The sequence below is a fragment of the Ornithorhynchus anatinus genome, chromosome 18 (assembly GCF_004115215.2).
Source record: "Ornithorhynchus anatinus isolate Pmale09 chromosome 18, mOrnAna1.pri.v4, whole genome shotgun sequence".
Taxonomy (NCBI): domain Eukaryota; kingdom Metazoa; phylum Chordata; class Mammalia; order Monotremata; family Ornithorhynchidae; genus Ornithorhynchus; species Ornithorhynchus anatinus.
This window is the reverse complement of record NC_041745.1, coordinates 38,386,754-38,530,932: the sequence shown is the minus strand read 5'-3', so window position 1 is coordinate 38,530,932 and position 144,179 is coordinate 38,386,754. Positions and strand designations below refer to the sequence as shown.

General features: G+C 41.2%; 1 long non-coding RNA gene across 4 annotated transcripts; it reads right to left on the bottom strand.

Annotated features, from left to right (window-relative positions):
- Nucleotides 1-25,904: 25,904 nt before the first annotated feature.
- On the bottom strand, nt 25,905-131,949 carry LOC103171474. Of its 4 annotated transcripts, XR_003753454.1 has the most exons (8): nt 131,688-131,949; nt 124,574-124,629; nt 77,095-77,343; nt 36,544-36,609; nt 34,147-34,355; nt 29,340-29,466; nt 26,796-27,244; nt 25,905-26,061 (listed from the first exon to the last, which is right to left on the bottom strand). It is a non-coding gene; the product is annotated as an uncharacterized LOC103171474 (long non-coding RNA). The 4 variants fall into 4 exon arrangements; XR_003753451.1 differs by lacking the exon at nt 29,340-29,466; XR_003753453.1 differs by lacking the exons at nt 29,340-29,466; nt 36,544-36,609.
- Nucleotides 131,950-144,179: the final 12,230 nt, after the last annotated feature.

Genomic DNA, 144,179 nt, shown 5'->3' with positions numbered 1-144,179 from the left:
TAATTTTCTCCTCTTCTTTTGTATTTCTTTAAAGATCATTTAGTCCAGTTTGGTCTGTTCCTTAGGCATTACCATTGACGAGGCTCGAGTGGGAGATTATTATTGTGATTGGTATTTGTTAAGCTCTTACAATGTCGACTGTTCTATGTGTTGCAGTAGATACAAGTTAATCCCACGTTGGGCTCACAGTTCAAGGAGGGAGAACAGATATTGACTTCTCTTTATTTACAGTTGAGGAAGCTGACTCACAGAGCAGTTAAGTGATTGACCCAAAGGCACATTAGCAAGTGGTTGGCAGACCAGTATTAGAACTCAGGTCTTCTGACTCCCAGTCCCGGGCTCCTTCCACTAGGCCTGCAGCTTCCTGGCAGATGGGGGAGAAGGGACTCAGAGAGGAATAGAAAAATCTGGCTTTGTGGCCACTGGAGATTTTAAGGGCTGAGAAGGCTATGTACCAGTTAGAGGGAGAGTATCAAAGAAAAGAGGCAATATCTCAACATGTAACCTTTCAGCACTCTCCAGTAAAAACATGGGAGATAATTTTAAGAAATAGATCAGGGATGGATGATTATTTGATCTCTCAGATGAGGATCCAGAATAAGATGGACTGATGAAGGGGATGAAGATGTGATGTGAGTGTAACATGCTGAAGCTGGTCTACAGTGCGCTAACCTTACCCTAAACTATTGACTATGTTGTTTTTTGGAATCAGTGGGAAAGAGTCCAGGATTTACATGTTTGTGACTTACATTTTCCTTCTACCCAAAGAGGGCTAGAGAAAAGTCACTGTATTGGGATTCTATCTCTCATAATATTCCCATATATAACTGTCAATTGTATGTATAAAAAGTAGTCTGGGACATTTGAAACACTAGAAATCAAAGAGTTCACAATCATGTTTTGATTGACAAGGCAGTAAATAAAGCCTTTGATTAAATGAATTGCTATTTGGGCGAGTAAACTACTTACCTTAGGAGCCCTTGGGCTGCTAGTCATTCAGGAGTGTATTTTATGGTCACATTGGCCATGAAAAAGCAGAGTTCAAAAAGAACTCCATTTTTCTGAGGCACCAGAGGTGAAACCAGTGTGTGTGGGTGACTTGGATTTAGATTTGTTTTCTATTGACATGTATTGAAAATTATTCTCTCTCTATTCAATAAGAGGGTGACATTAAAATCAAGTATGGGAAAGAGCTACAGGCTATATCTAGTTACTTGGTTCTGTGGTAAATAGATGGCTCATGGTAGCAGTGAAGGAGAGGTGGCTACCCAGACAATCACCTGCTATTCTACATTGCTTTGGCATGGCACCTATACTATGCTGTGGCCAGTTGGTGCACGCTGCACATTGTGATGCACCCCTGCCAGCCTACTGCCGTTGCGGACGGAGATTGTCTCTGTTCATTGCTAAATCTACTTCCCAAGCGCTTGAGTGCACGTAGTAAGCACTCAATAAATATGATCAATTGAATGAATAAATACTCGTTTGTGGCCCCGATTTCTTATCAGCCCATCGTCTCCCATTGCACTTTTGTTTTATATAACTATTCATTTACGTTCAACCTCAGCACTCGTTCATATTTGATATTTCTCTGTCTTCCCATTTAGAATGTAAACCACTTGGAGCTAAGGAGGACATGCTTTGTGCTTCTGTTGTCTCTCTGAAGTGTACTAAGTGGAGTGTAGATGGAGAAACTCGAATGAGGCTCACAGTCTAAGCAGAGGGAGAAAAAGTAATTAATTTCCATTTTTATACTTGAGAAAACTAAGGCCCAGTGAAGCAACCTGCTGTGGTCACACAATAGTGGTGGAGTTCGGATTTGAATCCAGGTCTCCTGACTCCCAGTCTTCGGCTCTGCCCACTAAATCTCTGACCACGCCATGAGGCCAATAGAACAAATCGGTGAAAATGAAACATCTCAAGTGCAAGTGTCAAAAAAAAAAAAGAAATTGCTCAATGTTCAGCCATCAAAGGTTCATTCATCACTGAAAACAATCATCAAAAAGAGAAGGAAATCTAATGGAGCTTGTCTGTGCTCAGCCTCCTGGCAACCCCCACCTCACAGCCCTGATTGATTGCAGCTTCAGCTTTGCCTTTTGTCTTCTCTTCCATTTTTCTTTTTATGACAATAAAATTCTGTGAGTTGAAACACAAGTGACTGAGTCTGGGAAACCATGGCTGTAGTTTATCCTCTCACTTGGGAGGTGTTACCTGTTGAAGCAGGAAGGCGGCTTGGAGGATCTGATTGACAGAACTGTGAAGTGGGAAGGAAAGAAAGAAACTCAAGTAATAACCAAGAGTGAAGCAGGGAAGGCTTGGGTAAGACGGGGAGAAGGAACGAAAGCAAGGTGTTAACAGGATGTGGAAAGGAAAGCTTTGGTGGGAGGTAGAAGAAGAAAACAGAGGGCCAAGAGGGAGAGGACCAAATTAGAAAGGAACATCACAACTCCTGCCAGTTGCCTCTTCAACTGTTCTCCTTTCTCATCAGCTGAATCAGTTTGCAGACTTTTGGAATCAAATCAGATTGGCATTAGAGTTGTAAATGTGTCAGGATTGCTCCTATTAAAGATCAAGGTGCTAATGCATGACCTTGTGCAAGTCATTTATCTTCTCTGTGCCTCAGTTTCTATATCTGTAAAATGACAAATACTTGTCAAATTAGCACCATGAGGGACATTCATTCATTCAGTTGTATTTATTGAGCATTTACCATATGCAGAGCACTGTACTAAGCGATTGGGAGAGTACAATACAACAATAAACAGACACATTCCCTGCCCAAAGCGAGTTTATGTCTAATCTGATTGTTGTTTCTACTCCATTGCTTAACACAGGGATTGGCACTTAAGCACTTATCAAATACTACTTATTTTTATAATGTATTTTTGCTTTCACTATTATTATTTTGAGTACAAAGCACTTTACTAAATGCTTGGAGAAGTACTTATCCATAAGGAGTTTTCATTTTAATAAAGAGGGAGGGATTACAAACTAATGAGAGGCGGGTTGCAAAGACTTTAAAATTTTCTGGGAGAAAAAAAGTTTTGGGTTTTTTTGGTTTTTTTTTTAAGTTCTGGGATAGTTTCAATGTAGAACACAGTCCATGTCCCAAATAGGGCTTTCAGTCTTAATTCCAATTTTACAGATGAGGTAACCGGAGCATAGAAAAGTGAAGTATCTTGCCCAAGGTCACACAACAGACAAGTGACAGAGTCAAGATGAAAACCTGATTTTTTCTGACTCCCAGGCCTGTGCTCTATCCACTAGGTCTTGCTGCTTCTCTGTTGAAATGTTGAAATAAATTAATGTTATTAAGTGCATACTGTGTGCAGAGTACTGCATTAGGCCCTTTGGAGAGTACAGTACAACAGAGTTGGTAGACATGTTCCCTGCTCACCAGCAACATACAGTCTAGAGGGGGAGATAGATATTAATTTAAATAACTTACAGGTACGAACATAAATGCTGTGGGGCTAAGGGTGGCTAAGTCCTTAAAGGGTGCAGTTTCAAGTGAATAGATGATGCAGAAGGGAGAGGACATTGGGTGAAAAGAGGATTTAATCAAGAAAGGCCTCTTAGAGGAGAGGTGATTTTAATTAGGCTTTGAATGTGAGGAAAAATGAAAAATTAGGTAGGAGTGAGCTCTAAAAAACTTTAGAAATGCCATATAACTTTATTTTCCACCAAATTTTTCAAAGATTCACTGACTGCTGGGTCGATATTGGTGTTATGGGTTTTTCATCAGTGGTTTGTCCTAGTCAACTGGTCTTTGGTCATTTCTTTCCCTGAAGTTCTACTCAAGCCTAACCTTCTGCTTCTAGAAACAAGATATGAGGCATAAGACACGTGGATATTGGTAGTCTTTCAGACCAAAGGCCAAATATCTGCAAAAGATAGGGATTAGTCTCATAGATTTAAATCCTTCATCTATAAAATGGAACAAAAACACCTCAGAGGGGTGATTAGTTGCTTTATATTCACAAATCATTTTAAAAATTAAATATGCTGCACAAAGTACTTCCAATATTTGGATGTAGAAAAACAACAGAGCCCCAGTGCTCTTTTTTCCGATGAATCAATTATACATTCTTTCTCCTCGGCCTCAAGTTTTTTCTTAACTTGACCTTTTCCTTTATAACTCTTTGGATGAATGGAGCCATATAATTCCAAGCTGTCTTCATTATTATTTAGTCTTTATCCTGCTTTACTGCCATCTCTTTCTTTTCCTCCATATGTCTCCAGGGTGGATAGTATATCATCTCAGCTGAGTTCTTGAATCTTCCCAAACCAATCTCCAATTGCACCGCTCTCTCCTGGTCTATCAATCTATGTTTCTATTACACAACTCTACCTAATTTTAACAATGGCACACATATAATGGACCTTCTCTCTGGCCTGAAATCTGTTGGTTCATTTTATTTGGATGGCCTTATCGCATGTTCAGATATTTAGTGGTCTGCATAGACTGCAGAACCCGGCGTACCACCGTGTGTTATAACTCCTGCAACTTTATCATATTTTAAATTAAATCATGCTCTGAAATATTTAGTGGGCTTCTAAAAAAATAGTTTTATTTATCTCAGCTATTTAGACTTTTTCTTACGGATTTTTTATTTATTTAGGGTATTTTGTTGAGTGCTTACTATGTGTCAGAGACTGTACTAAGGCTGGAATAGATACAAGTTAATCAGGTTGGACACAGTCCAGGTCTCACATGGGGCTCACAGTTTTGATCCCAATTCTACAGATGAGGGAACTGAGGCATAGAGAAGTGAAGTGACCTGTCCAACGTCATGCAGCTGATGAGTTGAATTGAACATTCCAAGTGCTTAGTACAGTGCTCTGCACGTAGGAAGTGCTCAATAAATACTATTGAATAAATGAATGAGTAGCGGATCTGGAATTACAATCCAGGTTTTCCTGACTCCCAGGTCGGTCTGTGCTTTATCCGTTAGGTCACGTTGCTTCTCTCTAGTCTGTTAGTTTGCTTTCAACAGTGGTAAGCAAAGTTTGAAGGCTTCAATCTTCATCTAAAATATCCGGTTTATTGTTAATCAAATGCCTCACTGATACTTTTTTGTTTGCTGGTGTGGATCAGCAACCTGTTTTTGTTTTGTTAACGGAGATATATTTAGACTTCATTTTCCAAATCTCATTGCTTCTAGTCATGTTCTTCCCCTGGGCTACACAAGTGATTTGCTCTTCTCGAAGCAGGCAGTGACTTTGTTGGATCTTATACCCTTCATCATCTCTCTATTGTCATCCTTATTTTCTATTCACTGCCAAATGAGTGCTAAGAGCTATTGAAAACATCATGAAATTCGGGAAGTGTCGCTTAATTGAAAAGGGTAGAAGTTGTGTTAGAACCTCCTGAGTCAAAGGAAATATTGCCAACTACTATCAACATGTCATTTAATGTGATGAAGATCTGAATGACAATCCTACATTCTGCAATTCCCTGTAGTTCAATAATTTAAAACAGAAAAGTTTAATAGAGGTAAGCCTTTTTAACATCATTTGTCAAATTTTTCCTTCTAATAGTGGTATTCAGTACCTACCGAGTGCTAGGCCTTGTGCTCACTGCTTAGGTGAGTACACCGGTAGCACGAAGCTGATTCCCTTCCCTTAAGAAGCTTACAATTTAATGGGGGAGTCAGACGCAAATTATTTTTATATTGTAAGAACAAGACCAAAAAATTGAGATACTCACCTCAGCCCCATAGTACTTATGTTAAAAATGATACTAATAATTGTGGTATTTGTTAAGCGTTTCCTATGTGCCAGGTACTGTAATAAGAGCTGGGGTGAAAACGAAGCAAATTGGGTAGGGGACAGTCCCTATATTTTCCAGATGAGGTAACTGAGGCCCAGAGAAGGGAAGTTACTTTCCCAAGGTCACACATCAGACACTTGGCAGAGCCAGGATTAGAACCCATGACCTTCTGACTCCGCGGCCTGTGCTGTATCCACTATGCCATACTGCAAATATTCTTATACTCCACTATTTCCCTTATCCCCAATCTTGAGAATATCCCTAATCTATTTTGAAGTCTGTCTCCTCCTGTAGACTAACTACTTGTAGGCAAGGATCATGTCTACCAATTTTGTTGTACTGTACTTTTCCAACACTTAGCAAAGTGCTCTGCACCCAGTAAATGCTCAGTAATTAATCACTGATTGATTGATTTGGGATAAACAAGGTTAAAGCAGAAAGCATTATAAATGCACCAGAATGAAACAGCAGAACAAATAATTGAATGTACAGATGAATATCTGAATAAATGCTTGCCCACACGTGCATTGTGTTCCAAGCACTGTACAACTATTACTAATAATTGAGGTAATTATTAAGGGCTTACTATGTGCCAGGCGCTGGGGAGGACACAAGCGAATCGCATGGGACACAGTCCCTGTCACACATGGGTCTCACAGTCTCCATCTCCATTTTCCAGATGAGGGAACCGAGGTCTAGAGAAGTGAAGTGATTTGCCCAAGGTCACACAGCAGACAAGTGGCAGAGCTGGGATTAGAACCCATTACCCTCTGACTCCCAGGCCCGTGCTTTAGCCACTTCACTGTTCTGCTTCTCAAGTACTAGGTACTTGGGATTCTACAATGCAGTAGAGTTAGTAGATGCAATTCTTGCCCACAAGAAGCTTGCAAAAGTTATGTCCTTAAAAATCTCTCGTGGACCAGCCTCTTCAGTCCCACCCTCATCCTGCCCCCTCTTTGACTCTCTGATCTTTCCCAACAGTACCTCAAGAGGAGATCTCCTGACTCCTCTTAAAATCCATCTCCTCCGCCTGCCCCTCCTATCCCATCCTTTCCCTTGGCTCAGTGGAAAGAGCCTGGGCTTGGGAGTCAGAGGTCATGGGTTCAAATGCCGGCTCTGCCACTTGTCAAATGTGTGACTGTGGGCAAGTAACTTAACTTCTCTGTGCCTCAGTTCCCTCATCTGTCAAATGGGGATTAACACTGTGGGCCTCATGTGGGACAACCAGATTCTCCTGTATCTACCCCAGCGCTTAGAACAGTGCTCGGCACATAGTAAGCGCTTACAAAATACCAACATTATTATCCCCTAAAAATTAACAAAAAAACTCCTCCCTTGATTGCATGGTATCCTCCAGTTATCATCCCATCTCTCTTCTACCATTCCTTTCCAAACTTTTTGAGTCAACTGCTTCCACTTCCTCTCCAATTCTATCCTTGATGCCCTGCAATCTGGCTTCTGCCCCCTCTAGTCCATGCAAACATCCCACTCTAAGATTCCCATATCTACCTCTCTCTTTTTCTGGAATCCCACATTTCCTCCTCCCTTCAGGACATCTCTACTTGAAAGTTTCACCATCACTTAGAAGTTAACATGTCCATGACAGAACTCCTCATCTTCCCACCCAAACCCCATCCAGTCCCAGACTTTCCCCTCACTGTAGGCAACACCACCGACCTCCCTGTCTCACTCCCATAACCACGGAGAAGCAGCATGGCCTAGGGCCTGGGAGTCAGAAGGACCTGGGTTCTAATCCAGAATTTGCCACTTGTCTGCTATGTGATCGTGGGCAAGTGCTTAACTTCTCTTTACCTCAGTTACCTCAGCTGTAAAATGGAGATTAAGTCTGTGAGTCCCTTGTGGAACCTGGACTGTATCCATTATGCTTAGCTTGTATCTACCTCAGCACTTAGTACAGTGCTTGGCACATATTAAGCCCTTAACAAATACCATAAAAAGGTGGCAAAACTAGATTCTACTTAGTTGCCATTGTTTTTACGAGATGTTCTTCCCCTTGACTCTATTTATTGCCATTGTTCTTGTCTGTCCGTCTCCCCCGATTAGACTGTAAGCCTGTCAAATGGCAGGGACTGTCTCTGTCTGTTGCCGACTTGTTCATTCCAAGCGCTCAGTACAGTGCTCTGCACATAGTAAGCGCTCAATAAATACTATTGAATGAATGACTTCAGATCCCCTGTCTTGCAGCCTATGTTCTTTCCACTAGGCCATGCTTCTTCTAAGATAATATCTCCTCTTAAAGGTCTTACCTAAGCCATTTTTTAATTATATTTAAGTACTTACTGGGTGTCAAGCACTGTTCTAAGTACAAAATGTATTAGGATGGACATAGTCCCTGTCCCATATGGGTCTCCAGTGTAAATTGGAAGGAAGAGGGTTTAATTCCCATTTTACAAGTGCAATAACCGAGGCACAGAGAAGTTAGGCTATTTGCCCAAGATTGCAGAGCTGAGATGAGAACCCAGTTCCTCAGAATCCCCACCTGTGCTCTTTCTACTAGGCCATGCTGCTTCTCCTATTTATTCGTCCTCCCTTCTGCATCATCTATGTACTGGAATCTGAACCTCTTAGCTACTTTGATATTTCTCCCCAGCCCCACAACATTCATGCTCCTAACCTTATGCCCTTCCATTGCCCTTATCTATAATTTATTTTATCATCTGTTTCACCCTGAAGCCTGCAAGTTCCTTGTGGGCGGTGATCATGTCTACCAATTCTATCCTCCCAAACACTGGGTATAGTGCTCTGCCCACACTAAGTGCTCAAAAATTAATCATTTGATTGAGCGTATGATTGAAATGCCATCAGCAACCTGAATTTCCTGAGCCCTCACTATCTGCAGAGGACTAAATTAGGGAGTCATATAAGAATTACAAGACAGGGTCCCTGCTGTCCAGAGACAAAAGACAAAATAAATAAACTTACTTGACAAAATTATCAGTCATTAGTATTTATTGAGCATTTACCCTGTACAAACCATTGGAAAACAAACAGAACACGAGCTCCTACTCATAGTCCCGATCATGTGAGAAAAGTCAAATGAAATGTAACCTCGCGAGGTGGAATAAATGAACAATCCGATTTTTTTCAGGTGAGTGTGTGCATAAGGCAGTAAAAGGAAATGTTTCCCAAGCAAGGCTGAGGAAAAGGACTTTAAGGTTTCACCCACAAAGGTGGAGGGATACTTGGAGTTACATGACCTAGAATTCCTCCCCTTGATCAGAGTTCCTGGGTCGTTCAGCGGGACTCAGCCTGAAGCCTAGGGCTTCCTCTGCTCTCGCATTAGACACTACGGGAACCAAGTTGAATATCTGCAGGGCAGTCTGGATAAGGTGGCTTGGAATCCAACGGAAAGGAGACAGAGGGTGGACTGTCTTTGTTTTGGTTGAATTTTTTGTCTGCCATTTTCCCCCTACGTGAATGCCTTCCCTCCTCTTAAGTTATTATGACATTGTGAGCCAAAGACCATGTCTGTAACAATATACAGTGTATCTGTTCTTCTCAAGCACTTAGTGGAGTATTTTGCACATTGTAAGTTCTTAATGGTCATATTGATTGATTGATTGTGAGGTCTTTTTCAGGCAATAAACCTTGGCAATAAATTGCCTTCCCTGAATGTTTGACTTAGCTCCAACACTTAGTAAAATATGTGAGGTTTTTCTTTGGCCCATCCCGGGGAGAAGCTTGCTACAGTTGAAGTTTGAGTTTTTTCATTGTTGTTGTTAATGATACTTGTTAAGCGATCACTATGTGCAATCCACTGTACTAAGCACTGGGGTAGAGTTTACAGTCATGTGATAGAGGCAAGGGGAATTATGCCGTTTGTGCCCAGTTCAGACTTATTAATAGAAGCAGCATAGTCTAGTGGCAAGAGCACGGGCTTGGGAGTCAGAGGATGTGGGTTCTAATCCTGGCTGTGCCACTTGTCTGCTGTGTGATCTTTGGCAATAATAATTATAATAATTACGGTATTTGTTAAGCACTTACTATGTGTCAAGCACTGGGGTAGATACAAGCTAATCAGGTTGACCCATGTGGAGCTCACAGTCCTAATCTCCATTTTACAGATGAGGTCACTAAGGCACAGAGAAGTGAAGTGACTTGCCCAAGGTCACAGAGTAGACACTTAGCAGAGGGGGATTAGAACCCATGTCCTCTGACTCCTAAACCCAGGCTCTATTGACTAAGCCACGCTGCTTCTCAAGTCCCTTAATAATAATAATGTTGGTATTTGTTAAGCGCTTACTTTGTGCCAAGCACTGTTCTAAGCACTGGGGTAGATACGAGGTAATCAGGTTGTCCCATATAGGGATCACAGTCTTCATTCTCATTTTACAGATGAGGTAACTGAGGCACAGAGACATTAAGTGACTTGCCCAAAGTCACACAGCTGACAGGCGGCAGAGCTGGGATTCGAACCCGTGACTTCTGACTCCCAAGCCCGGGCTCTTTCCACTGAGCCACGTTGCTTCCCATAGCCATGTTGCTTCCCATCAGTGGTGACACCAAAGACACCTCTCTCCCAGAACACCCCACCTCCATCTGCAATTGTTCTGGTAGTGTGTCAGTAGAGTTTTCTTGGTAAAAATATGGAAGTGACCAGGCTCCTTCTGTGCTGTGTGACCTTGGGCAAGTCACTTCACTTCTCTGGGCCTCAGTTCCCTCATCTGTAAAACAGGGATGGAGACTGTGAGGCCCATGTGAGACAGGGACTGTGTCCAGCCTGATTTACTTGGATCCACCCCAGCGCTTAGTACAGAGTCTGGCACATACTAAGTGTTTAACAAATACCACTATTATTAGAAATAAATATAACTGATCGTGACTGATTGCTGCAGCCCAGGGACCTTGTATACATGGCTACTGCTTGGGAAATTAGGAAGATGGCACCTGAAATAGATGTTGCCACATCCTAGGGGTTGGTGCTGCTGGCATTGGCCTTCACGTCCTGCTCCCTGATCCCTCCTTCCACTCTGACATGGCTCGTTTCAGGAGTTCGTCCTAGAACTTCTGCTTTGGACAGAACTGTGGGGCTGATTCATGCTCAGTGTCACAATGTCCAATTCATTTTTTTTAAATTTGGTATTTGTTAAATGCTTACTATGAACCAGGTGCTGTTCTAAGTGCTGGGGTCTTGTCTCTTCTTATGCTGTCGAGTTGTCTCCGACCCATAGCGAATCCATGGACCCATTTCTGCCAGAATGCTCCACCTCCAGCTGCAAAGGTTCTAGTTGTATATCCATAGAGTTTTCTTTGTAAAAATACAGGAGTGGTTTACCGTTTTCTTCTTCCACACGGTAAACTTGATTCTCTGCCCTCCACCCCTCTCCCATGCCTCTGCTGCCCAGCACAGGTGAGTTTTGACTTGAAGGAGATTGCCTTCCACTTGTTAGCCACTGCCCCAGCTAGGAATGGAATGGGTAGGCCTCTGCTTGACTCTCCCTCCTGTAGCCGAGACTGATAGAGTGCTGAAAACTCCCCAGGTGCCATCTTGAGAGGGAAAGCTCTGGGGTAGATACAAACAAATCAGGTTAGACACGGTCCTTGTCCCACATGGGACTCACAGTCTTAATCTCCATTTTACAGATGAGATAACTGAGGTTCAGAGAAATGAAGTGACTTGCCCAAGGTAATAGAGCAGTCAATTGGCAGAGCTGGGATTAGAACCCAGGTCCTTCTGACTCCCAGGTCCATGCTCTATCCCTTATGCCATGCTCCTTTTCCTTACTAAGGTAATTCAGAATAGATATCTCCAGAGAAGAATTCTGTAACGGGATTTGAAGATACTCTGGTTTGCACGGCAGATAGAAATATTATGGATTAATCTTGCAGGTTTGGGCTAAGCTTGCAGATGGACCATCTCTAAACAGAGTTGAGACAAGCTACTCTTTATTTCTGTCCACAGATTTCCAAATCTGTGTTTGGCCAAGTCGTGCAGAACCTAAAAACAAGAGGTAAAAAGAAAATTGAGCTTACTTTGAACTCCAAAAAAATTAGACATGTGTTCAATTCCAATTTGGCCTACGTTTTAATGAGGAACGTGATGTCTTCATTCCATTGAACCAGAATGACCTCACTGTTTTATGCTTTCATTTGTGATAACAAACTGTTTTATGTATAGATGTATATATTTTTGTTTATTCAGTGGAGCCATGGACTGTTCTGAAAGAATTTTACTCATTATAAAATGAATTATATGACAAAAAGGTAAGTAATGAAACAAAATGCCTTTGCACAGAAGCCAAACATGTGGCAACCACCTGAAGATGAGGTCAAAAAGAAATCACAAGGCCTGCTACTCCAACATGAGCTCTAAAAAGTTACTATTACCTTCTGGCCTGTAAAAATGCTGAAGGTTTGAGCGATGCTTATAGTAAAGGGTTTGTCCAGTTCTCTTATTAGTTACAAGTTCTTCCTGTTTATGACTTCAAAGACACTGTTTGTTCAATTTCACCAAGTTTTAATATTTTATCAGTTGTTATAATAAAACACTGCTCTCATATTGAATGTGGTTAATAGTCCCTTTCTGTTGGAAATAATTCAGGCTTTTGTGACTGGCGTATATTACTTATGTGATATATCGTATAATGTTAATGTGCTTCTTTACCAAATTGGAGTCACAAATACTTCCCTTAAGGAAAAGTGGTCTAAATGCGAAGTGCAAAAATAACCAGTATTTACAGGAATCCAAAGCCATATAATGTAGTCAGTGTGGAAGAACTTTGACTGTTTGTTAGAATGAAATGTTTTTGTCAAGGGCAATACATTCTGAGAAGTTATTTAATTCTGTGGCGCCTACTTCAACCCCCTCCTCTAGACTGCGAGCTCTTGGTGGGCAGGGAATCTGTCTGTATATTGTTGTATCATACTTTCCCAAGCACTTAATACCATGCTCTGCACACAGTAAGCACTCACAAAATATGATTGAATGAATGCAGTCAGTAAACAGAAACCCCCAAACATTCAATAATCACTTAAAAATCATGAGCCCAGTGAGAAAAAAATGAGATAAACCTGAGGGACTAATGGAAGGAGCAGGTTTTGGAGCCAATTTCCATCAATCGATAATATTTATTGAGTGCTCCTGTGTGCAGAGAACTGTGCTAAATGCTTGGGAGTATACAATACCATAAATAATGGTATTAAATGTTTACAGCATGGGAAGGACTATACTAAGCGCTGAGGTGTATACAAGACATTCAGGTCATACAAAGTCCCTGCCTAACTTGGGGCTCGTGGTCTAAGTACAGTAGAGTTAATAGGCACTCCCTGCCCATAAGAAATTTACAGTCGAGGGCTTCTCCTAGTTTTCTTCAGTAGGAGAAGCTGACACTGTAATCTAGAAAACTTTACACTGTAGCTTGCCACATTAACCCACCAAAAATGGTGGTTATTTATCCATGAACCCTTGATAGCACCCACCCTACTCTCTTCCTTCATCTCTTTCCATACCATGATTGATATGGTTCTTTCTCTTGCCCTCTGCCCATCCCCAACATTTGATTTGCTAATCTTTGACTTTTTAATGAATCAGGATTGAAGTTTGTTTTTTTTCTTTCATGGGCGTATCTATCGTTTAAGAAAATGTTGAAAAACTGGGGCTGGGAAAACAAAATTATGTTTGGTTCATCAAATAGCTCAGGCTATTTTTCAAACTTTTTAGGTCTGGCAAAATTCAGCACATCATTTGCCAAGCACTTTCCCCCTTAATTTTTAAACCCAGGCGTATTTTAAGGGAAATCTAATCCGTATGTTCCTGATTCCTTTTCACTTAACTCATCAAATTGTTGTTCTATATGAGATATTTGATATCCAATGAGGGTTTAAAGATTTTTTTTATGAATCTTTTAATCCCCTTTTCTTAGAAATAGGAAGTCCCATTTTTGCCAAGAGTAAACAACCTAAACACCAAAAGGTTCAACTTTGGGTTGAGATTCCCAAGCCCAGAAGAGTTACGTGGCTTTTATACTTGGCAAAACACATTCCTCCATCATCATTAAAAATCAACTCTACAAGAACCCAGGGAGTGTTAAAGAATAAAACAGTATGTAGAGAAATCGGGAAAAGATATTAGAGATGGAATATAGGTACTATTTTCAGTTTATCCATGTCCTTGAAATACAGACAAGAGTTTACATCTCCCACTAATCCACCTTTCTTAAAGGTGTAGTTTGGTGACCATAAATTATGTTAGGCTGTGGTATATCAATTGATAACCGCTGGAGCTAAAAGAGTGAAAGGCTTCTGCTAAGCATGTAACAAAATGGGTTTGAAGGCTTGATCTACGTTCCAGCAAAAACCCGGCTAAATTTCCATTAATTTGTACCGAGACCCTTTAGAATGCCAATACTGTACAAATATGATTTAATTTGCCAATTTCTTTTAGTTGGGTAAGTGGCTGAAGGTATTGAAATGATAGGAATTCATATTAATCAAACTCTTTATTCCAGCCTCAAAATATCAGCATCTTGGAGTTAAGGAAACTCAACACTATTGATCAGAGGTGACAGACAGTGAATACAAATACAAATCACTGCGCAAGAGCTGCATGAAGCTTATTGGGTAAACACTGCTTTACCAGGACTTTTCAATTAAAAGGTTTTTTTTAGAAAAGGTATTTCCCGTGAAATTCTGCTTGAAATGTAGTTAAGCAACAAGACCTAAGATTCATCTTTCTATTAAAACCACCTGAGGGCTTAGTCATTACATTATGTACCTGCAAAGAGAAACTGCAAAAAATCCTCGTTTTCAGCTACATTCTATGGCTTAATCTTGCCGGAAACTGAGAAAGAGTTTTGAAAGATCCATTTGTCCAGTGGATTGCAAGTGTTGGCTTGAGGTTTTCTTTCCAGAGAGGGCAAGTCAAGTGTATTTATTGTTCAAATTTATAAAGCTTCTTATCAGTCATTTCTATGTATTGAGTGCTTTCTGTGTGTAGAGCACTGTATTAAGCACTTAAGAGATTACAACAGGATTAGCAGACATGGTTCCCTGTCCATAACGAGCTTACAGTCTAGAGAATCTTTAGAGTTTGAATTTTTTCAGAGATTCCATTCCTTTGCAAACCTCAATAGTATTAAAATAAATTTGGGTTAGGGTATTTAAAAGAGCAAATTAAAAGACATTCCTTAGGAGATTAAATATCTAGTGGTCCAACTTGAGGTAGGGATTACTCAAGAGAAGCGGGGTCTCCTGGGGATAGAGCTCGGGCCTGGGAATCAGAAGGTCATGGGTTCTAATCTTGGCTCCAACACATCTGCTGGGTGAATTTAGGCAATCACTTCACTTCTCTGAGCCTCAATTCCCTCATCTGTAAAATGGGGATTTAGAGTGCAAGCCCTATGTGGGTCAGGGACTTTGTCCAACCTAATATCTACCCCAGCCCTTAAAACAGTGCTTGGCACATAGTAAATGCTTAACAAGTACCATAATTATTGTTATTATATTATTGCTGTACTGTGCTGATCAAAAAGGAGTCATTCATTTGTTCAATCATATTTATTAAGCACTTACTGTGTGCAGAGCACTATGCTAAATGCTTGGGAAAGAAAAATACAACAATAAATAGTGACAATCCCTAACCACAACAAGCTCACAGTCTGTGTGGGGCGATAGATAGCAATACAAATAAATAAAATTACAGATATATATAAGCATATATATATGCTGTGGGGCTGGGAATAGGGGGAAGAGCAAGGGAGCAAGTTAGGGGGATGCAGAAGGGATTGGGAGATGAGGAAAAGTGAGGCTTAGTCCGGGAAGGCCTCTTGGAGGAGATGTGCCTTCAATAAGGCTTCGAAGTGGAGGCGGGGAGAGTAACTGTCAGTTGGCCAAGCATGGCCACATAGAAGCTGAAAGTTCTATCTTCTTTCTGGCTCAAACTCAGAGTCAAAGGGTCACCTGAACTGGGAGTTCCCAGTCCACAGAGGTCATGGGAGTCAGCCTTCAAAAATAATTCCTCATCCACACCCACACCTCGCCATGGTAACCACCTCTCCAGCCTCGGAAAATGTCCGGAGGCTGCAGCGTGTGCGTCAGGGAGGAAGGCAAACAGAATAGGGGTGGAGGCTCTACAGGAAGGAGGGAAGAGGAAAATCAACATGATGAGGGGCCCCCAGGAGGGGCAGAACAGGACTGAGGAGAAATAGTCTGCAGCTGGAGGCAGCACTATGTCACCTCCTATACTCCATTGGTCTTTAGAGGCCTGTTTCCCAGTTCTTAATCACTTTCATCGCTCACTTCTGGACATCTTCCAAGCTCTCCAAGTTGCACCCCCCTCTCCCCCAAACTGGACCTAATTTTCTAATTAAAGCCTGACCGGGGGATGTTAGAGGAAACTTAGGCAACAAGTAAGGTTAGGAGTCGTGATAGAATGCAGGGCTGCTGGGTTCACCAAGGCACACGAGCCTTCTCCGGTATCAGAGACATTTTCAGCTTGCCACCATATTGGCAGCAAGACATTTTTAGGGGCATGTGTCCTTCCTTCCATCCCCCACTCCAGTGCTGGTGCTTGTCTTCCCCCCTCCCTTTTGCCCTTTCAGATCATGGTAATCCAACTCTTTTAGGAGGTACGTTACTGGAAATCACTGTGCAAGCTTTTGTGGTGAATCCAGGGGCAGGTCTCAGTGAAAATGGGCACTTCCATAAATCATGTAGGAATTCTATTGTATCCTATTAGTTCCCCCTAGGTGGCAAGTTTCCTGGGGCCTTCAGGAAACTGGAAGATGAAATATTTTATTTATTACCCAGACAGGAAGAATTTCAGAACAATTCTTATTAGAAACCTGACTGCCCCCTGGACAACCTTTGATCAGAGCTTATTGTTGTCCTCATCAATAGACCAGTATCACTTAAAAATGTTTTGAGATCTTCCAGTATGAGTTGCTATGTAAAATCACATTTGTTATTACTGAAACGGTGAAAAGAATGAGAAACAGAGGTGGATCTAGAGTGGGTAGGGAGACCAGGTGTATGAAAGAACAAGAGTGAACAGATATTTTGGAATGGGCTCAAATATAGAGGTTAATGTATTCACAAACAACTTTCCCCAGACATTTGTTGGAAAGCAAACATAGCTAACATAAATCAAAGCAGTTTCTTCTATCATTACAAATCCAGGATGTTATGATACAGTATGTAGGGATTTGGCCAAAAGAGAATCAATTCAGGATCTATTTGTTACCAATAAAGACAAAATAATTGAGTAATTGAATAGAAATAAAAAGGGGAAAAGTAATGCAAACATAGATTTTTTGATTTAAATGAACTGACTGAATTGACATCATACATGGGAAAAAGGGACACTAAGGAAGGAAATCTAAAAACAGAATTCACAATTTGAGGAATCCAAGGGATTTTTTTTTTCCTTTTCCCAAGCATAAGTGTAACATGTACCAGTGCTTCAGAAAAAAGTCTGGCTTTTGCTAACTTCATCGTTATCATTACTGGTAATGTTGAAGACAAGCTTGGCATCATTTGTGTTTTAATTTAACTTCAACTGTGCTCTTAAGCAGATTCATGATAATCAGATCAAACGCAGTCCCTGTCCCTCATGGGATTCAGAGTCTAAGAGGGTGGGAGAACAGTTATTTTATCTCCATTTTTAGATGAAGAATCTGAGCCACAGAGAGATTAAGTAATTTGCCCAAGGTCACACACCCAGCCAGCAGCAGATTTGGGGATTAGAATCTGGGTCTTCTGACATTCAATCTCATGGTCTTAAACCCAAATACTGAGTAGCTGTTTCGCTTCTCCAGTTTATACAGCATTTTTAAAAATTCCTCTGAGTCTTTTTTTGCTCAGCCATTTTATATAATCTTCTGAGAAATTAATCATCAAGATCCAGCTGCACCTTCAGCTAGGAAAAATTGACTGATAAACCCAAAGTTGAAATAATTACAGAGAAATCAAAGAGAAAGTGGAGAAGCATTGCTCAGGGACAGCAATTCCCTAATATTTAAGGATTTAAGCTGGCATATTGTTAAACTCTTTCCCTGGTTGACCAGAAGAGAGATGGAAGACAGTAATTTAACTACTGGTGCATTTGTGCAGTTCTTGAACATAATATGAAAAGATAAAAACATTCCAATTGTAATAGCAAGTACTGGGGCAGTTTGTGCTTTCTCAAGTTGAATCAACATATTATGTATCATTTTTAAAAAGATTGGAAGTTTGGTGTCATAGCTTTCTCCTATCCAATACAGTCTGCCATTCAGTCATCCTAAGCAAACAGCCGCCTGAACTAGTTGGCAAAAAATTAGTATGAAGATTTCTTGGTGTTTGGGCCATCAGGGGGTGTGGATTTTGGAAGAAATCCCAGGGACTCCAGAGAATGTCATCATTTTGCCAGTTTGACTTCACTGTCCTCACCCAAGAATGTGATTTCTGGATTTGGGAGCTTGGAGATTTTCTGGAAACATAAGACGTGATTTGGTGAGAGAGGTCTTCAATTTGTTTCCCATCTAAACTGTAGGTTTAGTGTGAGAATATTAATTTTGGACTTGATGGGAGAAAATGTGAAGCATTATGAGCAGAATAGAAGCAAATTGAAATTCATTTTCCATTCCTAACAAGCAAACAAATCCAGTAAAACAAAGAAAATGCAGTAAACTATAACAAGAACGTGTTAAATTGCTGAATGAAAAATAGTACCATTTTTTTCAGATTATTTGCCTTTAGCTCTATTTCTTCATTGTATATTCTATAGGGGAGCATTTTTATATAGGTATAACTTTCCCTAACACCCATCCAATCTTATGTACACATGTAGTTTCCACTTACATTTTCTATATTATTTCAGGCTTTAAGAAAACATAAAGGTGCTCCACCATATATGCCCACTTTAAAATAATTCCCTAGACACTAGAACTTCTGAATCCCTTCTTTGGGACGTGTCTTGAAGATGAAAATGAAAACAGAGTTGTTCAACTTTTCTGACAGCTGAAGTTTCAAGTGTGTCTCCCTCCAGGTTCTCAAGTCTTGATTAATAAAAATTGTCAATCCGTTAAAAAGGACTATAATGGATTCTTGAGAAATTGGTTGTTAACATAATTAACAGCTGGTTTTACTTTCAATCCATTAATCAAAGTCATCATAAATTGTTGGTAATGATCAGATACTCCCAAATGTTGTTAATTAGTAGAGGCAGGGACATTAAGGTGACTTAACTCCTCCTTAGGTGCGTAGCTACGTGTTTACTTCTTACTTAACCAAAGAGATAGTGGTATGATATAAGATGGTACCTACCAGAAATTAGAGACTTTATGCTGAAGAAACTGATGCTGCACAGTCACTTTTAATCACTTGTTCTGACCATCTATAGGGTACAGTGCACTGTATAGGAACTTGGGGAGTACAGAATAAGGGTTTAAAGTGGGTCATGAACATACAAATTTATGATCTGGTTCTTTGATCAAGGTGGCTTGGAGGTCCAAGAATGTTGGAGCAGGCATCCTTTGGGGATTAAAGCATATTCTCTCTAAGCTCTGCTAGTTATCAATCACCTCCCATTTACTCTGCTCGGCAATGCTGTACAGATTGTAGTTTTTAATCTTAAAAAGCTGATCGTTTTATTCTTTTATTAATTACATGTGAAATACTTGGGAAGTGGAAGGGGTTTCAGTTCAAGCAATCAGCGTCTTAAAACGTTAGTTCTGAAATGATGCCAAATCAAAAGATTCCTACTGGGAGTAACGCTCTATAGCAAATCAAAGACAGATGAGACCAACACGTGTTCGTCAGATCACAAGCTCCCATGTTTAATTTGTTTAGCCGTAGCAAGCCAGCAGTACAACATTGCAGGTAGAGTATTCAACAGAATAGGGCTTTCCTTTATGAGATAGCATTTATTTCTTTTGTTACTGGGGGCGCGCTTCTTGTTTCTAAATTTATATGGGGTTGGTAGCCATTTTCAGTGCCTTTGAGCTGTTGTTTTATTAAATTTGCCTAGCAGCTCAGCCGGTTGGAATTAGTGTCTGGAGAACTTTATAGCCCATTTACAACTGGGGTGTTATATGTAGAGTTCTTATCAAAATTACATTGTGGCACTGGGCTGCATTCATTCATTCTGTAATGAAAGCTTCCTGTTTGCAGACGAGACTTGAACATGGGAGCTTTGTGGATCGCCTTTCAGGTGATGGCTCGCTTCTGACTCTTAGAGATGGTGCAAGCTGACTCCTAGTTCAAATATCACCAACGAGTTTTAGTCTGAGAGAGAGAGAATAAGAATGAAGAGCAAGTGGAGGAGACACTGGGCATATTGTACAGTTTCAGCACTTGATTCTGATTCCTGTTATGCTACTGACTTTTGATGCTTTGGATGGTCTCTTTCCTCTTTTGGAACTTTATTTCTGCTACCTATGCAGTGGAAATAATCTTTATTCCATATGTGCTTCACAAAGATCTGGTAAACATAAATCAAAGCACCTGGAGCTATTTAGAGGCAAGGCACTATGCAAATCTAGAAAATGCTATCACTGTAACTTCAAAGCAACGTGATTATGTATGACAAAGCCGTATTTCAAAATTAAACTGAATTTAAGTCTCCATCAAAAGATTTGAAAATCAGGCATTTTCCACGTGATTTTGACGCCTTCAATGAGAGGTGTTTGGTGAGGTTGGCACAGGTGGGTACATGGGAGCAATACATCAGGTGAACTTTATAAAGGACACATGACAACTAGTTCCTTTGAATATTGAATAAGAAGGCAACTATCCTCGGAGGAAAGCTTGGTTTTATTTAAGTTTCCATGGAAAACTATGTTTATAATGCAGATCACACACACATAAGCATTCAATTTTGAACACCTTTATTTTCTCTGATTTCTCATCTGCCTGAGACAAAGACTACCAGAAAGGCATGTCTGCATGGAGGCACATACACTCACACAGACATACACACACACTTTCAAAAGCGTAGTACTATCTTGCAGAATAGCAATAGCATTTTTTGAGTGCCACTTGGTGCAGCTGAGTGCTCTACTGGGCATTTGGGAACCAGAAAATAAAGAAATGAAACATTCTCTGCCCACAAGGAGCTTACCCTCTAATAGGGGAGATGAACATAAAAATATTTACAAGTAAAGGGGTCAAAATCATTAAATAATCATACATTCCTGACCACTGGGGGTAGGTATGAAGAAATTCACCAGTGGTAGAGTTGCACCATTTAGGGTGCTGGGAAATTAGGTAAGGCTTTTGGGAGGAAATGGGGTGACTCCAAGAAAACAAAACTGTATTCCTCTTTCTTTCACTTTGACTCTTTAACCAAGACACCCAATGTGAACACAGAGCATATCTATAAAAGTAGCATGAAGAAAACATTTGTGCATTGGAAAGAAAACCAGGAATTTGTGCATTACAAAGTCAAAGACTTTATTGTGCAGAACATGGAGTACAAATACAATATTGAAGAAAGAACATATAACCGTGAAAGAATACTACAGTGACATTTTAGGAAGAAAAAATCCTAAATTTCACCCTGAAGCCATAGAAAGTGTGTGAACTGTAAGTAATTTGATGGTACACAGTGAAAGAGAGTGGACAGTTTTATAGTATTTACTTATGTATTTCATTTGGAAGTGAAGAACACAACATACTGGAGAGTTTATTTTATGGTGCCATTAAACTCTTCAGAGCCCTGCCTCGTTGCCTTATGTTATCATTTAAATGGTATTTATCAGTCTGTAAGAAACAGTGCCTCCATATTATCCAGTGCTGATGATTCTGTTTACGAGTATGCTTGGGATAGGGCTACGGGACCTGGATCTCACCAACTGATTGGCTCAAGGATGATTGCCATGTTTTCTTTTCTGATCAGAAAATTTTAATATCTTGCCTGAAACAGATTCAATGACTCCCAAGTGTTTAGTGCAGTGCTCCAAAGAGAAAAGGCAATCAATAAATACCATTGATTGATTGTCTGAGAACTGATGTGCAGAAGTCTCAGCTTAGACTGGTCCAAGATTAAAGACAATTCTCAAATGTCTTACCTTCAAATCATCATGGATTGCTCTCAAAGGGAAACAAGATGAATGAGCTATTCCTTAGACTGGATATTAAAATTATTATATTTATTAAGTACTTACTAGGAACTAAACACTTAGACAAAGCTCATTATTTTATACCCATTTTGCAGATGAGGAAATTGAGGCCGAGAGGTTATGTGACAGAGCAAGGTCATGCCACAGGGCAGTGACAGCCCTGGAAATAGACTCCTGGTCATTCCACTAGCCATTCTGCCTTTCTTTTGGGTTCTTGTCATAAAACCAAACAAAACTGTGTATTATGGAAGAAGAAAGAGTGTCTATGTTTCTTTCCCTAGCACATAAACTGGTCTTAAACACATGTTCTTCATGAGAAATCCAAACTTACAGAAGAGGAAGACTCTCTAAAACCCAAAGGAGAAGGAAGCCGATAATGTAGCCCACCATTTATAGCAAACTGCCTTCGACTTGACTAAACACACATAACACATCTAAATGGGATTTGTGTGGTTCAGTTTCACTCTGAACCATTTTAATGGGTCACCTGGAGTTACTGCATATAGCTTTAGGCTGTTGGGAGGGAGAATGGCCCATTGGGAAATTAGAGTCAGTAAACTCCCTTGGGCTTTTTAGAAAAGGAATGAAAGAAGGTCAAAGAGGTAAATGGGGAAAGAAGCAATTTGGGAGGTGGGAAGCAATGTTAACCAGGTGGGAAGAAGTACCAAAAGTGAAGAAGTATAAGGGGTAGTGTTCACATTTCTAAAAATATCCCATGGCAATGTGCTTACTCCTTATGGTTGGAACACACTGGAGAAAGGAAATCACCCAACTATTTTTTCTAACTGCATTACTGATGGGACCTGCACTTTTCAGCACTTTTTTTAATCAAACTGCTTGTACGGTCATTGACAGAAGCTCACAGAATGCTTACTAAAGCACTGACTAAAGCTGACAATATATGTGAGGGTAGTAGCTTTTCAGCTGTAAGCTTGACTGAGTGGCTTTAGATTCATAAAAATCAGCTTTTACTTCTTGGTCCTTCAGCCTGAAATGCCCAATACCCTAGAATTCTCTGGAATTCCAGTACCGTAGTCACTGTGATGCTCCGCTCAGAGTCATACCTGGAGAGTTTCCAGTACTCTACCAGTCTCAACTATGGGAGGGAGAGTCAAGCAGAGGTCTACCCATTCCATTCCTAGCTTGGGCAGTGGCTAGGGAGTGGAAGGCAATCTGATATGAGTCAAAACTCACCCATTTTGGGCAGCAGTGGCATGGGAGAGAGTCGAGTGAGGAGACTCGAGTTTACTACATGGAAGGCAGCAGTGGTAAACCAATTCTGTATTTTTACCAAGAAAGCTCTATGGATACAATACCAGAACAACTGCAAATGGAGAGCAGGGTATTCTTAGAGAGATGTCTTTGGTGTCGCTAACGGTCAGAAATGACTCAACAACATAAGACAAGCCACTGTGATATTGTTCACTGTCATGTGAAAGGACAGTAGATGTCATCACAAGAGTTGGGGTGAGAAAGACAAGATTGAAGCACAGTTAGTAGTTTGGTGTTAGATCAGTGAAGGGGGGTGGGTTGTAGTAGGATATCAAAGAGGTAAGGTAGGAGGGGGAGAGTCAATTAAATGATAGTATGGAGTGTCTGTGGAGTTGGACTGGTAACCATTGGAAGTTTTTGAAGAGAGGGAATTATGTGGACTGAATTTTTTTTTTCTTAGAAAGTATAATCTGGGCAGCAGAGTGAAGTATGAAATGAAGAGGAGAGAGACAGGGTATAGGGAAGTCAGCGAGATGGCTGATGCAGAAGCGTGAGCCCGTCACTGGGCAGGGATTGTCTCTTCCTGTTGCCAAGTTGTACATTTCAAGCACTTAGTACAGTGCTTTGCACATAGTAAGCGCTCAATAAATACTACCCAGTGAAGTCAAGGTGGAGTATGATAAGTGCCTGGATCAGTCTGCTAGCAGTTTGGATGGAGAGGTAAGGACACAATTTAGAGATGTTGTGAAAGTAGAATTGACAGGATTTCCTGACAGATTGTATGTGCGTGATGAATGAAAGAGATGAGTTGATGACAGTGTCAAAGTTACAGGCTTGTGAGATGGAAGATGCTCTCTAGCTATGGGAAAGCCTTGGGAAGGACAGTGTTTGGGTGGGAAGATGAAGAGTTCTTTTGGACAGGTTAAATTTGAACTGTCAGTGGGACATCAAAGAGGTGTCCCGAAGACAGGAGGATGTGTGAGACTTCCTGAAGACAGGAGGATTTGTGAGATTGCAGAGAATGAGAGAGGTCTGGCCAGAGAGGTATTATGAGCACTGCAGCAGAAAAATTTCATTAATTAAATTCATTAATTAACATTTAAGATACAGACTGAAACATAAAATGATGAAAATATCACCAAAATCAGCTAAAAAAACCAAAAACCCTCAGGTGTATTAGAACAGCAGAGGATTTGCGGCAGAAATCCACACCAAAAGGAAAGCAATTGAAAGTTCCATGAAAATTTGGAAGCAAGATTGTGAGAAGCGATGTGGCTTAGTGAAAAGAGCATGGGCCTGGAAGTTAGGGGACCGGGGTTCTAATTGGTTGGGTCGTGGAGATATGGAAGTGAACTGAGCCTGCCATGCCTCTGGAACCAAAAGACTTGAGTCCCTGGGCTGCCGAAAGCTTCCCAAGTGGCTCGCAGATCCCACTAAGTGATAATAATGTTGGTATTTGTTAAGCGCTTACTATGTGCCGAGCACTGTTCTAAGCGCTGGGGTAGACACAGGGTAATCAAGTTGTCCCACGTGGGGCTCACAGTCTTAATCCTCATTTTACAGATGAGGTAACTGAGGCACCGAGAAGTCAAGTGACTTGCCCAAAGTCACACAGCGGACGAGTGGCCGAGCTGGGATTCGAACCCATGACCTCTGACTCCAAAATGTAATTGGCAAGGCTAGTTCTCAGGAATTCAGACTAAAGGTTTCATGATTTCTGTACATCCCTTGGGCCACGTGATTCCTCTCAGTCCAACGTTACAGTCAATCAGAGGGTGGCCAGAAGTGGTTCCTGTCCTGAGAGGGGAAAGCAAAGGCTCTGAGGGAAGCAGAGTGGTCTGAGAGCCACTTCCAAATTCAGGTGCACTTGGGTGGTGCATATGACATGATTCTGGTGGGTGGAGGGAAGGTTCCCATTGGTTAGAGGAGGACGGGTTAGAGAAGCAGCTTGATAAGCGGTAGTGGATAAGATCACGGGTCTGGAAGTCAGAAGGACTTGCTTCTAATCCTGGCTCTGCCACTTGTCTGCTGTGTGACCTTGGGTAAGTCACTTCACTTGTCTGGGCCTCAGTTACCTCATCTGTAAAAGGGGAATGAAGACTGTGAGCCCCAAGAGGGACAAGACTGTATTCAACCTATTTACACTGCATCTAGCCCAGTAATAATTAGAACAGTGTCTAGCACATAGTAAGCACTTAACAAATACCAAAAAAAAAAAAAAGGAAGGGCTGCTTTCCTCAGGGGCTGTTTCCTTCCCAAACTAGAAATCAGTTCTCTGGAGTTTGGGTTTGCAAAACCCAGGTTAAAGAAACTCATGCTGGAGAACTCACAATGTGCAATGATACACAAACACACACATGCTCACACCTAGGTTTGCTCGTCATTTCTTCTGATGCCATAGCATCTGTATCTAAACAACTCTCACATCCTCAGACAGACATTCCCCAATCCTCTCAAACATTCCAGCCAAAATGCAGAGTGAGAGCATACACTTTAGGAGAACTGGAAGGGAACGGCTCCCCTCATTAGTCTGTACTCCCCAGATACTTAGTAGAGTGCTTGAGTACCAAGTGGGTGCTCAGCAAATAATAATAATGAAGGCACTTGTTAAGTGCTTACTATGGGCAAAGCACTGGGGTGGATACAAGGTGATCAGGTTGTCCCACGTGGGGCACACAGTCTTAATCCCCATTTTACAGGTGAGGTAACTGAGGCACAGAGAAGTTGAGCGACTTGCGCAAAGTCACACAGCTGACAAGCAGCTGAGCTTGGATTTGAACCCATGAACTCTGACTCCCAAGCCCGTGCTCTTTCCACTGAGCTACGCAGCTTCTCCTGCTACTACTTCTCTGGAAAATTAATTCAGTAAACGTCTTTATTTCAGACTGCAGACTATGCAAAATTGATTCGCGCTCTTCACAGGCCATCTTCCACTAAATGTTCCTGATTTGAAACTTGAATGATCTCTATTGGATTCCCTCAAGATTACATGGTGTTCCTTCACTGCCCAGAAAAGAACTGAGGGGAAAAAAAAGAAAACAGAAAACAAATTTTACAAGGCATTCGGGTTCAAGCCGTGTGAGATTCTGAATGAAGAAGTTTAGTTTCCTTAGGGTTTATTGTCAGGGCAGTTGAGCTAATCCTCCCCAGCCCATTCATTCGTTCAGTCGTATTTATTGAGCACTTACTAATGTAATGCAGAGCACTGTATTAAGCGCTTGGAATGTACAATCCCGCAACAGATAGAGACAATCCCTGCCCAACAACGGGCTCTACCTTCTGCCCTGTGCTCCCAATTATTTTGCACAATTTAAAGGAGGATTTTGAAGGGGATAAGCAGATGGCTATCCACAACCACTGGGTAATAATAATAATAATGTTGGTATTTGTTAAGCACTTACTATGTGCAGAGCACTGTTCTAAGCGCTGGGGTAGATACAGGGTAATCAGGTTGTTCCACGTGAAGCTCACAGTTAATCCCCATTTTACAGATGAGGTAACTAAGGCACAGAGAAGTTAAGTGACTTGCCCACAATCACACAGCTGACAAGGAGCAGAGATGGGATTCAAACCCATGACCGCTGACTCCTAAGCCCGGGCTCTTACCACTGAACCACGCTGCTTCTCTGGGCAGCCATTCTAAATTTCTAATCAGGGATTGAATAGGCCTTAAATGCCTAACCTCTGAAGTCCAGTGAGATGACAGTTCCTCAGGTACAAAGTCGAAGGCAGAGCTACATTGCCTCACTTACCTCCCTTCATTTCTGAAGAGTTGCACTGAAGAGTTTCAACCTCTGAAGAGTTTCAGAGAAACTTGAACAGTTTCAGCCTCGGGTCTCATTTGGCCCCTCAATTTTGGCTCAGTACCAGGCCAATTAAAAATGGTGCCCAGCGTACTTCCTCCGAGCCAAATAAGGGAAAGGGACAGGGATTCCCTCAGGGCCATTTTACAGTTGGGTGGGTGGTGGAGACAAGGAAGTGAATTGAGTACTCCATAGCCCTGAAGCCAAAAGCCTGAGTCCCTGGGTGCCTAAAACATCTGAAAAGGGGAGTCACAGCCCCCACAAAGAGACCTGATCCATAATTGGACAAGGCTAGTTCACAGGAGTGCAGTCTGAAGATTCAGTGATTTCTGTTCCTCTCTGGAATCATTCTTCCTCAGCTCTTCCCATGCCAGCCGGTGGGTTCTACTGGCAAAACTCTGTAAAAGAAGAGAGCCTGTAGAGATGGAGGGCACTTCATAATTCTGCAGCATAAAGCCCCCTGTTTTCAGATGTTTGATTAATGAGTACTATAAACCCAAATTAGGAGACTGTGTTTCATGTGTCACCCAGAATCAAAATCTGACAGTCAACACATCTCAATCAGGAACAAAGAGCAATAACACCATAAAGACAAACTTTTCACATTAGCTTCTGGGTCTTGTGATACCACTTTATTGTTCTCGGTCTAGTTCTTATGTTTTGATAGTTTTATCATTTACATACATCCTTTGATGCAGTACTCATTGATCAATGTTTAGAAACATAAATATGTCCATATAGTATATAGAGAATTTTGGACTGCTGCCTGGTTTTGATTGCTTCATCAAGCTAGGCAGCATTTGGTCCATTTCTTGCAGGTCTCATTAATATATTTCATAAACAACTATTGGAAAAAAAAACCTTTCATGCTGAAGAAAGTTACAGGGCTTTCAGTGTTGCTTGGAATGAAACCAAGGTGTAATTAGTAACAGTGTAGATGTCATTTGACTGCAAGCATATTTCTTCCCCATAGGCAGAACGTGACCTTGGTTTAGGGCTAACATGACTATATACAAAGAAAAGTGCTCCCACTTGAGCAACGTTTGTTTTAACTATTTCTGATGGATTCCTGTAGTTCCGAGACCTCAACGTGCATCACCCAGAGAAGCTAAATAAAAGCAGTTTTCTCTAGGAAAAGATCTTTTTTTCTACTCTGGTCCAAAGTAGCCCTTATACTGCTATACATCCAGCACGAATAGCCTTCTTCCTTCCAGGAACTCTGTGTACCTAAGGTAAACTTGTAGCACTTCTTGGAGCACATAAAATTGCAGGCCAAATGTGGTCATAAAATCCTTTCTTTTCAATTCACTGAAATCTTGTCAGCTGTCACGCTCATCTTAAATCTTTACTGCGCTCGAGGTGTTGCCGTAGTCTGTTGTGAACTGTGTTCAATCCTTGATTATCGAGCCAGTGACCACATTTAGAATGATGGATTCCATTTTAAAGCAAATGAGTGAAATCCTTCTTTATTAATTCCCTCTCTCAGGACTTCTGAAAATGCATAGCGTTGATTACGTAGTCCGCATATTTCTTGTAATTGGTAAATATTTCTCTGTGGGTACACACGAGTCACATGCTGTACTTTTCTCATGCAGTTAGTACACTGCATTTCATTGAGTCCAGTGGCAACTCAACATAATCTGTTGCTACTATTTCTCCTATCAATCAATCCTATTTATCGAGTGCATATGGTATGTGGAACACTGTACTATGTGCTTGGCAGAGTAGAATATAACAGAGTTGGTAAAGGGAAGAAGTTATCTGGGCAACAAGAGCAACTCAAACAGCATGAGGCCACTCATGCAAGAGCATGAAAACCCAGCCCCATCAATCGACAACAGATACACTTCTGGGCTCTCTTCCCCACCCCTTTCTTAAGCCTCTTCCGTGGTCTGCAAGGGATTGCTAGTCAGAGTCCACCTTTTTTTTTTTTAATTGTATCAGTTAAGCATCTGCTATAAGCCAGTCACTGTATGAAGCACTGGGGTAGATACAAGATAATTAAATTGGGCATACTCGATGTCTCATAGGGAGTTCACAATCTTAATCCCATTTTACAAGTGAGGTAACTGAGGTCCAGAGAAGTGAAGTGATTTGCCCATGGTCACACAGTGGACAAGTGATAGAGCTGAGATTATTACCCAGGTCCTTCTGACTCTCAGTCCTATGGTCTATCCACTAGACCAAGCTGCTTCTCACTGGCCATACACTGATTTGCCCGGTGATCATAAACCCAAATCCTGGTTATGGCTAAATGTTTCACTTTCCGTACTTCTTCCCTCACTAACTCTTACAAAATGAAATTTTAAGGCTTTTAAAATGTCATAAAACATTAGACAAGAAGTCTTTCCTTTTCCTTTTCTTGAGAAACTCAACATAATGAAATAAAAGCACAGGAGGTGATTCATTTTTAATTTAATTCTGAGGTGTCTTAAGGTTCTCGTTTATGTTTGGAGGGCAATACTGTGGTAAATTAAGTCATTTCCCACATACCTATGCTGCTTGCGAGATGACTGTGAGGTCCAGGGTTCAGACCAGACTCCATTTAGAGTAAGAATAATGGAGTTTGCTGATTGCAAAATGGAGATTTCCAATCGATTTCCTGTCCTAGCAACGTAACCTAGATTTTGGTCCGAAAAAGTTATAAAAAGCAGAGTGAGGATGGCTAGCTAGAGGAAATCACAGTAGAGAATCATTCTTTTCTTTGCCTGCATAATAAAAACAATCAACTTCTGCAATAACAATGCTAGAAGCTCCTCTTTTGGTTGATTGCTGTATTGATGTTCATGATTAGGATCGTGATTTGCCCTTGGCTGGTCAAAAGCAAGATTGAGATCATCTCTATTGGAAACCAGTTTGGTGACATTCACATCTGTAGTGGCGTGGAGTTCATCCTTATTATTCTCAGTGATGCTTAGAAGAGACGTTATAGGCCCACGGAGGGTTGGGCACCTGGTCTCGTTCTAGAAGGCCATTGCTTTAAGTGTTAGAAAGTTCAGGAGAGAAACTTCAGATTGCAGTGAAGCCCTGTGGAAGTAATATTTGCAGCACGTCGACTATAGAAATTCAGGGAGCGGGGCCAAGGCCGCACTACAGTTGGCATGGACCGAACAAAGACATTTGACAGACTCTGGAAATTGCTTAGCAAATTTGATCTCCTGGAGAAATCTGGTGGTGGGGAAGGTGTCTGTCGCATAGCATCATTGCCCGGTCAGTGGCGGGGACAACTAAATATTCTGGGCTGCCTACTTGCATATGTGCATATGGTTCACTGGGGGCCAGGAAAGTCATTGTTTATTGTGATGCTGTACTTTCCCAAGAGCTTAGTACAGTCCTCAGCACACAGAGAGCGCTCAATAAATATGATTGAATGAATTAATGAGTGGGGGAGAGAAAGGTGTATCTGATCATCAGTAAATCAGGTACTAGAGTTGTTTATGCAGCAGTGGTGAGGGCTTGCATGGAGGCTTGTTCTTACTCAGTCCCCTTGTGAGCATCAGCAGGCATTGCCTTAGATTGAAAGTTCCTTGATGGCTGGAATAATGTCTACCAGCTCCACCATACTATTCCCTAGAGCTTGCTGCAAGCTTTTACAACCAGCGGGCACACAGTAAATACTACTGGTTGACTGATTATGAACAGGCTGCTGGGGGGAGACGGATGCATGTTGTCTGGAGATGTAGGTCCGAATATACCTCAATGTCTGCTGCAGTAGAAGTTACTGCTGAGTAATTCATTTTATATAATAGTAATGATAAAGATGATGGCATCTGTTAAAAGCTTACTAAGTACGAAGCACCGTTCTAAGCGCTGGGGTATATACAAGGTGCTGAGGTTGTCCCATAAGGGGCTCACGGTCTTAATCCCCATTTTACGGATGAGGTAACTGAGGCCCAGATAAGTGAAGTGACTTGCCCAAAGTCACACCACTGACAAGTGGCGGAGCTGGGATCAGAACCCATGACCTCTGACTCCCAAGCCCGTGCTGTACTCACGTTCCAAGCTGCCCCAAAATACATTCACCTAAAACAGTGGCATAATTTTATCCCAGTTCCACCTCTTCTTCTGAAGCCCACAGACTTGCTTCTGATTTTAGGAACGGGAAGTGGGAAACACACTCCCGATAAGCAGAAGGCCATTTCTGCTGGGATCCTTGCACCAGGTTCAACTTGCATCACCCCTAGCTTATATTTGTATTCCAGAACAGAACTGGTCCCTGGCTCTTCTGTTAAAGTGGTAACTATGCAGCTTAGAATAAAAGGCAAAGATGGGACAGATCCCTAAGTGTGTCTAAAATATATCATGATGTACCAAATGCTCAATCTCTTCTAAATTCAATTAGTCCCAGCCTCAGCCCAGAATTGGAAATGGTAATAATCCCAAGAGGAAAGGCTTCTTGCTTCACAAGTGAAATTCATACTCATTCTTAAATATATTCCTAGGTTAAAAATGTATTTCTTCAAAAATAGAAAAAAAAGTAATTGTCACTATCAGGAAGAGGAAAACCAGAAGGGAAAACAAAAGCAAAACTCTTATACATTTTCTTTACCAGGGGTTAAACCAAACTATCATATTAACCATGAGACTGACCCCCGGAAACTTTCCTATGACTATGAATTATTCAAAAGCAGATCCAAAATAGGCAATCGTGAAAAATGTTAACTTCTCATAATTTTCTGAGTAACCGTTCTCTGAAGTTCAGTTTTTCTAAGCCTAATTCCTGCCTCTGTAAATGGCAATGTGTATTATCTTGACCACTTGGAAAGTGGGAGAATACAGACAAAAGAAATTCTGTTTTAACAAAAAGACAACTAAGTATTGGGTAACTCTAGAATCCCAGTCTGAGCACATAATAGTTCTCAATTCAGGAATTGATTTCCTCTCCACAAGGAAAATATATATCTTAGAGAGCAAGTATTCATTGTATGCTCCCTGGTCTTTAGGAGAACAAAATTTTCCATTTTTATCTTTTCTCTGTAATTTCTCACAAATTCTGACAACATAATAAATGTCTATTTTGTTACAGCATATAGCTTTAAGCTTGCAAAAAACAATTTTGTAGTCCTTGCTTCTTAAACCTCCTTCAGGTATACAAATTGCGTTTCAATCCTTTAGTCTTCAAAAGAGCTAGGGGCCGTGAGACAAAAAGATACCACATGCCCTTTGTAGTCTCTCTTGTTTTTCCCTGACATATTTTTAAAAGTTTTTTCCAGTCACACCATGATAATCATATTCAGAACAAGCTCCTCATTATCATTCTTGTTACAAACTTAATTAGCGCTGAGTTGCGGCACTCAGAGAAAGGAGGCAGAAAATATGAAATTAGACAGGGATAGAAAACGGCGACGGCAATGAGGATCTCCAGGCAGTGTAATTGTTCATGAATCAGTTGTTTCTATAACAATAATGATAATAATAATAATTATGGTATTTGTTAAGGGCTTTCTATGTGCCAGGCACTGTTCTAAGCACTGGGGTAAATACAAGCTAATCAGGTTGTACATGCTAACAATGAACTCAAGTTGGGTAGAGTTTTGGGGAGTTCAGAAAATATGCTCAAGAAGATTCCATTCATCTCCCTAAAGTTCGTCTCTTGGGAGGATTCGGGAATTGAACACTTGGAATCATCGAGGCACTAGGTGATTAAGTGACGTAATTGAATCCTCCCTTCAGTTTCATGATAAGCGAAAATAAAGCACTCCATCAGCTCACCCTGCTCCTACCTTATCTCACTGATTTCCTACTATAACCCAGTTCCCACACTTTGTTCCTTTAACACCAACTTATTCAGTGTACTGCGATCTCGTCTATCTCGTCACTGACCCTTGCTCACATCCTCCCTCTGGCTTGGAACTCCCTCCCCCTTCCCATATTACGGACCACTACTCTCCCCAATTTTAAAACCTTATTAAAAGTATATCTCTTCTAAGAAGCCTTCCCCAATTAAGCCATTTGATGTTTGATGTCTGTCTCCCCCCTTCTAGACTGTGAGCCCACTGAGGGCAGGGATCGTCTCTGTTGCTGAATTGTACTTTCCAGTCATTTAGTTCAGTGCTCTGTGCATAGTAAGCGCTCAATAAATATGATTGAATGAATAAATGGATCTTTTCCCCTACTCCCTTTTCCTTCTGTTGCCCTTGCAATTGGATCTGTACCTTTTGAACACTTTGTATTCATCCCACCCTCAGCCCCACAGGTCAAACATATCTGTAATTTATTTTAATGATGCTCTACCCTTCTAGACTGTGAGCTCCTTGTGAGAACGTGTCTACCAACTCTAGTGTGCGGTATTGTCAATAATCCGCTCACAGTAAGTGCTCCAAAGACACTCTTGATTGATGTCTCTTTACCTGTCCCTACTTTACTACCCATATCTCTAATCAGTAGTATAAATTGAGCTCCTCTGCACTAAGTCTTTGGAAGAAAACAGTGGAATTAATGGATATGATTTCTGCCCTCAAGGAGCTGTCAGTATCCTTTTTTAGTTTGCAAGGCACTGTTGAATAACATTAGATCAAGGGATGAAATATGTATATTACAACTTCTTTACTGGATGCAGTACTGCAGAATTAAATTTATACCTCTCCTTCCAAACTCAGAAGTGTCATTCCCACCCGATGTAAATTCGAGTCTATTTTGCTAAACATGCAAGAACCTCCCTTGCATCCCTCTATATTTTGCTACTGTTTCTTTGATCCTCTAGGGTTAGAATAATTAGGAAAGGGAAATGGCAAAATGACCTGCCAGGCAATGAAAAGTTTTTCATAAAACCTCAGTGTGTAATTATATCATTAAAATAGTTCCCCTATCGAAAGCACTCACAACACTGGATTCTCCCTTTTCTGCACCTACTTCACAGAGTGAATGGAGCATATAGTATGTTATACTGAATTTACTGAAACATTATATTAATGGGAGACTATTAAAGGTACAGATAGCCAATGGATGTTATTATATTTAATATGGGACCAAATGGAGTGCTCGCTATTTATACAAAGTAAAATAATCACAAGGCTTTCTTGCCTAACTCACCAATGGATGAAAATGTTGGAAGCCCTGAGAATTGAAGGTTAATCAAAGGAAAACAGTTTCGAGGAGGAAAAACATCCTAGGCTAACCAGAACAGCAGCCTGCTCCAAAATAACAGAGCCAGAGGCAACTCCAAAACCACCAATATAACTTCATCTGGAAGTCTGTGACGAGCCAGATGCTGCAGGAAGAAATATCTTTAGCAGATTGACACTTGGTTCTGTGACTAGCATCCAGAAAACAGTAGGACAAATGAAGCAGAGGTACTTACGTGGCATCCCTTCTCCCGGCCTGTTAAAATTAGCTCCAAAATCATTCGATGATATGATCGAGTCATAAGGCTCAGAAGAAAATGACAAGGTGTTTTCTTTTTCCATTTTTAAAGGTTTTCTTTGGCCTGATCTACCTTCTTCATGAATTATTTAGACTATTTTTAGTGCAGTTTGGTAATGCGTGAAGACAGAGCATCACAGCAGCAGTCTGTGGGGGGAAAATGAAAGAAACACAACCACAAACAATCCTTTATATGGTCAGACTGTCAGCCTCCTGAGGTTTGGGCAGACCCACACACTGATTTGATGAATCTTTCTCGACTTTGGCAGCAGATCACTCTCCCCCCATATTCTCTCCCCTTCCTCTTTCCCCTTCTCTTCTTCCATTTCCATGAAGCACTGAGTGAGGATTATATTGGGGTTTTGTGGACAGTGTGGAAAATAGTTAACCATCTTTATCGAGCCCTTACTGTGTGCAGAGCCCTGTACTAAGCACTGGGAGAGTGCAATGTAACGATTGACAGAGACATTCCCTGTCCACAGCGAGATTACAGTCTAGAGGGGAAGACAGACATTACTATAAATATAAATAAATAAACGATATTACCTCAGAGGCTTCCTGTCAAATTCTTGGTCTCTAAGACCACCCATACTTACTAAGCAATTGTCAGACATCCCAAGTCATGTAAACCTATTCAACCACCTTGTAGCACTGAAGGATTTGTGTATATTCATCCTCAATGCTTACGTGTGAATGTTTATTTGATTGAATATTCAATTATTGATTTTGATTATTCTGTTGGTAAATGTTTTCATTTCTATCTGGGCAGGGAATGTGTCACTTGTTTTGTACTTTCCTAGTGCGTAATATAGTGCATTGTACCTAATAATTGTTGCTCAATAATTCTTACTGTCAATCAACCAAGCCATGAATCAGTTGATGGTATTTACTGAGTGCTTACTGTGTGAGAAGCAGTGTGGCTTAGTGGAAAGAGCATGGGTTTGGAAGTCAGAGGTCGAGGGTTCTAATTATGGCTCTGCCACCTATCGGCTGTGTGACTTTGGGCAAGTCACTTATTTTCTTTGTGCCACACTTTCCTAATCTGTAAAATGGGGATTAAGACTGTGACTCCCACGTGGGACACCCTTGTATCTATCCCAGTGCTTAGAACTGTCCTTGGCACATAGTAAGCAATTAAATACCATCATTATTATTATTACTAGGTTTTTGAGAAAGTACAATACAATAGAACTGGTAAAGTCCTCCAGTCTCTAAGATGACTGTGGGCAGGGAATGTGTCTGACAACTCTGTTGCATTGTACTCTTCCAAGTGCTTAGTACAGGGCTGTTTATATATAGTAAGCTCTATATAAATACTATTAATGATGAATTGGTAGAGCTGGTCCCTGCCCACAAGGAGCTGACAGTCTAGAGGGGCAGGCAGACTTTAAATGAATTATGGTTAGGGGAATTATCAGAATCCAAGTAAATTGATGGGATTCAATGTTTTTATAAGGTCTGTGAAAAACATTTTATGGACCCAGTGCTGCTTTCCAGACATTTCCTCTGTCTGATTTGTTGCAAAGATCATGTCCTCTATTCCATGTTTGGATTGGATGTCAGAGTGATACCGGATGGGTGCCGTCAACTATATTTTTCTGTATCCTTCCAGTGAATGGATTCATTAATTGGACTCTGGTTAAGATCCTGCCAGCAGGGGAAGCACAGTGAGATGCCAAGTTAGTTGTTCAGGTACAGTCTTTGACCTTTCCTTGCAGATTATGGTACTAGTGGCCTTACTGATCATAATAATAATAATAACACATTTTGTTACACATATACTCCACTAAGCACTGGGATAGACACAACTTAAGCTGACCAGTCCTTGTCTCACGTGGGGCTCACAGTTCAAGGGGGATGGAGGACAAGTAACTGCTCTAGGTCTCAGGTTCCTCATCTGTAAAAATGAGGATATGTGATTTGCCCAAGGTCACATAGCAAGAAAGTGGGGATCCAGAATTAGAACTCAGGTCTCCTGATTCAGCGGCCTGTGCTCTTTCCCCTAGGCAACATTGCTTCCTCAGTAGCCTCTATGTGGAAGAAAAGCTTATTTAAGACTTAAACATGGATGTGACCTCCATCCACGTTGATTTCAACGGGAGCTTCTTCAGGATCAGCTGCCATTGATGGCTTCCTCAGTACTTGGGACACATGTCACACACATACCTGTCAGGAGGGTCTCCATGCTTTATGGACCCTCATCTTTGACTGTATTAGGTTGTGTTTGGGTAAACACTGAAATAACAATGCACCTTTGAAGGATTCTCTTCTGGGCTCAAGCTGGATCCATCCCATCTCTTTGAGGTGCTAAAATAGAATGTTGGGGGCCACTTACTCTTTTTAGTGAGGTGTAGATGTCCTGAGTTTAGTAACAGTCTGTATAGTTGTAGATGGGAAGGCTCTGAAAACAACGTGAGAAAATGATTTTTAAGTAAATAGGGACCTTGGTTAATTGGTGTTGCAGAGTGCTTTCGGGGGAAACGGAATCACTGTGGGTTTTTGAGATCAACATTCTGTTGATAATAAATGCTCTATTTATGACGTGGTTTTGTGGAACGAGCACGTGTTTGGAAGTCAGAGGATATGGGTTCTAATCCCAGCTCTGCTACTTTCGCTATGCTAATAAAATTAGCATGTTATTTTTGAAGTTAAATTGGGCCTTCTTTTTCATTTGACTAAGGGGACTTTCTGAACTAGTTGACTAGCTGTCATCCCTGGTGGCTGGATGTGTCTGACAAAAATCAGTAGGCCAGTCATGTTGTTGATGGTGCTGGCAGGAGAAGACATCAAGACTCATTCATATCCAGGCACTAAATTTCAAGGGCTGGCTTGACTTTGGGAACAACTGTCAAGGGATAATTTTCCCTAGAAATGGTTATTTATTTCCATCTGTACTCCTTGAGGAAGCTGTGGCTTCTTCTTTCTGATGTGGATTTTGTCATTACTAGCCAGGGCTCTAACCTATGGCTCTGATTACTATAATATTCTCTACTTTAAGCGTCTTCTGGGGCTTCAACTGGTACAGATGCCTGCAGTCTGTTTGCTTGTGGGAAGCCACTGCAGGAAATATACCAGTATTCCATAGTGAAATGGGATGGGATTGAACTTTAATGAAGCAGCAATGAATCTCAGTATATTTCAGGAATAGCTTCAATATTTAATAAGCCTAAATGGAAGAGAGGAGATATTTTTAAGAGCTGTTTTCCTATGAGCAGTGTAACCAAAGACACTTAATGAAAATATCTTAGCTGGAAGTTATCATTTTCAAGACCATAGACATTACACAGGAGAAACTGAGAATTCACAGTGGGTCTTAAAAGCCTATTCCTAAACACAATAGGAAAGGGAGTGAAGAGCCAAAAACTCATAAAAGTGCACCTTTGATGACAGCATACATCTTTCTGCAGAGAGAAAGATGAAGACTAATCGGGGGAAAAAAAATTCCTGAGCTGAGGCATTAAGAGGAAGAAATAGACACAGGGGATAAAAGACAGGAAAAGCTTGAGAAAGAAGATACTATAACAGTATATTAGTGCAGTTACTAATAAGCATAAATGAAAAAGTCATCACTTGCTATGCACTGTGGGTATAAAGTACTGAGTTTCCTCATTTTTTTTAAATTGAGAGATCTTCCAGAATCCCGATCTTTTGATTTCTTCATTTCACTTTGTTTTGCTCTCAAGTGAACTCTCTGCTCCTAGAACACCTGTAATCTCCTTTACCCGAAGCCCACCTCTTCCAGGAAGCCTTCCTGATTATCATTTCCTCCTTTCTGTAATTTATTTTAATGTCTACCTTTTCTGCTAGGTTGTGGACTCCTTGAGGGCAGGGATCAGGTCCACTAGTTGGATTGAACTCCAAGCTCTTAGTTCAGTAGTCTGCACAGATTGGGTGCTCAATAAATATTTTCAAGTGACTGGGCTCCCAACAACCCAGGACGAATCAACCGAAAAATTTCCAGCCTTAGCATTTAGGCACATATACCCTTCCTCAGCACTTGAGCATTTTTGAGTATCAATTATTTATGCATCTACAATTTTTTGCTACAACAGTTCTCCCTCTGTTCTTCTCCTCCTAATAGTTATAAATGATTTTTGCCTTCCTCTTTCCCCATTAAATTGTAAACTCTATGAGGGGAAGAACCATGCCATTCCTCCTGTTGTACTCTTCCACTGTACAGTACTCTGCATACAGTATGCACCCCAGTTGATATCAGTAACAAATTTGAAATCTACACACATTTCTCAAGAGCAGCTTCCATCTTCTGCTCCCCAAAAGGCACAAGTGCTAACTCTTTTAAATATAGCCTCACAGTTTATCTGCCTACCTGTGCTTTTTCATATTCTTGTCGTCCTCACCTCATCATTAAGTCATTCCGGTTAGCAGGACTAAAAGTCTGAACATTAAGTGCAATTTCCAAAAGTGCCCTAACTTGTTGGTTTCGGGTGTTAGTTGCTAGGAGACTGACTCATTTAGTTCTAGTCTAGGCATAATACATGGTCCTGTACTACTGTACAGAAAAGGTTAGACCATGGGGATCACTGCCATCTGGGAAATTGCATCCTCCAAATACAGGGCCTGCTTACAAAAGGCCAAGGGTCATATTCATATAGCTGTTTGACAAGCTCAGGTTTCCTGTGGAGAAGTAAAATGGAGAATAGGGGTGATTTGGGAAGGACACAAACGTTTGCTGGAAGTGTTTGGATAATTTTGGGTTCCACCCGATCTTGGACACTTTGGATTCCCTTCACAGTTGTGAAATTCATTTGCCCTGGTGAAGTTTATTGAAGCCATAGCCCTTTTTTATGGTATTTGTTAAGTGTTTACTAAGAACCAGGCACTATATTAAGCACTGAGATAGATACAGGTTAATCGAGTTGGATGCAGTCCATGTGTCACCTGTGCGTCACAGTCTTCATCCCCAATGTGTAGATGAGATAACTGAGCCACAGAGAAGTGAAGAGACTTGCCCAAGCTCTCACAGCAGACAAGGGGCTGAGCTGTGGTCTGAACCTAGGTGTTTCTGATTCTCAGGTCTATGCTCTAGCCACTACTCCTTATCATGTTCAAAACAGAACTCCTATCTTCCCAACCAATCCCTGTCCTCCCCTTGATTTTCTCAACACTATAGAAAGCACTATAGTCTCTCAAGCCTGGAACCATGGCATTATCCTTGACTCATATCTCTCATTCAACATATTCAATCTATCAGTAAATCCTGTGAATCCAACCTTCACAACACTGTTAAAATCCTCCCCTTCTTCTCCATTCAAATTGCAGCCAAGTTAATCCAAGCATTTATCCTATCCTGCCCTGATTACTTTATCAGACTCCTTGCTGACCTCCCTGCCTCCCGTCTTTCCCCACTCCAGACCACATTTCACTCTGCTGCCTGGATCACTTTTCTGGAAAAAACATTCAGTCCATGTTTCCCCACTCCTCAAGAACCTCCAATAGTTGCCCAGTCACCTATGGTCCAGCTGACACACTTCCCTCCTTTGTCAACCTATTCCCTGTACTTCAGTCTCGTCTTTCTTGCCACCAACCTCTCACTCACATTCTGCCTCTGGCCTGGAAAGATTGCTCTCTTCATACCCAACAATTACTCTGTCTACCTTCAAAGCCTTACTGAAGGTACATCTCCTCCAAGTGGCCTTCCCTAACTAAGCCATTTCCTCTTTTCCCACCCCTTACTTGTCACCCTGATTCCCTTTATTCACCCCTCCTGCAGCCCCATCATTTATGTAGGTGACCATAATTTAATCTATTTATATTAATGTCTGTCTCCCTCTCTAGACTGAAAGCTCATTGTGGGTGGGGAATATACCACTATTGTATTCTGCCAAGCGCTCAGTACAGTGGTCTGCACACAGTAGGTACTCAGTAAATTGATTGATTGACAGGTCACTCTGTTTCTCAGTAAAAACCCTGCAGAGTATGTACCAGACAAATGACAGAGGCTTTTAAATCACGCATTTTCATTTATTATAATCAATCTAATTTTTAATCAGTAAGCAGGAATCAAAAATGAAACTCATTGTATTCCTCCAAAAGAGGTCAGAGAGAAAGTATTCATTCATTCATTCAATAGTATTTATTGAGCGCTTACTAAGTGCAGAGCACTGTACTAAGCGCTTGGAATGTACAAATCGGTAACAGATAGAGTATCAATAGCTTGCTGAAAAGAAGTACAGTGGAAGAATCATACATCTCTAATTTTATAGGAGGCTTCCAGGTATTCAACTTGAATTTTCAAAAGTGTCAGAAAGTTTTCAGCTCATCCAACTCACATCCATCCACATCTCAGTCACCATACTCTATAGGTCCCCATACTTGGGCTGACTGCCATCAATCTAATTATCTATCATTCTAAGGCAAACACAGATTTTTAAAAATGCTCTAAAGAGTTGATTTTGAGTGTTTCAGTGATTACACTGAGTCTAGTATTAGCATTTTGTTTTGCACTTCATCAAATCAGCCGAGTATCTGTAGAATTTTCTTTTTTAACCAATCTGCACTGGGGTTTATAGCAAGAAATGCATTGTACTCACATATGAGGAAAACATTCCAATTGCTCTGCTTTCTACTCATATTCTTCATGCTGAATTTAAGACCAGACATAAATCCCCTGTCTAGGGGTTTCAGAAGAGATTGTGTATATGAGTACATGTAGGTGTCATGTTTTTCTCATCTGAATGCAGATTTCTTTTCAAACATTTGTCGGAACTTTGGTTCTTTGTATATCATGCCTTTTTATTTTGCTAAAATGAAAGAAATTATAGACATGTCTTAATGATTTCAAAAGATTAATTGTCCGTAGCACTAATTTTGTTTGGATAAAAGTCTGAACAGCTGTGATCCTGCTCTTCCTCCCCAGTGAATATTTCTACCCACGTATTCCTAGGGAACAAGTTCCATCATGTTTCATTATGAGGCCAAATTAAATAGACCAAAATCGGCTTTAATGTTTTCCCACAGATCACATTCAAATTTCAAAATCTCAGCAAAGTGTCCAAAAGGTATGTGGCTAACATTTAACGGTTTCTCTTCTCAAATCCTTGAAAAACACTACAGGCAAATTTTCCTGTCCAGAGAATTATTGTTGATTAATATCTTCCTTTTCATGTGCATATAACCATCAGATAGAAAGCCCCCCGAAAAGTAAGATAGATGACCAACACAGCTCTCCTTCTAATTGCAGACCTTTTAAGTTGACCTTTGGGATATTTTCCCCGAAGTTGTTCATTTGCATGCAAAAGCCATAATATTGTGTTCGGAATGAGACACCAGGTTTAGAGGGATTCCATTTTTAGCTATCGTATATTTTTAGGTAGTTATGGTGTTTATGAAGCATTTTCTATGTGCTGTGCACTGAGCTTATAGCTGGGGTAGATGCAAATATAACAGATAAGTCACAGTCCCCAACCCACTAGGGCTGGTCCTCTGCTTCTATCTGTCTGTCTGTCTCTCTCTCACATATGGTCAAGGTATTCATTGATGTGGTCGATCTCTATATATACACACACACACAATCTAAGCATACTTTGCTGAGACTTTTTTTGCGCAAATGTTGAAAAGGGCTTTAAGTAACAGAATCAGCAAGACCATCTGCATCAAATTATTTAGGAAAGTTATTGTTACCGCTCACGTAAAGTACTTTAATCACCTGCACAGCCTCTTGAGAAAGAAGCCTTCTTTACTATTATGTGCCTAATTCATTCATTCAATAGTATTTATTGCGTGCCTACAATGTTCAGATTACTGTACCAAGTGCTTGAGAAAGAACAATACCTTCCTGATACCTTCCAATAGGGAGGCTACATTTGATGTGGCTAAAGACAGATATACAACTGCTATAGATATGCTTACATATATAATGTGTTCACACATTTAAAGTCCTGTACACCCCAGTGCTTAATATGGTGCCTGGCACTTAGTAAGCACTTAACAAATACCACAATTATTATTATTTTTATCATTACTGTTATTATTCCATCAGGGATAGCCAGAGAGTTTCAGCTCCTCAAGTAATGACAACATTGAGAGCGACTCTGGAAGTCACGTTCATCTAATGATCTGCACACAGTACGTGCTCAAAACATACCAGTGATTGATTGATTTCTTGGGTACTGATTGCCTGTCTGAAGGCAGTTTCCATCACCTGTGTAAAGAAGTACGATAATAATGTTGGGGTTGGATTGAGGGGTGGGTCACATTTTCAACTTGGATTAAGGTTCTTGCTTGACAATAGGCTGATTTCTTTGAAACTTGGCCTTGATGTCTTTCAGGCTCGAGACTGTGGACCCTTGATCATTCCGGGGACTGTTTTAGATCATGGATGATTAGCTATAGAAATCTGGGCCCACTTTATAAAGTGTTGCATTCTTTTTAAGCATTTGTTAATAGGCAGCTGAGTTAACTATTCTGTTTAAGATGTGAAGTGAGTTTCATCAGAACACACCACAGAATAGTATGTTAAGATTTACTTGGCAACCAAACTGCCAACCGTATTAACGTCTGCGGCAGTAAAAGCTACAGCTGAAATTTCAAACGCTTTCGATAACAAGTCCAATGTTTTAAGTCATAAAGCATAATATTCGGCAGAAATTTTCCATATCTGGCATATATTCAGTTGTATAGTTTTTTAAGAGTTTATTATTCAGGATTAGTAATTTGATTTTTCTTTATATCATCATCTGCATCAGTGGTAATTACTGAGCACTTACTGTGTGCGGAGCACTGTCCGAAGCACTTGGGAGAAGGGTATGGTACAACGGAGTTGATAGACACATTCCCTGCCCACAGTGAACTTAAAGTGTAGAGGGATCATTAATATTAAGAAATATGTTACCAGGATAAAAATATTTTAAATTCTAAGGGTTTTTATTTTAATTTACCACTTCAGACAAGAGACAGCGAATCTCTCATCCTGTGTCATTTGGTCACTGAATATTAAAACTTCATATTTTTTGAGTGACAAACCAAAGAGCTGGCTTGGAAATAATATAATATTAATTAGAAAGAAGTGTGCACATAGTGATACACGTATCCTGGACTGTAGAAAACTTCCCAAACCTATGTGAACCAATCCTAATGTTAAGATAGCATGCCTACCTTTAGGCTTCTGAAGACACAACTTCTCTCCAAAAATCCATACTTTTTCTCCACTCTCCTTAAAATGCATCAGCTCATGATTTCAAGAGTCAGATTAATTTTTTTTAATGTACTGTGCCTTGATTTTTCCAAAGCATTTTCACATAAGGTAGGAAGAGGCTAATATTATGATCTCCATTTTATGAATGAAGACAATGAGGACCGGCGAGGTTAAACGATTTGCCCAAAGACCCATGGTAAATCAGTGGCAGAGCTGATGCTGCACCCCTAGTCTCCTGACTCCTTAGCTCTCCCTTTTTCCACTAGACCAAGAGCAACAGGCTCTGCTGGGGTTTTGGAGAGTAAGACTGTGAGCCCCACGTGGGACAACCTGATAACCTTGTTTCTATCCCAGCGCTTACAACAGTGTTTGGCACATAGTAGGTGCTTAGCAAATGTCATCCTTACCCCACTTCTACACTGTGAGTCCACTGTTGATTAGGGATTGTCTCTATCTGTTGCCGGATTGTACTTTCCAAGCACTTAGTAGAGTGGTCCGCACACAGTAAGCGCTCAATAAATACGAATGAATGACTGAATGAATGAATACAGTAGTGGGACAAAGTATACACTTTAAATGAATACGATGAGCAATGAATTGTCAGCCATGTATCAGTCTTTTCAACACATTTAAGGATAGGATGTGTCTGTCAAGGTTTTCTTAGAACACAAAAGGTGAGAATTTCACAGTCATGTATACATACCCACAATTTATATGATCACTGGTAAAATATTTACAAAACTTCAAGGCCCTCTACGAAGAATTCTCTTACTGGAATATATTCACCCTAGTTTATCGTTTGTCTTTTCCTATGGTTTCTATGTCCATCACTCAACCCACACTGCACATGCCCAAGTTTACCAGCCTTTCGGATTACTCATGAGACTCTCGAGTGCCTAGTTCGTATGGCAATATCTAACGGGCAGTAGGCAAATTTAATATCCCTGGAAGAGCCTAGACTTAGATTTTTTGACTTTTATGTGTGTGCCAAATTCAGCTTCTCCTTTCCTGATGTTCAGCAGAAGATAAAATAATAGAGTGGACTGGCAGAGCCTTCTGGAAGAATTTTTCATGTATTCCATGAAACCATTTCTCCTGTTTATTTTAGAATGTAAACTTCTTAGAAGAGACTATATCTTCCTTAAGCTCCGAAGCCTGTATAATATTGCACACATTTAAGCACTCCAAACTAATAACGGATGATGATGAGGGTGGTGCAGTTTTGTTATTCTTAATCTAATCTAGACAAAAATATTCCCCCAGGTGGCAGAATCAGGAACAGAGGTCTGTCTCCTGTCTGGGTTATTAATTAGACCAAAGTTCAAGAATCATATCTGAGTTCCCCACTCTGAACTTGTGATTAATGCAACCCATTTAGGTATGACAATGATAAGAACATTATATAAATATTATTTTATTTGCTGTGCAGAAAAGTGTTATGAGTTTCTAATGATGCAGTGCAGCTGGTAACCTCCAGTTCGACTGTAGCTCCAAGAACCCAGATTTCCTTGTTTACATCAATAGGGTAACTGACCTTATTTTGGACCTTCATTTTATAGTAATAATATTATTAGTATTTATTAAGTCCTTACTATTTGTCGAGTGCTGAGGTAAATACTAAATAATCAGATCAGACACAATCTCTGTCCCAAAAGAGGCTCACCATACATCTCCATTTTACCAAAAAAAAGATTGCTGCATAGAGAAGCTAAATAATTTGACCAAGATCTCAGGGCAGGCCCTCATTTTTTTGGGTGTGTATGTGTATGAGTGAAAAAGAGAGACAGAGAGAGAGATAGAGAGAGAGAAAGAGAGAGAGAAAGAAAGTTTTACCTGGCTAACCAATTTGAGACAACATATTTGAGGCAGGCAAAGATAAGATGGGTATCAAGCAAGCAATCAATCAATCAGTGGTATTTATTAGTGCTTATGATTTGCCTAGGAAGGTGCAATAAATTATCTATGCGCAATAAATTATCTATCAATCAATCAATGGATGTGAGCACCATATAATTTGTTCAGTATATATTCCAGTTCTTAGTACAGTGTGCATAATAAATACCAGAATTGGAAATAGAATAGTTAGTTATTGAAAGCTTATTGTGAGCAGAGTGCTGTATGAAGCTCTTAGGAAAGGACCATGCAATAGAATTGGCAGGTTGATCTCTGCCCACAAGGAGGTTACAGTCTACATGTGAAGACAGACATTAAAATGAATTGCAATAAAGTTGTTAGACACAATTCCTGCCTACAAGCAGCATGGCAGTTATTTTCTAGTGAAATTTAGGATGGTGATGTAAGAATATTTTCTAATGTTTAAGGTTCAGGATTTAGTTTAGTCTAAAAACCCATCTCCCTTTGAGATTTCAAATTACTGTTTGCAGAAAATCTTATTCGCGATCTGCCAAAAGAAAAGGCATATGCAATAAACCAATGTGGAGTTATTATGAATTTGTTTAACTGTCAACTTAGCAGTTCAGGCTCTCCCAATTTTGATAGGTGGAATTTTAAAATACAGATTTACCTCTGAGAGCCCACACTATGCTACTGTGACGTGAAACAACCCAGCTCATATATTTTGCTCTTCTAATACCAACATTCTCATTGACCTTCAGCCCCTATTTTCTCAGCATTGACTTCTTACTCACAGGTAAGTCACGTCACCTACTTAGTAAGTCACAGATTCCCTTTTGCCTGGAACTACCTTCCCTTTTATGTCCAGTAGACCACTACTCTTTTCAACTTAAAAACTCTACTAAAATCACATCTCCTCCGGGAAATTTTGCCTTTTACTCTCACTCTTACTCCTCCGTTCTATTTTCCCATCCTATGGTATCACTTGTGCTTCTGAGTCTAAAATAATAATGATAGTAATAATTAGGGTATTTGTTAAGTGTTTACTCTGTGCCAAGCACTGTTCTAAGCTCTGGGGTAGACACAAGGTAATCAGGTTGTCCCACGTGAGGCTTACAGTCTTAATCTCCATTTTACAGATGAGGGAAGTTAGGCACAGAGAAGTGAAGTGACTTGACCAAGCTCACATGGCAGACATCTGGAGGAGCCAGGATTAGAACCCATGGCCTCTAACTCCCAAGCCAGTGCTTTTTCCACTAAGTCATGCTTAAATTGGTACTTATTATGTGGAGGGCCCTGTCTAAGTGCTTGGAGGAATACAATATAACAGAGTTGATAGACCTGTTCCCTGACCACAAGCATCTTATAGTCTAAAGGGGGAGACAGAAATCAAAATGATGTAAATGCTGTGAGCCTGAGGGTGGCATGGACAAAGGGTACAAATCTAAGTGCCAGGGTGATGCATAAGGGAAAAGGAGTAGGGGAAATGAGGGCTACACTGGAGAAGACATCTTAGAGGAGATATGATTTTAAGAATATTTTAAAGGTGAAGAGAGTGAGAGTCTGTTGGATATTAAGGGAGAGGGAGTTCCAGGTTTAAGGCAGGATGTGGGCAAGAGGTGAGTGATGAGAACAACAAGATCAAGGTAAGGGTGAATAGATTGGTGTTAGAGGAGTGAAATGCGTGGACTGGGTTGTAGTAGGAAAACAGTGAGGTACGATAGGAGTGGACAAGGAGATTTGATTGCTTTAAAGCTAAAGGTAGGGAGTTTCTGTTTGATACAGAGGTGGAGGGCCAACAATTGGAGGTTCTTGAGGTGGGGAGAAGGATGGATTGAATTTTTCTAGAAAAATGATCTGGGCAGCAGAGTGAAGTAGGGACTGGAGTGTGAAGAGGTAGGAGGCAGGGAGGTCACCAAGGAGGCTGATGTATTTATCAAGGTGGGATAGGATAATTGCTTGGATTAACGTGCTAACAGTTTGGATGGAGAAGAAAGGGCATATTTTAGCAATGTTATAAAGGTTGAACCTATAGGATTTGGTGACAGATTGAATATGTTGATTAAAGGAGAGAGATGAGTCAGAGATAATGCCAAGATTTCAGGCTGGTAACATGGCTTAGTGCTTCAGTGATAGGATATGAAAGACATGTACAAAAGTACTGCCACAGATGGTGAGCACTTAGGGTGCTTTGGAAGTTTAGGTGTAATGAAAAAACAATAAGGGGAATAATAATAATGATAAGCAGGGGAGATCAGACATTAATCCAGGAAGGTCTCCTGTAGGATACGTGATTTCCAAACGTCTTGAGTAATTTTCATCTTATCTTGATGGGATTGCTGACAGTGAAGTTTTGAAATGCAGTCAGTTCACTCCTCGCTTTCTTGGCTGTCTAAGCTTATTAAGGGGAGCAGCTGATTGCTAGGATCCTGCCCAGCCTTCCTTCCCTTGCCTCGGTAAACATCTCTGATGGCTAATTGTTAGTTCTTCTTGTGTGTCTTTCCCCCTGGTTTGGAAACTCCTTGGGGTCATGGATCTGTCTTCATCCACCACTCGTCAGCTGTGTGACCTCGAGCAAGTCACTTTACTTCTCTGTGCTGCAGTTGCCTCGTCTGTAAAATGGGGATGAAGACTGTGAGCTCCATATGAGATGAGGGTTGTGTCCAACCTGATTAGCTTGTATCCACCAAAGTGCTTAGTTCAGTGCCTAGTACACGCTAAACGTTTAACAAATGCCCTAAAAAATTCTATTTTTATAGCTACTACTTCAATGCTGGACACGTAGCAGGTGCTTAAGACTTGCTAGTGAAGTCTGAAGAATGAATGAACGAGTGACTGGGGATGCTGACTGTAAACTTGCTAGACTGTAAACTCATTGTGGGCAGGGAATATGCCTGTTTATTGTTCTATCATACTCTTCAAGCGATTAGTGCAACCGCTCTGCACACACTAAGTGCTCAATAAAGGATCGAATGAGTGAACGATGAAGCAGTCTACACAGACCTTTGCTCCCCTGAAGAAACACTGGGACTAAACTCTTTGAGGACCCAATTCTAGGTTTTCAACACAAAATTTTGCTTTTGCTGTTCAAGCAAATGGAAATGTATGTAAAGGAGTCGGTAGGGTTCAGAAGTTAAGGACAGGTCGGTTGAAGACATCTTTTTTGCTTAAAAAAATTGTTGCAAATTCCTAAACAAGTACGCAAATAGGAACTAACCAACTAGGAGAACTCTGTGGTAAACTTTCCTGCTATGAACTTTTATTTATTCTATAAAACTCTTTCATAAAAGTTCCAGCGACTGATTGTCTTAAATTGAGCTTGATATATTCTGCATATTTCCTCTGAAATTATTATAATTCTGCTCCATTTACAAATGAAGGTAATTTTATATGAAATAATACCTTTCAACGTTTCTGTATTAATGTATTCAGAAAATAAGCAAACTTTAGAATTTGAGGGAAGGAACACAGGCAAGAATCTGAAATGCTTTTTGAACCTGGAGGTAGGATAAAGGAACTCTAAATGTTTACTGGGAATTAGAGGTCTCTCAGGTTATGGGATGTGCTACAAAGTAGATGGAGCTTACGGATGGGACTGTGTTTCATGAGAAGCAGCTTGCCTAGAGGATAGACCACAGGTCTGGGAGTCAAAAGGACCTGAGTGCTAATCCCAGCTCCACCACTTAATAATAATAATAATAATAATAATAATTATGGTATTTGTTAAGTGCTTAACTATGTGCCAGGCACTGTACTAGGTCCTGGGGTGGATACAAGAAGATTGGGTTGGACACAGTCCCTGTCCCATATGGGGTTTACAGTCTCAATCCCCATTTTACAGATGAGGTAACTGAGGCCCAGAGAAGTGAAGCGACTTTCCCAAAGTCACACTGACAAGTGGCAGAATCTGCTGGGAGATCCTGGGCAAGTCACTTCACTTCTCAGTGCCTCAGTTGCCTCATCTGTAAAATGGGGATTAATGTTCTTCACACATAATAAGTGCTTAACAGGTACCATTATTATTATTTTTAGTGTAGTTTCCAACACTACAGGTAACTCTCTAACAATTAAAATTTTCAAATTAGTGTGGTTTCATTTGCATCATATTGATTTTAATTTAGAGAATGACTCTCTTTTAAGAAACTCACACTGCCTCTGCTATTACCAGAGGGTAAGTATTAATGTTTTCCTTTGATAAAAGGCTGAGGCCGAGTTAGAGACAGATCATAGGACATAAATCCTTACTCTTAGTAATGTTCTTCTCACTTGACCTCTCCCCCTGGGTAGAAGAATGAGGGATGATTCAGACCTAAGAGAACTATAACAACTCAGAGTCAGTGTTTGATAAGGAAAAGAGATCTCTTTTCCCAGGAGAACAAGCTGGAGTAAATGTTGGAGCTTGGACCATTTAGTCAGGCTTATGCCTTACTGGGCCAACGTGCTGTCATAAGAATCTTAGCAGCATCCAAATCACAAAAAATTCCCATGACGCTAAATTAACAGTCAGGACCAAGGCCTCCTGATTGCAGTCCCACCAAATGAAGGAGTCTGTCTCCTGATATCCCTTTCTCACTATCAAAACATCCAAATTTCCACAGAAGGAAACTACTAGAATTAGCATGGAGGATCAACATGAGATGAGTATACGAAGGAGATTTCTGAACCTTCTAGGTGTGCTTCAGAGTTTGAGAAATGTTTCAATTGATGGCTAATAATATTAATACTGATAGTATTTGTTCAGTGCTTACTACATGCCAAGATCATGGTATAGAAGTAGCGTGCCTTAGTGTATAAAGCACCAGCCTGGGAGTCAGCAGATCATGGGTTCTAATCCTGCCTCCTACACACGTCTGCTGCGTCACTTTGGTTAAATCACTGCACTACTCTGGGCCTCATTTATTTCATCTGTAAAATGGGGATTAACAGTGTGAGCCCTGTGTGGGACAGGGACTGTGTCTAACCTAACTTCAATCTACCCCAGTACCTAGAAGAGCGCTTGGCACATAATAAGTGCTTAACATTATTATTATTACCCCAGTGCTTAGAACCTTGCCTGGCAGGTAGTAAGCACTAAGCAAATATAATTAATCGAGCACTCTATGAAGTGCTGGGGTAGATATAGAAAAGCAGTATGACTTAGTGGAAAGAGCACAGGCTTGGGAGTCAGAGGTTGTGAGTTCTGATCCCGGTTCCCCCACTAATCAGCTCTGTGACTTTGGGCAAGTCACTTAATTTCTCTGTGCCTCTGTTACCTCATCTGTAAAATGGGGATTCAGACCGTGAGCCCCGCGTGGAACAAACTGATTACCTTGTATCTACTCCAGTGCTTAGAACAGTGCTTGGCACATAGTGAGAGTTAAACAAATTCCATTGTTGTTATATAAGAGTATCAGGTTGAAAACAGTCCACATTTTACAGATCAGGAAGTTGAGGCTCAGAGTAGATGAGTGATTTGCCCAAGGTCACCCAGGAGGCAAGGGGTGGAGCCAGGATTAGAATCCAGGTTGTCTGACTCCCAGCCCTGTGCTCTTCCCACTAGCCCACAAATCCAGAACAGTTCAACATTTGCCCGTCATGGGCTTTGAAAGAAATTATGCTTATTCTGGCACTATAACTGTTGACTAGCCTGATTGTGGGAACATGATTGCGTTCTATTTTATCCTTCTAGAATTTTGCTTTCTGTGTTGCATCTAGTTATTTGTTTGACAAGATATTTTGGCAGCACATGGAAAATTGAATAGTTAAGTGTGTATAATAGTAAGATCTTTTCCTTCTGTTAATGGAGGATGCCAAAGGGAAAAGGAGCATGTTGCTATATATTGAAAAGTGTGACTGCAGAGAATGTTTTGCAAGATGGCTTCTCTCACATTTTGATAAGTGGGATGTTGGGCTTGTACTCTGTGTTTGCAGTTGATGAAAGGGCAGAACTGTTTAAAAAACAGTTGTGGTTTGGAAGATCACTGATCATTATTCTGGCAAAAGAAACCCATGTCATACACAGCTCTTCCTTTTTCTTCTGAGCGAAGTCTCCTCAGAAGTGTTCGATCCAGTCATGTCCACCTTTGCATCACAAATCATTGTGAGTAGCCCATTACTGGCTGATGATTTTCCATGCCCGAGTGAAATATGAGGAGCTCGGTGTCCCTGTTTTAGAAAAGTTCCTTAAGAATGAGTATTTTCCAAAGCTATTTCATCAAATTAGATGAAAACCTTGTCAAAGGTCAAATAACATCGCATATCTTTACTTGAATGTCATATTTACTTTTAAAGAACTTTCACATGTACTCTCAAAATGTGGTAATGTTGATCGTATCTATCAAGGGATTAGTATGTGTCAAGCATGTACTTAAGTGTTATGGTAGAACAAGTCTGGGTCCCACACAGGGTTCACAATCTAAGAAGGAGAGAGAACTGGTATTTTATCCCCATTTTACAGATGAGCAATTGAGGTACGGAGCAGCCAAGTGACTTGCCCAAGTAGGCAAGTGGCAATTGGAACTAGATGCCAGCTGTCCTGATTCCCAGTCCCAGCTGTAAGATTCAACTTCTGAGATTAACATGACATTTGTCACGTTCTTTTAGATTGTGAGTCTGCTGTGGTCAGATATTGTCTCTATTTATTGCTGAACTGTACCTTCCAAGCACTTAGTAAAGTGCTCTGCACACAGTAAGCGCTCAATATATACGATTGAATGAGTGAATGAATTTGTGGCCGGACTTGAGCAAAGGTTCACATGACTGTTTACCTAATCATCATCATCAGTGGTATTTATTGAGCACTTACTATAGGCAGAACACTGTGTTAAACACTCGACACAACAGAGGTGGCAGCTTCGTTTGCTACCGATAAGAGGCTTACAGTCTCAACTCCCGTTATCCCTTAGTATCTTTCTCTTCTGTCAGTCAGTCGGTCAGACAATCGAACTTATTGAGCACTTACCAAGTGCAGAGCACTGTACTAAGCACTTGGGAGAGTACAGTATAACAATAAGCAGATACATTCCCTGCCCACAGAAAGCTTGCAGTCTGGTAGGCCTTTGCATTTGAATTTTTTTCAATGCCATCTGCTTAGAGCTTACTAAGTGCCCAGCACTGTACTAAACACTAGGGAAGAAACAAGGTGATCAGGTTGAACCCAGTCCCTGTCCCACACGGGGCTCACAATGGTTATTAAGTAGAATGACTGCTGCTTAGGTGTGGAGAATAACAACTCATGGGCTGAACTGCAATAGGATTTTCCTCTATTTCAGTGGTGCCTTTTTCTACGTTGGTAAACTAACCAACCGATCAGAAGAGAACAGAATTTTGCTTTCCTCAAAATTCTGATAAAGGCATCTAATGACATTTACGATGCTGTACTAGCCTCCATCTTGCAAAATTAAATATTTCCAGTCTGCTGTAAGAAGACTCTAACAATAAACAATATTGGGATATTTCAAGCCTTCTGAGCTCCCAGGTCAAATAGGTGTAGAATCTCAGCAGAGTTGCCCTAATCTTGTGAAAGAGTGGCACATGACCACACTTGCTGTTTGGAAGGGGGTATGGGTGGGGAACCCCTCTTTCCTAAAAGTGACCGACTCTGTTAGTACCCCTCAACTCCTTCTGCTCAACACCCTGAAATTCAGCTGGGCAGTGACCTTACAACATGCACCAGACAAGGCCCTAAACATAATCATTTGCTGTAGGTTGCGTATATCTCTGGGAGAAATGCGGATCGGTTTTGCAATTGAATTGTCCTGAATGGTCATAGTGATAATGGTGCAATGCCCTGTACAAAACACTTTGAAATGCCACCTAATGCCACTTAGTCTGGTTGCTCTTCTCGCCTTGGGATAGTCTAAGAAGTCACTTTTAATTGAAAACGTCAGTTGCCTTTGTCAGAAACAGTAGGATAGCAGCACGGAATTGGAGTTGGGTCCCAAAGCTGAGAAAACTTCTGAAAATACAAATCAGCCATCTAGTGCTTCTCCTGAACCCGAGAGGTGAGTTGCTTAGTTAATAACATATACCTTTCAAAAGGAGTCAATTTCATGTTTCTCTGAAAATATGATGAACAAGGAGACAATTCTAACACAAACTGGGTCATTTTCAAGTGTTGAATTCATTTGGTGGTTTCGATCAGCAGATATGCAGTCATCTGTGCCCTGCCTTCAACAGTCAGGGTCCACATCCTCACATTCTCTCCCACATTTGGGTCATTAGAAGTTAAGTATCCATTGACCTCATTGCTTCTCATGCTGACGTTGGTGAAAACTGCCTGCTTTCAATTTTCACATTTATTTTTAAGATAACAGTTCTGACTGTACTGAGACATCTTCAAAATTAAGTTAAAAGGAACCATAGTTCACAATGAGGTTACCATTCTTTCCCCTTTCTCCTGCTTTTCATTACCTTCAAAAGGGTATAGAATGTGTTTTCTGTCCCACCTTTAGACATCCAACTTAGAGCAGACCCACAACACGGAGCACAGTTATAGGCGGTATAGTTTGCCATCTGGTCGGAATATGCTGGAGAACCTTCAGCTATTTAATTTCAACAAAAGTAAAAATAAAAGTCTATTAATTCAGCTCCTTGCTTGGCTGAGAAATGAATTCCTCAAGCCTCAAATTGTATCTGGTTTACTACATGTCTGGCTCTAATATGCACAATGAAAGCCAGACAATTTGGATGAAAATATTGTTCCTCTCTTAGCTTTCGGCAATTGGAGCACAGAATGGTGCTATTCATTTCTTGATTTTATGGTTCCTCCCTCACATGTCTCCACTGTATTGATCTGAAACCCACAGTCTGTTTGTTTGGGTTGTTTCTTTGGTGGTGGCATAAGGACTAAATTTCTTCTCATAAAAACCACCGGGGCTGGGGCGATCTGAAATTCAGCACCACACCTGTAGAGCAGAGTACTTTGTCGGGGTTCCTTAAAACCAGGTCTCCAGTCCACAAACTCTCCCAGTCCAAGAACAACTCTGATTCTTCTGGACATTGCTCAGAAGAGAAGCCAGCTTCCTCAGAAACAGTCTCACATCTCAATGGGCCACCTTCCTCCGTGGTCCACTGGCCCCCTGTTATTATCTGGTCTGAAAGATGCTTTACAGTAATCAAGGAGCTCTCAGGGGCAATGCTTTCTCAGAGGATGAAGTGGAATTCGCTCTTTGAAAACATTTGTCTCGGGTCTCATTTTCCAACCATTAGGTGGTCACAAAGAGCACTGTCAAAGCGATGAAGAGAGGTGAACAATTACCCATTGAGTGGGAGCAATGCTAGAGGCCAAGTCAGTTTCCTCAGACCAAAAAAAAGAAAAATCCAATTTAGAACTTTGAATATCTATGCTCCTTGGGCAGGATTATCTGGATTGGCAATCTGTATAGAGAAAAATACTCCAGAAAAATGTCCAACCCATCTATCTACTTTGATTTAAAATAAAACACAGTTTTTAAACCAGATATTTCTATAATCTGAGTTAGAGCCCTTGAGATGTAAAAACAAAAGTCTCTTCATCTATGCAAATTAAAAAAATTATTTATTATGGTGTTTGTTAAGCATTTACTATGTACCAAGCACTGTTCTAAGCACTGGGGTAGATGCAAGTTAATCAATAATAATTTAATAATAATTTTGGTATTTGTTAAGCGCTTACTATGTGCCGAGCACTGTTCTAAGCGCTGGGGTAGACAAAGGGGAATCAGGTTGCCCCACGTGGGGCTCACAGTCTTAATCCCCATTTTACAGATGAGGTAACTGAGGCACCGAGAAGTGAAGTGACTTTGCCCACAGTCACACAGCTGACAAGTGGCAGAGCTGGGGTTCGAACCCATGACCTCTGACTCCAAAGCCCGTGCTCTTTCCCACTGAGCCACGCTGCTTCTCGTTCAGGTTCAACACAGGTTCGTTCGTTCGTTCAGGTTCAACACAGTCAACACAGTCAAGAGGGAGCACAAATATTGAATCACCATTTTAATAATAATAATAATAATAATGGTATTTGTTCAGCACTTACTATGTGCCAAGCCCTGTTCTAAATGCTGGGGTAGATACAAGGTAATCAGGTTGTCCCGCATGGGGCTCAGAGTCCTAATCCCCATTTTACAGATGAGGGAACTTAGGTAAAGAGAAGTGAAGCGACTTACCCAAGGTTACATAGCAGACGAGTGGTGGAGCAGGAATTAGAAGCAGCGTGGCTCAGTGGAAAGAGCACGGGCTTTGGAGTCAGAGTTCATGGGTTTGAATCCCGGCTCGGCCACTTGTCAGCTGTGTGACTGTGGGCAAGTCACTTAACTTCTCGGTGCCTCAGTTACCTCATCTGTAAAATGGGGATTAAGACTGTGAGCCCCAAGTGGGACAACCTGATTCCCCTGTGTCTACCCCAGCGCTTAGAACAGTGCTCAGCACATAGTAAGCGCTTAACAAATACCAACATTATTATTATTAATTACAACCCACGTCCTCTGACTCCCAAGCCTGGGCTCTTTCCACTGAGCCACACTGCTTCTCATTTTACTGTGGAGGAGACTGAAGCATAGAGAAGTTGCTTGAGGTTACCCAGCAGGAAACTGGCAGAGCTGGGATTAGTACTCATGGCCTCTGACTTGCAGGCCCAGGCTATTCCCACTAGATCACACTGCTTCCCTATTTCTTAAAAATTCAAATTCTAAAGGTCAGGTGGAAAAGAATATCAGTTTCTACTTTGATTCACCACTAAAAAATGTGTGCTAGAAAATATAATAAGTATGCAAATATTTAGAATGCACTATTCATCTAAGGCTTTTCCAGCACCATCCAGAAACTACATTTTTATGAATACATTATTTTTATTTACAATTTACAGCTAGTGAAGCAGAGGGGGATTAAAAATATTTCCAATGATCCAGAGAGTGAATGACTTGATGTTACCCTCAAGGATATAAACCAGGCTCACGGAGTATTATTACATCACTCAAAATTAAACAAGCGATAAAAAGATCTCAGGAACCCAGGCAAGAAAACTCTTTCCTTCTGAATAACTCTAGCCTGCCTCTTTCTTCAGCTATCCTTACCCAGGAATCACAATATTAATTCTAGTCACAGGATTAGACATTCAAAGTCTTTGGTGTGTAAAGTATTTTAATCCAGGAATATTGCATTTTTTTCAATACCTATCATTATTACAAAATTGGCTGCATTTTCAAGAAATGATTCCGATGTTTTAAGTTACTGAATTTTATCACTTCATCATTATACTTTAAACTGGGTGACTAGACCAAGTATCTCACCCTCCCACTGACTCCAAACTATTTTGTCATGTTACCGGTGCCTAATTATTTTATGAGCCAATTCAGACCATCCACAGTCTGCTCAAAGATCATGAGCATCCTAAATGTGTTAACTTCACAGAAGAAACCTTAGCGTTTTGGCATTTTCTCTGTGTGATCAGTACCCCCAGTTGAATTTGTTATTTAAAGTGCCTTCGGTTAGAAGAAAACACACTTCTATATAGCAGCATGATGATGAGCAACACCCTTAATGGAGTTATAAATTGAGACTAATTGATTTACGCAATTGTTATTAAGTCCAATTTCAGCGGGTTAATGGAATTTTGTTTGGCAAGGGAATAGAGCTGATCGCATCAAATTATTTTTCCTTTAAAATGATTTTACGTGGTTGTCCAGAGGATGGGTGAATCCTACACTAACCAGGAGATGCTTAATGTGTACAAAGGGTACAGTTTGGGGAAGAAAAAAATGACAGCATTTTGAATCTGGCAGCTTTCGTGTTTCAGGATCCTCTCACACTCCATCCCTGGATTAAAAGTGGCTTCCCTCGATGGCCAGGTCATTCCAATCAGTGAAACAGTTCAGCAGAGACCATAATCCCATATCACGATTGCCTAAATGGTTTCAAATGTCACATAATGAACAAATAAATTGGCTTTCATGAAAACCAGATTTGGCAGGAATGCATGAGTGCCTAGTTAAATAAGCAAACTGGGACTTAGGGAGACTTCTACACAATTTGTTGTTTTTCAAGTGTAATTGTTCCTTAATTGGCCTCCACAACAATGGACTGGTGGAAACTTGAAATCAATATTCACGTATATGGTGTGAAAGTTGATAATTTGCTTAACCGTACGAAGTGGGAGCTTTTTTGCATCTTTCATTTTCGATTTGGCTACAGCCCATTTAGAAAAAAATAGATTTCCCAGTATTTCTCCCACTAACTGTACCTCGTCTGCATCAGTTATCCTAAGGGCTAAGTGACCTTGGGAAAATTTAGTCTAATAAATGTGCTTACCACCCCCTTTCTTCTACCTCCAATTCTGTGGATCTCGTGAGCTTCACGTATGCTCAGAGAAAGGCAGGAAGAAATAAAGAGTACGCACTGCTCCCTAACCACCCTCTGGAATGGTCCTCTGAGGGTTCCCTTCCCAAAATAGCCTTCTCCAACTGAAGTGCTTGAAATGCAATGTATTGTGCTAGGGATCCTGAGCGGCATGTGTACAGCTGCACAGGGCCATCACACATGAGTCTCATTTGGCACCGTGAGTCAGCCAGAAGTCAGAAGAGAATCTCCCCCATTTGCTCGGGGAGATGGGAGAAGGGGGCCTCTATCCGTGTTGTAAATGAGGATGATGTTCTGAGTTGTCCCATTCCCGTCTCCACCCTTTTGGTGGTGGTGACTAATAACGTGAAGTCATGGCAACTCAGATTTCACCCCAGCTGGGTCTCTCACCAGCCCCACCTCTCCCTTCTGCAGAAGCGACTTCTGGAAATGTCAGGGTGGAGGCTGAGTTCTGCAAGGAACTATACTGATGAAGGTGGCTCCTTCTTGGATTCAGTTTGGGAGGCTGAGAATACAACCAGGAAAATCATGAGGAGTGGTTGGAACTTTATCTCCCATAATGTGACTGGGTGATGCAGCATAGTCTAGTGTAGCAGTGTGGCCTAGTGGATAGAACACGGACCTGGAGGACAGAAGGACCTGGGTTCTAATCCCACCTCCACCACTTGTGTGCTGTGACACTTTGGTCAAGTCACTTAATTTCTCGGTGCCTCAGTTACCTCATCTGTAAAATGAGAACCAAGACAGTAAGCCCCATGTGGGATGGGACTGCATTCAACCTGATTAGTTTGTTTCTACTTCAGCGCTTAGAACAGTGCTTAACGAATGCCATCATTGTTATTATTATTGATGATGAGCTAGGTTCACAGGTCACAGTCTAACAAGGGCTAATCAGCAGCGTGCATTGAGTTGCTGAGTGTAAAGCACTGTTGTAAGAACTAGGAAGAGGTCAACAGAAACAAGGTGTGTGTTCCCTGCCCTTAAGGGGTTTACAGTCAAATAGAGGATTTACAATGACATGATCATTTTCATTCAAGAATGAGTTTGATCTTCTTCAGGACCCAAATCCCTCCGTGGTAACAAGCTGGAAAGGTGAACCATCTTATTACAATGACTGCAAAATCATTTTTACTGTTTTGAAGTAATGGCACCTCTTTGCATCCCAGATTGAGCTGTAGAGTATGATCAGCACTGGGATCAATATTTTTGGAGCATCCTCATGGAAATTCCCTGGCTAAAGTATTAGAACATGTGGAGTGTTGCAATCCTGGAATTCTCCCTGACCAAAATGTTCCTTCTAGACTAAAAATAGAAGCCTAATACCATATTTTTAAGAATCTACTCATAATAAAATATTTGAGCCCAGCTGTAAGCAGAGAGTAGAGAATCAGCATGGCTTAGGGGAAAGAGCCCAGTCTTGGGAGTCAGAGGTCATGGATTCTAATCCCGGCTCCTCCACTTGTCAGCTGTGTGACTTTGGGCAAGTCACTTAACTTCTCTTTGCTTCAGTTACCTCATCTGTAAAATGGGGATCAAGACTGTGAGCCCCAAGTGGGACAACCTGATAACCTTGTATATATCCCAGCGTTTAGAACAGTGCTTTGCACATAGTAAGCACTTAAGAAATAAGTTATTTCTAGACTGTGAGCCTGTTTGGTCTCTGTTGCCGAATTGTACTCTCAAAGCACTTAGTACAGTGCTCTGCACACAGTAAGCACTCGATAAATACGATTGAATGAAAAAATGGGAAAGAAGAGATTTCCCAGTGGTGTTTAGCTCATAGATGGGAGAATGAACAGCTACCAGTTGTGGTTGGGGCAACCGCTAAGTTTGTTCACTTCAGTTTCTCTTTGTTGTGATTGTTGACACTTATTTAGTAACTGTTCTATGTTTGTCATCTTTCCTCATAAAGAGAGAGAGAGGAATGCTGTTGTAGTACAATTTTACAGGGAGGGAAAAAAGGCCTTTGATGTAAAGCAATAAATAGTTATATTTTTAGAACATGTAAAGAGGAAAGGTGTTAGAGAAATATTTTCTTGTTGTAGTTCATTTCACTATTATTCTTGTGGGAAAGGAGACCAAAAGGTTTGTGGAACTGAAGCAAAAGAACTAAGTGGCGAGAGAAAAGGGAAATGCTTATGATAAATCAAGCCAAATCCAACAGGGGCACACTTTGATGTCAGTGGGGAGGTGTATAGCCACTCTTTGTGCCTAAATTTGCAGACCATGCAAGTGTTCCAGGTTAGAAGGAAACAGAGAGCATAAAATGTATTATATGCCCTCATATATAAACACTAACTATACATAACTCTAATCGTTGCAGCTGCCTCCCTCAGGTTGTGAGCTCCTCGAGGCTTAGTACAGTGCTCTGCACACAGTAGGCACTCAATAAATACGACTGAATGAACGAATGAATGAATGAACCATGGGTCTTGCATATTTGGACTCTACCTACTACTCTGTAGAGTGGTTTGCACTCAGTGGGCTCTCAATAGCATCAACAGATCAATTTATGGATTGATCAATATATATATGAAGAGGTAAGTGTGTGTTTTCAAGATGAGACAGTTAGCTGTTGTTAACCATCTCTGTAGCTGGATCCTTCTGCTACAGAGAATTGTAAAGGTTGATTACACTCTGGTTTGTTAGTGTGATCGCTGGGTTAGTTAGTTGTATTTATTGAGCACTTACTGTGTGCAGAGAACCGTACTAAGCCCATGGGAGAGTATAATATAAAAATAGACATATTCTCTGCCCACAATCAACTTATGGTCTAGCAGGAGCATGGGGAGGAAGATGGACATTAATATAAATAAATAAATTACAGATATATATAAGTACCTTGGAGTTGGGGGAAGGCCAAAGGGAACAAGTCAGGGTGACATAGAAGGGAGTGGGAGAAGAGGAAAGGGGGGCTCAGTCAGGGAAGATCTCCTGGAGATGTGCCTTCAATAAGGCTTTGAAGGTGGGGAGAGTAATTTTCTGTCAGATTTGAGGAGGGAGGACATTCCAAGCCAGGGGCAGGACACGGGCAAGATGTCGGCAGTGAGATGGGGAGATCGGGTCACAGTGAGAAGATTAGCATTAGAGGAGTGAAGCGTTTGGTCTGAGCTGTAGTAGGGGAGTAGTCAGGTGAGGTAGAAGGGGACAAGGTGATTGAGTGCTTTAAAGTCAGTGGTGAGGAGTTTTTGTTTGATGCGGAGGTGGATGGACAGCCACTGGAGTTTTTTGAGGAGTGGGGTCCCAAACGTTTTTGTAGAAAAATAATCCAGGTAGCAGAGTAAAATATTAAGTGGGGAGAGAGAGGAGGCTGGGAGGTCAACAAGGAGGCTGATGCAGTAATCCCGGTGGGATACGATGAGTGATTTTATTCTCATGGTAGCAAGTTGGATGGGCAGAAAAGGGTGGATTTTAGCAATGTTGTGAAGGTGGGACTGGCAGGATTTAGTGATGGATTGAATATGTGGGTTGAATGAGAGGGAGGAGTCAAGGATAACACCAAGGTTATGGGTTAGTGAGACAGGATGGTGTCACCTTCTATAGTGATTGGAAAGTCAGGGAGAACACAGGGTTTTGGTGGAAAGAAAAGGAACTCTGCCTTGGACATGTTAAGCTTGAGGTGACAGGAGGACAACCAAGTAGAGGTGTTTTGAAGGCAAGAGGAAATGCGAGGCTGCAGAGAGGGAGAGAGATCAGGCCTGGAGGTATAAATTTGGATATCATCCACATAGAGGTGGTTGAAGCCATGGGAGCGAGTCCATTCTCCAAGGGAGTGGAAGTAGATGGAAAATAGGTGACCTAGAACTGAACCTTGAAAGACTCCCACAGTTAGGGTGAGGGACGCAGTGGAGGAGCCCACATAGGAGATGGAGAATGAATGGCCTGAGAGATGAGGAGAACCTGGAGAGGAGAGAATCAATGAAGCCAAGGTTGGATAGCGTTTCAATTTTCTTAGCAGTTCCTTCAGTGCCTCTTACAGACCATCCCTATTAGTCCTTGGCAAGACAACAGAAAAATGAGGTAGTGCCACAGAGTCAGTCTCTTACCATTGAATTTACGTTCAGTGTAATCCAATTTTGTTGGGTGGGACATGTGAGACTATTGGAAGAGAAACAGTTTCTGTTAAATTAAATGTGGCAACTGAAAGCAAGGGACACAGGAAGTTTTTTAAGGATACAGTTATGTGCTCCCTCAAACGATGAAGCAATACAGCTGAAAGCTGATGGACAACGGCAGAGGGTAACATTTCTACAGCTATGGAAACAAGATCCATTAGATTGAATGCACACTTGAGCCCAGTTAGTCGTATTTATTGAGCACTTACAAGTGTGCAGAGCACTTTTCTAAGCTCTTGAAAGAGTACAATATAACAACAGACAGGCAGATTCCCTACCCACAACTGCCCACACACGCACAACCTATCAACAGACTCCGTTGAATTGGATATCATCTTTTCATCATTTCTATTAATACCTCTCCTTTGCTTCCCTCATTGCCCAACAATATTGAGTATTTTCATCGAGAAACACTGCGTAAAATTTTAGTATTTTCCCAAAATCAATGGTCTTGTCTGGACAAAGCAGTGGCCAACACATCTGGTTAGAAATCAAATTTCCAAGGTCAAAGTCCATCTCATTTGGTGGAGCTCAAATTCTGACAATCTAACATTAGCACCAAGAGGTGTGAACTTTCTCAATTTATCTTAATGAGGTGCTAAACTCAAAGTGTAATTACGGTGACCACTTGAACATCAACATCATGTGCCAGGAATATCCAGTTAATACTCTTGTCCAGCATGGGTTTGTTAGAGCGTGGTATTTATGGGGTTTTCCACTGAAACGTACTGGTTTCCTAGGGTGCCATTTGTGGGTCCTGCAGCGGATTGAAGAATTTTGTGGGTTTTCTATAAAAACGTCCCAGATGCTTTGTCAAGTACCTGACAATGAATTCCAGCCGCTTGAATTCTCATTCTCTTCTTATGTTGTATTGTTATTCAAGATGAAATATCGCTTGCTCTAATCCACTCATGGATTACTAATTTAGTGAAGAAGTGACTAGGTCACAGAGAGGGTTAGGGGAAGACTATCTGCAACAGAAGTGATACATTTGAAGCCTGCAGACCTAAAATTAGAAAACACTGCATCCACTCCCACCTGTCCAGTATCTTGCTACAAAGAGTTTTCCTCTCTTCGCTTTTTTGCCATGACTATTCCAGTCTAGCAGCAATGTCTTCAATTCTTTGTCCTTTCAGGTCCTGGGACTAAGAGAGGGAGGAAGACAGAATGCCAGACTTTCTCTTTTGCCCTCCTATACTCCATATCTACCAAATAAAGAAGCAGCATATTGTAGTGGATAGAACAGGGGCCTGGGAGCCAGAAAGACTTGGGTTCTGATTCCATCCCCGCCACTTGTCTGCTGCGTGACCTTGGACAAGTCACTTCATTTCTCTGAGCCTCAGTTACGTCATCCATAAAATGGAGACTGAGTCTGTGAGTCCCCCATGGAAGAGGAATTGTTTTCAACTTGATTTCTTTGTAACCACCCCCATTCTTAGTACAAGCCTGGCACATAGTAAGCGCTTAACAAATACCTTTATTATTATTATGATGATTATTATAAAATGCTCCCCATTTCTCTGAGACACCTGCCCAAGTATGCTGATTCATCTAGTGTGGCTTCCCCCAGTATAGAGTGGCCCATTTAAAGTGGTATTGGAGGTGACTGAGGAGATATTCTTTGAAGTGATTAAACCACCAAGTTTAACTATGAGCCACCAAGAGCAGCTTTACAAGTGAAAGCTTGTAACTTCCTATGTTGTCCAGGGTCTGCAGGGGAAATCTAAGCAGAATGAGATTTTTTTTTTTGTTTGTATAAAAAAAAACCACACCTTATTTCCAAACCATTATCTTGCACTTTCTATTAAGCAGACAGGCACGTTATGCTAACAAACTAGATAGACTTACTATTATCAGTGCTAAAAATTAAAATGGGCTTTAATAATAATAATAATAATAATAATACTTCTTAAGTGCTTACTATATGCCACGCACTCTTCTAAGTGTCAGAGTAGATACAAGTTAATCAGGTAGGACACAGTCCTTGTCCCACATGGGGCTAACACTCTTAATCCCCATTTCATAGTTGAGGTAATCGAGGCCCAGGGAATTTAAGTGACTTACTCAGAGTCACCCAGCAGATATGTGGCAGAGCTGGGATTAGCATACTTCCTGGCCCTACTGAAAGCTCACCTCCTCTAGGAGGCCTTCCCAGACTGAGCCCTCCTTTTCCTCTGCTCCTCCTCCCCTCCCCATTGCCCCGATTCCCTCCCTCTGCTCTACCCCCGTCCCTACCCCACAGCAGGGAATCTTTATTATTCTATTTATTAATGATGAGTATATATCTATAATTCTATATATATATTGATGCTATTGCGGGAAGGGCAGTAGGAAGAGAGAAAGGAGGTGAGGTAGGAGGGGGGAAGGTGATGGAAAGCCTTGAAACCCAGAATGAGAAGTTTTTGTTTCGTGGGAAGGTTGATAGGCAAGTTGATAAAGAGAACTCAGTGTTTAGAAAACACTAAGTATCCTGTGGACAGGGAATAAAATGATAATAGCTATTATTATTATTACTATTGTTGTTATTATGGCATTTGCTTAGTGTTTACTAAGTGCCAGGTACTGTACTAAGCCCTGGGGTAGATATAAGCTAATTAGATTGGACACAGTCCCTGTCCCATGTGGGGCTCACAGTCACAGTCCTCATTTTACAGATAAAGTAACTGAGGCACAGAGAAGTGAAGTGACTTGCCCAAGGTCACAAAGCATACAAGTGGAGGATCTGGGTTTAGAACTCATGACTTTCTGACTCCCAGGCCTGTGCTGTATCCACTATGCCATGCTGCTTCTCAAATGTGTCTGTTTGTTGTATTGTGCTCTTCCAAGTACTTAGTACAGGGCTCTGCATGCAGTAAGTGCACAAAAAATACGATTGAATCAATGAATATTTCATCTTTCTTACATAGGATATAAAAGCATTTTTTCTGTCAGTCGGTAGCATCCATCAATTAGACATTCAAGATTGTATGACTTACATTTAGTTAATTTATTACTAATGATGATTATAGTATTTACTCTGTGCCAGACAACGGGCTATTCACTGGGGTAAATACAAAGTATCATGTTTTGGTGGATAGAGCACAGTCTGGAGAGTCAGAAGAACCTGGGTTCTAATCCCAGTTCTGACATATGTCTGCTGCATGACCTTGGGCAAGTCATTTAACTTCTCTGTGCCCAGTTACTTCATTGGTAAAATGGGGATTAAGACTGTGAGCCCCAAGTGGGACATGAGCTGTATATATTCGGATTAGCTTGTATCAGTGCTTTGTACAGAGCCAGGCAAATAGTAAGTGCTTAAAAAGTATCATTTAAAAAAAAAGATTAGACACAGTCTCTGGTTCTAATTAATCGGTGTTGGTATTTGTTAAGTGCTTACTATGTGCACTGTTCTAAATGCTGGGGTAGACACAGGGTAATCAGATTGTCCCACACGAGGCTCACAGTCTTAATCCCCATTTTACAGATGAGGTAACTGAGGCACAGAGAAGTTAAATGACTTGCCCACAGTATATGGGCTCAAGTCCCTGTTTGACAATGAGATAAAGAGAAGTCAAGTAACTTTTCCTAGGTCACGTGGCAGACAAGCGGTAAAACTGGAATTACAATCTAGGTCTCCTGATTCCTAGATCTGTACTCTTTCCACTAGGCCACACTGCTTCTCTGCAATAGTCAGGGGCATCTGGCAGTTTGTATCCCAGGAAGCCATGATCTACAATAGCTCCAGGCCACAGGGAACTTCCAAGTAGGGAGAGTGGGGTCACTTTCCACTTTTTTTTTTTTTTTTAAGTTGAAGTGGGTTTTCCAGGACTTTTCCTTGGGTTTTTCTTGGGAGGGCTGATTCCAAGGAGGAAAGCTCCATAAGGAAAAATGCATCTTATAAAAAAAAAACAAAACTCTGGAAAGGAATGTCACATCCAGAATCTGCCACCCCTCAAGACAAAGAAGAATGGGTGTCTGCTTCTTGCAGCCAAATTGTCAAGGATCCCATTCAACAAGAAGTCCTGGGAAAAGTCATACCGCAAATTCGCAGTTGAGTAAACATTCTGATTTCTCACGCTGGGTTCCTGGACCACCTATTAACCACTGAGCCGTATTGCCTAGTCCCTTCGTTTAGGCAAACTCAATTCTCAATACTGTGTTCTGCTTTTACTTTTTTGACCTCGGTAGCGCAGTAGCGACAATTTATCAAAGAAGATCTAATGTCTTTAACCGAGGATAGATAAAACTGGAGAATGGCTCGATCATCCTCTGACTGGAATCAGGATGCATCCGATCACCAAGGCCTTACCCCCTCTTCTTCCTCCCCACCCCAGACAACAACGACCACCATCACGTAAGCTCTTTGTGGGAAGCGAGCATGTCTACCAACTCTATTATACTGTACTCTCCCAAGTGTGCAGTACAGTGCTCTGCACATGGTAAGGGCTAAATAAATAATATTGATTGATCGACTGCATGGTCAATAGCCCCCAAGCCCTAGTTCTATGGAGAAGTGGAGGGGAGGTGAAGTCACCTTTTTCAACTTTGGACAACTGTAATAAACTTGCCATTTGCTGGCTTATGGTGATGAGATTGAGGCTCATCAATAGGCAGAACTGTGTGGTGATGAGAGTGAGGCTCATCAATAGGCAGAACTAGATCCCTGTGGTTTTTTATTGCAGGAATTTGAATTTACAAAATTGAACCCCTTGTTTCTGGGTTTGTCTTCCCCCTTAAACTGTGATCTCCTTGAAGTGAGGAACTACCATATTCATTTTTCTCTGAATATTTCCCTCACGACCTAGGACACGGCTCTGCACAATAAATAATGTTGGTGGCGATAGTGATGATCTGAACTGATGAGTCTTAATTTTCAATTTTATCTGTTTCTATTGACCCTTCAAATGTGTTTTCATATTCATGTTGTTTTTTTCCTTTCTGATGCTTTGAAATTCTCACATGAAACACTCTAAAGGTAGGAGACCTCATTATTGGGATTACACTGTGATAGTCCAGTAGGACATATCTTTTGACCTTTGGCTTGTACTGTCAAACTCATTTGTATTTCTAAGCTTTATGCCTGAATTAGTGTCAAAATAAGCGGCTTTATTTCATTCGTTTAGACTGCTAGAATTTAACCGCAATTTAACATAAAAATAAGATGGATTTGTGCTTTTAAAAATTGTTTGGGTTTTTAATAGGACATAGTTTGAACATGTTAGATTAATAATGAGCTGTTTGCACTTTAGCTATAGAAACCCACCACTTTCATCACTAAATATATACATAGAGCTGTTTAGCTAAAACATCCTGTGCTAAGAACACGTCACCTATACTTCCATTAACATTTTCCATATGTTCATCATAATTAGTAATAATTGTCCCAGAAGAGTCAGGCAGCGATGATTAAAAAAATAGTAAGATAACTTTTCATCCAATTTCAACAGGGAAAACACTGAGAATTCTGGCTTATGCTGGGCCAAACAGTGCCTAGGAGTAGGGTTTTCTTTTCAATGGCCTGAAAATAAGCCAGTAACATAATGTTTAAAATAGTCATTGTTTGTTTTACATATCTAGACGTGACATTTCTATTCAAGACATTTGATGTTAGAGAGGGTATGAAGAAATTTATGCAGAAGTGAATTTGGAAGAGCAGTAAATAATATTAGATGGAGAAACAATAATATTAAATGGAGAATATCATAATGCTATTTCTGCTATTTATAATAAATCAGCAATCAGTGGTATTTTCAAGTTCCTACTCCTGATTGGGAGAATGCAATAGAAGCAAACGATACATTCCTGACCCCAAGGATCTTACACTCTAAAAGAATCGACACCCACATTTTAAGCATGTTATTTAAAACACACACCGGTGACAAACCAGAAGGGAAAAATAGACAGTCCCTCACTGATCAGAGTATAGCACGGATTTTCCAAGTCTCATGTTTAAAAGAAAATAATTATGGAATCTCCTGTCAATAATGGGAAAGCTTCATTCCTGTTGTGGAGTCCTGCTGGTTTTGTACTTCCAAATGCTTAGTATTGTGCACTAGTGGGTGCTCAATAAATAGCACTACTAGAACCTGAGGGCAAAACTTGATTAGATCGACGGAGATAATAGTGGTATTTGTTAAGTGCTTACTGTGAGCCAAGCACTGCGGTAAATACAACATAATCAGATCCCACATGGGGCTCCCAGTCAGAGCAGGAGGGAGAACAGCTATTAAATCCCCATTTTGCGGATGAGGGAACGGAGGCATAGAGAAGTGAAATGACTTTCCCAAGATCACACAGCAGATAAGTGGAGGAGCAAGATTAGAACTCAGGTCCTCTGACTCCCGGGTCCGTGCTCTTTCCCCTAAGCCACACTGCTTCCCTCCGTACCAACTGTATTCTCATGCCTGCCAGCCATGTTTCCCCTGGGGTACAAAGAACAAAAAGCAAGAAGTCAGGTGAGTGTGTAGCTCAAGAATTTTATGTGCAGGACCCATTTACCGTCAGTATTTCCACAACATAATGTTGTGTTGTGCGATGAAGCAGCATGGCCTAGTGGAAAAACTATGAGCCTGGGAGTTGGAAGATGTAGGTTCTAATCTTGGCTCTGCCACATGTCTTCTGTGTGACCTTGGGCAAGTCACTTAAGTTCTCTGTGCCTCAGAAACCTCATCTGTAAAATGGGGATCAAGGCTGTGAGTCCCCTGTGGGACAAGGAATGTGATCAACCTGATTACCTTGTATCTGCCCCAGTGCTTGGAACAGTGCTATGTAAGCACTTAACAGATACCACAGTTATCATTATTATTATCATTATTATTATTATTATTATTATTCTTACCGCTGTGATCTTCACCACGCATATTGGCTGGTTCTGTTTTCCAGATTTCTGCTGTGGTTGCCCTCCTTGTGAAAGACCCTATTCATTAATTCCTTCCTTCCTTCCTTCCTTCCTTCCTTCCTTCCTTCCTTCCTTCCTTCCTTCCTTCCTTCCTTCCTTCCTTCCTTCCGTCCTTCCTTCCTTCCTTCCTTCCTTCCTTCCTTCCTTCCTTCCTTCCTTCCTTCCTTCCTTCCTTCCTTCCTTCCTTCCATTGTATTTACTGAATGCTTACTGTGTACTAAGCGCTTGGGAGAGTACAATATAGCAATAAATGGACACAATCCCTGACCACAAGAGGTTAAATTCTAGAGGGGGAGTAGAAATGAATAAATTACATATATGGACTTACGTACTGCGGTGCTGGGAGGGGAGATGGAGCAAATCAGGATGGTGCAGAAGAGGAAGGAGAGCTCAGTCAGGGAAGACCTCTTGGAGGATATGCGCCCTAGACGGTTTTTCCATCACAAACCTTTGCCATAGAGAAGCGGCATGGAACAGTGGATAGAGCAGGAGCCTGGGAGTCAGAAGGTCATGGGATCTAAACCCACTTGTCAGCTGTGTCACCTTGGGCAAATCACTTCACTTCTCTGTGCCCCAGTTACCTCATCTGTAAAATGGGGATGGAGACTGTGAGCCCCATGTGAGACAGGGACCTTGTCTAACCCAATTTGGTTTTATCCACCCCAGCACTTAGTAGAGTGCCTGGGACACAGTAAGCACTTAACAAAAATCACAGTTATTATTATTACTATTATTATTATTATTATTATATTGAGAAGCAGCGTGGCTCACTGGAAAGAGCACGGGCTTTGGAGTCAGAGGTTATGGGTTCAAACCCCGGCTCTACCACTTGTCAGCTGTGTGACTTTGGGCAAGTCACTTAACTTCTCGGTGCCTCAGTTACCTCATCTGTAAAATGGGGATTAAGACTGTGAGCCCCACGTGGGACAACCTGATTCCCCTGTGTCTACCCCAGCGCTTAGAACAGTGCTCGGCACATAGTAAGCGCTTAACAAATACCAACATATATATTATTATCATTATTGTTTTCGGTGATGACTTAGTTCCAGCTGGCACTTCCCTACTCTCAGCTGTTTTGCCCCTAAAAAGAAATTAGCCAAGATAAATGACTGAGGCCAAGAGGAGAGTGGAATGGGACAGATTCCACATCTGGAACTATTTCTTCAGGCCTGATACCACACTGACGGCAACTTATCCTGAAACATTTTGTGCAGTGTCCTTAATGTTAAATCACAGCCTGAAACTTGTTTTTTTCCCCAAATTAAAGTACAATAGAGCTGATCGTTCCCGAAGTAATCAAATTTTCAGGACTTAAAATAAACTTGGCTCCAGTCTATTAGCAAGAATGCCCTCCCATCGAACATTTATTGAGCACACACTGAAAGCAGGGTATCATTCCTGGGGCCGAGGGGGACCAAAAGCGTCACGTTATCCCACTCCTTGAACTCTCCTGGGGGAGGCGAGATAGACGGCCATGGATTCAGTCGACATAAATGATAGCCATAGATTGGTAGGAAACCTCGAAAATGGAGGACACGAAAACCACAGAGACGATGATTAGAAAAATAGTCACCAGTCAAGGGGGAGGGTTCTAGAGGAAGCCCAGAGAGTAGAACATGTTTAGTAGGGGGAAGAGGCATTTTAAAAAGTTGGCCTGCCCTGGTTCCAGTAAGTACTTCAGATTCACAGTCAGCTTTCCAGTCTGATGCCTTGCAAACTTAAAGCCAGTAGCACTTGGACAGTACTGAAAAGGGAACAGACCATTAGCCACGGTTCTCCTTTCTTAGTGTAGTTATCAACGCTCATGTCTTTTATACTATTTTTGTGTTATTATTGTATCATCATTTTTTAAGAGTCTTTTCCCAACCCTCTCTCCCATAGAGTGTGAGAGCTTTTGTGACCAGGGACCTTATCTAATTCTTACGTATTTCTTCCCAGAATTTAGTTCAATGTTTCACCCTCCGTGGGCTTTTACTAAATACTGTTACCAATACTACCAATTCTTCCACCTGAAAATCAGACTGTCCAGTCTACAGATGGACTAATGGCCCCTCTAATGACCAGGTTGGGACCTGGAAGTGGTGAGTTTGGAAACTGTTATTTTTGTGGAAAGAAAAAATCCTTAAATTTTTTAATGTATTAAAAGAGTTCAGTATAGACCCACAGTGGTATTGGGTGGGTGGAGGTGGTGAGATGTATTGATTTAACATTACACAGAGGAAGCCCCTGGAAGGAAATGGGTTGTTTAACTTCCTGGAGTGAATGGGTTTTTAGCAGATTGTGGTGGGGAGATCATGGGACCTTGAGAGGGAGGAGTGTATGTGTGTACATTATATATTGAACAATCTTGCTTATGTTTAATTCAGGATACCTGGATTTGACTTCCTTCGCTGGTGCTTAGGCTTGGGGAGGGAAGGGGCTTAGTGTACTTTGGGACCCCAGAAATAATTAGCCTGTTCCAGCAATACACACACACACACACACACACACACACAAACACACACACACACACACACATACATATACTGCTAGGAGATATTTTTTGATTCTGAGAGCTCCCTCGATTTCACCCCCTTCCCCATTCCCAGAGGCGTTTATCTAGAGAAAAGGCGTCTAGAAACTCTTCCCCAAATATGTTATTTCTTTCTTTATTTCTTATGTCCCGAGGTAAGAAACAATAACAACGTGTGAGCCTTATTTTTTTTCATCAACCTAAAGGCATAATTCAGTGTACACTGAAGCCTATCTTGCAATTTTCTATTCAGACTTCTGAAAATAGAAAAGGAAATGCACAATACTAGACACCCAGTAAATAGTTCTAGATAGTTAAAGTCAGCCAGATGTCTCCTGAGCCAGAGATTGAATCAGAGGAGAAAATGAGAAAATGATCAGGAGAAAGAAGATTATTCAAAGTGGTCCAGGCTCCCAGAAAAGCATGTATGCCATCCATTAGGCCCTCGGAGAGCTTTAATGAAGGTATATGATAAATGGGATCACTGAATGCTATTCTTGGTAACCAAATGAGGAGTAGCATGGACTTATGGGTAGAGCACAGGCCTGGGAGTGGGAAGGACTTAGGTTCTAATCCCAGATCTGCCACTTGCATTCCTTATGTAATCTTTGGCAAGTCACTTCACTTCTCTGGGCCTCAGTGTCCTCATGTGTAAAATGGGGATCAAGACTGTGAGCCCTATGTGGGACAGTGACTATGCCTTAACTGGATTACCTCGTTTCTCCCCCAGCACTTGGAACTGTGCCTGACACATAGCAAACACTTAACAAATACCAAATATTATTATTATTATTATTATTATTATTAATGGGATCAAATTTTTCAAGCACAAAGACTAGCAGTCCCACTGCCCAAGGGCTAGAATGGTCACTGGACATGAGGACTGGGAATGGAAATTTCATCAACTGTGATCAAGGGCCCTGTGTGGACAGAAGGACAGAGCCCCCACCGAGGACTGATCAATCAGTGGTATTCATTGAGCTCTTACTTTGTATAGAGCACTGTCCTAGAGTCGATCCATTAGCCATGAATTTCTCCTCAGGGGTTCCTTGCTCTGAAATGCTCATCCTACCATGGCATTATGGATAGAGCATGGGCCTGGAAGTCAGAAGGTCATGGGTTCTAATCCTGGCTCTGCCACTTGTCTGCTGTGTGAACTTGAGCAAGTCACTTAACTCCTCTGTGCCTCAGTTCTCTCATCTGTAAAATAAGGACTGAGACTGTGAGCCCCATGTGGGACAGGGACTGTGCCCAACGAGATTTGCTTGTAATCGCCCCAACACTTAGTACAGTGCCTGGCTCATAGTGAGTACTTAAATACCAGAATTATTACTATTATTATTATTACACCTTTTCAGGGCAGCTCTTCAAAGGTCCTCCACATCACTTGCCAACAACAGCAGCCACAGCATCACCCTGTCATTGAGAGAAGAGGGATTTGCACACTGAATGAATGAACTATTGGTTTCCCAAGGAACCTCTGATGCATGTCCTGATGAGATGTACTGGCCCACTTTGAAGCTGAGGAGAGAAGAGGTCACGTCGGACAGGGTGTCAATCGATCAATGGTATTTACTGAGCATCGCACTAAGCATTTGGGAGAATACGATACGGCAGAATTAGTGGATATGATCTCTACCCTTAATGATCATAGAGTCTGGAGGCAGCAGTTGAGAGAAGGTAGGAGTCCGGCTGTAGCCAATGAAAGAGCCTAGCAAATAATTCTGGCAAGCCACCCTCTGGGGTCACTGGTAGCTTTTGCATCCATTCATTCATTTAATTGTTTTCATTGAGCTCTTACTGGGTGCAAAGCACTGTACTAAGCAGTTGGGAGAGTACACTATAACAAAAAATTGACACGTTCCCTGCCCACAATGAGCTTACAATCCATCTTGGTGGATTGCTGCACTTCCAGCTATGGTGAGCCTATCAAGTGACAGGGTCTGTACCCATCATTGGGAAGGGATTGTCTCCATCTGTTGCCAAATTGTACATTCCAAATGCTTAGTACAGTGCTCTGCACGTAGTAAACCCTCAATAAATACTATTGAATGAATAATTCCACCTAAGCCCTCTCTTCCAAAGCTTACTACAGCGCTCAGCAGATGGAGGGCGTTTAGTACATGCTATTACTACTTAATAAGTACTATGATTGCCACTACTAAGAGGAAATAAACTGCATATTTGTAGCGTTCCTTTCAGAGTAAAAACCACGCATTTATGCACATGCGCTTCTGAAAGTTGAATTATTGCCAACCGGCGAAGAAAAAAATGAAATATCTTAATGCTACTCTTAACTCTTGCAGCTGCATTTTCTGGTCCCTCTACGTTGTAAAAGATTGTCAAAGAGTTTGACTGGCAATTGTAAATATGGTCAAAATCTGCAACCAGAGCTCACTAAGATGACAAGGGCAATTATATGTGGCCCAGAAGCATAATTTTTCAAATAGAAATCATTTGTGAGGACACGAAAGAGAGATCAGGGTAAGAGTTTATCTAGAGCTTGCAATTTCCAGTTGTGCATCTGTTTGAATGAATATAGATACATACACACACACAATGTAATGAGACATCAAACTAGCCGATGGATATTTTCCTGTAGTCTAGGTGTAAAATTTCAGTAGGTGGTGCTTACTTCTAAGGCTCATCACCATTAGAATTGTACTGTGTATTTAAAGATGACATCAGCCCTTCTAAATATAATTTTAAACTATGCTGAAAAATATGAATCGCAGAACTGTAATAATCAATGTATAAATAGCTCCAACATCTTGGCCCGAGCAAATTTGGATTTGTGATATTATGGGAAAGCACTATCAAGCAAAGGCCTTCTGTTACCACTGTTTCTGTTAACCACTGAGCAGCTGGGGTTGATGACATTCTGAGTTGAAGCCAGCTTGGGTAAGCTATTATTCCATTCAGAAAAGCTAAAAACTCAAAATAAAACAAGCCAGAATTGCCAATGTTGGGTTATATTGAAGGTTGATCCGGTTGATCCGGGTGATGAAATTGCCAACACTCTCCCATGGTTTTAATGCAAAAACTGTGGCTCAAGACTTCACTTTCCTTTGGATGCATTCTGGGAACCTTCTGGTAGTCTTGAAAACCCCCTCCTTATTTTTTTTTTTTTATTTAGTAAAACACGAGTACATCTCCCTTTCATCTGACTGAGCTCAGGATGATCATAAGCATTTATTAAAGACTCATTTGTAAATGGTGAAAAGGTCCAATTCCTGTTTTCTAGAAGCTTCCAATTAAGGCAGACGACACAAACATGATTAAACATATGTCTGTATCCACACTGAGTGATCGATGGACTGAATCACCCCAAATGATCTTCGGAGTGGATTCCATCTGTCTCACCAAGTGAAAAGCAGGAAGACTTCTGGTCAAAAAAATCATCACCGAATATCACACCTGCTCTTTCTGCATAATTTTGCAAATTTCCAGCAAGTAAGAGGAAATACATAAGTTTCCTGCCTTCTTAAATTTGCCGGCCCAACCTGGTTGTTGAAGATGGTGCCAGTGATGAATAAGGCCTACCCTTGGGGCCATTGCAGGACCATCGCTGGGTGAGCCCAGTGCCAGACTGAAGCCATACATTCATGGGGAAGCAGCGTGGCCTAGTGGATAGATCATAGCCCTGGGAAGTAGAAGGACCTAGTTCTAATTCCAGCCCCACCACTTATTTGCTTTGTGACCTTGGAAAAGTCACTGAACTTCTCTGTGTCTGTTACCTCATCTGTAAAATGGGAATTTAAAGTGTGAGCCCCATGTGGGACAAGGAGTGTGTCCAACCTGATTACCTTGTATCTACCCCAGTACTTAGTACAGTGCCTTGCTCATCTAAATGCTTAGCAAGCACCACAATTACCATTATTATTATTATTGTTATTATGTACACAGACTCTTAACAGAGTTCCCAAAGTGCTAATTCAATTTCCAAGGGAGGGCTGCAGTGGTCTAGTGGAAAGAGCACGGGCTGAGGAATCAGAGGACGTGGATTCTAGTCCCAGCTCACCATGGGTCTGTTGTGTGACCTTGGGGAAGTTACTTAATTTTTTGGTGCCTCAGTTCCCTCATCTGTAAAATGGGAATTAAGACTGTGAGCCCCATATGGGACAGGGACTGTGTCTAACCTGATTATCTTGTATCTACCTCAGCACTTCAAAGAGTGCTAGGCACATACTAAATGCTTAACAAATGCCGCAGTTATTATTAAAAATATTTGGAGTTGCACAGTCCTGTCAGGGAACAAGGAAATGATTCTTTTCTGCTCCACTGGCAAGTCTGTTTGTGAAAGTAATGGCTTTTTCTAAGGAAATCTGGAGTTGAATTGATGGGAGAGAGCAGGAGGGGAGGATAAAAGGCAGGAGGCATCAGTGTAATAATAGTGATGCTAAAATGCTTTCTACTTTATAGGTAACACCCAGATGGAGAGATAATATTTGTAATATTTGGGGTAAGACTAGCTATGGATCTGCTGCAGCTACTATGGTGTTTTGATTGGCTTACCTGCAAAATAAACCAATGAAGTCTAGCTAACTGGTGGGTCCTGTGTGTAATTAAGTACAATGAAACACAAGACTCCAAATTCTGTACTCTCCAGCCCTTCAGCCACTGGCTCCCCAAGAAACCAGGTTCACACAGCACAGTGAAAACCCATAATATGAGTTCATACAGGGGACTCAGCAAAACTCGCAAGTATAGTATTAGTCATAGTAGTTGTATTAATTAATAATGGTATTTGTTGAGCACTTACTATGTGCCAAGTACTGTTTTAAGCGCTGGGGAGATACTAGATGATCAGGTTGTCCCACGTGGGGCTCACAGTCTTCGTCGCCATTTTACAGATGAGGTAATTGGGGCACAGAGAAGTGAAGTGACTTGCCCAACGTCACGCAGCAGACAAGTGATAGAGACAGGACTAGGAGCCAGGTCCTTCTGACTACCAGGTCCATGTTTTAACCACGAGACCATCTGCTTCTTGGCTCTTGGGAAGTAGAGGACAAAGAAGTGACACGTTGCTTGTCCATAAGGAACTTACACTATAACAAGGGAGCCAAACATAAAAATCTTTTTATCCCAATGCCCCATCCCAATCTCCACTACCACCCCCTAAAAAGGAAAGTAATATCACTAAAACCCCCCTTGCAAGTGTCTCTATGTTTAACCTGTCTCTCTAGACTTTTGGAGAGGGGAGAGCTGTCTTTTCCAAGAGTCCAACAGCATCAACTAGAAAATGAGTAGCAGTAGGTACGGAAGCAATGTTTCTCGTGAGTCGAAAATTCCTTCTACTTACGATATCATTCATTTTCAAAATATTATGATGAAAGGGCAGAGATTGTTTTCCTCAACTCCAAGATGGGGAGATTCGGCTAAAGAGATTTTTACATAACAATGACAGTGGTCCAGTCCATTTCCCTTGTTCTTGAAAGGAATGAGGAAGAAGAGTCCCTGAAGATGGTACTTGGCCTGCTTGAATGGGAGGTCAGGCTATATAATCAGGAACCATGTACAAAGGAAGGGAGAGTCTAGCCAAGACTTATTGGCTAGCTCAGACTTCCCATATTTGAACAAACTGGAAGACAGCTGGTCCTTTAAGGTAGCCAACTGAGAACCCCCAATTAAGCTACTGCCCAGAAGGGAAGTTATGTTCAGTGCTGAACCAGGTTCGGTGAAGATGGCAGGACTTTCTAATTAACTCGAGCTAACCCCCCCCAAATGGCAAAGAACCAGGACCTAGGTATTGTAATGATCACACCCTTAAATTGGACTAAAATATCTTGGCCTAGAAACAAAGAGAAATAAATACTGAGGTTTTATAGCTGTAGTGGCTTAAAAGAAATAGTAACAGGAGTCCTTTGTGCTCAAAGATGGCACTCCTGTCTTTAGCTGTGCCCTCGGAGTGTGGGGGAGCTTTAAAAAAAATCTCCCTCCATCCATCCTCTTCCTCCACTTATTGTGCACTTGAAAGTTGGTTTTATGCTGCTGCCAAGTACCACTTGCTAATAATGTCCAATACCGCCCACAGCCCACTTTTTTAGCCTTGCTTTACTTACAACCAGATGCCCTGATTTAGACAATGGTCTGCTGTCATTCAGTTATTCCCAGCTGCCTTCTAGGGATGTGATGTTGTTCATTAATGTTTTTCAGTTTTTGTTGAAAGTCTGCATTGGACTGCTACGTCTGTGCCTAGTCTTCTTCAATATTTGTCACCTCTTCTTTCCAGACACGTTGTCCGTCCAAGGTAACTTTTCATGATATGGACTTCAGTTCGGTAGTCTACTCTTTGTAGTTCCTCGTTACTCCTGATGGGAAAGAAATGTATCACAGTTATTCTGGGCTTTCTAAGCACTTAGTACAGTGTCTTGCACAAGTGGCTGGTTGGTGGAAAGAGCCTGGGCTTGGGAATCAGAGGTCATGGGTTCTAATCCCAGTCCCGCCACTTGTCAGCTGTGTGACTTTGGTCAAGTCACTTAATTTCTCCGTGGCTCAGTTCCCTCATCTGTAAAATGGGGATTAAGACTGTGAGCTTCATGTGAGCTTCATATGCCCACGTCTCCCCCATCCTAAAAAAACCTGCTCTTGACCCCACTTCCCCCTCCAGTTATCGTCCTATCTCCCTACTACCCTTCCTTTCCAAAATCTTAGAACGAGTCGTCTACAATCGATGCCTAGAATTCCTTAACTCCCATTCTCTCCTAGACCCCCTCCAATCTGGCTTCCGTCCCCTCCACTCTACCGAGACTGCTCTCTCTAAGGTCACCCATGACCTCCTTCTTGCCAAATCCAATGGCTCCTACTCCATTCTGATCCTCCTTGACCTCTCTGCTGCCTTTGACACTGTCGACCATCCCCTCCTCCTCCATACCTTATCTCACCTTGGCTTCACGGACTCTGTCCTCTCCTGGTTCTCCTCTTACCTCTCTGGCCGATCATTCTCGGTCTCCTACGCTGGAGCCTCCTCCCCCTCCCATCCTTTAACTGTTGGAGTTCCTCAAGGGTCAGTTCTTGGCCCTCTTCTGTTCTCCATTTACACTCACTCCCTCGGTGAACTCATCCGCTCTCACGGCTTTGACTACCATCTCTACGCAGATGACACGCAGATCTACATCTCCGCCCCTGTCCTCTCCCCCTCCCTTCAGGCTCGCATCTCCTCCTGCCTCCGGGACGTCTCCACCTGGATGTCGGCCCGCCACCTAAAACTCAACATGAGCAAGACTGAGCTCCTCATCTTCCCTCCCAAGCCCGGTCCGCTCCCAGACTTCTCCATCACCGTGGATGGCACGACCATCCTTCCCGTCCCGCAGGCCCGCAATCTCGGTGTCATCCTTGACTCGTCCCTCTCGTTCACCCCACACATCCTATCCGTTACCAAGACCTGCCGGTTTCACCTCTACAATATCGCCAAGATCCGCCCTTTCCTCTCCACCCAAACGGCTACCTTACTATTACGGGCTCTCGTTATATCCCGGCTAGACTACTGTGTCAGCCTTCTCTCTGACCTCCCTTCCTCCTCTCTCGCCCCGCTCCGGTCTATTCTTCACTCCGCTGCCCGGCTCATCTTCCTGCAGAAACGATCTGGGCATGTCACTCCCCTTCTTAAACAACTCCAGTGGTTGCCTATCGACCTCCGCTCCAAACAAAAACTCCTCACTCTAGGCTTCAAGGCTCTCCATCACCTTGCCCCTTCCTACCTCTCCTCCCTTCTCTCTTTCTACCGCCCACCCCGCACGCTCCGCTCCTCTGCCGCCCACCTCCTCGCCGTCCCTCGGTCTCGCCTATCCCGCCGTCGACCCCTGGGTCACGTCCTCCCGCGGTCCTGGAACGCCCTCCCTCCTCACCTCCGCCAAACTGATTCTCTTTCCCTCTTCAAAACCTTACTTAAAAATCACCTCCTCCAAGAGGCCTTCCCAGACTGAGCTCCTCTTCCCCCTCTACTCCCTCTGCCATCCCCCCTTTACCTCTCCGCAGCTAAAGCCTCATTTTCCCCTTTTCCCTCTGCTCCTCCACCTCTCCCTTCCCATCCCCACAGCACTGTACTCGTCCGCTCAACTGTATATATTTTCGTTACCCTATTTATTTTGTTAATGAATTGTACATCGCCTCGATTCTATTTAGTTGCCATTGTTTTTACGAGATGTTCTTCCCCTTGACGCTGTTTAGTGCCATCGTTCTTGTCTGTCCGTCTCCCCCGATTAGACTGTAAGCCCGTCAAACGGCAGGGACTGTCTCTATCTGTTGCCGACTTGTTCATCCCAAGCGCTTAGTACAGTGCTCTGCACATAGTAAGCGCTCAATAAATACTATTGAATGAATGAATGAATGAATGTGGGATGACCTGATTACCTTGCATTTCCCCCCCCCAGTGCTTAGAACAGTGCTTTGCACAAAGCAAGCGCTTAACAAATACCATCATCATCATCTACTACTATTTAGGTTAGGCATCACATTTGGAAGAAGGTTCTCCCTTGGAGAAATGTGTTCTGGGAGGATCCTTGAACTTTATTAGAAGTACCCATAAATAATAATAAGAAAAAAAAACTTTTCCCAAGTGGGAACTCATAGAAAAAGACTGCTATATGTCCTCACTTACATTGTTAGATTTATTCAGCAGCTCTTTGAGGAGGGTGATTCATAAATACAGTAATGTGATAATGAATCTAAAAATGAAACAATAAATGTAATTGTTGTCCTTTCTGTAAAGGAAGAGCTTGTTTCAGGTCAGTCATTGAATTGTAGTTCTGAGGTCCTAAGAAGCTTCATAAGTATATTAATAGGCAGGCTAAAAGCAGCAACAACAAACCTGGAATGCCTTTATGTTCACTATGACACACCTACATGTCCGCTGTCAGAGTCAAAGTGGTAGAAGCACCTTGGCCTAATGGGTAGAGCCCAGGTCTGGGAGTCAGAAGAACCTGGGTTCTAATCCTGGCTCTGCCACAGGTCTACTGTGTGACCTTGGGCAAGTCATTTCACTTTTCTGTGCCTCAGTTATCTCATCTGTGAAATGGGGATTAAGAGTGGAAGCCCTATGTGGGACAGGGACTGTGCCCAGCCTAATTGCCTTGTATCTATCCCAGCTCTTAGAGCAGTGCCTGGCATATAGTAAGCGCTTAACAAATTCCACTATTATTATTATTAGTGCCCAGTAGTTTGCCAGCACCCTCAAATATTAGGGAGAACAATGCCATGTTCTACCAGCCTGAACTAGGGAAGCTTCAGAATGCCATCTTTTTGAACAATAGGCCAGCACATACAGGCCCGAGGGATCGGATGGACAACAGCAGTAGCTTCAGAACTTTCCTCGTTTCTCTGCCATTAACCTGCTTCTGAGGTCCTCAGCGACTCATTTAACCTGTGGCTCACTTGTCCTCTTTGAAATGTGATGGAAATACTATCCTTCTTGGTTCAGGGTGATGAAATTGCAATAATTAATCTTGGAAAAAGGACCTTGGAAACACCAAATGTTATTTATGGAAGAGCAGAAACGGGTTCAGAGTAACTGAATGGTATTTTCCACTGTCCCAAATTGGGATTGTAACTTTTAAATGTGAAAGGTAGTGAATACATTATAAAAACACATTTTGATTAGGCACAGTGGTGGCTTTCTTGCTTCACTATAGCCGCTCTGACTTATGCATTGAACTCTAGCAGAAGTACAAACCAATTACAGTAGAAAATGACAACTCTGACATTATTGCCTAGCACCTAACACTTCTGTCTACAGGCACCAGAAGGCTTCCTAAGTAACATTAATGTGATCACCATTTTTTTCCTTTTGAGAAAATACATTTTAGTCTTGTAGGGAACAAAATCTAGGAAGATCAATGAATAAGACATTGACCCCACTAAATACACTGTCACCGAATCATTCCCTTTGTTGAAAATATTACATTCTTTGTGGAAAATGGCGTGGGTGAAGGGAAACAGTTTATTGAAAAAGTAGGCATTTGGCTATATGATGTAGTTGGTGCTATAGCAACCATTTCCAAAATGTTCTCAATTTATTCTGTGAAACCAATTAACTAGTCATAAATTTGGGGAACAATAGCAATTAGGAACAATTTTTTTCCATTTTTTTAGATTTCATAATTAAACAGAAACATTCCCAATGCTTGTCCGTCTGTTTACTGAGAAACCATTTCCCACTCGCCTCGGATGGTGGGGGGATACTTTGGTAAAAGGAAGCTCCTCTCACCGAAGTCTGTCTCTTGTGAGGCTTCAGCATTCGGGTTCCTGATTCCATTGTCTGGGGAAAAAATGAAAGGTTGAAGAAACTCGCCAGCTAAGCAGGCTATCACAAGTCTAAACCGAGATTAAAGACCTGTACATGCAGTTACTTTCAAAAATGCCTTCCCCTGCCTTACTGCTGCTTGGAAAGCCTCTCATTCTGATATTGCATTGCATTTTGAGGGGGCATATTTCAAAGTGTCAGGCTTAAAAATTAGAATTCACCTTCTGCCCTTCCTTTTCCAGCTGCAAAATCCTTGGCCTTCCCGGAACCCTGTTTTGACTCCTAACATGCATAAAGATTTGAACTAAATAGGCTCACTCCCTTTGGCCTCCAATCCAGATTCCCCCGGTAAACTCTGACAATTAAGTGTGCATGCGGTATTTAAAGTCAAAATCATCTTCCTTCTCTTCCCCAGATGCATGTTCCCATCCTTTCTTTCAGTCCTGGCTCTGAGAAGTATTTCCAGAAAAATATCCACACTGGTTCAGTATTGCTTCCTTTAGAATTCTGCCCAGTGGTGAATTCAAACTGGGAGGATGGGCATTTTGATAATGATGTGACATGTTTTTTAATGGCTAATGACTCGGGAACAATTTTCCAAGGGAAGTGATAGAAGTGACGTGTCTTGGAATATTCAGGTTTGATGGGGTAAAAAGAAATGCAAGAAAATATTTTGGAAGAAACAATTCTGGAGAGACCATATGCACTGGGAGTTTAATAAGCCTTTTTAAAAAAAAAAATCTCTCATGTCTTTCACTGTCAAACCTTGCTGAAGCAATTTGATAAGCAGAGTGCACTTAAATGAGTGTCTAGCACCTATTATTTTGCGTTGTCTGTATTCTTTAAAGAATAAGATCACACTCAGAATGATAGGCTGAGCTGTTGGCTATGATCAGAATAATCCTCATCAGCTGTGGCTCTTGAGTCATAGTTTTAACTCTTTTCCTTATTTTCAGTGGCTATGAGACAAAGTTTTTCAGGTTTCTTAACTTATATCCTGTTTCCTATAAAATGCCAAGAATACAGGCATTCTCTGACAACCGGGTTATTGAAAAATGTTCAAAGAACATCACAAAAGGATCACATGTAGTTTTTTTTTTTAAAAATTCTTAGCCAGATCTTTCAGGTAGCCCATAAAAATAGTTTGGGCTCTTTTCCCAAAGCATCCCTATTTCTGTGCCACAAGGCAAGCTGGGGCAGCTTCATCTCAAATGGATGTTTTTTCCCCATTTTACCATTTCCTAACAGCATCCAGCCCATAATAAATTAAAATCCATCAAGAATAAATGGGGAAACAAGAAAAGCTATAAATATGAGGAGTATTCCCGAAGCACTCACGTTGTGAAATAGATACTTCTAATCTCATTGTTGTTGATCAGTTAGGATGGGCACAGGAACATTAATTCCTCACACAAGTCAAAAGTTGGCCAGATTATTCCAGGTTAGGGCTGGATTTAGAGTGTTTGTGTATTATGCGTGTTTGACATAGAAGAAACACTTTGCTCAAGGAGAGGTAGCTTTAAAAAGAGTATCCTGGCTTTGGATGGCTTCAGAATGGCACGTTTTATTGATATTCATTGATTCAGTCATATTTATTGAGCGCTTACTATGTGATATTGTCATCCTTTCGTTTGTGCAGGGACGACAGACGTCTTTTGTCCAGATCTGGCAAGCACGCCAAGAAAGTGAAAATAGCTGACTTTTCAATGTAAGTAAAATAGCTCGCAACATGATAGAAAGTCCCTAATTTCCATGGTAGAAACTGCCTTCTCTTTTCTCCCTCCTTTAATTGCTGTCATTAGGACTTGAAAAACAATTTGTAAAGTTTTGGCTTGATCTGAATTGCATACAAACAAAAAATACAGAAGTGGTCCTTTCAGCTAATTTCTGCTGAGCACAAGCAATGGATATCACAGTAGCCCAAACTTCAGTGCAGAATTAAATCTGAGGTCAAGTATTACAGTGAGTGGGTGAAGATACTGGTTTTGAAATCATTCTGTTGCTCTCAGGCCTTGAAAATAGACTTTACTTCTTCTAAGGCAGTTTAGTTAAGGAGGTATGGTGGATAAGCTTTATAATTTAAGGTATTTCAGCTGGAAGTAACTTCATAATGAATAAGATGACTGGCACATCTAATTGATTAGAATGGATGTTTTGCCCTCTTCTTTTCTGAATTATTCTTTTTAGGGTTATTAGATGGAGCTTCCCTAGTATATGGATTGGTCTCAAAGGTAGTCATCACATGGTCCCTCTAAGCAAACCGTTGCTATTGTCAGAGACAAAATCCTGGGCTCCTTGAGCTACTAATGGCACGCTTTTGGTGTTATGATCTTATTATGTAGGATGAATGCGACATTGTATGTTTTCAGTTGTCATTATCTTCTTCATGGGTAGTTTGGAAGGAAGTATCACACATTGTCTTTGGTGCAAATTAGGATAATAATTATCAGTAGAAGCAGCATGACCTAGTGGGTAGAGGACGGGCTGGGGAGTCAGAAGGACCTGGGTTCTAATCCTGGATTTGCACCTTTTTATTTTCTGGTATTTGTGAAATGCTTACTATGTATCAAACACTGTTCTAAGTGCTGGGCTAGTTATAAGTAAATTAAGTTGGGCACAACCCCTTTCCCACATCGGGCTCACTTGCCTGCTGTGTGACCTTGGGCAAGTCACTTAGCTCTTCTGTGTCTCAGTTTCCTCATCTATAAAATGGGGATGAAGATTCAGAGCCCCATGTGGAATATGGCCTGTGTCCAACCTGATTAGCTTGTATCTACCCAATGCTCGGTACACTGTCTGACACACAAGTAAGAGCTTAGCAAATACCATATTAAAAGCATTATTATAACGTTTATCAAATGCTTACCATGTTGACTAAAGCCAGATTGAATGATTTGCCAAGGATAGTCCAAGAAGTCAGTTGGTAGAACCCAACTTAGATTTCACAGCTGCTGTGACTGTAAAGTCTGTAGCCTAGCAGGGGCTGGTTAATAGCTTGTACAGCCGACACCGCGGTTTCTTCCCACACTGTCATTTGTTTTTTGCTTATTTTATCACAATTCATAAGACGGAAAGAAATATCTCATTTTTACATATTCATGTCAGTGCACAATCTTGCAAGCATCCCACACATTCTCCAAGCATATGCTATTTGGTGTCGGAGAGTGAACGGAAGATTTCCCATTAAACACGACACGGCAGTCGTACCCTCCTGGAGCCAGACACAGATCTGCAAGGGATACCTCCTTGGTGGCAATTTCTCTGGTCCTGCTGGTATTACATCACCAAACCAAAACTTTCTCCAACGCCATACCTAAGTTTTGGTTCTAATCAGAAGTCATCAAATAGGTTAAGTGTAATCCATTCGATTTTAAACTTCTTGATGTCCTTATACTTGAACTCTCCTATGAGTTTTAGTATAATGCTTCAGAATCAATCAACAGTATTTACTGAGTTCTTACTATGTGCTGAGCACTGTAGTAAGCACTTAATACGGTACACCGTTCTAAGAATGGAGACATCCCATTGTTTGATCGATTAAAAAGTGTCCCAAAAACATGGTTTCCATCACATGGTTGCTATCAGGCACCAGTAGTTATAGAGTTGAGACTGCTGCCCACCCGTGTGAAGGTTTTGTGGCAGAATTCAACCTCAATTTTCAACTACCAAAGTTAATTTGCATTTGAATGGTTCAGCAGGAAGGGGGTAGGCAGGTTCAAAAGAATGAAAGAGGGAAAGGGCAAACCATCCCAGAATGTGTGGTGTTGTGGCCAAGTGCACTGTATATTTCTATGGCATTTCAGAGACCACCATAGGTTTTTTCTTATATTTCCTCTATTGTCAAGAAGAGCCACCTCATTGTCTTTGCATGAAACGTAAACTCACTGGAAATGCATGGTGTTTGAATCATTGTCCTCCATGAAATTTTGTTTGCTTTTCATTAGAGTTCTGTACTTTGGCATACAGACCCCTTTAAAGCCACACTATGGCATCCAAAAAGTGTGCACTAACTCAAGTAATATATATGTAAGAGTGGGGACAGCAGAGGAGGGATTTGGATAGTTAGGGATTTGAAACTCTTCCCGCTATTTGACATTGGAAAAATGATTCAATAATGATGAGTTCACAAATAGCAAGGAAATTCCTCTGTGGGCATGAGAAAGCAACCACAACAGCAGCAAATTTTCATTCTACTTGGTTTACCGGCAGATTTCTTAGGGATGATTAAGATAAGGGTCCAATTTCAGTAAATATTTCTTTTAGATCAAAACGTGTGGACTCAGAAGCTCTCCATCAACTTAGCCCACTTTGCTACCTGTTCTCTTCACCCACTGTTCCTGAGTTCACTCTCAGTGTTTTCCTTCAACCAAGCTTCTAGCTGCACCTCGGCTTTAGCTCGTCGCGGGTGGGGAACATGTCCACGAACTCTGTTGTATTGTACTTTCATTCATTCAGTTGTATTTATTTAGTGTTTTACTGCATGCAGAGCACTGTACTAAACACTTAAGAGAGTACAGTATAACAATTAATGGACTCAGCCCCTGCTTAGTACAGTGGTCTGCACACAGTAAGCATCCAATAAATATCACTGATGATGATGATGATGACACCCTTTCCTGCTGCATGAACTAGAAGCAGCATGGCATAGTGGAAAGAGCACAAGCTTGGGAGTCAGAGATCTTGGGTTCTAATCCCAGCTCCTGCACGTGTCAGCTGTGGACTTTGGGAAGTCACACAACTTCTCTGTGCCTCATTTATCTCATCTGGAAAATGGAGATGGAGACTGTGAGCCCCACATGGGTCAGGGACTGTGTCCAACATGATTTGCTTGTCTCCACCCCGGCGCAGTGTCTGGCACATAGTCAGTGCTTAACAAATACCATAATTATTATTATAAGCTGGGTGCCTTCCTTGAACAGACTGTCCCTGGCCCGCATTTCTGCCACCTTATTCAGTGGCTTTGTGATAGAGCCAGGTGGACGCAGTGTAATTTCATCTGACCTTTAGTCCCAAACCTTGAGCCAATTATCTTGAATGCACCAGCGGCTAGTGCCTGAAATGCAATTTACCAATAAGATCCCGCTCCGCAGTGCCTTGTTATACTCTCCTCAGCTCGTTCAGAAATGTTAAATTCATCTCCTGCTCCAGAGGAGACGAGGTTAATTATGTATATCCTGGGGGCCTCCCCTCCAGGATTAAGCTGTTTTGGAGCATCTGAGGAAGAAGCTGCAGTTGAAACATTGGGTGAGCAAATAGAGTAAGTAGAATGAAGTTGTAGACATGTGCCTAAAAATATTAAATGTGAAAAATGGTTTTTACATGTGAGAATGCCTCTGCTGTCTCAAAAGAAGCTACCCTGAGGCACTATAATAGTACAATAAAAACAATAGCAGCTGTGCAAAAACAATACTATACTGTGATAGCGGCTATTAAGCTAATTTGCAGTGGAAATATAATCTACGTCAGATCTATCATTCTAAATGGAAAATAGAAAAATGGAAATTGCATCCATTTCACCTGGAGAGATGACAACAAAAGAAAGCAAAACCATCAAAGCCTTTTTTTGTTCAACGTTCAAATGAACAATGTCTAAAATTCTTGGCAATGTCCTTCTTGCTATCATCTTCAGAACAGTTTTTTTTCCCTTTTTTTAAATTGAGCATATTGATCATAGTCATTCGGGGGCAACTGGGGGCAAGAAAATTGAGAGACAGAAAGGCTGTTTCTGAAGAGCCTAAAAGCCTGTTCGCCATTTCTTTTTTTGAAACGTAATTTTAGAAAAAAAACTCTACTTTGATTTTTAAGAATAATCAAATATAATCAGACTCATCGTTCGTACTACAGCACATAGTTATGATCGGAAAGAAAAGCCATAGAAATTCAGCCACAGGATTTTTTTTTTTTTTTAAAGGATGGTGCTATCTCAGACACTGACATCTTTGTAAAGCACCTTCAAGGCTTGTGCCTTCTATAAACAAACACGATGGTTTATTAATAAGCTCAACCTTCTATTTTTATAATCATGGGGTAAATTTCCCTTGGAGCTATGCAAGAGGATGCCAGAAACAATGTTGCATAAATTGCACATTTCAATTTCATGTGAAAAATCATCAATCAGACCATTGTTACCAAACAAAAGCTTTCTGAGTTCCTGCATAATCAACTTCAGGTAACCGTGCGAAGCTGCTTTCTGCCCAGACTTCTGAGTTTTGACCTGAACCCTTCAAGGATGGCGTGATCTGTGCTTTTGAAATTTTGAGCTAGAGAGGCATGTCAATAAAATACACTTATTCTAGTATTCAAAGTAAATTTTCATCACTTTGTCCACATTCTACTGTATCCAGTACTCCCAATACAATTTCCTAAATGTCCCAGAAAAAACACCCAGGCTAATAATAATTGTGGTACATGTTAACTACGTACTATGTGTGAGACACTCTACTAAGTTATGGGGTAGATACAAGCAAATCAGGTTGGACACAGTCCCTGTCCCCCATGGAGCTCACAGTCTCAAGCCTCAATTTACAGAAGAGGTTACTGAGGCCCAGAGAAGTGAAGTGACTTGCCCAAAGTCACACAGCAAATAAACAACAGAGCGGGGATTAGAACCCATGGCCTTCTGACTCCCAGGCCTGTGCTCTATCTGTTACACCACACCGCTTCTTCTTTGTGTGGCCTAGTGAACTAGGTGTTTTTTTTTTAAATCATATTTGTTAAGGTCTTACAACGAGCCAGGGAGCATATTAAGTGCTGGGGTAGATACAAAACATTTGGGTTGGACACAGCCCCTTTCCCACATAAGGTTGTCTTAATCCTCCTTTCACAGAGGAGTTAACTGAAGCACAGAGAAGTTAAGTGACTTGCCTAAGGTCAGAGCAGCTAAGTGGAGGAGTCAGGATTAGAACCCAGGTCCTTTTCATTCATTCATTCAGTAGTATTTATTGAGCACTTACTATGTGCAGAGCACTGTACTAAGCACTTGGAATGTACAATTTAGTAACAGATAGAGACAATCCCTGCTCATTGACCTGCTTACAGTCTAATCAGGGGAGACAGATGGACAAAAGCCAGACAACTTAATCGCGATAAATAGAATCAAGGGGTTGTACACCTCATTAACAAAATAAATAGGGTAATAAAATATATACAAATGAGCACAGTGCTGAGGGGAGGGGAAGGGAGAAGGGGTGGAGCAGAGGGAAAGGGGGGGAAAAGGGGGCTTAGCTGAGGGGAGGTGAAGCAGGGGCAGAGAGGGAGCAGAGGGAAAAGGAGAAACTCAGTGTGGGAAGGCCTCTTGGAGGAGGTGAGCTCTCAGTAGGGCTTTGAAGAGGGGAAGAGAGTTTAGAAGAGGTGAGGAGGGAGGGCATTCCAGGATAGCGGGCGGACGTGGCCCAGGGGTCGATGGGATAGACGAGAAAGGGTGACGGTGAGGAGGTGGGCGGCAGAGGAGTGGAGCATGCGGGGTGGGCAGGAGAAAGAGATAAGGGAGGAGAGGTAGGAGGGGACAAGGTGATGGAGAGCCTTGAAGCCTAGGGTGAGAAATTTTTGTTTTGTGTGCAGGTTGATAGACAACTACTGGAGGTTTTTAAGAAGGGGAGTGACATGCCCAGAGCGTTTCTGCAGGAAGATGAGTTGGGCAGTGGAATGAAGACTAGACTGGAGCGGGGAGAGATGGGAGGAAGGGAGATCAGAGAGAAGGCTGACACAGTAATCCAGCTGGGATATTTTGAGAGACTGTACCATTAAGATAGCCATTTGGGTGGAGAGGAAAGGGCGGATCTTGGTGATATTGTAAAGGTGAGACCGGCAGGCATTGGTGACAGATTGGACCCCTAAGGGGGTACTCTTTCCCTCAGGCCATGTTGCTTCTGTATTGTTCATCTGTTGAATTTTAGGGATTTTTCCCTTTTTCCTTAAGCTACCCTAGCAGGGTTCCCATTTTGATAATGCAGTCCTTGTAATCCTGATCAAGTGCCACCGATAATTCTGATCATCTTAACTCATCCCTTTGAGTTTCAACCAATCATCACCCTGATCGAGAATACTGATTGAGTGCTTACAACAGGTAGAGCTACTGAGGAACATACGTAAGGAGTATAAAACATAATCCCTACCCCTGAGGATCCTGTAGTATAACAGGGAGAAATAACAGAAAAGCTAACATAAATTGATGAGAACACAAAAGCTAAGTGTGAGTCGATATAAATAATGAATGCAAATAGATAAAATAAATAGATAAATGAAATGTGTGCTGCTGGCTGCTCGGGGAACAAGAGGAAACCATGTTTAGACTCAAATCATCCGCAAATTATGCTCATGATCAAATTTAACCCACACTAACATTCTTTTTTTATCCTAGTTTTAGCTTGGAAAGGGGGAAATAAAGTATCATGAAAAGTCTTGTGGGCTAGTGGTATTTACCTAGTGGTATGTATTGAGCGTTTACTATGTGCAGAGCACTGTACTTAAAACTTTGGAAAGTTCAGTGCAACAGAGTTGGTGGACATGATCCCTGCATGCAAGGAACTTACAGTCTACAGGGGAAGATGAACATTAAAGTAGATTAGAGATAGGGGATATAGTAGAGAATAAATAGTAGAGGTGCAGCGTAGCTCAGTGAAAAGAGCACGAGCTTGGGAGTCGGAGGTCCTGGGTTCGTATTCCGGCTCTGCCACTTGTCAGCTGTGTGACTGTGGGCAAGTCACTTAGCTTCTCTATGCCTCAGTTACCTCATCTGTAAAATGGGGATTAAGACTGTGAGCCTCACGTGGAACAACCTGATTACCCTGTATCTACCCCAGTGCTTAAAACAGTGCTCTGCACATAGTAAGCACTTAACAAATACCAACATTATTATTATTACATATTAGGAATATGTACATAAGTATTGTGGAGTTGAGTGTCAGAGGGCTTAAAGAGATGTTTTCACAAGGACTTTGGAGGAAATGATTCCTTTGATTGAGAGAAGTGGATAGGAAGGCCATGTCAGAAGGGATGAAAAAAGAGGGGGGAATAGTTGGAAGGTTCACCTGAGAGGAGCAAAAAGGAATGTGGCAAGAAAAACATGACCTGATAGAGAGAGGACATGGGCCAGGGAAACAGATGACCTGAATTTTAATCCCGGCTCCACCACAGGTCTGCTGTGTGAACTCGGGCCAGTGACTAAACTTCTCTGAGCCTCAGTTTCCTCTTCAGTGAGATGCAGATTCAACACCTGTTTTCCTTACAACCTAGTCTGTAAGCTTCACATGGGATGAACCTGCTTATCTTATATCTAACCCCTGCTTAATATAGTGTTTGGCACATAGTAAGCACTTAAGAAATGTAATAATAATTATTGTTATTAGGAGCAAAGAGGGAGAATTGAGGTGAAGCAGGAGAAGGGACCCCAGTGATAGGGAGGGAGATAACTGGATGGAGATATTTACGGGCATGTTCCCTCTCCACCACTGTCTCTGCTGACCTAGGGATTGTTCATAAGGTCTGGTGTGGAACTTGTCTAGATGTGCACATTAAAAGGTAACCACTGGAATTTTGTCTCCTAAATACAAACACACTGATTTTTGTTAATCTCTTAATAAAGTAGATTTGGGTTCCCATTTTTAGAGAATGATGCCTATGTCTTTATATGCCTGCTAATTTCTTCTTAGCATGTTTGTCTGCTGTGGAGCAGAGGAGGTCTTAAAGTCCTAGTTGACTTTTAGAGATGGCATATGGAGTTTTTTTCTTTTTTTTGCAGTTGTTCTATCACATCTTAATGGAACAAGTGTTTGATAGTTATTTTCTGGTGAGTCTTTTTGCCTCAAGTTTCACTTAATGTTTCAGAAAAGTTTCTTTGATGGGATCGTATTTCAGTAAAACATTAGTAAGGTGATAGGAAGAATACTCTTCATAAAATGTCAATATATTGGAGAGAATTACATTACAACATAGCTTGCTTCGAATGCCAACTGGATTAGATTGCCAGAGATTCTAAGAAACGCTCTGTCCCAACAACTCAAGTACAGTTGGAAATTTCTTGCCTTGTATAGACATGTCATGATCTAAGTGAACTCAGAGAGATAAGAGACCAAGTATCTATTTAGTTCAGTCCCTTATTTCCTGGGACAAGGAAGTTGAATTAGAATAGTACAACTTTCAGAGGTTGGGTGTTCAAGGTTATGGTCAAGGCATGGACCCTTTGTCCTACAATCTCTTGTTACCTTAGAGGATAATAATAATAATCGTAATTGTGGTATTTGTTAAGCACTAGTATGTGCCAGGCACTGTACTAAATGCTGGGGTCGATACAAGATGTTGTATTTTACTCTCCCAAGCACTTAGTACGGTGTTTTGTTCACAATAAGTGCTCAAAAAATACTATTGAATAAGTGAATGAAGATAATTAGGTTGGACACAGTCCCTGTCCCACCTGGGGTTCACAGCCTTAATCTTTACAGATGAGGTTACTGAGGCAAAGGGATGTTAAGTGACTTGCCCAAGGTTATACATCCAACAGGTGGAGGAGCCAGGACCGAGAACTCTTCTCCCTGACCCCATGCTTCCCCGCCTCCTCCCCTCCGCCCCTAACATTTTACCAATATTTATGTTGCCAGTTACGGGAAAAAGCAATCAGAATAAAGCAATATCTACCAAATTTATTTAGAGGAGAACTTCCTCCCTAGGGGCAGAGTGGGGAGAAGGGGGAAATCTGGTCTGTGATGAGCTCTAATGGTGAATGATGACTGCACTGCCTATTATCTGGCCTTTGGTCTGCCTTTGTCAGACGACATCTCTTCCAGAATATGGTGGAAGAGTCCTGCGCATGTCCCAGTCTTGCCGACCAGGTGGTGACTCTGAGGAGTTGACTAGAATTCTATAATGATAGATTAGCAACTTTTAACTGGGTCAAATTCATGACCTAACACAGTATGGTGCTTGGCACATAATGAGCACTGAGCAAATCTTTTCTAGAAAGGCAAACTTATCGATATATCCATATTTTCAAACATTTACCACAGCACAGAAATGAATTAGCATTTTTGTTCTTTATTATCTTCCCCCGATGAGTAACAAAACAAAAGCTCACAGAAGATGTTAAAAGATCATATGTGAAATAGCTGAATTTACCACATGAAAGCCAGATCTAAATGGCAGATTTTAATTAGAACTTGGAAAGAGGATCTCTCTTTAAATAAAATGAAAACACAGGTGGTTGTATGGGTTCATTCTGAACCTAAAAATTCTATATAAAGTGCAAAGAGGTTAGAGGGTTTCATTTTCCTGATCAGGGTTAATACAGATACAGAAACAGCTCTGTCATTCCCTTGTTCGAGGAGATACACACTCCCACAGATTTGAAGCAACTGGTACCTGTTTTATCACTTTTGTAAAAGGAAAATACAATAGCTCTCCTTAAAAATGCCTTCTAGGGTAACAGCTTCCATGCTTCACTGTGCCGCAGCCCTCTGAAACCTGTTTAAATTACAATGTTTCCCTAGAAACGTGTTTATCTACCGACACTGGGTTTTCTCCTACTTTCATTCTTTTCCTACCCCTTTACTCAGTTAGGCTAATTGGTTCATAAACAGGGGACTCAAGCGAATGCTGTTACAATTGGTGACAGGTCAACAACAGAATGGCAGGTCCCACTAGACTAACTCAGCTACAGCCCATTCGGGTTGCAAAGCAGTAGCTGATTTACTAGAAGACTTTCACTATCATCATTAATAGTTATCTCTCAAGTGGTCTGCTAGGAACTGAAGGCTAGTCTGAAGTCTAGGAATCATATTTAGCTTATCTAGGTAGTTATTTATCAGCATTATTTGAAGCCATATTTCTGCATTTATGTGATGTGAGAATAAGAATAGGTTATTTAGGTGGTCAAAAAAAAAATAAGTAAAACTGTTGGACTGATAACAAACAATGTAAGTCAAAACAAATAAAATCATCTAGAAATTGAAGTGCTTGAAGTCACCAGAAATCAAAATAATAATAATAATAATGATAATAATTGTGATATTTGTTAAGTGCTTACTAAGTGCCAGGCACTGTAACAAACGCTGGGGTGGATAGAAGGAAATTGGATTTGACAAAGTCCCTTCCCCACATGGGGGTCACTGTCTCAACTGAGGCACAGAGAAGATAAGCGACTTGCCCAAGGTCACACAGTAGACAAGTGGGGGAGCCCTGATTAGAACCCGTGACCTCCTGATTCCCTGGCCTGCGCTCTATCCACCACACCATGCTGCTTCTCTGGGACAGGGATATTAAACAATCACTGAAAAATTAAGGGGTCTAAAAGGTAAAGACATATTTTACCTTTTTTTTTTCACTTATTTACAGGAACCGTGGGGATTCATAGTTTGATTTTTTTGATGTATTTTCAGATTTGACATTCAACCAATTAAATTCAATCTTTTCTTGACTTCCTAAATATTGTGCATCAATATATAGTTATCCAGTCTTTGTAGACAAAAAACGTTAAAGCCCACCCAACAATAAAAATGCACCATTACTTTGAAACATAGGCCTATTGAAAAAAAAATCCATGAAATTCTCCTTCAGTATGAGGACCAGGAAGAAGCATTGCTTTGGTTAGAATGAATGCCTTAATAAGAATCTTGCTCTTATACCTGTTTAAATTACAGTGCTAAGAAGGCCTAAATTTGAACCCTGCTCTGGGTCAAATGAAGCAATTTGGGGTTTTTTGAGTCAATACCCTGCAATAAATGATCTTCCTCTAGACCTTTGTGGACAGGGAACATGTCTACTGACTCTGTTGTATTGCATTCTCCCAAGAACCTTGTACAGTGTTCTGCACACAATAATAATTATAATGTTGGTATTTGTTAAGTGCTTACTATGTGCAGAGCACCATTCTAAGCACTGGGGTAGATACAGGATAATCAGGTTGTCACACCTGAGGCTCACAGTTAATCCCCATTTTACAGATGAGGTAACTGAGGCACAGAGAAGTTAAGTGACTTGCCCACAGTCACACAGCTGACAAGTGGCAGAGCTGGGATTCAAACCCAAGACCTCTGACTCCCAAGCCCGGGCTCTTTCCACTGAGCCACGCTGCTTCTCTAAGCACTCAATAAGTACAAGTTATAGGTTGATTTCTTCCTATCCACTGAAGCAGCTGGGTCCCTTGTTGGGAATTGATGAATGGCAATTTTTGTAATAATAATTTCCCATCCTACAAAATGTGAAGAGAGACTTCAACTGATAATAATACTACTAATAATAATAACATTTATTAAGTATTATGTGCAAAACATTGCACTCAGTGCTGGGGTAGAGATAAAATATAAGCGGGTCGGACACAGTCCCTGTCCCATAGGAGGCTCACGCTCTAAAGGGGAGGGAGAAAAAATATAGAATTCCCATTTTATCATGATCATTATTATTGGTGGTATTTATTGATCACTATTATGTGCAGAGCACTGTACTGTGCTGTTGGAAGAGTACAGTACAACAGAGTTGGTAACATCTTCCCAGTCCACAGGGAGCTTAGAGTCTAGAGAAGCAGCGTGGCTCAGTGGAAAGAGCATGGGTTTAGGAGTCAGAGGTCGTGGGTTCTAATGCCGGCTCCGCCCTGTCAGCTGTGTGACTTTGGGCAAGTCACTTTACTTCTCTGGGCCTCACTTACCTCATCTGTAAAATGGGGATTAAAGACTGTGAGCCCCAAGTGGGACAATCCGATTACCTTGTATCTCCCCCAGCACTTGGAACAGTGCAAGTGCTGAATGAATACCGGCATTATTATTATTATTAGAAGGGGAAACAGACATTAATATAAATGAATAATGGATGAGGAACTGGAGGCACAGAGAAGTTAAGTGAGAAGTTAAGTGAGTTGCTCAAGGTCATAGGGCAGGAAGGTGGCAGAATCATATTTACAATTCAAGTCCTCTGACTTATAGGCCTGTGCTCTTTCTACTTGTCTACGTTGCTATTTGTTAAGGGCTCATTAGGTGTCAAGCCCTATTCATTCAGTTGTATTTATTGAGAGCTTACTGCATGCAGAGCACTGTAGTAAGTGTTGGGGTGGATACTAGGTATTCAGGTTGGAAACATAGGTTCTTGTCCTATTGGGTCAGAGTCCAAGTAGGAGAGCAAAGAGGGATTTTATTTGACAAGAACTTCCTGAACTACCTGGCAGAATCACACACACATTGAGCTGAAAGACCGGTATTATACAATCCCCAACTGGGTTCAAACTCTTTTGGCCATATTTCTTCCAAGTTATTTCTTGCTGTCACTGGGTTTCAGCACGCCCTTAAGTGATGTAAGCCCTACTGAGAGCTCACCTCCTCCAAGAGGCCTTCCCAGACTGAGCTTCCCCTTTTCCCTCTGCTCCCTCTCTGCCCCCCCTTTACCTCCCCTCATTTAAGCCCCCTTTCCCCCCTTTCCCTCTGCTCCTACCCCCTCCCTTCCCCTCCCCTCAGCACTCTGCTCATTTGTATATATTTTTATTACCCTATTTATTTTGTTAATGAGGTGAACATCCCCTTGATTCTATTTATTGCGATTAAGTTGCCTTGTTTTTGTCCGTCTGTCTCCCCCGATTAGACTGCAAGCCCGTCAGTGGGCAGGGATTGCCTCTATCTGTTGCCAAATTGTACAGTCCAAGCGCTTAGTACAATGCTCTGCACATAGTAATTGCTCAATAAATACTACTGAATGCAAGAATGAATGAATGATGTGACATTGTTTATGCAAGCCACTGGCAAACCACAACTTCACCCCGCACGCATCTGGACAATGTTTTTTAAATCCGACAATAATAATAATAACAGTGGTATTTGTTAAGCGTTTACTGCCGGGTGCCGACCTAAGTGCTGGGGTGGATACAAGTATATCAGGTTGTATCCCACATGGGGCTCATAGTCTTGCGTGGCTCAGTGGAAAGAGCACGGGCTTTGGAGTCAGGGCTCATGAGTTCGAATCCCAGCTCTGCCACTTGTCGGCTGTGTGACTGTGGGCAAGTCACTTAACTTCTCTGTGCCTCAGTTCCCTCATCTGTAAAATGGGGATTAAGTCTGTGAGCCCCACGTGGGACAACCTGATTCCCCTATGTCTACCCCAGCGCTTAGAACAGTGCTCGGCACATAGTAAGCGCTTAACAAATACCAACATTATTATTAGTTCCCATTTTACAGGTGAGGTAACTAAGGCCCAGAGAAGTGAAGTGACTTGCCCAAGGTCACACAGAAGACAAGTCACGGAGCCGGGATTAGAATCCAGCCCCCTCTGACTCCCAGGCCTGTGCTTAGAAGACATCTTCCTATAGGGAACTTAATTTTCATCAGTTTTCCCTTTTAAAATCACCTGTGGTTTTAAAGTTTGTCTTCTCTCTTACAGTTTCTACTAAAATACTTTGTAGCTTTTCCATAGTAAAATTTCTGAATGAATCAAAATTGATGGTTTCTCCCAAAGTGATGATTAAAGGGTACTTTTTTTTTATTTTGAGGACTTTCTGGACATTCTGAGCAACCTTGGTCTTCTTCTACAGTATAAACTGGTTAGTTTATTTTGATTTATTTTAATAAAGTGCCAGCCATTATCTTGAAATACTTAATTTAGCCAACTCAAATGAATATCTGCATATTGGAAATATAGAGGCTGACAATTTTCAAGATCCCATCCCATTTCTATATCAATTGATCAACCGTATTTATAGAGCGCTTACAGTGTGCAGAGATTGTACTAAGTGCTTGGGAGAGTACAGTATAATATTACAGACGCATTCCCTGCCCAAAGCAAATTTACGGCCTACAGTCTAGATCAGGCAACGACTCATCTCAGATACTTTTGATCTCAGATATCTATACACTGGGTTCATCCTTCTTCCAACTATCAACAGGTTATCACTAACACCAGCAGTTGCAAAGTGACTATTAGAAAGCGACATGGCATAGTGGATAGACCATAGGCCTGGAGTCACCGTTTAGACTGTGAGCCTGTCATTGGGCAGGGATTGTCTCTATGTCTTGCCCGAATTGTACATTCCAAGCGCTTAGTACAGTGCTCTGCACATAGTAAGCGCTCAATAAATACTATTGAATGAATGACGGTCATGAGTTCTAATCTCAGCTACACTGATTGTCTGCTTTGTGTGGCCTTGGGCAAGTCACTTTGCTTCTCCGGGCCTGAGTTACCTCAACTGTAAAATGGGGATTAGGACTGTGAGCCCCAAGAGGGACAGGGATTGGGTCCAATCCAATTTACTTGTGTCCACCCCAGTGCTTGCACATAAGGGCTTAAAAAATACCATGATCATTACTATTGGTACTAATTATTACACAAGCAGTATATTCACTGAGGCTTGGAAGTTGAAATCGAGTTTGAACCTCATTCTTTTTGTGATGGGGTGCAGTCTGTTGGCCTGCAGAACATCTTCCCAGTTCCTTCAGTTTGATGGGCAGTGATGTCTCTTCTGGGTGGGCCCCTTGGTAAACGCTTCCACCATCACCACCAAATGACATTTGCTCTTCGCCCTTTCATTACCCCTTCTGAGGTGAGGAGAAGAGCTGACATACTCAGCAAGAACTGATGAAAACTTATTTTTCCTTGAAAATGGGGGTTTTGCTGAGAAGCAGCGTGGTGTAATGGATAGGGCACGGGTCTAGGTATCAGAAGATCATGGGTTCTAATATCGGTTCTGCCACTTGTTTGCCACGTGACCTTGGGGAAGTCACTTCACTTCTCTGGGCGTCAGTTACTTCTCTGGGTCTCAGTTACCCATATGTAAAATGGGGATCAAGACTGTGAGTCCCATGTGAGACAGGGACTGCATCCAACCTGATTTGCTTGTATTCACCCCAGCATTTAGTACAATGCCTGGCACATAGTAAGCACTTAACAAATGTCATTATTATTATTATTATTATTATTATTATGAAACAGATGAGCCTGTAGCCCAGAATGTATAGTAGTAAAGGATTGTTCATTTCCCCAAAAGGCCTTTATGATTGCCTAATTTTTTTCTTCGTCAGGTAAAGTTCACTTAAAATATCCAGAATAAACTGTCTGGAAACAAGCTGAATGATTATTTGCCACTAAATCTTGGATCAGTCCAATCAAGAAGGCATTGGATTTGTTGAAATGATTCAGAAATGAGATAATGAAGGCCCTCTTGAATGTCTAAAAATAAACAGCAAACAGTTTAGGTGAAATATATGGCAGGGATTTTTTGTGGGGCCTCAAAACCAATATCTGGATGTAGTTAGAATGATTTTTTGTAGTCCTGAAAATGGTTTCCACATTGGCTCGCATGTGTAATTTATGTAGATGGGTGTCAGAGTTTTTGTGTATTCTTTTCAAATGTGGCTTCTCTAGTCAGACAGTAAACTAATGATGAAATCTTTGGTGAGGCTGAGCATTTCCATATGGTAAGGATTAGTGTCCCTCGGCAGTAACGGTGTCACTGTTGTGGCCTTCTTAGGAACCGTCACCGGTCATGAAAACCAAGGTTTTCTAGCTGTGAAATGTCAGTCTGTGAATGGTTAATTCAACTTTGGTTGACGGAATAAGCATTATTTAGCTTCAAAGGCACTTCTACCATTGTAATTCTCAGTACCACTGATGTAAAAACAGGAACACATAAGATGAGCTCCTGTTCATACAACTGTTGATTTTCTATCCATAAAAGGAGGAATGTGCATTTAAACTTGTTAAGATTGAGGCAGCAGGAAATTCACACCTCAATTTCTGTGTTTCAGTCAAGGACTGCATCCAGTAAATGTTCAGTCAATAACAGTGATTTGAGTGATCGGTGTTGTGATAACGTAGAAAACTATTCCCAGAAGCAGTAAGGCCTTCTGGATAGAGCACGGACCTGGGAGCACTTGTCTGCTGTGTGACTTTGGGCAAGTCACTTAATTTCTCTGTGCCTCAATTCTCCTATTTGTAAAATGAAGATTAAGACTGTGAGCCCCACATGGGACATGGACCGTGTCCAACCTGATAATGTTTTTATTGGCCCCAGTGCTTAGTACAGTGCCTGGTACATAGCAAGCACTTAACAAATACCATCATAAATAAGTACATACAAAAATAAGTGAAATAAATAAGGCTTGCTATCCATGGGTCCCATCTCACAACAAACTTCTCTCCACATCTGGAGAGAGTATTCTGTCCTTCAGCATATATGGGCAGAGAACGTTCTGTTGTACTCTCTCCTAAGTGCTTAGTACAGTGCTCTGCACATAGTAAGTGTTCAAGAAATACCACTTACTGATAGCTTGTTCCACTTTCAATCAATTCTTTTTTTAGAGTGCCAAGCACTCTGCGAAGCACTCGGATAAGGTAAAAGGTAATCAGATTGCCCACAAAGGGCTCATAGTCCAAGCACTCTCAGCCCCATAATAGTTATGTTCCTATATTCACACTCTGTCATTTCCCCTATTTGTAAATTCTCTTTATATCTGTCTCCTGTGAGTGTAACATCCTTGTTTGCAGGAATTGCATCTACCAACTATGTTAAATCCACCTTTCCTCTCCATCCAAACTGTCGCATTCTTCCGAGCACTTTCCTATCCCACCTTGATTACTCTATCAGCCACCTTGCTGACCTCCCTGCTTCCTGACTTTTCCCACTCCAGGCCAGACTTCACTCTGCTGCCTGGATCATTTCTCTATAGAAACGTTCAGGCCATAATTCCCCCCTCCTCAAGAAACTCCAGTGGTTGCCCATCCATCTCTGCATCAAACAGAAACTCCTAACCATCATCTTTACAACACTCAATCACTTTGCCTCTTCCTACCTCACCTCGCTGTTCTCCTGCTAGAGTCCAGCCTGCTCACTTTGCTCCTCTGCCAACCTACTCACTGTACTTCAATCTCATCTTTCTTGCCTCTGACCTCTTCCCATGTAAACACTCAATAAATATGGTTGATTGATTTCCTTCAGTATTCTTTCTTCGTTTGATTTTTTGGATTTACACTCTCATTCTGTTGCACTCAAGTATGCACCGCTACACATCATAAATGCTTAGAATAATGCTTTGCCCACAGTACATGCTCAATAAATAAGATGGAATGACCGAATAAAGTGGAATAGAGTAAATGTGAGGAATCATTGTATCGAATGGGGTTTTGTCCTAAATTGCCTACACTGACTCTGTATAGCCAAAATGTACTGATCAGGTGATTGCCAATTTAGCATGTAATAATGATGATATTTGTCAAACGCTTACAATGTGGTAAACACTGATCTAAGTGCTGGGGTAGATGCAAGCTAATCAGGTTGGACACAGTCCCTGTCCCACATGGGACTCCCAGTCTTAATACTCATTTTACAGATGAGGTAACTGAGGCACAGGTATATGAGATGACTTGCCCAAGGTCACAAAGCAGACAAGTGGCAGAGCTGGGATTAGAGCCCCTATCTTACCTGTACCGTTTAGCCTTCATTTTACTTAATTTTATTTTGATGAAATCTGTGGCAGATTTATTGCTTTAACATTTTTCCATAGTTAAACTTACACATACCTGTAGCTCCAATGTTTCAGAAAAAACATTGTTAAAAATAAACATTTTTACAGCTGTAATCAAAATATATTCATTTCATTAGATAAAATGTGTGGTAACACTCTACCACTGAGCTAATAAAAACCAGATATTTTCTACTGGAGAAGTGTTGATTTCTCTTAAATGCAAAATAAGGCAATGTATAAATAAGAAAACAGTATCTCTACTTTATAATGCCAAGTTATGTCTCACCGCATTTAAAGCGAGAAATCATCAAATTTCATTTTGCCCTTATCGAAAGCAACTCTGGGGAAGCAGGAAGGAAAACAGTATCGAGTTTAGTAAAACCTTAAGAAGCGCAATTTGGTTCTAGAGTTGGTCAAATTTTACCATCCTATGAAAGCAACTTTACCATTTCAACTCTTCCAATAACTCTAATGAAGCATTTTCTAAAGAATAGGCCTGCGGTCATTCATCCAAACGATAAGAGGGAGAACAATTTTTACACTTCCCCTGCCAGAACTGCCCGCAGGGAGTGACGCCTAGGCTCAGGAAGTGAACACTTCTGCATCCAACTTGTCATTCCCCTTGTTATCTCCAGTCTCGGAGCGTTAGAATTCTGGTTATGTATTCTTGCGACACTGTGAGTAACGAGGACAGGAAATTGCCTGTCATGAAGGCTTTCTGGCGACAATAATTACAGGGAATAGTCAATGAGAAAAGTTAAATTGGTTCACATGATGTTTTTGATTATTAGTCCCGAAACAGTATTCTTATACATTTATGGATTCAGTTATCCCCTGGCAGCTGAAGGCAGAACAAGCAAATAGGGAACATCTATTGCTCTGGGCTTCTCCCTTCTCTCCCTCCCCCGCTATTATATCATTGATAATCTAAGATCCCATGTGGTGTCCTTATTGGGTTAGCCCATCTAGTCATCATCATCAGAGGTATTTATTGAGTGCTAACTGTGTGCAAAGGACTGGACTAAGTGCTTGGGAGAATTCAGCACAACAAACTCCCTGCCCACAGTGAGTGTCAGATTATGCTGGTCCCAGTGGAACACTGAGTCTGGGGCTGAGGATAGATCTGTAGGGCATAATGCTGTCAAGAAAGCAACTTTTCTCAAATAAAAATGATTATTACGGTGATTATGATGACCCAGACAGCACTGGAACCAGTATTAGAGGAGCTGAGATATTTTACCACCATGCAGTTAAAGTAGTGGATTGAAATTTCCATGCGGTAACTTAATAAAAATAATGTATTAAGCTTTTACTATGTGCTGATCGCTAGGGTAGATATAAGATAACCAGGTTCGACACAGTCCACATCCCATGTAGTGCTCACGGTCTAAGGAGGAAGGAGAATAGGTATTGAATTTCCATTTCACAGATGGGCAAACTGAGCCCCAAAGCAGTTAAACAAATTGACCATGGACACATAGCAAGTGAGTGGTGGAGCTGTAATTAGAATCCAGGTCCTCTAATTCCCAAATCCATCTTCTTTTTACTCGCCCTCACTGCTTCAGAGAAGTAGCATGGTGAATTGGATAGAGCATGGGCCTGGGAGTCGAAAGGTCATGGGTTCTAATCCTGGCTCTTCCACTTGTCTGCTGTGTGACCTTGGGCAGGTCACTTCACTTCTCTGTGCCTCAGTTACCTCATCTGTAAAAGGGAGATTGAGGCTGTGAGCTCCATGTAAGACAGGGACTGTTTCCAGCCCAATTTCCTTGTATCCACCCCCAGCACTTAGTACAGTGCCTGGCACACAGCGCTTAACACCACAATTATTATGATCATTATTATTAATAGCATTATTATTAATGGATTGCACAGGGATCTGAGAGTTCTGTCAGCAATTCAGAGGATGGGGGTGACGAGGGAGGGTATTTATTGAGCACTATGTGCTAATCACTGGGATAGATACTAGTCAGGCTAGATTGAGCCCCTGGCCCACATGGAACACACAGTCTAATAAAAGGGGGAGAACAGGCATTTTATTCCCATTTGACAGATGAGGAACCCAAGATGTTTAGAAGTTACGTGGCTTTCCCAGGAATGAGAGAGGAGAACATTTGTGGTTTTCAATTTCAATCACAGACTGGAGATGTTTGGTGTTCCTGAAAATGTATCTGTTACTAGTTTTCAACAGACAAAATAGCCCCAAAATTCTCTTCCGTTTCCTAGACAATTAAGGCCTTCAAACCTCAGACGCATCCCCATATTGACCACTGGGGTCTGCAGAGGTGAAATGCATACGCTTCCAATTCCTCCAAAAAAAAATGGGCTATGAAAATATTAGATATTAATGCTAATAACTCCATATTAATGAACACCACACTAAAAATGATGCAGTAGTTCTCTTCCAAATATCAGTCAGATAAATGATACAGTTCAGTTGCCCCAGAAAACACTGTTGCTGAATTATTATTCGTCTCTAACTCCATGACCTATATGTAAATCAATTAAATTGTGAACCTCTCAAGGCAGTTTTTTTTTTTAACTTTGAAAACATGAACACAGTTGTATCCATTCTGGGCTTACTACCAAATCATTGAGCAGGATAAGTGAGGGTCAAACACAGTGGCAAAAATGAAACTTGACTTTTCAAAGTAAGATTTGATTCACTTGAGTGAATAATCACTGAAAGTGAAAAACAGCAAAAATGAAATCCAAATACATAACCTGGACATACACATGGCTGGGAAGCCAGAACGCACAGTACACTAAAAGACCCTGATTAACGATAACTATGGAAACCTGCGGTGAGCAACATATTGCATATTTTACTGCCTACCGGGCTGTTGGAAATAATAGGATGTTGATAAAATTTGATGCTCTGTGTATTGAGGAAATTCAGAACTCAGGAGGCTGTCGTGTAAAAAATGAGTTGGTGGCAACAGAAAATGGCTCCTATCTTAGCTCTCATTATTGCATCGGGGTGAAATGTAAAGAGTTATTGCATTTAAGTCAGAGCTGTCGGAACTTTGAACCTCATTTTAACAGGAAATATTAATGCATAAAGTTCACCCAGCATTTATGTAAGTCTTTGTAGCACAAAATGGTAAATCTGATGAGGCTCCTTCTAAAAACTGGGAATGAATAAAAAACTGAGCCCCCAGGCTATTGGTAAATGAAACTTCAAAGCATCCAAGCTGGATTTCCTTGAGACTGAAGCACACAAGAAAAAAAAATCCCCTAAATGCTCCTACAAATAATGTATGGGCTCAGCAAACTCTAGCTTTGTTAATTGAAATGGCTATTACTGTTAAAACATTGGAAAAAACATCCATATATATATATATATCTTCCCTGTCGCCTCTCTCCAGCCTTCTCCCTTTCCATATATATATTGTGGAAAGCAGTTTAGCATAATAAAAAGAGCAGGAGGTGGAAAGCAGTCGGATATCTGTTGCCGACTTGTTCATTCCAAGCGCTTAGTAGAGTGCTCTGCACATAGTAAGTGCTCAATAAATACTATTGAATGAATGAATGAATGAAAGCAGAAGGCCTGATCCTAGTCCTGGCTCTGTCGTATGCCTGCTCTGTGATCTTGGACAAGTTATTTTACTTCTCTGGGCCTCAGTTTCCTCCTCTGATAAATCGGTAGAGTTTCTCTCCCTCCTTCCTAGTCCTTATCCCTGTCCTTAGTGGGGTTCCGAGTCTCAATCCTCATTTTAAAGATCAGGTTACTGAGGCCAGAGAAGTGAAGCGATTTGCCCAAGATCACACAGGAGACAAGCAGTGGAGCCAGGATTAGAACCCATGATCTTCTGACTCCCAGGCCCATTCTCTCTCCACTCTGTCATGCTGCTCTTCTACTTGAGCTGCATGGCGCAGGACAGGGTCAGAATGGTCTGATTCCGGCTTTGCAGGCACTGTAGTTGGGGGACCCAGGGAAAAACAAGCCAGAAACAATTCCCCACTCTCTCTTCCTCCCAATAGCCAAGGAGAGAGTTAAGGTCACTTGGTAGTAAATGTGACAATTCTTTCTTTTCAGCAGCCTAAGCCAAGAGCATCAGTTGCTGCTTTGGCTCAGTTTGTCCCTCCAATCTGGGATTCCACAAAATATTTTTTGGGTAGAGACGGAGCAGGGCAAGGATAAACACAGCAACACTTACTTTTGCATCTCCATGTCCAGGAAGGCTGCTATTCTTTTTTAATTGCTAGAGAAAAGCAATTACCAATGGAAGCTCCAATATCATTAATTATGAATTCTCCATCAACTAACTTTTTCCCATCTAACATTGCCACCTTTCTCTAGTTAAACCACCACCAAAATCCTCTCCAATGTTTCATTTCATACTCCAGGACCACGATAAATATTTAACATATAATTATCATAATGCTGAGGAAGGACATGAAAGTTTCTGGTCTTCATTTTTTTTTAAAAAAGCCTCTTTATTATGTATCTTCTCTCTCCTTTTGAGCTTTAAGCTCTTTGAGGCCAGGATTATGTCTTGTACATTGTGGGTTGAATATGTGTTAAGTAATAATGGGAGCAATAACAGTATTGTCTGATGGCAAGAAATTTTGAAGGATTTGAATTTGAAAATTCAATGGCCAGATAGAATAATTGTATTTCTGCAATGTGTGTGTATGTACCTTGAGTTCCTTAAGTGATGACTGATACATATTTTATCTACATTTAAATCTTTCCTATTAGAAGAAAACACTACTGATTGTATGTGTGGTCGAAAAGACCACTGTCGGATGCAGTCACAGACACATTGGACACACAAAAATGTTGTCTTTTGTTACATTCTGCTTAATGTTTGTAGCACCCGGCATGATTTTTGCTCTTGTTTATAGTATTTGTTAACTACTTACTGTGTGTTAACCTCTGTTCTAAGCTCTGGGCTAGATACAGGTGAATTAGGTAGATCACCATCCCTGTCCCTCATGGAGTTCACCTTCTAAGTAGGTAGGGGAACAGGACAATTGAGGCACAGAGCAGCTAAGTGACTTGCCCAAGGTGACTCAGCAAGCATTTGGTAGAGCTGGGATTAGAACCCAGTTCCTCTGACTCCCAGGCCTGTGCTCTTTCCACTAGACCTCGTCACTCTTTCCGTGAAGAGCTATTGCTCGAAGAGAGTTACTCCTTTCCTGAAGACAGTACGTCTTCCAAATCTGTCCTCAGCAACTGACTCTCAGTTTTCAGCTAGGATACAGCATTCTCTGAGGATTTGTTTTTTTTAAATGCTTCTTCTTCCCTCCTTGCTTTCGATTTCCCAATTTCATCTCTTTAATAATAATAGTTTGATTTGGTAGGTATAGCACTTTTACCCTTCCAAACCACTATCATATCAGTGATCTCATCTCCTACTTAAAACAACCCCCTAAGGGAGAATTGAGGCAGGTATTCCAATTAGTATTTTACTGATACTGAAACTGAGACTCAGGATGTTCAGGATGCTTGAATCACATGGCACAAAGCAATAGTAATAATTGTGTATTAGTTAAGTGATTTCTATGTACCAGGCACTATACTAAGTACTGGGAAATTCAAGCAAATCAGGTTGGACACAGTCCCTGTCCCACAGGGACTTAGTCCTCATTTTACAGAGGAGGGAACTGAGGCCCAGAGAAGTGAAGTGACTTTCCCAAAGTCACACAGTAGACAAGTGGCAGAGCCAGGTTTAGAAACCAGGTCCTTCTGATGCCCAGGCCCCTGCTCAGTCCAGTAGGCCATGCTGCTTCTTGACTCCTCCACACTTCTAACCCATGTGCCAATAAAACTAGCTTTTAGACTTTTCTGTTTTCTGAAGGCATTCTAGACTTTAAGCATCTTGTGGGCAGGAAATGTGCCTATGAACTCTGTTGCTTTGCACTCTCCCAAGCACTTAATACAGTGCTCTGCACACAGTAAGTGCTCAGTGACTTCCAGTGATTGACTGATTGATTGAAAATTACCATACTGGTGATGCCTTCTGCAATTAGCACTGTTAATAGTAGAAAACCATAATCACATATGAAAGTTGGTCCATCTTAATGGGGCTAACCCTCATCCATCTGATGAAGACCACCAATTATTAACCTAATTATTTATTAATCACTCTCCTAGATCCCCAGGAGCACAAAGCATATTCAACCATGACCCTACTCTGACTCCCCCAAATGAGTCCCCTTACAAAATTATTTGTGACCCTTCGCTGGAGAAATTACCTAGGGATTAGGGTAGCCATGGAAAAGCCTTCTTGGGATAAGGGAATTAGGAAGACAGATAATGCTGATTCCTAAGTAGTTTCAGTTTCTCCAGGTTTTGAGTTAGGTAGAACTGCTGGGAGAAAGATAGGGGGACTACCAGGTTTTTCCAGATCTGGACCTAAAACACTGGTTACATCTTTCCCTTCCTATTTTCTACCTCCCTGTCATTATCATCATCACCAGTGTTTAATGAGCATTCACTGCGTGCAGAGTACAGTTACTAAGCGCTTGGGAGAGTAAGAACGCAACAGAATTGGAAGACACATTTCCTGCCTACAACGAGCTTGCAGACTAGAAGGGGAGACAGACATTAATATAGTTTATAATACATAGTTTATATATCCTTGTCCCTTAACCTCAGCACTGAGACAAGTCAGGGTCCCAAGACAACTCCCTAAACCCTATAGATGAGCAGAACAATTTTCCCTCTCAATCCAAAAGAAATCCAAAGTGCACTGTGCTTAAATTACCAATCCTGCACACCATATTGTTTGTATCGCGATGGGAGTGGGAGAGGGGGTGGTTTCAGGTTCAGCAGATATAAGGAAAGGAAAATTAAAATCTCATTAAGGGTGAAATTACAAATGTAAATATTCAGAAGCATATTTCTCTAACCATCGTAATCTGTTTAATCAGATATATGCTGCTCAGTCAATGATTTATACAATTCAGTTAGTTGCTTCAGTGAGCAACTTAAAGATCGAATCTGAGTCAAAAATAAACATCCGTAATTGATTAGGATTTTACAAATATTTGCTGGGGAGGTTGTGATACTTTATTATGCAAATCATTCAATTTACTCTTTCTTTTCCTTCAGTTTATCTGGTTTAACTGTAATTCTCAATCTTTTTGGAGTAAACCCCTGGATAGAGAACTCCTTGTGGGACAGGTATTTTGCTTGAATTGTTTATTTTGAATTTATTACAGCATTTACGACAATGCTCCACATAATGAGTGCTCCACAAATGCTACAACTACTAAGCACTTCTTTCCTTTGTCTCTACACCTTCAGCTCTTATTTCTCTCATAAGCAGTTTTTCTTTTCTTCACAATAAATCCTTCCAACCCACATATAGGTTTTTTTGGTTTGTTTGTTTTTCCAAAATATGCCCTCTCAAAGCCACTCTTTCATTGCTGCAACCCCCAAGTTTCATTTCCCCACTCTTTGAATTGAATTTTCAAGCCAAAAGGATTCCCTCATTAGACATGGGAGATTTCCAGATGCTACTGCACCCCAATATTCAAAGTAGGGTTTAAAAATGTTTCTTGATACAAAATTACACAAAATGGATCTCAGTCAAAATGAATTGTAGCACATCGGATGGATTAAGAAAAATGCAAAAATACTTCTCAAGCTATGAAATCAACAGGGGGGAGAAACAGAAGCCGAGAAATATCTTCTAGCACATCAATTTTGCAATTATTCCCTTTTGCCCCCTGAGGAGGCATTTGCTCATTCCAGCAACACACTTCCATGATCACTTGCTTGAAACTGTCTTTAGATTTTACCAAACAGGGCATCCCAGTTGGCATTTCTGGGAAAAGTTTGTGGACTTAACTCTGTTAAGAAGTTTCTGAGGGAACAGAAGTACATTGGCTCATTATCGTCATTTTCAGTGTCATTACCATCATCTTGCAGATCCCTTGTGGTGTCTTTGCTTTAAAAATAAACTGATTAATTGTATCTATTTTGCACTCCAGTCCTGGAGGAATAGTTTGGACAGTATATCATCGACTCACCCTACCCGACATACCACTGTGCAGAAACCTCATTTTCTTGATTTAGTACTCAAAGAAAGATGTATACAGACTTGCCTTTTACATTACCAGGCACTATTTTAGAATCTGCTTCCGAAGATCCTTGTATTTACAAAGCCTCTGCTGAGAGAGTGTTCGTCTCCATATTGCTGCATGCTGAACTGCTCCTATTTGCTGCTTTATTTTTCAAAAGATCTGGTCTTCTGTTTCACGTTTGAGGCCAGTGTTTGAGGCCAGTCTAAAATGTCTTTTAGACATTTGTTCTGTGCCTGTCCACCTATTTTCCCTCCACCATTTACCTATTCCCTATTTCAGTTCCTTTCTACTGAGTAGCAGTTCCTTGGGGAGGCTGCTTTCATCTAGTTTCCTCACACACTGTGCCTAACAAAGTTGAGTTGCGATGAGCATAGCTACAACCCAGCCCGCACACTTCTCTCCTCTAACATTCTCACTGTACCTCAGTCTCGTCCATCTCACTGCTGACCTCTCGTCCACATCCACATTTACACTCACTCCCTCGGTGAACTCATCCGCTCTCACGGCTTTGACTACCATCTCTACGCAGATGACACGCAGATCTACATCTCCGCCCCTGTCCTCTCCCCCTCCCTTCAGGCTCGCATCTCCTCCTGCCTCCGGGACGTCTCCACCTGGATGTCGGCCCGCCACCTAAAACTCAACATGAGCAAGACTGAGCTCCTCATCTTCCCTCCCAAGCCCGGTCCGCTCCCAGACTTCTCCATCACCGTGGATGGCACGACCATCCTTCCCGTCCCGCAGGCCCGCAATCTCGGTGTCATCCTTGACTCGTCCCTCTCGTTCACCCCACACATCCTATCCGTCACCAAGACCTGCCGGTTTCACCTCTACAATATCGCCAAGATCCACCCTTTCCTCTCCACCCAAACGGCTACCTTACTATTACGGGCTCTCGTTATATCCCGGCTAGACTACTGTGTCAGCCTTCTCTCTGACCTCCCTTCCTCCTCTCTCGCCCCGCTCCGGTCTATTCTTCACTCCGCTGCCCGGCTCATCTTCCCGCAGAAACGATCTGGGCATGTCACTCCCCTTCTTAAACAACTCCAGTGGTTGCCTATCGACCTCCGCTCCAAACAAAAACTCCTCACTCTAGGCTTCAAGGCTCTCCATCACCTTGCTCCTTCCTACCTCTCCTCCCTTCTCTCTTTCTACCGCCCACCTCGCACGTTCCGCTCCTCTGCCGCCCACCTCCTCGCCGTCCCTCGGTCTCGCCTATCCCGCCGTCGACCCCCGGGTCACGTCCTCCCGCGGTCCTGGAACACCCTCCCTCCTCACCTCCGCCAAACTGATTCTCTTTCCCTCTTCAAAACCTTACTTAAAAATCACCTCCTCCAAGAGGCCTTCCCAGACTGAGCTCCTCTTCCCCCTCTACTCCCTCTGCCATCCCCCCTTTACCTCTCCGCAGCTAAAGCCTCATTTTCCCCTTTTCCCTCTGCTCCTCCACTTCTCCCTTCCCATCCCCACAGCACTGTACCCGTCCGCTCAACTGTATATATTTTCGTTACCCTATTTATTTTGTTAATGAATTGTACATCGCCTTGATTCTATTTAGTTGCCATTGTTTTTACGAGATGTTCTTCCCCTTGACGCTGTTTAGTGCCATTGTTCTTGTCTGTCCGTCTCCCCCGATTAGACTGTAAGCCCGTCAAACGACAGGGACTGTCTCTATCTGTTGCCGACTTGTTCATCCCAAGCGCTTAGTACAGTGCTCTGCACATAGTAAGCGCTCAATAAATACTATTGAATGAATGAATGAATGAATGAATGAATCCTGTCTCTAGCCTGGAATGCCCTCTCTCTTTGTATCTCACTGACAATTACTCTCCCCCAACTTAAAAGCCTTACTGAAGCTACATTTTCTCCAAGTACCCTTCCCTGACTAAGACCTCCTTCTCTCTTCTCCCACTCCCTTCTGTGTGGCCCTTCCTTGCTCCCTGTATTCTTCCCCACTCCCAGCCCCACAGCACTTATATCTGTAATTTATTTATTTATATTAATGATCGTCTTCCCCTCTAGACTGTAAGTTCACTGTGGGCAGGAATGTGTCTTTTTATAGTTGTATTCTTCCAAGGGCTTAGTCTAGTGCTCTGCACACAGTAAGTGTTCAGTAAATATGATTGACCTGACTTAGTTTTGGTGAGCCGACTTAAAATTAGATGACCATTAAAGTCTGCTCACCAACACCGTCAACTGTTGGTGAGCAGACTTCTTTAATGGTGATCTCATTTTACCATTTGATTTGAATAGAAATTGTGAGTAAAATCCATGAGTAATATTGATTAAATCACCCCAGAATCAAGCTACAACTTTCACAGTACAACCAGGTTGAGGGTTGGGCTCCATCACACCTTAGTTTAGCCTGAGCTTGATGCTCCTCACTCATCAAACTCAAAGGGGCCAGCTAATCTTCCAACTGTCCCAAAACTCGTAAGAGGATCCACAGCACCTTATCTTTCCAAATTCCACTTGCAGGGCTGTGTCTGTGATGTTGCACACAGAGAAATCTTGCTACCATCTCCTCCGGGTTCTCTTCCTTTCAGTGGTAAGGGGGAAGCCTTCTCCACTCTTCAACACACACTGAAACCATTACCCACTCAGCAAATCATTCTTTATATAATTTTGCAAATATACGAGAAGCAAAAAACCTTAAGAAAGAAGAGCTGATGGGGCCATACATAGCCAAAGCCACATCAAAGTGCCTATGTTTACAGAAGATAAATGAATTTAACTTAATATCTGTGTTTATTCATTGAAGTTGTTTGGCTCCCCAAAAGTAACATGGTTCCAAAATTGTAATTAATGCTAGTTTGTCTTATCTTAAGAAAAAAGACAAAACAGAATTCACCATACACTTTTTCACTCCTAATTTATAGATTTGCATTACTTTATTACCATGGTAATTATCTCAGCAGTATAAAAATATTTTTTCCACTTCCTAACCTTTCAAGCTGAAGAATTTAAAATTAAGTCATTTACTCACCATACTACAATTAAATATTACTATGGCTGAAATCAAGCTTAGATTCTATGTTGAAGATTTTTTTTCAAAAGTAATTGAAGAAAATGAGCTCATTATTAATTATGAAACAATTCACAAATCCTGCAGAAATTTAGAAAATGTTCAGGCTCTTATCTAAGAAAGACAAAATGCAATCAAGCAATTTAAACAGTATATGTTGGTAAAATTTGGCCACATTGCTTTCTGGAATGGGCATTTTCCTCAATTTAAAAGTATCAGCTGCTTTTAGTCACACTGAAAGTCTCAAACGTACAGTTTCCAGATTTGACTGTTCCAATGTACTTGTTTGTATGGCATAGTAAAGGTTTGATCTGAAGTATATTTCCACATAACAGTGATTTCTCAATTCATTCTATACCTATAATCAGGTCAATCATTCAGTCAGTGGTGTTTAGTAAGCACTTCACAAAAAACAACATTATTATTGTCATATTTGTTTTGTACAATACACTGTACTAAGTGCTTGGGAGAATACAGTAGATAAAGTAAACATGATCCATTTATTCATTCAACTGTATTAACTGAGCGCTCCATTCATTCATTCATTCAATTGTATTTATTGAGCACTTATTGTGTGCAGAGCACTGTACTAAGCGCTTGGAATGGACAGTTCAGCAACAGATAGAGACAATCCCTGCCCAACAATGGGCTCACAGTCTAAAAGGGGGAGACAGACAGCATCACTTGGGAGATCACAATATAACAATAAACAGACAATTTCCCTGCTCACAAGGAACTTACTATCAATGAATTTACAATCTAGCAAGGGGGCCAGATTTTAAAATGAATAAAATAAATGCTATGTTCATAAATGCTGTGGGAGTGTGGGGATGGGACTATTATTTATTTTTATTAATGGTATTTGTTAAGCACTTACTAAATGGCTTGTAGTAATCCAAGAACTATCACGAGAGAGCTTGAATCTAGCTCTGCAGGGATCCTCTTCTGTTTCTCTCATAATTTTCATGTCATCTTTGAAGAGCAATGATATTTTGGTCTCAGGAATGTCTTTATGTCTCCTTTTATCGTTCTCTTTCATTAGCCAAAGCAGAATGTGGTTGGACCAATAGTAATGAGCAGAGTATATCAATAAAAACTATTGATTGATGACTATCAAGGGGAACATGAGATAAGTCTGATACAGAAAGTGGAAGAAAAGAAAAGGAGGGGAATGAGCCCAGTGAAGGAAATGGAAAAGAAGGATCATTTTTGTTCATTCATAAATAATTATTGAGGTCTATAATGTATATAGAGCCATACTAGGGGTTTGGACATTTTTATTTGATGTACAGAGGAGTGGGTAATCACTGGCGATTTGGAAGAGTGAAGAAAAGTGTACAGAATAGAGTGTTCCAATCAATGTCTCGTGTATTTAGGTCAGTCTAGGAAATTAACCACTTTGAATATGATGCAATTTCTTCATTCTAAAGTGTAACAAACTGTTTTGTTGAAATTGCGACTTATCACATTTGTTCAGTAAGCCTCCATCACGTTAAAAGCCATAGTGGTGAAGAGAGAATGGGCATGATCTTAGACTGTGAACCCCATGTGGGACAGGGACTGTGTCCAACCTGATTACCCCAAAGACTTAGTACAGTGATTTGCACAGAGTAAATGCTTAACAAGTAGCATTATTATTATTCTTATTATCATTATTTTATCGTTATTATTATGATCCTAGGAGAGGAGGCCAAGAACAGACCTGCTCTCTTTCCCCTCCCACCAAAAGCTTTTGCCTTTGATTCATCTCTGTTCTAGGACAGAAGATTAGAGTTAAAAGAAAATCTTTGAGAAATCCTAGTTTTTGTGAAAAGATCTTCTTACTGAATCATTATTTTGTGGAGGAGGTGGAGAAATAAGAAACAGTTTTCTTTACTTGCTGAGCCAAATCTGTTTACTATAACTTTTAGGAATATCTTGGGGAAAATCTTATGTACTGCAGGGTGTACATGGCTTTTTAGACGACACACTGGCTTTTCAGCAGGACACTGCACATTTAAATAGCATTCTTCATGTTGTAACAGAATATCTATTATTTTAGAAGAGAAAAATGTTATTGAATGGCATTTAACTGTAAATAGATTTTTATGTCCTGGGCGATTAAACAGAATAAGCAATTTTCAATCTATTAAGGTATGGAACACCGTGGGTTACTATAAAACACCTGAAAATCCAAGATTGATTTTTCAGTAACGAACCTAATGGAATATCAGAGAAAAGAAGGTTGCTAGCTGACTTAGTGTTAGTTTCCTCTATTTACCAGATAGTATATAAATCCCCAGGAGAGGTATAAATGCATTTCCAATCCTCCTCCATTTTTTTTTTGTGCTAGGAGCAAACAGGGAATACAGCTATCAGGTGCCTTAAACAACTCCCTAGCCTTTTGTGGAGTGGGATTTGGGGTCTGAGGTGGCATTTTGGGCACCCATGGTCCCTGGACATGCCCTCCCTTTATTTTATTTTTAATGGCATTTTTTAAGCACTTACTATGTGCCAGACACTGTACTATGCACTGGAGTAAATGAAAGATAATCATGTTGAACCCAGTCTATGTTCCATATGAGACTTACTATCTTAAGCCCCATTTTACAAATGAGGTAACTGAGGCACAGAGAAGTGAAGCAACTTACCCAAGGTCACAAAACTATCTGACTAGGCACTGGAACTTTTCGTAATGAATACATTCTATCACTGAAAATCAAATTTAAGTGAATGTTAATTATCAGTCTAATTTTAAATATGTGTGGATGCGGCAATATTTTCCAGGTGCCATGTCCTTAGCAGTTCCAAGCAGTCTGCCACATGCAGGAGCTGATCGTGGAGAGAGATCGTCTTTTCTCATTTAGGTTTGAGAAGCTAGCCTTCTCCCATAGTGTGGTGATGCATGGTTAAAATCCACAAATACAGGCAATTCCATTTTCTGGGACACTTCATTCTAAAGCGTTATTTAGCCACTGTGTCAGTATATTCCAAAGGAATCAAGAAACTCAAAGTGGAAAGTGCTAGTAAAAGAAAGTCCAAAGAGGGTGAGATGTGTGTTTTAGAGCTCAAGGAGCAACTAGGAGTAGTGCTCAAGTGTGTCTTCTACCTCTCCAAAGAGTCAGTTTCCTCCCCTAGCGACAGCAGCTTGGCATTTCCTCTAACTGAATTTTAAGTACTGGGGTAGACAGACCATCATGCCTGAAGAGGGACAGAGTTGGTATTTTGAAAAGTGCAATTAAAACATCTAGTTCTTTTGAACACAATTCTCTTCCTCTCTGTCGGCTATTTTGATTTTTAATATTAGGGCTTTTACTAGCATATGTAACCCATCATTAGATCTTCAAAAATCCAGGACTGAATTGGGCTTCCATAGCACATTTATCTCCCTAACTTTGATCATGACAAACCAAATTCCCCTCCAACTTTTTCTCTGATTGCCTGGCAAACAGCTTCTAATAGCTCTGATTTCCCTTTTTAAGTTCAGGAATAGCTGTCTTTGAGTCCTAAAAGAAAATTGAAGATGAAAGCCTGTTTATAGCAAGGCTGAAACAAACTTGTTATTTAATTTTTCTTGTCTCTCATTTAATTCTTCACAGATATCTAGGATGAAATTGAGCAAGCAAAATTTAGGCTAAATTTCAGGGCAAAAATACTCTCTTTTAGTTGAGAGTATGAGACCGCAATGTAGTTTTCAAAAAAAAAAAAAAAAGAACAGTGGAAACTCCGTCCCTTGACCCATCTGAAACCAGCCTGATCAGTGCTCTGTAGGGAACAGGCCAAGCAACAGACTTGAGCGGCTCATGGCTTGTTTTCCTTCATTTCAAGTAATATGTCGGTGTCCAACTTGTCTCTCTCAAGGTTCCTAGCTCTTTTCAAAGCATTCAGAAATGAAGCCGTACTCTCTCTGCCCCAATTACAATGGAAATGGATCCTCTTCCAATCACTCTCATTTTTCCATGCTAATGATTAAACGTGAGAGATTTGGGAGATTTGACAGGCACAGAAAATCTAGCAGGGTTGGTGAATTTTCCCAAACTGTAAATCGAATTATAGGCAGTCTCTCTTAGAGTTTGGCATTTTTGCATCCAAACCCAATAATTTATAAGTTCCCGAAAATAGGCCCCGCAGGGCATATTTCAGAACGACTTGTCTCCGTTGTTTTATCAGGATTTTTCTTGGCTCATAACAATCGAGCTGAGAATTAAGGATTAAGACCTAAGAACTTTTATCTATCTATCTATCTATCTATCTATCTATCTATCTATCTATCTATCTATATCTATCTATCTATCTATATCTATCTATCTATCTATCTATTTATTTATTTATTCATTCATTTATTCATTCATTTATTTATTCATATTGATGTCTGTCTCCCCCTCTAGATTGTAAACTCATTGCAGGCAAAGAAAGTTTGTACTTATAGTTTTATTGTACTCTCCCAAGTGCTCAGTACAATGCTTTGCACAGATTAAGTGCTCAGTATATACAATTGAATGAAAAAAAGACAGTAGGAAGTCTCATAACAATAACAGTGGTACTTTTTAAGTGCTTAGTTATGCCAAGTACTGTACTAGGTTCTGGGGTAGACACAAGATAATCAGGTTGGACACAGTCCCTGTCCCATACGGGGCTCATAATCTAAGTCTCTGAATCTATCTTCAACAGGAAAGGGGATGGGGAGTTTAATAGCCCAGATGCACTGACTAGGCATCTACTTCCTGTCCTGACCCTACAGAACTTTTCCCCTACTTTCTCTTTTATCTCCAGACACCTTGTTAGTGCTGTACTGATTGAAGAAAGAAACAGGGCCATGCCATCTAGTGAACAGAAGGAATAGCCCAGTACAACCTTCCCTCCTCTTCAGGTAGGAGACAAAATCACCAAAGGTAGTTAACATCATGGGAGGTAGTCCGGTGTAATAGAAAGATCACTGGTCTCAGAGTCCGGAGACAAAGGTGTGGGCCTGGCTCTATCGTTAGCCTGCATCGTGACCCTGAGCAAGTCATTTAACCTCTCTCTGGCCCTCAGTTTTCCTCTCTCTGGCCCTCACGGGGACGTTTTGGGGATAAAATGACATAAAAGACGGGTACATCTTTGGAAATATAAAAAACCAGCTTTAAAATACATTTAGAGTAGCTAGACACAGGAAGACAGATACATTCAGACAAGGACTAGTGGAATTATTCCCCAAAGCATCTTAAGCCCAGAAGATGAACACGGCCAAGAAGAAGTGAAGAGACTGAACTCAGAAATGACAGACGATTAACTGAATGGCAGTTTTTTCCTTAACTTTATAGATAATGGTAAAAGAGACCCCTGCCAATTGCACAGCTAAATGAAAAAATAAAGCAACTGAATGGATTCCATTTGGTGCTTGGCAGACGGACTGTCCCAGCTTCATCTTCAATCTGATGAAACAGGGATGGATAAATGATATTTCCAATTCCAGTTGAATGGAGTTCATTAGGAAACTGCTAGATTGTGAAGACAAGGAGGCAGGTTTGGGGGCATGTCTCCTGAGGGCCTGGTTATAGATTAATTCATTAATTCAACCATATTTATTGAGCGTTTACTCTGTGCGAATCACTGTACTAAAGTGCTTGGAAGTGTACAGTATTCATTCATTCATTGTGAGCCTCACGTGGAACAATCTGATTACCCTGTATCTACCCCAGCGCTTAGAACAGTGCTCTGCACATAGTAAGCGCTTAACAAATACCAACATCATTATTATTATTATTGTTATTGTTATTCATTCAATAATATTTATTGAGCGTTTACTATGTGCAGAGCACTGTACTAAGCACTTGGAATGTTCAATTCGGCAACAGATAGAGACAATCCCTGCCCATTGACGGGATTACGGTCTAATCAGGGGAGACAGACAGACAAAAACAATAGTAATAAATAGAATCAAGGGAATGTACATCTCATTAACAAAATAAATAGGGTGATAAAAAATATATACAAATGAGCAGACAAGCACAGTGCTGAGGGGAGGGGAAGGGACGGGGGAAGAGCAGAGGGAAAAGCGGGGGAAAAGGGGACTTAGCTGAGGGGAGGTGAAGCGGGGGCAGAGAGGCAGCAGAGGGAGTTGAGGGAAAAGGGGAAGCTCAGTCTGGGAAGGCCTCTTGGAGGAGGTGAGCTCTCAGTAGGGCTTTGAAGAGGGGAAGAGAATTATTTTGGCGGAGGTGAGGAGGGAGGACATTCCAGGTCAGCAGGAGGACGCGGGCCAGGGGTCGACGGCGGCATTAACACACACATTCCCTGCCCACCATGAGCTTATATTATGTATGCATATTTTGCGTGTGTGTATGTATACATAAAAACATATATGTGTATATACACACACACACATATATATATACACACATAAATATGTCTATATAGCAGCAATCTACAGTTGGTGAATTCATACTTTTGCCAGTGTGCTATTCACCATTCTGCCCCTGCTTTCCTCAGAGGGCATTTCAGCTCCCTAATAAGCTGTTGAGGGGTTGGCAAAACCAGAAATGCTCTCTATCAATCCAACAAACTTCCATGTTGGACCCAGTCCCTGACCCACACGGAGCTCACAGTCTAAGTAGGTTGGAGAACTGTACTGAATCCTCATTTTACAGATGAGGACACTTGAGGCCTAGAGAAGTGAAGTGACTTGTCCAGGGACATGTGGCAGGCAAGTGGCAGAACTAGGATTTGAACCCAGATCCTTGTGACTCCCAGACCCATGTGGTCTTTCCACTAAGTCACGTTAGGACAGAGTGGCCATGACTACTGCAGGAGCTGTGTTGGGTAAGGACAGAGTGTGCGCACAAAGGAAGAGCAGGAATCTGGTAGCCGAGGACATAGGATAACTAAAAAAACTTTGCAACTGGTCTGCTGGGTGACCTTAGACAAGTCTGATAACCTCTCTAGGCCTTAATTTCCTAATCTGTAAAATGGGAATATTAATACCTTCAATTCAATACTCACAGAGATGTAAGGATCAAATGAGATAACTGACATGAAAGCTTTGGAAAAATCAGAAGTGGTATGAGAATGCTAGGAGAGTATCTCAGTGTAAGCAATTTGTCGAGAAGGGTGGTTGTCCTTCTTTGTCCTCTTCTGTGACTTCCTGCTAAGTTCAGTTTAAATTTCACTTGTCAAACTCTGTCTTCTCCAGGCAAACCACTGTGCTTCCCATGAGTTCATCAATATATGTCAGTGAGTAGGCAACTTCTGAAGTTGTTCTATGTCAAGTTTCACTCTTCCCAAATCTCCTTTTTGTGTCTGTTCAACTCTGTCACAAGCTTTTGATAAAGAAGTATGCATGTGTCAGAGTATTTATGCCAGCTGCCTCTAGTCTCAGTCAGTTGGTCGATCATATTTATTGAGCACTTACTGTGTGCAGAGCACTGTACTAAGCACTTGGGAGAATACAATACTAAAACAGACACATTCCATGTCCACAGCAAGCTTACAGTCTAAAGGGGGAGACAGACATGAATAGAAATAAATAAATTATGGATATGTACATCTGTGAGGAGGTTTAAATAAAGGGAGCAAGACAGGGTGATGAAGAAGGGAGTCTGTCTCCCCATCTCTAGACTCGGAGCTCATTGTGGGCAAGGATTGTCACTCTTCACTCCTGGATCAGGGAAGGCCTTGTGGAGCAGATAACTTTAGTCCTGGTCATCTAAGTATGTACTGAACACTACTAGCAGTTGATGTTGAGCACTTAGTATAGGCAAAGCCCAGCATGAGGCCTGGATGCATAGCCCTTCTTTGGATGTTACTTGATCTCAGGATAAGAAGACAAGGAACCTTCCTTTGAAGAAACTGTCACCAGGGTGTGTTCTTGGAATTTGAATCAGGGTTGCCAACCGTCTGCAAATATGCACAGCTGTGATTTATAGATATCGAAAGCTATTTCTGGACTTTATGGAAACGACCAATTATAGCTCATTTTGCTGTCTATCTCTGAACTGACAGTCCTTTCAGAGGCAGCGGACACATGTGCATGAATCTGCAGCCAATCGGTGTACCAGATTGGAATAATATGGACACATAGGATGGATAAAGGGGATGCTTTTAGGACAACAAATAGTGGAACTAGGGGGAAAAAGGTCAGTACAGTCTGCTAGAATGTGGAGTTTTGTCTATTTAGGGTATGAATTCAGGAACATTCATCTGACAGCCTGAGCCTCTTTGAATACAGCTATCATATGTCAGCAGTCATGGCCTGGGCACATGTATGAAGTGTATGAAGATAACCCGGGCACCTCCACACAGATTTTCCTTAACACGAGGTGTGCAACCTGCCCCCGCTCCCTGCCTTTTAGGAGACCTGGGTGTACACACGTTACCACAATTTCAAAGCAAACTCAGTTGTATGCTTTCCATTCTGGTTATTAAAATTAAAAGAAAAAACAAACCCTGGCATTGATCTGAACTGTCTTTCCCTATAATGATTTGAGGAAATCAGAATTTTGACTTCAGTCTTAGAGGAGATTAAGTTCTGAAAACCTGATTCAAGGGGTGATGGAGGAAAGGGAATTAGCCAGATTCTAATCTGACAAAATCAGAGAGAATAACAAGACTGCCCTTCAGAAAGTCATATTGATCCAGGTTAGGATGGTCAGGAAACATGTCGCCTAATACTATAGCATTATACTCTCCCAAGCAGTTGGTACAGTGCTCACTAAATATTATTGATTGATTGATCTAATTTGTTTGCCAGCCCAGGCCCTGATTGTTATCCATCTTCTGTGGGAAGTGATTCACCAGCATTAATTATATGTGTCCTTTAGCCTAGTGCCTGGAAAAGTCCAATTCTGTATCACTAAAATACTCTATATATCAGTAGCTCTTGCCAAAATATTGCCTCAGGTGGCAAAACCTCTGTCAGAATAATTCTCTTGGAATTAGAATGTCCAGTTTCCTGGCATGTGAGACCAGAAAGACTGTTCCTTTGTCTTTCCCAAAGGAAAAACCTGAGTATCTAGACTGGGGAGATTTTTTTTTTTTAATGGTATTTGTTAAGCACTTACTATGTGAAGGGGACCGAATTAAGTGCTGGGGTAGATACAAGCTAATCAGGTTGGACACAATCCATGACCCACTTCTTCAGTTGAGGTAATGGAAACAGAGAGAAGTTAAATGGCTTGCCTAAGGTCACTCAGCAGGCAAGTGACAGTCTGGTATTAGAACCCGGGTTCTTCTGACTGCTAGGCCCATGGTCTATTCACTAGGCCGTGCTGCTTCTCTGAGAGTTTCCATGGTACAGTCAGAGATAAACTGATAATGAGCCCCATCCATCCCTAAGGCCGGGTATGGGTATATCCCTCCATCTAGCCCAGGGTAGATCCAAACCAGTCCTCTGCAGTTCTTTCTGGTTAGGGTCAACTAATAATAATATTAATAATCTTGGCTGCCATTAAGTGCTTACCCTTTGCTAAACATTGGGATAGCATTAGGGGAAGCAGCATGGCATAATGGATAGAGCACAGCCCTGGGAGCCAGAAGTTCATGGGTTCTAATACCAGTTCCACCACTTGTCTGCCGTTTGACCTTGGGTAGGTCACTTTACCTCTATGTGCCTCAGTTACCTCATCTGTAAAATGGGGATTAAGACTGTGAGAGGGACCGTGACCAACCTGATTTGCTTCTATCCACCCCAGAGCTTAGTAAAGTGTCTGGCACATAGTAAGTGCTTTACAAATCCCATTATTATAATTATCATTATTGTCATCTTCATTATGCACAGATACTGTCTCTGTCCCACTTGGGGTTCACTGTCTATCTTATTCCCATTTTATCGATTATGAAATTGAGGCCAAGAGAGGTTAAGTGACTTACCCAAGGTCAGACAGTAGGCCAGGAATGGGGCTGGACTACAATCCAAGTCTTCTAACTTCCAGTCCCTTTTGCTCTTTCATTTAGGCCTCGTTGTCTCCCAATAATCCTAGCTAACTTCAGAGCCGATTTCTACGTTGAATGGTTGCAGTTGGAACAGTGATGAAGGTGGCCATGACCCCTCTGCAGAGGATTTCCCCAGTCTTCGGATTTTATACGAATTCCCCATAATGTGACACAAGATTGTACGCCCCCTTTTAAAATCATACTCTGGGCTGCCGAGGAAACAGAGAATTCATGCATCTGTCAAGAATTTTGACAGCATCTTGGTTCATAAGACTCTCCTCCTCCAGCTTCTGGAAGCAAAGGGGATTGAACATTTGAATGGCCTAGACAGTCACTAAACCCCACATAAATTGAATCCCATCCTCGAAAGTATAGATGGGAGAATTATTCTGTCCTGCCTCTTTTGTCCCTAGAAGTATGATTTCAAAGCGATCCATAGTTGGAATTGTTAATGGAAGTCATATGGTTAAAAGTCTCTGAAAAATTTACCACTGGGGATAATTTTAGATCTCTAAAGTGTCTGCAGAAGCCAGCTAGTCAGAACTTCTAAACATTGTATTAAACAGTTAAACCAGGCGACAGTGGAAAAGAAAGCGAAAACATAGATTGAAGCCTCCTTTAAACATGTGAAAAACACTGAACGCATTAAAACACATAGGCTTGATAGCTTCAGGGACCTATAATGTTTCTGAACAATTTTGATTAACAGTCTAGATACAAGGTACATATGTAACGCTACAGTTCATGCACAGTGGAAAGGAAAGAGGCTGTTTTGATAGCAGCTTGAAATTCCCACAGATACTAACCTTTCAACAAGTCATAAAGGGCAGCGAGGAGCAAGGAGGAAAAGAGTTAGCTGTTTGTGGGATTGCGTTAAGAGGCTTGGGGAATTTGTAAGCCCCCCATCCTGGCCCCAAGCTCATTTCACTAAGTAAATTGGTGCTTCGGAGAGGAACATGCACTGTAGCCGTGATGAGTCCAAAAATTCCAGTCAGTCATGACACACATGAAGTTGAGAAATACCATGAAAATTAATACAATCTGCATTATTCCAATAGAATCGAGACCATATTCTCTTCAACAGTTCTACGATCTCCATTTTGCCAGGATGCCCGTGCCCCCTTAACAGTGAGAAATTTCAAAGTTTTCAAAACGAAGTGACTTTAGGACATGAGCTTTTCTTTCTAAAATGTGTTTTGGGTCCACAGAATGACACGGTATTGCCCGGTATTTGTCAATGCTGAAAATATTTCCAAAACTATAGAAGTCCTGAACGGAAGACATTTTAAGATGAACAGCACTTGCCATCTTTTTAAACTTACACTCAGTTTCACCTTTCCAACACATTAGTTTGGATTTTACAATACTAGTCTCCTATATTCATGGTATTTTTGAGCCCTTACTATGTACCGAGAGCTGTACTAGTGCTGGGGAGAATACAATCCAACATATGACACTAGCTCCAGAGATGTGGGTGACAGGGAAGAGGACATGATGGAAGAAGGAAAGGGGGGGATCTTGTAAAGAGGGAGGGGAGAAAGAGGGAGAGAGGCTGGATTTGGGGAGTTTGGTAGCCAACCTGATCACCAGATGGTGTCACCTGGGAGCACCGACAGCATGTCCTAATGGGAAGAGCAAGGGCCTGGAAGTCAGAGGACGCGGGTTCTAACTCCAACTCTGCCACCTGTCTGCTGTGACCTTGGGCAAGTCACTTACCTTCTCCATGCCTCAGTTATCTCATCTGTAAAATTGGGTTTAAAACTTTGAGCCATATGTGGGATAGGGATCGTGTCTGACCTCATTACCTTGTATCGACTCCGGAGCTTAACAGTGTTTGGCATATAGTAAATGCTTAATAAATACCATCTTCACTATTATTAGCCATTTTACCTCCATTGAAGTTCCCTATTGTGGAACCTCTCTGACTCAGTACATTAGTTCTACTACTTTGCAATAATTTAGTACACACTTCTGGATGGGTACATTTTAAAAATGTTACCCGGATTTCATTTAATTTCCAGTTCCCCAATTACCACAATGTTCCTTACATTGATACAATGTGATTTAAATGACTTTTTCAGGAACCAACAGTGTTATAATTCCAAGGACTTCCTGCACGTTAAAATAATATGCATAGTGTTTTTCAGACGTAAAAAATGTCAGCTATTAACAGGATGATCCCCCTGTGAATGCCTGCTTTCATTTTGTTTTGTGGTATTTGTTAAGTGCTTACTATGTGCCAGACATTGTTCTAAGCACTTGGATAATAATAATAATGTTGGTATTTGTTAAGCGCTTACTATGTGCCGAGCACTGTTCTAAGCGCTGGGGTAGACATAGGGGAATCAGGTTGTCCCACGTGGGGCTCACAGTCTTAATCCCCATTTTACAGATGAGGGAACTGAGGCACAGAGAAGTTAAGTGACTTGCCCACAGTCACACAGCCAAGTGGCAGAGCTGGGATTCGAACTCATGAGCCCTGACTCCAAAGCCCATGCTCTTTCCACTGAGCCACGCTGCTTCTCAGCGTGAAAGGTAGATGAAAGGTAAAGCAGGTTGGACACAATCCATGTCCCCCACAGGGCTTGCAGTCTTTATTCCCATTTTACAGATGAGGTAACTGGAGCACAGAGAAGTTGTGACTCCTTGGGCATGTCACACAGCAGACAGGTGAAGGGGATAGAATTTGAACCCAGATCCTTCTGACTCCCAGGCCCGTGCTCTATCCACTATTCATGCTGCTCTTTCAGTCCATTGTTTTATGAGGAAAAAGACCCAAATATGCCAAAGAAGTGAAGTAAATTTGATCACTGATGTATAGAGAAAGAAAGGAATGTAGGGGGAGGGAATTTGCAATCCTAGTTGTGTGGAAAGTTGGTTGGCAAGTGCTGAATTCATTCTCTCTGCTCTAGTTAATTACCCCTGCTGCTCACCTGAGAGATGTGGTAAATAGAAGCCCTCCCATTGATAGGCCAGTCGCTTCATCGGTCTAGGTGATGGCAGAAGAAAAACAAAGGAGAGGAAATAAGGAGAGTGAGGTGGAAAGCCAGGATGGAGGGATGCATTCAGAAAAACCCAGGCATCACCCTGAAAGCAATATTAAAGGCATTTCTTACACTGTTGCTGGATCACCTCTCTCCGTGAGAAATTATATTAGATTCAGGAGTTGGTCCTTCTAGACAGATCTTCCATCAGAATGGAACCAGGAGATAAGATTACCATCTACCTAATTTATAATGTGAGCTGACAAGTTTTACAACTTTTCAAAGCAATAGCAAAGGTTGTCTAACAAAGCTAAGGACTATTCAGCTTGCCTCAAATTTCCTATTAGATGTTTAAAGCCATTTCAGAGTTTCGTAGTGGTATTTCTACTATCTTCCTGAGGACTTGTGTGCTATTTACTTGAAATTTCTGAACGTATTGAGGGTGAAGTGTGAGACCATTGTTTGACCGTAAAACACAAGCTTTTAAGTACATTCTTACATTAAATTGGCCACCAAATACAGTGAAAAAAGTTTATTGCATGCTGTAACTGCTGAAAATGGTGGCTGGGAAATACTGCCTGTAGTGACAACTAATCTCAGCCTTTGATAGCATTCATAGACTGTGATTAAGAACGTGTTTTTTTCTATACATCTGTGTTTGGACTAATTACCTCCATAAGAGCAGTAGTGTTGCTGTTTTCTAAATATTCCAACAGTTTTCTACATTTGAAGGAACAACTTAAGGTTCAAAGGAAGTCATTGGGTTTCAAAACCCCTATTTACCCCACTCCTGCTCATATACAAATGGAGAGAATATTTCTAGGAACCAAGAAGAACAAAGCAAGCTCCAAGCCTGAAAAGAAAAAAAATCTGAGTTTTGAAAATGTACAGAAAATCAGGCAAGGTCTTAACTCTGTAACTTGTAATAGCATTCACTACTTAACTCACATTTTTACTTCAAACAGATTTATTAAGAAAATTTGAACAGCTTAATAATTTTCAAAGAATAATATTGCCTCTGGGAGTCAAATGTCTTTTTGTTGTGAGCCAAACCTGTCTTCTGTGTTCCAGATACCACTCAACTTTCTGGTGGGAATTCTGAGGAACATGCAGTTTTTATTAAGGTTAGGAATTATTGGATCAAATGTTGATGTAAACCTTCATCCTAAAAAAATAATTAAGAATGCATATTTGAAAAACATTTATTTTATTTTACTGGAACCATTTGTTCCTCATTTAAACAGTTTTAGGTTTCACATCGCTCTACTCCATGAAGTTGCTTTATAGTTATGAAATCAGAATGGCTACCTTGTGGTGTCTTAATAATTGTGATCTTTGTTTAATGCTTACTTTTTGCTAAGCACTGTGCAAGACGCTGAAGTAGATACTGGGTAATCAGGTCAGACCCTGTCCCTTTTCCCTCATGGCATCACAGTTGAAGTAGGAAGGAAAACAGGCACCAAAGCACCTTTTTCCAGGTGAGGAAACCGAGGCACAGAGAAGTTAGTTGACTTGCCAAAAGTCACACAACAGGAAAGTGGCAGAGTTGGAATTAGAACCTCCACCCAAACTCCCAGACCCAAGTTCTTTCCACTAATAATAATTAATAATTATGATATTTAATGAGTACTTACTTTGTGTTTTTGAACGGTACTAAGCACTGGGGTAGATACAAGGTAATCAGTCCTTGTCCCACATGGACTCAGTCTAAATAGAAGGGAGGATTTAATCCCAATTTTATGGATGAGGAAAATGAAACAAAGGGAAGTTAAGTGAATTGCCTAAAATCACACAGCAGGCAAGTGGCAGAACTGGGATTAGAACCCAGGTCTTCTGACTCCCAGGAATGTGCTCTATCCACTAGGCTACTCTGCTACTGCCCAGTCATTGGTCATTATTAGAACTTGCCTTGTATCTGATTCCACGGTCAACTTGTATGAAACAAGATAAGATGGGTGAACAGGTCCTGGCCTCTTTCCCTTAACTCATCTTCAAACTACAGGTCATTTTAGATATGTCTGCCTTAGGAGAAAATGTCTGCTGAATTCTCCCGACAGCCAGTCAATCATATTTGTTAAGTGCTTACTGTGTCCAGAGCACTGTAGCATGTGTTTGGGAGCATACACCTGTCAGCTGTGTGACTTTGGGCAAGTGACTTAACTTCTCAGTGCCTCAGTTACCGCTGTAAAATGGGGATTAAGACTGTGAGCCGTGGGAAAACCTGATTACCTTGTATGTTCCTCAGTGCTTAGAACAGTGCTTGGCACATAGTAATTACTTAACAAACACCATAATAATAATAATAATAAATATGCACTGGAATAGGGAGAGAGAAGAGACAGGGAGGTAAGCAAAAAGGCTGACACAGTAATCAAAGTGGGATAGGATATGCGCTTGGATTAACGTGGGAGCAGTTTGGATGGAGAGGAAAGGGTGGATTTTAGCTATGTCGTGAAGGTGGAACTGACAGGATTTATTGATGGATTGAATATGTGGGTTGAATGAGAGAGAGGAGTCAAGGATAACACCAAGGCTACGGGATTGTGAGACAGGAAGGATGGTGGTACCGTCTACAGTGATGGAAAAGTCAGGGGAAGGACAGGGTTTGAATGGGAAGATAAATTCTGTTTTAGACTGCTTAATTTTGAGGTGACGGCGGGACAACCAAGAGGAGACAAAGACCAACATCCCTCAGGTGCCGGAATAAAATTGTTTACAAAACCCCAAATTTGGGATTTGGTTCAATCCTGGGCACAGAAACAGTTATTACAACAGAGTAGCATTTAGTCATATTTCTCCCTTAAGGTAAGTACTTTTGGCATACAAATAATTGTCTAGTTTTTCCTAGCAGACCAGAAAAGCGAGGTGAGAGCATTTTCCATGCAGAGCATGTTTTACAAGAGGCAGTTCCCGAATGGTGTTGACTGGCTGGAATGCTTAGGTACAACATTTGGAGGTATCATGAAAATGCATAGAAAGAAAGAATACTTTTCATCGTCTCCCTGAATTAAAAAATTCCTGGTTAAGTGTTCTGTAACAACAAATTCAAAGGTTTTGCCATCTTGCCTAGAATCCTTAGACTGTATCTACGCTGTCTAAATGTGCTCATTCACTCATTTAATCGTATCTATTGAGTGCTTGCTGTGTGCAAAACATTGTACAAAGCACTTGGGAGAGTACAATACAATTAACAGACACATTCCCTGCCCACGATGAGGTGGGCAATACAGTAGTTAGATTCATACACATGTAATTGGTAAAGATACTAATTTTATGTAGTGGAAACTCTGTGTCCAAAGTGTATCATTCAATAAGTCCAGCTGTTTCGAGAAGCAGCATGGCCTAGTGGAAAGAGCAGAGACTTTCGGATCAGAGATTAGAGGATCTGCATTTTAATCCTGACTCTACTACTTCTCTGCTGTGTGTCCTTGGACAAGTCATTTAACTTCTCTGTGCCTCATCTGAAAAATGGGGGTTAAGCCTGTAAACTGGGAAGGGAATGTGTCTGTTTATTGTTACAGTGTACTCTCCCGAGCACTTAGTACAGGGTTCTGCAGACAGTAAGTGCTCAATAAATATAGTTGACTGACTGACAGTACCCTGAGTCCCGTGTGGGACATGGCCTATGTCCAAACTGATTATCTCGTATCTCCTTCAGCGCTTAGTAGAGGGTCTGTCATATAGCAAGTGCTAACAAATAGCATGTAAAACAAAAACAGCTACCAGGTGGAGCAGCCTGTCGACAAACACCGAGTCAAAATCTCTGAAGATGTTTGAGTTTCCAAGTACTTAGTGTGTGTGCTCTGCAGACAGTAAATGCTCAGTAAATACGATGGAATTGAATTCCTATTTGTTCGAGGAGCCAGCATTCTGGTGGTAGCCCCCAGGTTGGGTACCAAATCTTGTGGGATTGTGCATTCCCAGTGTGGAAACAAAAATGCCAAACGCGGAGGGTGACGCCAGGGAGTCTAGGCTCATCACCTGAAGATACCTGAACCAGAGCCAAGCACAGTATTAGGAGAGGCTCAGGTGGCTAAGAAGGCAGCCCAGCCCAGAGCTGAGCCCGGCTTTTGTGGCTTCCATGACCCCGAGTTGTCCAAAGAGACGCAGCTTTTGTCTGGCTCCAGGTTTTCTTTCAGATCTCAGAATACTGCCATTGTGAATTACTCAACGGCTCCAGTTGTAAACTACCGAGTTTGCAGATTCCTTATTTGTTTTTTAGAACTTACAGAACTTGATTCTCATGGTAGAAATTAGTGGGGCGGCTTTCTCAGTCTGCCGTCTCAGGCATCTTAGCGATCATGTGAGTTCACCCAAAACACACTGATCTAATGCGTGGCCACATTTTCTATGGGATTCTGTCAGCGTCAGTCTTCCCCACAATGAGCCTTAGGAATAGCCTGGCATAAGACTGATGCAGGGCTTGCTATTTTTTTTAAAACCCCAAGGCACTTATGGATTGAAATTACTTAGAACTGTATGGATCTTGTACTTTATCACATGGAGAAATATGATAATACATAAAGGAAAATGTGGTTGTCTTCACTGATGATAGGAAGACCGATAATCTCAGAGGAAAATCCCGAAAGTGTTATGAAGACCTCACCCTCTCATTTGGCATCGTATTTCATTCGCTTTGGAAGAATGATTGTGTTAAGTATGAGAATGTGTGGCATGTGTGTGGAGAGAGAAGACAACACACGTGTCTCAAGAGCAAAGGCTCATTTTAACCCCTTAGTAGGTTTTGACTTCTTTCCCAGGGTATTCTCCTAAAAGGATTTCCAGTCGGATTAGGCAGAGGGGATGGGGAGGAAGTTTGGCTTAATTTGAAGACATCTGAACTGAGCAGTCTGGTAGGAAAGCAGCAGCACCAGAAAAATAGAGCTAAAATATATAAAGAGAATATATAGAGAGAAACAGTGTGATTTAGTGGATAGAGCATGGGCCTGGGAATCAGAAAGACCTGGGTTTTAATGCCAGCTCCTCCACATGTTTGCTGTGTGACCTTGGGCAAATCACTTCACTTCTCTGGGCCTCAGTTCCCTAATCTCTAAAATGGGGATTAAGACTGTGAGCCCCATGAGTTACAGGGACTATGTCTAACCCGATTTGCTTTTATCTACCCTAGTGCTTAGAACAGCGTTTGGCAAAGAGTACATGTTTAACTAGTACCATAATTGTTTCGCAATAAATGTAAACCTCTCTCCTACTCTTTCCTTCTCCAACGATTTGATTTTTTTTTAAAAGGCCTTTCTTTGCCAGACTCAGGATCTGCTCTAAGAATTCTCCTTTGAATTTCCCCCAACTCTATTGATAGTTCTGCTATATTCATTCATTCATTCAAATGTATTTATTGAGCACTTAATGCATGCAAAGCACCATACTAAGAGCTTGAATAATGAGGCTTAGAACCTTTGTGCTGCAAAATGGCACCACTCCTATAGATATTTTTTTTTTCAGGATTGGTGGCATGGTTGAGAAGGCCAAAGAGTAACTGACTACTCCTTCTGAACTTTATCCATCTACCAATCAATATTATTTATTCCTTACCAACTGTGAACAGATGGGAGAGTGCAGAAGATGTAGAAAACCTGATCTGTACCTTCAGATTGTCTTTTGCTGTATTCTTGTATTTTCTGTTTGCAGCTAATATTGTACTTCTCAGAAATTCAGCCACTGTACCTCGATTTCCTTATCTGTAAAATGGGGATTCAATACATGTTTTCTCTCCCTCATAAACTCTGAGCCCCAGGTAGGACAGGACCTGGGTTTAACCTGATTGTCTTGTAACCTGGGTTTAACCTGATTGTAGATATCCCAGTGCTTAGTTCAGTGCTTAGCATCCAGTAAATGTTTAACAAATATTACAGTGATTGTGAATTTCTGCACCCCAGATTAATCTGTTCACCACTTTTTCCAAGCATCTTACCACTTTGCTATACTGAAATTATAATTAGGATTTGAAAATGTTTGTTTTGCCCACCTTTTGAAGTTGTCCCATTTCAATAGCTTCTTGCATATCTATTATCCTTTCTTTCATTAAGAGTCAGTGGTAAGGTTTAACATAATGAATAGTTCCTCATTGACAATCCACTGACTTCATTCTAGGATTAAATTATCACCCTTTTTGCCTTAGCTGTTCACTGACAAACCTGCTCAAAAAGTCAGTTGTAAAATGTGGTGGGTCTAGATCACATAGCCATATAGAAGCTGAGGTTGATTTATTGCTGTGGTAAGATCTGATGAAATTTGCTACCACACCTCAAATTAGAGAAACCCTTCCTATAACTCTGGGGTTGGGTTACAGGTGCAGATTCTCAATAGATTTCACCATTTCATTAGCCCCATTGTGAAATATATGAGCCAACTTTTTAAATCTACTTCATAATTGGCCAGTTAGGTTCAAATTCTGCCTTCCCTATTTACATCTAGAGTGATCCATTCATTCAGTTCATTCAATTGTATTTATTGAGAGCTTTACTGTGTGGAAGACACTGTACCAAGCATTTGGAAGTGTGCAATTTAACAATAAACAGACACCTTCCTTGCCCACAGTGAATTTACAATCTAGAGAGGGAGACAGATTAAATACATAAATAAATCCATGGTGAATCTTCTCCCATAGATGCCATTTTCTGATATAAAGAGTCAAGTCTAAGCAAAACAAAACCATAAGGCATGTTTTAGCAAACCAATTAATCATTTTGGGAGATAATGAAAAATGGTGCTGTTTCTTGCTTAATCTTTAAATTTCTGTTACTCCAAATAGAAATGGGGTTGTCTTAGACCACAGGGGACAGCATATACACATAAGAAGTTTCATTAATCCAAATATGGAGGTATTTTAAAATTCTGGTAAAAGTATATTCCCAAATAAAATAACTGAAAAAAATCCCTTATAGGTATTAACAACTCTAAACATTCACATGAAGTCTTTGATTGAAGAATAAAAATGGCCATTTTGAACCCTTGCAATACCATCTTTTTAACAGCCCCAATTTCCCAAATCTGGCCCAACCGAAAAATTATAGTTTATAGGAATTTTAAGGAGATTTCAACTTACCTAGACATTAATCCAGTTCTCTCTCTCCAACCGGATATTCATTTGTGCTCTTCTAAATGCTCACACAAATTCTCTCCTCACCATCTTCCTGCTCTCCCCTCCATTCCTTCCCCCATACAAACGTACATATTCTGCCTGTTGAGACAGAAAAATAAGAACACTTCCATTCCTCATTCTGCAAATACCTGTCTCTGTCCTGTGTCTCAATAATTAGCAGCCCCCTAATTTGATCTGGTGAGAGCTAAAGAGAGCTATTTCTTGGCTCAGGGCCCTGGACTGTGGAAATCTGTCTCCCTGGAATTCCAACTGTATTTAAAGAGCAGAACTACTCGCTGAAACAATAACTCTTCCCTTAAATCACCAAACACCCCTGCAAAAATCGCTTGCAATCTTTGGATCCTAAGTCCATAGCTGCACTGATTCACCCTACCCTATGGGTGGCTGTACATCCCTGCTTTCTTATAATTATCATTATCATCCTCATAGTGATTAAGCCCTGCAAAGTTTAAGCACTATATCTACCATGTCTGTTAAAGTGTACTCTTTCAACCACTTAGTACAATGCTCTGCAGGCAGGAAGTGCTCAATAAAATCGATTGTTTGATTGATTTTATGGGGCACTGGAGAAAGCACAGAAAAAGTTAGTAATTACAGTTCCTGCCCATCGGAAGTTCATAATGTGCCAACCCACATATAGAAAAATACAATCCGAGAACCATCAGTAAATCCAGGGTTCAGAAAAATAGCTAATCAAGTACATCATTAAAAATTCTTTGCCAACACACAACTACCTCCCCAGGGCTCCCAAAGCTCTAAAGAGAAGCAGTAGATAGTAGATAGAGTAGATAGATAGTAGATAGAGTGTGGGCCTCCGAGTCAGAAGAACCTGGTTCTAATTCTGGCTCCACCATTTGTCTGTTGTGTAACCTGAGCCAGTGAACTGTGTCCAACCTAATTATGTTCTATCCCCCCCAGTAAGTCAGTCAATCCTATCTACTGAGCACTTACTATGTGCAGAGCACTATACTGAGTGCTTGGGAGAGGACAATATAACAATATCACAGACACATTCCCTGCCCCAGCATATTGTACAGTGGTCTGGCATAAGGTAAGTTCTTATATAACATGAAAATTATGTTTTTTTTAAAAAAAAAACAACAAAAAAACTGTGAGTCAAGTAGATGTAAAACATGTAAAACCCCCTTTTTTAGTTGTGGGGTGTCCTGGCCTCCTCCATCTCTTCCTTTCGGGAAGTTGGGGGAAGCTGGTTCTCAGTGTCTTTGTTCTCCCCACCCGTGCCCCCCCAAAACAAAAAAAACTTGGTGCCACTGGAGTTGATGGCAGATACAGTAGTCAAGGTGGGCAGGATAAGTGCTTGGATCAGCATGGTAGCAATTTGGATGGAGAGGAAAGGGCAGATTTTAGCTGTGTGTTTGAAGGTAGAACCAACAGGGTTTGTTGACAGATTGAAGCAGTGTGGCCTGGTGGATGGAGCAAGGGCCTGGGAGTCAGGAGGATCTGGGTTCTAATCCCAGCTCTGCCACGTGTCTGCTGTGTGACCTTGGGTAAGTCATTTAACTTCTCGGTTGCCTCAGTTACATCATCTGTAAAATGGGGATTAAGACTGTGAACCCCATGTGGGACATGGACTGTGTTCAAGCACTTAAAACAGTGCCTGGTACAAGGTAAGCAGTCAAGAAATACCACAGTTATTATTATTACTTAATAAGAGAGATGAGCTGAGGACAATGCCAAGGTTATGAGTTTGTGCGATTGGGAGGAAAGTGGTATTCTCTACAGTGGTGGGAAAGACAGTGGGAGGACAGGATTTGGGTGGTAAGGTAAGAAACTCAATTTTGGACATGTTAAGTTTGAGGTGTCAAGTAAAGGTCTCGAAGACAGGAGGAAATTTGAGATTTCAGAGAAGGACAGAGAACAGAGCTGTTTATATAGATTTGGTAGTTGAGATGGTAGTTGAAGCCATGGGGACAGATGAGTTCTCCAAGGAAGTGGGTGTAGATGGAAAATAGAAGGGGACCTAAAACTGATGCTTGAGGATTCCCCACTGTCAGAAGGTAGGCGAGAGGGGGAGTGGATGGGAGGCAGAGAAAGAGCCTTCAGCAACAAATGAGAAAGAGCAGAGAAACAGGAGGAGAACCAAGAGGGGACACTGAAGTCAAGGTAGGATAAAGTTTCAAGGAGAAGGGGGTGGCTGACAGTTTTGAAGGCAGCTGAGAGATCATGCAGAATGAGGATAGAGTAGAAGCCATCAAATTTGGTGAGAAGAAAGTTTCCTGTGGGGTGAAGAAAGTAGAAGCCAGATTGAAGGGGGTGAAGGAGAGACCTGGAGGAGAAGTAGTGGGTGTAAACAACTCTCTCAAGAACTTTGGAGAGGAATAGTAGCACAGAGATTTAAACATACTTGATTGAAGCCTCTTCATGTAGGAAAGCCTACATTTCCAACCTCATGCAATACCCACATCTTGAACTGACTTATTAAGTGGGCCGAAAGTACTAAGGTTATTTGGTTCTGTGCCTACACATTCTGTAAGCAAGCATAAAGAAAAAAGGGCTTCAGCCATTTGAAAAATTTTCCATGATCCTAGGAAAGCATCCTGTATTTCATCACCTCCAAGGCAGCTGTTATCTATTTCCTGAGTGATCTCAAGCTACTTCCATTCATAGCCTCTTCCATTAGTTACATAGCTTGACCTAGTCAAAATGCCAAGACCATTAGTAGAATTCAAAGAAGCAGTAGGTGCTGTAGTAAGGAAGAAACTATATAAATGTATTTTATATTTATTACAAATGACCCCTGCCTTCTGAATATGAATCATCTTTTCTGCAAGGAGGGTCGTGGGGGCTTTGAAGTCAACTGGAACTCCACATGTAGATTTGACTTTGAGTGTCAGGAGAATTGAAGTCATCTTCTCAAAGCATCATGGGAAATGTCAAAAAAGATCACTCAAAATGATTAGTTGTGGACAGGTAAACATGGAGACAGTGGAATGAGGAGAGTTGATTCCTTTGCCCTGGATAGAAAACTGACTTTTTTTATTCCTTTGCTATCTTTTTTCCTCACCAAAAAAAATAAATATATAAAAAAATGCATCCTTTATGCGAAGTCTAACTGGCCTTGTATCTTAGTCAAACACTCCTTACAGAACAAATGAGCCTTTCTGTTCAATTACAGAAACACTGAAAGATTTATGATTCTGCTGGACAAAATCCTTTTGTTTTAAATTGTTGCCATTTTTCCATGAAGAAATCAGACACCTTGTTGGTGTTTTCTTATAGTAAACATAAGGTCACTGAAAGGAAACAGGCTAGATGAAAGATCACCATGGTATTAAATTACTTCCATCTGCAAACACTGTAAATCCTGTAGACATAAAAAGAGAAGTTATGGTTACGGCTCTGAAGTGTCATGTTTTTGGACTTGAAAAAAGTCCTTCTGCTCAGGACTTTATTCTACTGCCAAGATTAAGAAACATGAAGTCATGACTCAGGAGCTGGACCATGTCAAAAGCCTTCAACAGTAGAAGTGCACATCTCCCTTCTTCCTTTCTTCTCCTTCGTATTATCTATTGCTGAATTTATGTAGTGGAAGAGTTATATTATGTCTTGGGGAGCCACTTCTTATAATACTGCTCTCAGTAGATCTTGGATTAGTCTTCAAAGAAATGTTCTGTTATTCTCTTAAATTATGCACCGACTGATTATAAACTGTTTATTATGTGTAAATCACAGAGGTGTCTCTTTAGATACCAGAACATTTACATTTTCCATAAATTCATGTTTTCAAGCTTTTTTCAGATGTAGATAGCTTTTTCTAAATTCTTTCCTTACAATCTTTGAATTTTTTTTTTAGACATTTGCCTTAGCAAAATTTACCTTAGCCTTTCCCTTTGCTTTTTAAATCTTCTGCTTGATTCAGTTTAGACTGAATGAGTGCTTGTTTAAGTCTTCTTTCATTCCCTAAGGTTTTTTTTTTTTTTTGTCCCTGAAAGACAAATAGTAAGAATACAATTGAATATCCTAGTCAACCCTTTAAAGACCTTAGAAGTCTCCCTGCAGTAAGTATCATGGCTCAGTGGAAAGAGCACGGGCTTTGGAGTCAGAGGTCATGTGTTCGAATCCCAGCTCTGCCACTTGTCAGCTGTGTGACTGTGGGCAAGTCACTTAACTTCTCTGTGCCTCAGTTACCTCATCTGTAAAAATAGGGATTAAGACTGTGAGCCCCACGTGGGACAACCTGATTCCCCTGTGTCTACCCCAGTGCTTAGAACAGTGCTCTGCACATAGGAAGTGCTTAACAAATGCCAACATTATTATTATTATTATTATTATTATTATTATTAAGTAGCAAAGGATATTCTGTTTTCCATTTTCAGAGGGCAGCTCTGAAACAGTGAACTATCAGTGCCTTACAAATCTGCCAACAGGACCAGGATGATTGTTTCCCAGAAGTAGATTCTCAGTAGTTGAATGCTTCTTCTCCTCTTATATGTCATCGCCAATTTCCTAAATGAGGAATTAGTTGTATTCTCACATCACCTCCTTCTCCTCTACCATGGTACTTCCTGTTCTCAATTATAACAAGAATGCCAGCTCCAAAATGTTATACTTTACAGAAATTCAGTTCCAGTGCAACAGGGGAAAGCTTTGGAGTGGAGATTTGTCCTCTATTAAATTAATATGGCCCAAAGTTGAAATTCAACCAATATTTGTCAATATTATAGTGAACCAAATACAGCATCCTGAAGTAATTCACAGTTCAGAAAATACCCCTGAGTATGTTAATCTGTGATAACAAAAGATCTCTAGGATTTTATAAGATGTAAAATAAATATTTTAACCTATGCATCATATTCCAATGGAGGGAGAAATTAAGTTGACATTATATCAGATGGGGTCAAATTTTTAATTCTGAAAATATGGACTGAAGGTGAAGGTTCTGTCTGTCTATCATCCTTGTAGCCTGAAGATATTATCAGTGAAGTCATAGAAGAAAGCCTCAGTGAAACACACTTCATGCTTACAGAGCAGTCTGGCTATATGATTAGGAATACCATAGGACTGTCTGGGAAACAGTAGTACCAGAACCTTTCTTTGATTCCCTCTTGGATAAGATCTCCTCTTGGAGCTTCTGAAGGAGAAGGGAAAAGATAAAAGATTATGATGAAAAAAAGTTCCTCACTGCTTCAAAAGAAATCCTTGCTTCCATTTAGCCTGCCTCATTATAGTTTTTTTTTTTTCTTGTTTCTTAAAAAGAGGCCATCTGTCTCCTGAAGGGAGACTCAGACCTCTGTGGTCAGTAGCTGGAGGCCACTAATTACAATTTTGGAGGAATCAGAGTTAAACGACCATTTTGGATCAACCCCATGTGCCTCCATTATCCTCAATTTCCTCTGTGAGCCACTTCTCATGAATCCAATCCAACCAAAGGAAAAGATTCATTTTTTTCCCTTAGTGTACTATTTCTTTCCTACCATCATCTAGCGGGGATGAAGTTCTTTCACTTTCATCCAAGCTCCATCAATAGATAACCACAGAAACAAAAATAATTCTGTAAGCTTATCTTAAAATGATTCCCGGTCCTCAGGGAACTTTTCACTGAACTCGATGACTCTCCCGGCCCTCACCAGACATCTATTAGATCTCTCCATAAGTATTTATTTACTGTATGCAGGGCATTGTACTACATCCCCTCAGGTTGATCCCACATCACCATAGATTGCAACAATGTCCATAGAGCAAGAGAGTTCTCTTATTTTCTCTAGGTTTTCTCATTTGCCAAAGTCTTCCCATAGGAGCCAAAGGTAGTATTCCATCCAGTTTTAGTCTAATGACTTCTAACAGGAAAAGCTCAACGTCTAGCTCTGAGGAATTTATTAGTAATAATGGGGGCTTGGGTAACATCAACTATTAAAATACAAGGGCTAACCTAAACACAAACCTCTAATAAAGGTACAATGAATGGAGAGACTAGAAAGAAACTAAAGAACCAGCTCAGACTAATGGAAAAAACAAGGGCCTGGGAGTCAGAGGACCTGGGTTCTAATCTTAGTTCCGCAAATTGCTTGCTGTGTGACCTTGGCAAAATCACTTCACTTTTCTGTGCCTTTGTTTTCTCAACTGTGGGATTCAATAGTTGTTCTACCTCCTGAGACTGTTAGCCCCATGTGGGACAGGGGCTGTGTCCAACTTGATTAGCTTCTATCTATCCTAATGCTTAGAAAAGTGCTTGACACATAAAAAGCACTTTTCAAATAATGATGATAATATTAATCATGATAATGGTAATAATAATACTTCATAGCTCTTGCACATCATCTTCCCATTAACTTCTCTCAGTGTTATGTTGCCTTTTAAGCAGTAGTATTTGGCTGACTCATAGCTTGTGGCTCATTATAGCGGTTCATTCCATCCTCTAGACTGTAAGCTTATTATGGGCAGGGAAAGTGTCTGTTATATTGTTATATCATACTCTCCCAAGATCTTAGTACAGCGCTCTTCACACAGAAAGTGCTCAATAAATAGGGCTGATTGACTGACTGACTGACTGGCTAATTAGGAGTCTATTCTTGCTCTACCTGGGTTGACTAACATTTTACCATTGCATATTTGGAGGGTTTTTTTGGTCTCAAATTGAACTCATTTAATGCCTATCCCTTGAAGAAAGACCATTTTGATAATTCTTCAGGATCACTTTGAATTTTATTTTTTTTCCAAAATGTTAGCATCCTTGCTGATTTAGTGTCTTTGCCAAATGGAAGAACAAGCTCTCAATTCCATTATCCAGTACTGATTAAAGATACAAATAAATTTAGTAACTGCAACTATCTCTGAGAACCACCACTTGATAGTACCATACATAGTAGTATAGGTAGTAATAATATTTATTAAGTATCTACTGTACGCGGAGCATCGTACTTTATCTCCACAGCTTGACACCAAGTCACCATAGATTGCAACTATTGTGTCTTTCCCCTAATGCTTTCGATTTTTTTTTTTGCTGGTATTTGTTAAATACTTACTGTGTGCCAGGCAATGTTCTAAGCACTGGGGTAGATACAAATTAACCAGGTTGGACACAGTCCATGTCCCACACATGGGGCTTACAGTCTTAATCCCCATTTTCCAGATGTGCTGAGGCACAGAGAAGTTTAGTGATTTGCCCAAGGTCATACAGCAGAGTGGTGAAGCCAGGAGTAGAACCCAACTCCTTCCGATTCCCAGGTCCCTTTTCTATCCAATAGGCCACACTGCTTCTCTTTAGAGCCCTGGGAGAACTGGGCAGGTAGTTGTGTGTTAGCAAAGAATTGTTTCTGAAATTCTTGACTAATTATTTTTCCTGAATTCTGGATTTTCTGATGGTTCTTGACTTGTGTTTTTCTAGGCCACGCTGCTTCTCAAATGCTTTTCTGGCTTTCTAATAAGAATTTCATTTGGGACTCATAGGTGTAAGTTTAAAAAGTTGATCCTAAGCTTGTTCAATAAATAGAACAGGCAGAAATAGAAGCAAGCCTTACAAACTGCATGGGCTGCCTGGACACAATTAGGTGGAGCCGCAAAACTGGAGTTGGGGGCAAGGATGTAGGTGGAGCCTGTGTGGAGTAGAGGAAATGATGAACAGCTCTACGGTGGTGGCAGGGACAGGGTAGCTATTTAAAAGAACTACCTCCCTCCACTTCCTGGTCAAAGCATTTGTTTTTCTGCTGTGCTTATTGATTTACTGTTCAGGTCGTACCGTGCATTTTCTTCCTTCCCCTTGAAGAAAAATATTACAGCAGATCCAAATACATAAAGCCCTCATCTGCCCTATTTACTCATCTCGGGGACACAGGCAGGTCACTTTTTAGACTCTTAGACTCTTTAAGTTTTAGGTTGTGAAAGTTGATACATTGATTTTTTTTCTAGTATGTTCACCACTATTGATCAATAGTATCGACTGAACACTTTCTTTCTGCAGAGCAGCAGCATGGCCTAGGGGAAAGGGCACAGCCCTGGGAGTCAGAGGACCTGGGTTCTAATCTTGACTTCACCATTTGTCTGTTTTGTGGCCTTGGGTGAGTCACCTAACTATTCTGTGCCTCAGTTACCTCATCTGTAAAATGGGGATGAAGAGTGTGAGCCCTATGTGGAACATAGATTGTGTCCAACCTAAGTTGTATCTATCCCAGCACTTAGAACAGTGCTTGGTGCTTAGTAAGTGTTTAATAAGTACCATAATCATTATTATTACTAATAAACTCCAGAAAGTTCACTTTCCCCTTCTCCTTACTTCAATCCATTTCCCTCAAAGACAATTTCCAAGAGTCCACTGGCTGTGCAACCTCAGTATGACTTTCTCAGGATCTTCCCCCATTAGGGTATTTCTCAAGTCAGTTTTCTGGCTCGAAGGACTCTTTACTTTAAGAAGAAGCTTGGCATAGTGGATAGAGTATGTGCCTGGGAGTCAGGTAGTGGGTTCTAATCTGACCTCCTCTGCCTTTCTGCTGTGTGACTTTGGGCAAGTCACTTCATTTCTCTGTGCCTCAGTAACCTCATCTCTAAAATGAGCATTGAGAATGTAAGCCCTACATGGGACAGGGACTGTGTCTGACCCAATTTGCTTGTATCCACCCCAGCTGTTAGTACAGTGCCTGGCACATAGTAAGCACTAAATACCACAATTATTATTATCATTATTAAGTCCATCTCACCCTGAAGATTCATAACCAGCCTACACATTTCCCTTCTATTAAGATCTCAGCAATTTCCAAGTCATTTTCTTTCTATGCTATGCTTATTGCAAAACTGCCTGTTGTCTTCCCTTGAATATCATTTCCCTATAAGTATCTTTGACAGAGAAACTAACAATGCTTTCCATTTCCTGATTTCATCCAACATGGGCCAGCATTTGACTGCTCCCACAAAAAATTCTCTTCCCAACAGAATGTTTTTATCTCTTTGTCACTACCAGACCCAGCCTTTGATTGGTGAAGCTATGCTTGGATTCTTTATACATAAGCAGTAGGAGTCTTTTTCAGAGAAGTTTTTTTTCATTTTCTTTCCATTGATCAATTTATGCTTTCATAAGGAGTGAAGCAGAATCTAGTATCACTAAGATCTGTTTCAATTTGGCCAAAGACATGTATCACTTTAGGATTCTCTTCTCTTCTGACTCCCTTGAGAGCAAAAGCCTTTTTAAATGTTCTCCTTCTTGCACTATTTTACTTGTAATCTTTGGTCAAAATATCCTGAAATGCTCTATTTGTTTTGAAACTTTTATAAAATGGAGGTACACGTCAGACAGGAGTTTTGTGTGAGCTGACTAACTTGTAACTACCCCAGCTATTAGACAGAGCTTGGCATGTAGCAATCACTTAATAAATATGAGGAGTAAGAGAGGATGATAATAAGAAGCAACTTGGCTCAGTGGAAAGAGCCCGGGCTTGGGAGTCCGAGGTCATGGGTTCGAATCTCAGCTCTGCCGCTTGTCAGCTGTGTGACTATGGGCAAGTCACTTCACTTCTCTGTGCCTCAGTTACCTCATCTGTAAAATGGAGATTAATTGTGAGCCTCGTGTGGGACAACCTGATGACCCTGTATCTACCCCAGTTCTTAGAACAGTGCTCTGCACATGGTAAGCGCTTAACAAATACCAACATTATAACAATAATAATAATAGTAGCAGTATTTGTTAAATCCTTACTATTTCTCAAGCATTATCCTGAGCACTGGGATTGCTACAATAAAATAAGTTTGGACATAGTCCCTGTCTCAGTTGGGACTCACTGTGTAAGGGGTAGAGAAAGTAGACATGTAATCCCTGTTTTACAGATGAGAAAACTGTGGGAACAGAGAAGTTAAATGACTTGCCCAAGGTCACAGAGCAAGCAGGGAAGTGGATGACCCGGGATTAGAATCCAGGTCCCATGATACCCATGATACCCAGAAACCAATGTTCAAGGACTATAATGTTAGATGAAAGACCAAACTGATGGCTTTGACCAAACTGATGGCTTTTCCTGGAGTTGTGATTCCCATTAGCTACTGCCGAGTAGAAGACCACAGAGAGTCTCTAAAGATGCTGGAAAAAATTCAATCCACACTGCCTCTTGCTAGTTCAGTTAGTCAGATGGAAGGACAGATATAATGATGTCAGGCTCTTTTGAGGGGCAAGCATTCTAAGTCCTGAAACAGTAATTGTCCACTCCCACCAATCCCAGGACAGGGCTCGTGATTGCTCTGGCTAATTCCAGGTTCCCAAAACAAATGCCCCACGTTTGTCCCATGAGAAACAATGTGGCCTATTGAAAGAACACTTACTACAATGCTCTGCACACAGTAAGTGCTCAATAAAAACGATTGACGCCTCTCCTACATTTAATGTCAGGCCTTCCCACTGCATGTACAGTCCCTTTTCTCTTAAAAGGTATTTTTTGAGTGCTTACTGTGTGCAGAGCACTGTACTAAGCACTTGGGTGAGTAAAATACCACAAAGTTGATAGACACGCTCCTTGCCCACAGAAAGCTCACAGTCTAAAAGGAGCTCAGATGTACCTCTGGAGATGGGAATTAACCAGGAAGGCTAGTGGGTAAGTTGGGATTTTAGAAGGACTCAACTCTGAGTTCTTCCTATTTTTCTGTATCTGGACCGAAAAGTCATGTGACAGAATTATTGCGCTCTTGGTTTGTGCAGCATCACTTACACTCTCATCTCTGCTTTCATGTTGCCAGGGAGGCAAGGACCGTGAGCTCGTTGCAGGCAGGGAATGTGTCTGTTGTTGTATTGTACTCTCACAAATGCTTAATACAGTGCTTTGCACAGAGTAAGCACTCAATAAATAAGGTTCATTCCTTCATTCATTCATTTACCTTCCTCTGTCATCCCATCACATTCTATCACACTTCCACTGGCAAGAATGTCTTTAAAGGTAACAAAAGTGCTCTGCACATAGTAAGCACTCAGAAAATACCATTAATCACCAATATAATGGGCAGGTCATTTTACCATTCCTATGTTCCCTTCTATTTTTTCATCCCAATTATTTGGTTACCTTAACTGTTATGCAGAACTCCTAATGTCGTCATTATTTACAACGATACCTACATCTGTTCCGCCATACTTCAATCAACCAATCAATCAATAGCGTTTATTGACCACTTACCATGGGCAGACCACTGTAATAGATTTGGTAGACACAATCCTTCCTAAAAGGAACTTATAGTCTATAGTACTTGTAGTATATAGTACTATATACTTCCCTCCATCTTGTACTTGTGAAGTTAGCTCTCATTTCTTCCTTGTATTTGTCCTTTCAGAAATGCAGTGTGTTCATTTCTAGCCAAATCTACAAGTTACCAAGGCCGTTGAGAATTTTGTTCCAAGTCTCCTGCCAACTCCTGGAACCCTCTGAGTTTGATTTCCTTGCCTCATTTTGAGGTTATCTCTCCCCGTTACTGATTAAACGCTTCAGCTACATTATAAGCTCTGTGTGCTCAACTCCAACGGTTTGGTTAGAATGAGTTCAAAAATGCAAAGCTGTTTTTGTTTTTTTCCAAAATTGAAAATCCAAAGTTTGTTCATTAATTCTAATAAACAGTTTCACTCTCTTAAACTAAGTATTTAAGTTCCTCCTCCATTAAAGCCCCTTATCAAAGCATCCCTTTAGGTAATTTTCATGAAGCTGATTTTTACTTTGTTTTGGTTTTACAATGCAGTGACTGCCAAATGTGACTTAATCACACTTTATGTTGTTAACATACCCAGACAGACATGTATAACCATTCCAGACCCAACATTTATTTTATGAAAGCACAAGTTCTGTCAGATATTTTAACTTGTACTTTCTGGTTAAAGGTTTTCATTTTCAATGACTTACCTGCAGTAATGGGCAAGGAAAGAAAAAAAAATCTATATTATCTAAGAAAATGGATATCCTTTCATCTCAATAATGATGCTCTGTAACATATGATGCCCTGAAGTAGCTGTAGTCTAGTATGAAGATTTAGAATCAGAGGACTTGGTTCTAATCCCATTCTCCCATTTCCCTAACTTGTGGCAAGTCGCTTCATTTCTCTGTGCCTCAATTTCCTCATCTGTAGGATTCAATACCTGTTCTCCCTTTTTAAGACTATGGGCCCCAGGTGGGACAGGGATGGTGTTTGACCTGATTATCTTGTATCTCCCAAAACACTTACAACAGTGCTTGTTACATAGTAAGCATTAACAAATGACATTTTTAAAAAAATGGAAGATCCTCAGCAGCCCCTGGGGTTGGTGGGGAGGAGGTGTCTTGCTAGGTTGAAGTAACCACAGCAGTACTTTTAGTGGTCTATCGATGCCCACTGAGAGATTCAGGAGAGATGTCCTACCCTCTTTCCCACCACATTACCACCCAGGCATCCTGCAGGATGGAACTTCAGGGCCAGAGTCCTCTTGTCTCAATGACCTTGGCTTCCTCTCCCTTACAATTTGAGAATCAAGGCTCATTATCATCA